The sequence below is a fragment of the Capra hircus genome, chromosome 7, assembly GCF_001704415.2.
Source record: "Capra hircus breed San Clemente chromosome 7, ASM170441v1, whole genome shotgun sequence".
NCBI classification, from domain to species: domain Eukaryota; kingdom Metazoa; phylum Chordata; class Mammalia; order Artiodactyla; family Bovidae; genus Capra; species Capra hircus.
Window position 1 is genome coordinate 89,266,267 of NC_030814.1, and position 135,785 is coordinate 89,402,051.

General features: G+C 53.6%; 6 protein-coding genes and 1 non-coding gene across 9 annotated transcripts; 4 read left to right on the top strand and 3 right to left on the bottom strand.

Moving 5' to 3' along the window:
* TRNAG-CCC lies at positions 696 to 767 on the top strand. The gene has a single exon. It is a non-coding gene; the product is annotated as a tRNA-Gly (tRNA).
* OAZ1 (ornithine decarboxylase antizyme 1) lies at positions 12,606 to 16,110 on the top strand (the record flags this gene model as incomplete). The annotated part of the gene is given in 5 exon segments (NM_001285559.1): positions 12,606 to 12,825; positions 14,196 to 14,341; positions 14,766 to 14,938; positions 15,280 to 15,365; positions 15,519 to 16,110. Coding segments are annotated over 5 exon segments (684 nt in total). The 3' UTR covers positions 15,653 to 16,110.
* Positions 17,486 to 23,506, bottom strand: C7H19orf35 (chromosome 7 C19orf35 homolog). The gene is made up of 3 exons (XM_018050769.1): positions 23,425 to 23,506; positions 22,011 to 22,549; positions 17,486 to 19,107 (listed from the first exon to the last, which is right to left on the bottom strand). Exons 1-3 carry the CDS (start codon positions 23,504 to 23,506, stop codon positions 18,328 to 18,330), a joined length of 1,401 nt encoding a protein of 466 aa, XP_017906258.1. The 3' UTR covers positions 17,486 to 18,327.
* Positions 29,315 to 45,531, bottom strand: LINGO3 (leucine rich repeat and Ig domain containing 3). The gene is made up of 2 exons (XM_018050770.1): positions 45,444 to 45,531; positions 29,315 to 33,432 (listed from the first exon to the last, which is right to left on the bottom strand). The coding sequence occupies exon 2, from the start codon at positions 33,384 to 33,386 to the stop codon at positions 31,608 to 31,610; it is 1,779 nt and encodes a 592-aa protein (XP_017906259.1). The 5' UTR covers positions 33,387 to 33,432; positions 45,444 to 45,531; the 3' UTR covers positions 29,315 to 31,607.
* Positions 56,052 to 60,650, bottom strand: LSM7 (LSM7 homolog, U6 small nuclear RNA and mRNA degradation associated). The gene is made up of 4 exons (XM_018050771.1): positions 60,604 to 60,650; positions 60,384 to 60,474; positions 57,784 to 57,855; positions 56,052 to 56,304 (listed from the first exon to the last, which is right to left on the bottom strand). Exons 1-4 carry the CDS (start codon positions 60,607 to 60,609, stop codon positions 56,162 to 56,164), a joined length of 312 nt encoding a protein of 103 aa, XP_017906260.1. The 5' UTR covers positions 60,610 to 60,650; the 3' UTR covers positions 56,052 to 56,161.
* On the top strand, positions 60,746 to 75,511 carry SPPL2B (signal peptide peptidase like 2B). 3 transcript variants are annotated; one of them, XM_018050773.1, is made up of 15 exons: positions 60,746 to 60,847; positions 65,108 to 65,227; positions 66,016 to 66,198; positions 66,599 to 66,688; positions 67,119 to 67,258; positions 67,750 to 67,892; positions 68,076 to 68,172; positions 68,582 to 68,698; positions 69,901 to 69,982; positions 70,810 to 70,884; positions 71,020 to 71,082; positions 71,163 to 71,262; positions 71,659 to 71,736; positions 72,919 to 73,079; positions 73,846 to 74,535. In XM_018050773.1, exons 1-15 carry the CDS (start codon positions 60,767 to 60,769, stop codon positions 74,086 to 74,088), a joined length of 1,773 nt encoding a protein of 590 aa, XP_017906262.1. In that variant the 5' UTR covers positions 60,746 to 60,766; the 3' UTR covers positions 74,089 to 74,535. The 3 variants fall into 3 exon arrangements, with proteins under 3 accessions (XP_017906262.1, XP_017906263.1, XP_017906261.1); XM_018050774.1 differs by having other exon boundaries at positions 72,919 to 73,146; positions 73,846 to 73,956; XM_018050772.1 differs by lacking the exon at positions 72,919 to 73,079 and having other exon boundaries at positions 73,846 to 75,511.
* On the top strand, positions 102,726 to 134,166 carry TMPRSS9 (transmembrane protease, serine 9). Its single transcript, XM_018050775.1, has 17 exons — positions 102,726 to 102,867; positions 107,378 to 107,504; positions 109,705 to 109,847; positions 110,690 to 110,731; positions 115,801 to 115,914; positions 117,647 to 117,818; positions 122,082 to 122,356; positions 123,916 to 124,052; positions 124,784 to 125,102; positions 126,047 to 126,218; positions 126,685 to 126,956; positions 127,512 to 127,648; positions 129,795 to 130,188; positions 132,188 to 132,359; positions 133,016 to 133,281; positions 133,373 to 133,509; positions 133,953 to 134,166. The coding sequence occupies exons 1-17, from the start codon at positions 102,726 to 102,728 to the stop codon at positions 134,112 to 134,114; spliced, it is 3,183 nt and encodes a 1,060-aa protein (XP_017906264.1). The 3' UTR covers positions 134,115 to 134,166.

Sequence of the window (135,785 nt, forward strand, 5' to 3'; positions counted from 1 at the left end):
AGAGATGGTCAATACTGACTATAAACACAATGATAAAGTAAGAAAACTTCAGTGTTAGAAGATGATAAACTTTGTGGAGAAAAATTCAGCAGGAAAGGGAGCACGTATCATGGGGACTTCATTAAAAAAAAAAAACAGCTTTATTGAGGTATAACTGACATATGCACATTTAAATGCACAGCTTTAAATTCCAGAATCTGATAAGTTTTGATGTAAATATACCCTGTGAAGGGCTTCCTTGGTGGCTCAGCAATAAAGAATCCAACTGCCAATGCAGGAGACGTGGGTTCAATCCCTGGATTGGGAAGATCCCCTGGAAAAGGAAATGGCAGCCCACTCCAGTTTTCTTGCCTGGGAAGTTCCATGGATAGAGGAGCCCGGCCAGCTAGAGTCCATGGGAGGGCGGTAATAAAGAGTCAGACGTAACTTAGCATCTAAACAACGAAAACATACTCTGTAAAAGTACGAGCACAATCAAACAGTGACTCTTCCTATTACTCTCAAAAGGTCCTTCGTGCCCTTCTGTGACCTCTCCTTCCCTCTCTCCCTGCTTCTGGGCCCCAGACAACCCCTGATCTACCTTCTGTTATTACAGGTCAGCATGCATGTTCTATGGCAGAGTTTTTCCATCTTGGTGCTTTTGACATTGGGGTTGAAAAGGTGAAATCAACTTAAGAAACTGGATTTTGGGGACTTCCCTGGTGGTCCAGTGGCTAAGACTCTGTGCTCCCAACGCAGGGGCCCAGGTTCGATTCCTGGTCAGGGAACTAGATCCTGTGTGCCGCAACTGAGAGTTCATATGCCACCACGATGATCAAAGATCCTGCCTGCTGCAACTAAGACCTGGTGCAGCCAAATCAATGAATTTTTAAAATAGTGAAAAAAAAAAAAAGTCACAGACTTATTGCAGAAGCGCTAAGGAAACTTGGAATGCTCTTCCTGAGCTACATATTTTGAAATTTGTGAAAGGACATGATGTCTGTAATGGTAGGTCTGTGGTTCTCAGCTGTGGGTGGGGATTCTGCGCCAAGGGGCCACCAGGCCACAACTGTGAGTGTCACCACTGGGGTGGGGGCTCCTGGCATTGAGTGGTTGGGGCCAGCAATGCTGCTGAGCCCCTCACAGTGCTCAGGACGAACCCCTATAGAGAAGGACTCAGTCCCCATGTCAGCAGTGCTAGGGGAAGAGACCTTGTTTAATTTAAACTGTCAAAACACATGAAACAATATAAACAGCCTTGTTGGTTTGTCCACATAATGTACTTTTAGCACACATGGGTCATCATAGGCGTTACCCATGGAAACAGCTCTTGGGACTTCCCTGACCCAGTGGCTAAGACTCCATGTTCCCAAAGCAGGGGGCCTGGGTTCAATCCCTGGTCAGGGAACTAGTTCCCATATGCCACAACTAAGAGTTCATATGCTGCAACTAAAGATCCTGAGGGCCGCAACTAAGACCAATCAAATAAATAAACAAAAATGGCTAAGACCAGCTGTGGTATGGGGGCTTCCCTGGCGGCTCAGCAGTAAAGAGGCCGCTTACAGTGCAGGAGTTGTTCAGTCGCTCAGCTGCATCTGACTCTCTGTGACCCCATGGACTGCAGCACGCCAGGCTTCCCTTTCCTTCAACATCTCCCAGAGTTTACTCTAACTCATGTCCATTGAGTCAGTGATATTATCCAACCATCTCATCCTCTGCCCCCTTCTCCTCTCAGTCTTTCCCAGAATCAGAGTCTTTTCCAATGAGTCGGCTCTTTGCATCAGGAGGGCAAAGTACTGAAACTTCAGCTTCAACATCAGTTCTTTCGATGAATATTCAGGGTTGATTTCCTTCAGGATTGACTGGATTGATCTTCCTGCTGTCCAAGGGACTCTCAAGAGTCTTCTCCAGCATCACAGTTTGAAAGCACCAGTCCTTCTGCGCTCAGCCTTCTTTATGGTCCAGAGGGAATGGCAACCCACTCCAGTATTCTTGCCTAGAGAATTCCATGGACAGAGGAGACTGGTGGGCTACAGTCTATGGGGTTGCAAAAAGTCGGACACAATACGACTGAGCACATTTGCTTTTTTAAAGAGAACAAATTATTATGGACTGAAACCCACCAGTATGCAGACACCTGTTAGAGCAGCTGTGAAAAATTCAGTCCCCGAATATCCACACCCCTCACCCCATCTGATGATGTAAAGAAACCAGCTGCCCTGTGCTGGAGGGCAGGGGGGGCTCAGCCTTCAAAGGCACATTCTAAAACCTGCAGCCAGCTGTTTGCAGCTGGAAATTGTGAGCCACTTCAGGATCCCTGAGAAGCAGTGGGAAGTGGATTTTGTCAGTGACTCACCACCAGTGAAAGTCCTGAACACGTAAGCCCCCCTCCTACCCCCAGGAGGTACTAGGAGACCTTCAGGGTGGAGGCTGGCACCTCCTACTCCTCCCACCTCCTTCAAAAGCAACTCCTATTTCTATGCCTCGTGAAGCAGGCGAAACCGGACGTTTAGAAACATAGATAAGTTCAAAGAGCACAGTGTTTAAAACACCCACCTGCTCTTATTCAAAAACAGACACGGTTTAATATTCAAGGGTTCTTTCCTCGGATGTTTTTGCAACCTCACATTTCAATATTATTTACAGATTTATTTTCACAAGACTGGCATCATTAGTGAAGGTCTGAACATCTTATTTTGGAACCTACATTTTATTTTTTTCTTTTAAGAGTATATTATGGCTTGGCAGTTCCTCAAAAAGCTAAACATAGAGTCACCATATGACAGTGATTCCACTCCTACGTGTACACCCAAAGGAATAGAAAGCGAGGACTAGAATAGATATTTGTGAACGCACGTCCAGAGCAGTGTGATTCACAAAAGCCAGAAGATACAAATGACACAAACGTCCTTCGATAGATTAATGAGGAGATAAACACAGGTGTCCCTCCACACACTGGAGCATCACTCAGCCACGAAAACGGGAGAAACCCTGATGCTCGCTATCACATGGACCAACCCTAAGAACACGATGCTCAGTGGGAGAAGCAGACACAGAAGGACACACAGGGTGTGGTTCTACCCATGGGAAACGTCCAGAACAGGCCAATCCACAGACACAGAGAGTGGGTTCATTTTTAACATCCTACTTTTAAATAATTTTAGGCTTGTAGAAGAAGGCAAAGACAGTCTCCGGAGTGGCTGTGTACCTTTCACCACCAGTTCCTAAATATTGCTTTGAAACTTTTCATTGTGGGAAAATACATATCCTGTGAAATTTACCATCCTGTCCATTCTGGGATCACGTCCAGGCTGGGGCCGTAGGCTGCTGCCTGATTCCTTCCAGGGTCACAGTGAAATCCAATAGGGTGGGGTGCTTGGATCACTCCAGGGAGGAGCACCCCTTGAGGGCCCAAGAAGGCCATTAGGCAAGAGGAAGAAATACACCTGGATTGTGGGAGTGGGATGCCATTAAATATTTCTATTGTAAAATACACATACCATAATCTGCTGTCTTGACCATTTCTAAGTCCACAGCTCAGTGGCATTAAGTACATTCACACTGTCCTGCAACCATCCCCACCATCATCTCCAGAACTTTCTCACCTTCCCAAACTGAAACTCTGTCCCCATGAAACTCTGACTCCTCATCCCTGGGGCTTCTCTGATGGCTCAGATAGGGAAAGAATCTGCCTTCAATGCAGGAGACCTGGGTTCAATCCCTAGGTCAAGAAGATCCCCTGGAGAAGGGAATGGCTACCCACTCTAGTATCCTTGCCTGGAGAATCCCATGGACAGAGGAACCTGGCAGGCTACAGTCCACAGGGTTGCAAAGAGTTGGACACAACTGAGCAACTAAGACTTTCACTACTACTACTTTCCCCATCTCCTCCCCCCAGCCCCTGGCCCCACCATATACTTCCTGTCTCTGGATCTGATTCCTCTAGGACCTCTTGTGAATGGGATCAGACAGTGTGTATTCTTCTGTATCTGGCTTCTCTTACTGAGCATCACGTCCTCAAAGTTCATCCATGTAGTCAGAATCTCCTTCCTTTTTAAGGCTGAGTAATACTCCACTTATGTGTGGATGGACCTCATTGTGTTCATCCATCATCCATCCATGGACACTTGGGGTGTCTCCATCTTTCGGGTGGCATGCATCAAGCTGCTGTGAACACGGGGGTGCAAATATCTCTGCCAGTCCCTGTGCTCAGCTCTTTCCCGGATGCACCCAGGTCATATTCTGTGTTCAGCCATCCAGACTTTCCCACAGCAGCTGCACCATTTTCCGTCCTTCGCAGCAGCCATGCTTAAGCTTCCAGTTTCTCTGCATCCTCGCTGCCTCTTGCCATTTTACATCTTTTTAATAACAGTCAGCTTAGTGGGTGTGACGTGGCGTCTTGCTGTGGTGAGCCCTTCCTGCTTTTTTGAAGACAAAAATGTTTTTAATTATGTACTTATTTATATTGAATTTTTTTGTTTTTCTTGGCTGCACCTCTCAGCATGAGGGACCTTAGTTCCCCAGGCCAGGGATGGAACCCACACCACCTACAGTGGAAGCCAACAGTCTTAACTGCTGGACCACCAGGAAGTCCTGAGCCCCTCCTGCCTTAAGCCGTTTTGTTTCTGCAGCAGACCCCAGTCTTCCTGACTAACAGAAACACAGCAGAAAGAAAATCTCCCCCAGGAGGAGACTTCCCAACCCCACCTGCAAGCATTCACATGCAGATCAAGGCAACAAGTGTTGCAAGACCTTTTTTTTATGATAATACTTCCTATCAGTGAGGCTGTGGCAAAGCAGGCCTTCACCTCTGCCGCTAGTGGGAGAGTAAATTCTTACAGCATTTCTAGAAGGTCTTAGGTAATAGCTGTTTGTTGCCCTAGAAATGCCACTTCTAGGAACTGATCCTAAGAAAATTATCTAGAATGCCACAAATATGTATACACTGAGGACCAAGACATCCTTTGTGTAATCACCACAAAACTGGAAACTCTGAGCTTCCCTGGTGGTACCGGAGACAGGAATCTGCCTGACAATGCAGGGGACCCAGGTTCTATCCCTGGTCCGGGACGATTCCACACGCCTTAGAGCAACTAAGCCCCTGTGCCACAGCCACTGAGCCTGCCCTCCAGAGCCTGGCCACAACTGCTGAAACCCGTGTGCTCTGGAGCCCGTGCTCTGCAGCATGAGAAGCGCTGCAACGAGAAGACTGAGCATTGTAACTCGAGAGTAGCCCCCGCTCACCACAACCAGAGGAAGCCCACGCACAGCAGCAGACTCGGTGCAGCCAAAGGTAAACACATAAGCAACTGGAAATTCCAAAACAGACAAATAACAAGGAACTATCGTATAGCACCGGACTTCTCCAATGGCTCACGTGGTAAAGAATCTGCCTGCAGTACAGGAGACCCAGGTTCAATCCCTGGGTCAGGAAGAGCCCCTGGAGAAGGGTATGGCTACCCACTTCAGTCCCACGGACAGAGGAGCCAGAGGGCTATAGTGCATGGAGTCACAAAGAGTCAGTCATGACCGAGTGACTTCCACTTCAGCCTTCACTGTATATATATATATATATATATATATAAATGAGATAAAAAGTAGCCCAGAGTCTGAGATAAGCCTGCTCATCTCTGCCATCCCCCTCCAGCCCTCCAGTCCCTGGTAAGGGTGTTTTTATGGAGCTGGCATAATGCCAGGGTGCCTTGAGTTTTATCGCCAGTGACAGACGTGTGTGCGTGCGGATTTGTGGCCAAATCCGGCCTCTTCAGGCCGAGGCCTGGTTCTTGCCCAGGCCTGTGCGAGGCGTAGGGAAAAGTGGTTGTTTTTTGTTTACTTCCCTTTTCTGGCTGTTTGTTCAAGAGTCCAGAGGACTCTGAATGGTTCTGTGTGGAGCGTAAGCTCAGGAGAGTGGGCGGGGCTTGAACAGGCCACTGAACGAGGAGAAAGGCACTCAGCTTCTTTTCTGCTGACTTTTCAGCATTTGATGAAGAAGCTTTTCAAACGGAGGGAACTTGACAGGGAAGGCCCTTACTGCCGCTGCCCAGAGGCTGTACAAGTTGTATTTTGCTGTGTTTGCTTTGTCCAGTTACCCATCTTGTTGTTTAGTTGCTCGGTCGTGTCTGATTCTCTTCGATCATACAGTCTGGGGCCTGCCAGGTTCCTCCATCTATGGGATTTCCCAGACAAGAATACCAGAGTGGGCTGCCTTTTCCTTCTCTGGGGTGGGGGTGTGCGGGGGGAGAGGCGATCTTCCTGAGGGATCCAGTGCCAGTCTCCCACATTGCAGGTGGATTCTTTATCACAGAGCCACCAGGGAAGCCCCTTACCCATCTTACTTTTTAAATTTTTTGGCCACACCATGCAGCTTTTGGGATCTTAGTTCCCCGAGTGATTGTTGACCGGTGCCAGTGAGTGTGGAAACCTAACCACTGGACTCGCCATACTGATTCTAGTGGGACCCTGGGCATGGGGCCTCCAACATCCATGTCTTCTCCTTTCCGTTCCTAGCAGCTCTGCTCTCACCACCTTCAGGAAGCCCTCCCTGATGCCCCTCTTTTCCTCCCTGCAGTCCAAGGGCCTTCACCTCTCACAGACTCCCTACCCTCAGTGAGGCACCTCCCCTCTGATTTCTTGCTTTTTCTTTTTTTGTCCTTTTAAAAAATTGTTTTGATTTTATTTTATTGAATTAGAGGACCCTGGAGGTCTACAGTCCATAGCATCGCAAAGTCAGACATGACTGAAACGACTTAGCAGGCACACACACATAGTTGATTTACAATATTGTGTTAATTTCCTCTGTACAGCAAAATGACTCAGTTATACTTACATGTACATTCTTCTTCATATTCATCTTCTCCCACTGTGTATATGTATTTATTTTTGGTGGTGCTGGGCCTTTCTTGCTGTGCAGGGCCTTTCTCTAGTAGTGGTGAGCGGAGGCTACCCTCTAGTTACTCAGTGCGTGGCCTTCTCATTGTGGTGGCTTCTCTTGTTGCTGGGCACGGGCTCTAGAGCACAGACTCAGTAGCTGTGGTGCATGGGCTTAGCTTTCCTCCACATGTGGGATCTTCCTGGACCAGGGATTAAACCCATGTCCCCTGCATTGGAAGGCGGATTCTTTACCACTGAGCCACCAGGGAAGCCCTCTTTTTCATATTCTTTTCCATTACGGCTTATCACAGGACATTGAATATACTTTCCTGTGCTATATAGTAAGACCCTGTTGTTTATCCATTCTATGTATAAGATATAGGGACTTCCCTGGTAGTTCAGTGGTTAAGAATTCACTGGGCAACGTAGGAGATGTGGGTTTGATTGCTGATCAGAGAACTAAAATCCCACATGCCTTGGGGCAACTAAGCCTGCTCACCACAAGCAGAGAATCTGTGAGCCTTGAAGAAAGATCTTGCATGCCACAACTAAGACCAGATAAAGCCAAATAAATAATATATTAAGCTAATATGTAGGCTGCATCTGCCAATCCTGCACTGTCACTCCTTCCCTTCCCCACCTGGGTATCCCCAGATTACATGAAGAAAGAAGGAGAAAGTGACAGTGGAGGAAGACTGGATGAGTCGGGGGACTCCTGTGATTGTCATGCTGGTGCCTGTCACTCCTGGCATCCAGTGGGTGGGGCCTGGGAGGCTGCTCCACAGCCCACAGCGCCCAGGATGCCCCGAAAGTGGAGAGTGGGAATTCATTTCTCCCTCAAGAACTCCACCCTGGGACTTCCCTGGTGGTGCAGTGGCTAAGAATCTGCCTGCTGATGCAGGGGACGCAGATCTGGTCCCTGGTCCAGGAAGGTTCAGCACGCTGAGGAGCAACTAAAGCCATGTGCCACAACTCCTAAAGCCTGCGCTCCAGGGCCTGTGCTCTGCAACAAAAGAACTCACCGCAGGGAGAAGCCTGAGCAGCACAACTAGAGAGTAGCCCCCGCTCGCTGCAACTAGAGAAAAGCCTGCATGCAGCAAGAAAGACCTAGCTCAGACCAAACTTAAGTAATGATAATAATAGAACACCCAACCCTGACTGAGTTTCACGAGGGAGATGTGACAGCAAGCAACGTTTCTGGTGCTGGAAGAATCTGGGGGAGAGTTTGGTCCTATTCCATGTTTACCATCTTAGTGGCAGGTGCCTTGGTGCCCCTGATGGGCACCCACAGTGATAGAACAGAGGTATCATCTTGTACATTACTTCCACCTCCCCCACAGCAGGCTGAGGGAGCTGCCTCCAGAACCAGAGTACACTCTCCCCACCAGGATGACAGGACACTGCTCACATCTCTGCCTAGAGTTGGGAGCCCTCTGACACCCGGCTCCTCCATGGCCACTTTCCCAGACACATCCCACTGTAACCCTACAAGCATCCATTTTTCCCTCCACCCCTGCTTTTCTCCAAGCTGCTGCAGTTTTTCGTTTGTTTTTTGCCAGTGTGTGCTCAGTCGCTCTGTCATGTCTGACTCTCTGTGATTTCATGGACTCCAGGTTCCTCTGTCCATGGGATTCTCCAGGCCAGAATGCTAGAGTGGGCTGCCATTTTCTCCTCCAGGGAATCTTCCTGACCCAGGGATCGAAACTTTGTCTCCAATCTCCTGCATTGCAGGCGGATTCTTTTACCACTAGCACCACCTAGGAAGCCCAAACCAGGCTGTATTTTTGCCCCTTTCCATCCACGGTGATTCCAAATTAAAGCGTGCTTTGGCCTGCAAGGGCTTGGGGCCAGCCACTGAGGAAGGAAACTCCTGACCCCAAGTTTTGAATCCAGAGGCTCCTGATGGCTCCTTGTGGACAGCAGAGACCTGGATGACATCCCCTAGACCCTGGCCTGGCAGGTGAGAACTTCTTGGAGACACCTCCCTGACCAGGTTCTGTATGCTGGGGGCTCAGCTCGGAGCCTGGTTGCTGTCTGCCCTCAGTCATGGTGGGTAAACACAGCTCAACCCAACTGCCCACTGCCATGGGCAGTTCTGGATCCTGGCATTCTTAGCCCAGAATCGCTCATCTGTATAACACACTAGAGAGTTGCCATGTGGCAAAGATCCAGATTTGGAACCCCAGAGGCTCTTCTGCCGCTGCTGCTGCTGCTAAGTCGCTTCAGTAGTGTCTGACTCTGTGCGACCCCATGGACTGCAGCCCACCAGGCTCCTCCATCCATGGGATTTTCCAGGCAAGAGTACTGGAGTGGGGTGCCATTGCCTTCTCCGAGAGGCTCTTCTAGCCTCAAGAAATCAGAGCCTAGGACTTCCCTGGTGGTCTAGTGGTTAAGAATCTGCCTGTCAATGCAGGGGACACCAGTTCGATTTCTGGTCTGGGAAGATCCCACACAGTGCGGGGCAACTAAGCCCATGAGCTACAACAACTGAATCTGCACACCCCAGAGCTCGTCTTGGCCACAAGAGAAGCCACCATAAATGAGAAGCCTGAGCATGGCAACTAGAGAAAGCCCTTGGTAGCAACGAAGACCCAGTGCAGCCATAAATAAATAAATAACATGTTTTTTTTAAAAGAAAACTCTTTAAAAAAGTTTAAATAATGACATACTGGCCCCACAAATAGTGAGGACCCTTAAGTGGTACCCTAAGATGGGTGTTTTTCGTTTCTTGAATGTTGAGTTTTAAGCTAGCGTTTTCTCTCCTCTTTCACCTTCATCAAGAGGCTCTTTAGTTCTTCTTCGCTTTCTGCCATAAGGGTGGTGTCATCCTGCTTATCTGAAGTTATTGATATTTCTCCCAGCAATCTTGATTCCAGCTTGTGCTTCATCCAGCCCAGCATTTCACATGATGTACTCTGCATATAAGTTAAATAAGCAGGGTGACAATATACAGCCTTGACCTACTCTTTTCCCAATTTGGAACCAGTCCATTGTTCCATGTCCAGTTCTAACTGTTGCTTCTTGACCTGCATACAGGTTTCTCAGGAGGCAGATAAGGTGGTCTGGCATTCCCATGTGTTTAAAAATTTTCTGCAGTTTGTTGTGATCCACAGAAAGGCTTTGCTGTAGTCCATGAAGCAGAAGTGGATGTTTTTCTGGAACTCTCTTGCTTTTTCGATGTTGGCTTAAAACTCAACATTCAGAAAATAAAGATCATGACTGACATCCGGTCCCATCACTTCATGGCAAATAGATGGGGAAACAATGGAAACAGTGACAGACTTTATTTTGGGAGGCTCCCAAATCACTGCAGATGGTGAGTGTAGCTATGAAATCAAAAGACGCTCGCTCCTTGGGAGAAAAGCTATGACCAACCTAGACAGCATATTAAAAAGAAGAGACATTACTTTGCCAACAAAGGTCTACTCAAAGCTATGGCTTTTCCAGTGGTCACGTATGGATATGAGAGTTGGACTATAAAGCAAGCTGAGTACCAAAGAACTGACACTTTTGAATTGTGGTGTTGGAGAAGACTCTTGAGAGTCCCTTGGATTGCAAGGAGATCAAACTAGTCAATCCTCAAGGAAATCAACCTTGAATATTCATTGGAAGGACTGATGCTGAAGCTGAAGCTCCAATACTTTGGCCACCTGATACGAAGAACTGACTCGCCGGAAAAGACCCTGATGCTGGGAAAGATTGAAGGCAGAAGGAGAAGACAACAACAGGGGGGAGATGGTTAGATCAATGACTTGATCACTGACTTGATGGACATGAGTTTGAGCAAGCTCCGGGAGTTGGTTATGGACAGGGATGTCTGGTGTGCTGCAGTCCATGGGGTTGCAAAGAGTTGGGCATGACTGAGTGACTGAACTGAACTAAGATGGGTGAGTGACAGCAAACCCTGGAAATAAAAGAAACATTGCAAGCAATTATAAAGTTAAGTACAAATTCATCTGCTTTTTGTCTTCACAATGTGACAATTCTAAACAATATCATTGATTAAATATTCTTCCCCTGAGAAATCTCTTCGGTTGGCCTAACACTTGTTATTATTACAGTCTTTGTTGAGTTTTTCTTTTAAAAAAAAAAGATTTAAAAAGAATTTATTTATTTATTTTTGGCTGTGCTGCGATTCATGGGGTTGCAGAGAGTCAGACATGACTGAGCGACTGAACTGAACTGAACTGAGGTCTTCATTGCTGCAAGCAGGCTTTTAAAAGATTCGGCAAGCCCGAGACTACTCTCTAGTTGAGGTGCACAGACTTCTCATTGTGGTGGCTTTTTTGTTTCGGAGCACAGGCTCTAGGGTGCACAGGCTTCAGTAGTTTTGGAGAGTAGGCTCAGTAGTTGTAACACATGGGCTTAGTTGCCCTGTGGCATGTGGAATCTTTCCTGACTAGGGGTCAAACCCATGTCCCCTGCACTGGCAGGTGAATTCTTACCCAGTGGACCACCAGGGAAGTCCTAAGTAATTTTCGATGTGGACCACTTTTTAAAAGTCTTTATTGAGTTTATCCTTACATTGCTTCTGTTCTATGTGTTGGTTGTTTGGCCCTGAGGCATGTGGGCTCTTAACTACATGACCGGGGTTGGAACCTGTACCCTGTGCATTGGAAGGTGAAGCCTTAAGCACTGAACTGCCAGGGCAATTCCTCTGTTCAGTCTTAATAATTGTACATAGGGATGCTGAAAATTAGATGTTTGTATTACAAATGCTGTGTAAGTAAATAATAAAGTCTTCATTCAACAGAAAAGGGAATTTGAAAACACACAGGGACTCAGCCATATGCTTTGAAGAGTAAATTTCTATCAGTTTTGTATATTTCAAGATCCCTTTGTGGAAAGTTTTTGTCTCTAACCCCAATGGACACAGCACTGTAGATTGGAAATGAGATAAAACTGAGTCAAGGATTGTAAAGACAAAGAAGCAAGTAGCTACTTCATTTCGTGTAACTCTTTGGAGACTCTATTTGTGCCTAAAACATAAAAACATGAAACAAAGTGGGGCCTGAAAGAATAATATTTTTGCTTGGGGCAAAATTTAATTCAAACGTGAAATATCTCTGTCATTTTATCCACAAGCAAAAGCATTTTTGCTGAAGTCCAAATGGTACATGAAATATTTTACTAAATTTGAATATTACCTTTACCATTTAAATTTCCTTTTTAACTGTAAATTGTTTCACCATGTGAAAGATAGGATTCAGGTAATCATTATTAAGATCGATAAATATCAGGTTACTAAAAATTATTCTTTCCTATAAGAGGACGGGGAGCTAGGACGCCTCCTCCAAATATCCGTGGCCTTTGTCGCCCAGAGCCGGCTCCAGGAGAAGGGACCCTGACTAGGGCGACGTGGACCACGGTGGAGACGTGGCCCCCGTGAGATTCCGACCCCACCCCCACCTCCACCCTAAAAGCCGGCGCAGAGGTGGGCCGCGGTCGCTAGGCCCGGCTGCGGGGGGCGGGGCGAGGTGCGCGCGCCGCGCGTTCCCGACGCCACGGCTGCCCCGCCCCCTCCGCGCGTCCGCAGAGCTTGGCAACGGAACGGGGCGGGACCCGAAGCATTCTTCCAATCCAAGGCGCGGCCCCAACTCGTGTACCTCGCCGCTTGCCAATCAGACGCCGAGAGGGGCGGGCGCGCCTGGGTTTCCCCGTGGCTCCGCACCCTCGTGCGGCCGCGTTCCCGCGGCGTGGGGGCGTGGCCTGAGCGCGTTGTCTATAAAGGTGGGCGGCGACGGCGGCGCCATTTTGCGAACGGCGAGCAGCGGCGGCGGCGCGGAGAAGCGCAGCGGAGGTTTTGCTGGTTTCGGACCCCAGCGGCCGGATGGTGAAATCCTCCCTGCAGCGGATCCTCAACAGCCACTGCTTCGCCAGAGAGAAGGAAGGGGATAAACCCAGCGCCACCGTCCACGCCACCCGCACCATGCCGCTCCTTAGCCTGCACAGCCGCGGAGGCCGCAGCAGCGAGAGGTAAGCGCCCCGCCCCCGCCCGAAGCTTCCAGAAGCGGCGCCGCGCAGGCCCGCAGGGGGCAGGCCTCGGGGCGCCGCGGAAGTCCGGGGAGCGCGAGGTCCGCCCCTTTGTCGAGGCCACAATCGCACACGGGGCGGGGTGGGGGCGGGTCGGGCCCGAAGCGGGCGGAGGGGCCTCTGATTGGATTGAGGGGCTTCCAGGGTACCTGGTCGAGTTGAGGTGTGGGGCGGGGGGAAACACGGCGGTTTCCGTTTGGATTGGGGGAAGCTTCCAGGGTCCCTGGTTGGGTTTGGGAGACACCAGAGTTCACGGCCCGTTTTAGAGGCGCGGGGGTCGGGTTTGGGGGGCGGCTAAACTCGAGGGGCGAGGTCAGGCCCACGGGTCCGGGGAATGTAGACTTTGTGGGCGTACGAGCCCAGCGGAGTAGCCTTTCTCACGGGACGGCGGCCGCCCTGGCGATCTCTTTATAGCCCCGAGGACGCGCGGAGTCGGACAGCGCCACGTAGACGGCGCCCGGGGCCCTTATCAGGGTGAATGCCGGATCGCCCTTTCCCCGGAGGACTGCTGTGATAGGAGTGGTCGTAGTCAGGGACGGGGGTCCAGGGGGTCCGCGCTTGGCGCGGAGCGCGAGCTCTTTGATGAAGGGGACCCCGGATGGGAGCCGAGGAAAATGGAGGCGACTTTGGGGCTTGTTTACACTGCTCAGCAAATGGCTGCTGGCATTGCCGGCTGCGCGATTGTGAAAATCTCCCCCGGGGCCGAGGGCCCTTTGCCGAGATGACGCAACCGGAGGCCGCGGGGAGCGCGCGGGAGGGCGTCTCCGCGGGCCGGGCCTCGCAGCACCGGCGGGGGCGCTGATCGGGCCCCACGTCTCTGGGCGAGCGAAGGGACCGCCGCAGGGACAGCGTCTGCGGACGGACAGGTCAGATCCCTAAGGAAAGCTTGCTGGAGCTTCAGGTCGGCTACAGACCGCACAGTGGGAAAGGGGAAGCTGGAGCGCTGGGTTTAGAAATGGGAAGTAGAACTTGACGCAGAATTGGGTGGGGCGGCACTTCGTGCCAGTCATGAGATGGGTAAAGGGCAAAAGCGCCCCCCCCCCCGGGGACGGGTGGGTCTTTAAGCAGCATATCACCCGAGGCGTCTGGTTTGAATGGCCACTTGTTTCTGTGATTGTTTAGCTGCCCCGCCGCCCGATGTTGATTTTTGCGCTCAGTGTGAACATCGCCCTTGGAAAAGGGAGGCAGGGTCCCTGGTGGACTTGAGCTCTGAAAGGCCTTGACCTTCAGTTTGTCCATACTGGGACCCCAGGCCCTGTTGGCAAAGGCCGCGGGGTCTCCTCCCAGTGCTGCTCACCTGCTGTCTCCTCCAGTTCCAGGGTCTCCATCAACTGCTGTAGTAACCTGGGTCCAGGGCCTCGGTGGTGCTCCTGATGTCCCTCACCCACCCCTGAAGATCCCAGGTGGGCGAGGGAATAGTCAGAGGGATCACAATCTTTCAGCTAATTTATTTTACTCTGTAAGTATGCTCCTTCGTCTGGACTCCTGGGGACCTGAGCTGGGGGGGGATGTGGTCAGACCCACAGTGCCTGCCTCTCAGCAGACAGCAATCATCTGTGCACTTGTCATGTGCTGGGAGCGCTCCTCCTGGTTTTACCCAATGCTCTGAGCCCGAGATACAAGGAACAAAGGTGCGAGCCACTGCCCAGGCTTTGCCTGAACCTCTAGTCGTAGTTGGCAGCTCCTGATAGCACTTTAGCCTGGGGTTCTCTGTGGTCTTGGGCAGAGCTGCTCAGAGGCCTCCGTAGCCAACATCAGCACTGGGTGGTGGTGTGTGAGAGGTTATTTTGGTGCTTTTCTGGGTTGTCAGGGTAGCCAAAGGAAAGATCCCCAACCTGTGAAGGTTGGTGTTTATGGTTGAATGTGATTTTTTTCCCCTGCAGGATAATCGGCTGAATGTAACAGAGGAACTAACGTCTAATAACAAGACGAGGATTTTTAATGTCCAGTCCAGGCTCACAGAGGCCAAACATATTAACTGGAGAGCGGTGCTGAGCAACAGCTGCCTCTACATCGAGATCCCTGGCGGCGCTCTGCCCGAGGGGAGCAAGGACAGGTGAGGGCCGGCCTGTGTGCAAGGAGGAGGGAAGCCTGAGTCAGGAGACAGATGGGTTGTTCATGTTCTGGAATGGGGGTTCCCCTTTGAGGCAGTGGACCAGCAGTTACCACCCAAGGGATGAGGGGAGGGGGTGTTACTGTTGGCCTCAGGTAGATGGGGCCAGGGGCACCCCACAGTGTCTAGGAATGTCCCCTTGAGTGACCTGGCTCCAGTGTCAGCAGTGCTGGAGGTGACCCTGGATTAGACCTGGGAGAAATTGGGGTTCAGACAGAAGTGGAAGAATCAGGCTGGGGCCCCGGTGGGATATGGGCGGGCAGCTCCTGATGCTGGAACTTCAGCTTCGCAGTTCTTCTTGAGTTTGCTGAAGAGCAACTCCATGTTGACCACGTCTTCATTTGCTTCCACAAGAACCGCGATGATCGAGGTAGGTTGCCTTCCTCAGATTCTCCAGGGGTGGGGGGCAGGCAAGGAGGTGGAGCTCATGGAGTCCAGGACTCAGGCCTTCGTCTCCAGACCTGAGCCCTGATTGTGGACAGGAGTTCTGACTTAATTGTCTCTCTTCGTGTCTCTTCTGCAGCCGCCTTGCTCCGTACCTTCAGCTTTTTGGGCTTTGAGATTGTGAGACCGGGGCATCCCCTTGTCCCCAAGAGACCTGACGCTTGCTTCATGGCCTACACGTTTGAGAGAGAGTCCTCGGGTGAGGAGGAGTAGTGTGATGACCCTGGGGCCACTCGGGCCTCAGTTGCAGTCCCTTGCGTGTGTGCTTTGCGCCGTGCCTGGTGCGGGTGGTGTGATCAACTGCGCTGACCAGCGTCAGCCTGCTCACCTGCTGGTTTGTCCGCATGTTGTAATTGTGCAAATAAACGCTCACTCCAAATTAGCCGTGTATTTCTTGAAGTTTAATATTGTGTTTGTGATACTGAAGTATTTGCTTTAATTCTAAATAAAAGTTTATATTTTACTTTTTTATTGCTGGTTTAAGATGATTCAGATTATCCTTGTACTTTGAGGAGTTTCTTATTTGAAAGTCTTTTTGGAACAGTCTTAGGTCTCTTAACTTGGAAAGATAGGTATTAATCTACCGTTCTATTGCTCTCAGAAATCCAAATAAAAGTGATTATCCCTCTTAAGACCTGTGTTGGCTTGATGGTGTTGATGGGCTCTGGGGCCAAGGGAATAGGGGCTTGCCAGGGGCTGAGGGAGCTGCGCCAGCAAGAGTCGTGAGCCAAGTAAGGGCCTGGTGTCACCTTTGGCCACAGCCAGCTCAACCTGGAGCTCCACCTGGCTACCTCCATACCTCATCTTCCTGCTACCCGTGGGCAGGTGGTAGCCCTTCCCACCCTACCTGCCACTCCCGTTTCCCCAGATCCCTTCCCTGGGGTGACTGAGGCAGGCTGGAGTGGCCTGGTTCCAGGCTGAAGCTATTTACTGGGCCTTGAGAAGTGGAGCAGGGCCTGAGTGGGGCTTTCCTGGGGGGGAAGGGGAAGGAAGGGGTGGGTGTTTGGCCGTGGGCATCCTCAGCCCTCTTATGTTCTCTTGCTGGGGAGGGAGCTTTGCTGGTGGGTATTCTGGCCAGAGCAGAGGTGGAGTCTGAAGCAGTCAGAAGGCAGACTCTTCATTGGTTGGGGTGCTGTGCTTAGTTGCCCAGTTGTCATGGGGTACATCTCTGTGACCCCATGGGAGACTCTCTGCTAGGCTTTTCTGTCCATAGGGATTCTCCAGGCAAGAATACTGGAGTAGGTTGCCATGCCCTTCTCCAAGGGATTTTCCCCACCCAGGGACTGAACCGAGGTTCCCCACATTGTGAGCAGATTCTTAACCATCTGAGCCACCAGAGAAGAGTGGAGGTAAGTGGGTGGCTGAAGGCCGAAGACAGCAGTCCTGCAGTGCCACCTGCTGGCTGCATCTGGGGTTGTGCCCTGCAGATTGACAAATAGGTTGCAAAGCAGGTATCTTAAAGGAGTTCAGAGGGATTCAAGTATATCCGGGGGTTGGGTGGGATATTTGGTTACCTGATTGACGATGGAGTCGGCTTTCAAAGGTCTGGAGAGAGGGCTGGACATACTCCAGTCTGTGTGGGTAGGGCATGGGCAGAGAAAGGGCTTTGGGATTGGGGTGCTGGAGGATGTACAGGAGTCTGAAGCAGAGCATAGTGGGGAGGTATATCAGCAGAACAATGGGTAAGGTCTGGAGGCTAGATAGCACCTACATAGGTGATGTGGCAGGAGAGGGCCGGACAGCATGCAGAGCCTTTAGATGAACCCCTTGTGTTTTGAAGGTACTAGGGAGCCATGGGAGAGGTTTGAGCAGGAGAGGGACGGAGTCATACCTGGGGGTTAGAAAGTTCCCCCCAGCATCGCAATGGCTGGTGAAGGGGCATGACTGGAGATCCCAGACAAGGGCATTGAGACCCCTCAGGGCTCCTGTATCTACTTTTCAGAGGTATAAACAGACTTCCTCCTCATCCTCTCCCTCAGGTCCCTGATGAGTCTGTAAACAACTTTGTTTATTCTATCATTCTATGCTATTAAACACTTAGTGTGTGTTAAGTATGGGCAGGGCCTCAGAACTCAACCTGATGGGTGAGATGAACAGGTGACAAAGAGATAAATAAATGCAGGTGGTGACAAGTGCTTTGGTGGGAAGCAGGGCCAGGAGCTGGAGAGGGCCCAGGAGGGTCAACTTTATTTGCTTAAAAGAGGTGAGATTCAGCAAGTCTGGCAGAGGAAACAGCCAGTGCAAAGACTTGGTGGCTGGACAGAATTTAGTGTCACAGAGGGAAGCAAGGAGGCCACAGTGGGTGGAGGGAGTTGGGGGGTGGGCATGGGAACCAGGGGAGCATGTGGGCAGGTGAGCTCAGACCCTGCTGGGGTGGGCTGGCTGTCAGGTTCCAGAAACCTCTCTCCCCATGGAAGCCCCCAGCAGTTCTTGACAAGTTGTTGACAGTTCACACCACCAGCCTCAGCGCAAGGGCAGGCTCCAGGGCCTTTGGGAGGAGTGTCCACATTGCCATGGACACAGTGACTATGAGACCATAGTACCGCAAGGGCACCTGGTTTCTACTGGAAGGCGGTGGGAGGGGTTCCAATCACTGGGAGAGGCATGAACTGGCAGTGGTTGCACACCCGGATGGGCTGCTCTGAAAGCGTCTACGAGCACTGGCCATTAGGTTCCAGCCCTGGAAGGGGGCAACTGCATTCTTGGGGGTAGTAGGGGGGATTGGGCCTAATTTTCCAACTGCATTCTCTGCTGTCCTGTTGGTCCCTTCAGAAAAGGGGCATCCACCCTATGATGGATTCACCAGCCACCAGTTCCAGCCCTGGGAGGTTGAGGGGGGCCTGCCACTTGGAGGGGCCCTGGAACAGGTGCGTCACTCACGGGCAGGGTCAGTCCCACAGCAGACTGAGGGCGAGGTCCACTGAGGCTGCTGTGGCCTCCGTCAGGTATTCACAGCAGAGCCAGTCCTCCAGACCGGGCACCTCCCCACCCACAGCCCGCTCAGCCAGGTGCAGGACCAGCATGGTTCGGCGCACCCGCAGCCAGGACCCCAGTGGGGCTCCGTGGCTGCGCAGCTCTGGTCCGGGCCCCCAGAGCAGCGCCTGCAGCGCGCTGCGTGTCCGGGCCGCTGACGGCCACACACGGGTCAGCTGGGCCGCCAGGCGCTCCAGGCCTGCGGCCACGGGTGTGGCCAAGGGCACTCCCGGGCCAAGCAGCTCTCGGAACAGGCGGCCCAGCTGCCGTGCGTGGATGCCAGGGGTGCCGGGAGGCCGCGGGCGAACGTGTCCGAAGTCCGCCAGCAGCAGGCGTGGGGGCCCAGTGGCCATGCAGCCCCGAGGCGCCACCAGCAGTAGGTTCTCCAGCCGAAGCTGGGCCAGGGCCGCGCCCTGTGCCTCCAGGCGCTCTAGGGCGGCGCTCAGCTGCAGCAGCAGCAGGGCCACGGTCTTCGTGAACTCCTCCGGCGGCTGAGCACCTGCCTCCACAAGCCACTGGGCCACAGTGAGCTCTGGCACCTCAGCCACCAGCGCCACGCAGCCACTCCAGGGCGCCTCAGGCAGTGCACCCTCGGGCAACAGGCCACACAGCCCCTGGAGGTTGAAATGTGGGAGCAGAGAGACCTGTAGCTCCAGGCCCCAGGGGTGGGGCTCCTCAGCTCCTGGCTTGGGCACCTGTGGGACAGAGGGGGCCTTCAGAGCCTGACCACAGAGCCCCTCCACCCTGAAAACCAGCATAGCTTGCCTAGAGGCTCTACCTGTTCTGAAACCTTCCCACCCACCACAACTTGCCCCACTATCACTGATCACTGATCACTCCAGAAGCAAGGTTCTTGTTAATTCAGATATTATTCGCCAACATGATTTAAGGAAAACCACCTGGGAGGATGGTGCTATGGGTCCTCCCTGGTAGCTCAGATGGTAAAGGATCTGCCTGCAATGCGGGAGACCCAGGTTTGATACCTCGGTCGGGGAAGATTCCCTGGAGAATGGAATGGCTACCCACCCCAGTATTCTTGTCTGGAGAATCCCATGGACAGAGGAGCCTGGTGGGCTACAGTCCATGGGTTTTCAAAGAGTCAAACACGACTGAGTGACTAACACTAACAGTACACCAGGGAGGAGGTGTTTAAGGGTTAAAGTTTCCAGCCTGCCAAAGGGTGTCCATCATTTGTGCTTGCCACTTGGTAAGGAGGAAGATGACGGCAAAGGTGCTGGAGCACAGACCACAGTGTAATTCAAAATTTCCAGTAGCCAAGTTTTAAAAAGTGAAAAGAAACAGGTGAAAGTAACTTTCTTTCTTCTTCCTCTTCTTTTTAATATTCACTAGTTTAATTTTTTAGATTCTACATATAATTGAAAACATACAGGATTTGTCTTTTGTTTTACTAAGTACAATACCCTCTTGTGGTATTGGAGAAGACTCTTGAGAGTCCCCTGGACAGCAAGATCAAACCAGTCAATCCTAAAGGAAATCAATCCTGAATATTCATTGAAAGGACTGATGCTGATGCTGAAGCTCCAAAACCTTGGCCAACCTGATTCGAAGAACTGACTCATGAAAAAGACCCTGATGCTGGGAAAGATTAAAGGCAGGAGGAGAAGGAGACGACAGAGGATGAGATGGTTGGATGGCATCACTGACTTGGTGGATATGAGTGTGAGCAAGCTCCAGGAGTTGGTGACGAACAGGGAAGTCTGGCGTGATGCAGTTCACGGATGGGGTCACAAAGAGTCAGACACAACTGAGTGACTGAACTGAACTGAAAATACCCTCCAGGTTCATCTATGTTGCAAATGGCAAAATTATATTCTTTTTTATGGCAGATTAGTAGTTGTCCATTGTATATCTATTCCACATCTTCTGTTGATGGACAGTTAGGTTGCTTCCATGTCTTGGCTATCGTAAATAATGTTGCTGTGAACATTGGGGGCACATATATATCTTCTAATGAGTGTTTTTTTTTTTCCTCTAGATATATACTCAGGATTAGAGTTGTTGGATTATATGCAGTTCTATTTTTAGTTTTCTGAGGAACTTCTAAACTGTTTTCCACAGTGGACACATCATTTTACATTCCCACCAGCAGTGTACAGGATTCTCTTTTCTCCACATCCTTGCCAACATTTGTTATCTGTGGTCTTTTTGATGACGGTCATTCTGACAGGTGTGAGGTGATGCCCCCTTATGGTGTTGCTTTATATTTCTCTGATTAGTGATGCTGAGCATCTTTTCATTTGCTTGTTGACTGTCTGTATGTTTTCTTTGGAAAAATGTCTCTTCAGGTCTTCTGCCTAATTTTTCATTAGCTTTTTTTTTTTTTTAATTGAGTTGTATGAGCTTGAAAATAACTTTCATAATCTATTTCATTTAATCCAACATACCCAGAATATTCTCATTCAACAGGTCATCAATGAAAAAAATATCAGTGAGATGTTTTTACACGATTGTTATTGATACTAAATCTTTGAGACCTGGTGTATATTTGGCACTCAGAGCACATCTCAGTCAGTACCAGCCCCATTTCAAGTGCTCAGAAGTCGCCCATGGCCAGCAACTGCAGTACTGGTCAGCAAAGCTCCTTCTAGAAAGTAGGAGAACATCAACTCCGGAGATTACATTTGAATCACTCTGGGACAGGGGTTAAAAAGCACAGGTGCTGAGGTGGGGCACTGGGAGTGTGTATTTTAAAAATAAAGACTTCTCTGGTGGTCCAGTGGTGAGGACTCCAAGCTTCCAGTGCAGGTTCAGTTCCTGGTTGGGGAACTAAGATCCCCCATGCCATGTGGCACGGCCAAAAAAACCCGAGAACAACCAACACAACAACTCCCCAGGGGCCTGTGAGATGGAATCAGGATCAAGCTGTCAACAAAAGAACTCACAGCTAGCAACAACTTACTCCCTCCACACTCCCATCTGTAAAATGGGTTCATAATAGCACAATCTGTCAAATGGATGAGGTTCCTCCAAAATGGAACGTGTCTGACTCTTGGTGGTCACACTTATTTGACAGGAATCTTTTTTTTTCCCCCCCCTTGGTGATGCATAAAGCAGAAGCACCTTAAAATATGGTAATGCTTGCATGAGGATTAGCTGAATGAAAGTGTTTAAATCTCATTAGAACAGCAAGCACAGGACACGGAGGAACAGCGCTCAGTACATTTTGTTGAAGATGTTGATGATGGAAAGTGGTATCTATCAGCTGACAGTGGTCAGAATTTACTGAGGAGTGAGTTCAAAGGCAGACTACTGGGGACTTCCCAAGAGGTCCAGTGTTCAAGACTCCTAGCTTCTACTACAGGGGGTGCGGGTTCAATCCCTGGTTGGGGAACTAAGATCCCATATGCCCCGTGGCAGGAAATTAAAAAAAGCAGACTCCTGAGTCCCAGAGAGGCGTGGGGAGATTTTAACAAGACTCCCAGATGACTCGAATGTAGGTGGCCCCACACCTTAGAAACGTGATTCCTAGGACTGACGGTGTTAGTTGCAAAATGAGCAATTAGGCCCGAGAAGAAAGGGTTATGCCTTGGAGGGGAAACTGGGGAAACCTCCAAGGGGCGGGGCGGGCAGAGCTCACCTTGGCAGCCAGGAGGTGCCACGCCTCCTCATGCACGCGCACCAGGCGGTAGTAGAGGGCGTCCCCGCTCTCCACACAGGGCGAGCTGTCCAGGAGGCGGAAGCCGTGGTCTGGCCGGCAGGGGCCCGGGCGGCCCCCCAGAAGCCGGGTGTGCAGCCGGGCGTGCACGGCGCGGAGACCCTCCAGCTGCCGGGCCTCCAGAGCTGCGTGCACCGCCTCCGGGTGGTGCAAATCTTGGAGAGAGAGGCCCAGTTCCGTGTCCAGCGAGCTGAAGGGCGGCTCTGCTGGCGACTGGGCTGACCCCGCCCTGTCGTCGCCTGCCTGGCTCTCATCCACACTGCGGGACCCCACAAGGGGCTTCCGAGGCGGCCTTGCTCGAGTGAGGCTGGGGCTGGAGGCTTTGTGGGTGGGCAGCGAGTGGGTCCTGGTGAGGGTCTTCTTGGGCAGGGGTGGGGGCAGGGGCTGCGGGTCAGTCGCGGGGGGCTCAGATGTCCGTGGGCGGCAGGCCTTGGAGGGCAGCAGGTGGGTGCGGACCTCACCTGGACGGGGGGAAGCAGTGGGGGAAGGGCGTGAGGACAGGGGAGTGGATGCCCAGGACTCTACCCTAGGCCGTAATTCCTGCCTCTCTAAAACGGAAAAAATGGGGACTTCTCTGGTGGTGCAGTGGTTAAGACTCCGTGTTGCCCCTGCAGGGGGCGCTGGTTCCATCCCTGAGCAGGGGGATAAGATCCCACATGCCACGGAAGTGGGGTGGGGGTACCCCAAAAAACTTTTTTGACTGGAAAAAAATAGGGAGTTCCTAGGGGGTCCAGCAATTAGGACTCAGCGCTCTCACTGCTGGGGCCGGGGTTCAATCCCTGGTCAGGGAACTGAGATCCCACAAAACCGCACTGCACCGCCAAAAAAAGAAAATACCAACGCTCAACTACCTTGTACCCTATGAGTTAAGGATGCTATCTCCAATTTGCAAATAAGGAAACAATGCTTCAGAGGAGTGACAAGTCAGTGGCAGAGAAACATCCGGCCCCCACTTTCCTGTGTGGTTCTGGGCAGGTGACTGAGCCTCTCTGAGCTCGTTTCCTCATTTTTAGAAGCTGGCGATCCAGCTTTTTTTTAGAAAAAAAACAAAGAGTTTTATTAAAATACTTAAAATGCTGCTATAGGGGACTTCCCTGGTGGTCCAGTGGCTAAGACTCTGCTCCCAATGCAGGGGGCCCAAAACTAGCCAGGGAACTAGCTCCCACATGTCGCAACTACAACCCAGCACAACCAAATAAATAAGTATTTTAAAAAAGCTGCTATAATTGAGTTAAATGATTCCTTAGATGGTAATGAAAGACCCAACCTTCCTGTTCTGGCTGCCTTACTGGCCACCTGTCCCACCGCCCACCCAGGACCCCTCCCAGGCTCTCACCAAGGTTGCTGTAGGTGTGCTGTGCTGAACAGGTGGGGGTATTGGCCCCAGCCATCTTGGTGTGTGGCTCCAGGTTGCTCATGCTGCTGGGGGAAGATCAGAGTGGATGGCATGTGTGTGAGGGCCCTCCCTGCTGTGTGGCCCTTGGGAGGGTTGCTTGACCTCTCTGGGTGAATGTCGCCCATCAACGTTTCAGGGCTACAGGAAGGAACTTGTACTCTTGTGATAGAGACGAAATGTCCAGCTGGGAGGGCAAGGCATCTAGGGGGCAGGGGTAGCATCTGGGGGCCAGTGACAATACCCAAAGACCAGTACTTAGGCCTTGTCCGCAGAGCTCAGCCCCCTCAAGCGGTTACCAACAGCAGCCTGACCCCTAGCCCTGCCCCACCTAGATTCTAGGTCACCGCAGCCTTGAAAAGTGGCTTCTTCCTCCCAGCCCCAACCTCAGCCCCCCTCCAGGAGCGCCCTACCTTCAGGACTGGCTTGACCTCGGGGCAGGAGGCCCTTGAGGACCAACTCCCAATAGCTGCAGCTCCTGGCCTCCCGGACTGTCTGACCCGGTCCCTGCAGTGAACCGGAAACGCCAGGGCAACTGTTAGACCACAGGCCCAGACGGGAGGGGGCCTTTCTGCAGTACTTCCCCATGAAGGCTGATGGGCTCCAGGGCTGCAAGCTGATGGGAGGAGAAGGGAAGACGCGCCGAGGTCCCGAAGGTTACATGAGGTGGGCGGCCCAGAGGATCGAGCCCTGAGAGGTTGGGGGGAATCGAGGCTTTTAAGACTCCCCCACCTTTGGGGAAGCAAGGAATCTCAGAAGTGAAGGTTCAAGGAGAAATTCAGCCAGGTGACCTTTCCTCTGTGGTTTTCACTTCCTCCGAAGCCACTTCCCCTTCTTCAGGATCATCTGAGAAGCCCCCAGAACGCATGCCCCCACTCCCCACCCATCCCAGGACCCTTGGCACGTACTGCTCCATTTGAGCCCCAGTTCTGTGACTTGCTCTGTGACTTTGGGCCAGTCACCACTCCTTCCGTGTTCCAGCAAATACAGAAAAATGGCTCCTGTTTGCTGTCTCCAGCCACACTAGTTGGATTTGTTTTTTTAATTTAATCAACTCACTTCCCTTTCCCTCCACTACCTTAATGCATTGATTTAGAAAAAGAGATTTGATAATAGAATTACCATTCATGGAAAATCAAGAAATGGTGAAAATCCAGGGAAAGCCAGACAGTGTGAAATTTTAGCTTAAGTACATGCTGTCTAAACTGTCTGGGGGCCTGAGGCTTACCTTACCTGCAAGGAGGCGTGAGTGGCATCTCTCTGAAACCCAGCCTCTTCCCCTCTGTAGAGGAAGAACCAAGAAGTCACTGCAGTTGAGAAGATGCAAAGACATTTTTGTTTTGTAGTCTGAGCATCTTCCATGCTGAGTTTCTCCTGCCCCATCTCATCTCCCTTAGAGGGCTGGAGTCCACGCAGGGTCACGCAGCAGGTCCAGGATGGGCTGAGAGGTCTACAGGCCGTTACTGGGTGCCCCCTGGGTGTGGGGAAGGAGAGAAATCCATCTCATGGAGGCCCCCACATTTTGGGCCGCTCTGACTTGCTGACCCTCAGCATTTCCAGTGTGAGGGTACGTAACTTGATTCAACATTTTTTCTGTACTAGCACTCAGCTTCTGTAATTCACAGAATGGATATTCTCTGTCTTTAATCCATGGGGCAGCCTGTGATTTGGGTGGATTTCAGAATCATGCAGTGGGAGGACCGTGAGCTTGCGGAAGGGTCTGTGAATTATGCTGGACAAGGATTCCACAAATCCCAGACTGTTTCAGGCAGATCAGAAGGGACCAGGGGTACTGAGGAAATGGTCTCCTCACTGCCCAAACCCCTGCTGATTACCAATTCTTATTCTTCTCTTCATAAGACCCTGGGGCGGGGGGAGGGGTAGTTACCCAGCCAGGCTATGGCTCCAATCCAGGATTAATTAGGGTGAGGCATGCAAGACACTCACTTCAGGCTCAGAATTTAAGGTGATGCCAACAAAACAAAACACCCCAGTAATCAAGATAAATAACATTTTTGCTGTTGCTGTTCGTTACTAAGTCGGGTCTGACTCTTTGCAACCCCATGGACTGCAGCACGCCAGGCTTCCCTGTCCTTCACTATCTCCCTGATGTTGCTCAGATTCATGTCCATTGAGTTGGTGATGCTATCTAAACATCTTGTCCTGTCACTTCCTTCTCCTCCTGCCTTCAGTCTTTCCCAGCATCAGGGTCTTTTCCAATGAGTCTGCTCTTCCCATCAGGTGGCCAAAGTATTGGAGCTTCGGCTTCTGCAGCAGTCCTTCCAATGAATATTCAGGGTTGATTTCCTTTAGGATTGCCTGGTTTGACCTCTGTGTTGTCCAAGGGACTCTCAACAGTCTTTTCCAGCACCACAATTCAAAGGCATAAGTTCTTTGGTGCTCAGCCTTCTTTATGGTCCAGCTCTCACTTCCATACATGACTACTGGAAAAACCATAGCTTTGACTATAGGCACTCTTGTTGGCAGAGTGATGTCTTAAATAACATTGTAATATAATATTAAAAAAAACTTATTTGCAAACTGTGGCCCTTGGGCTGGTGGCTGTTTTTGTAAATAAAGTTTTGTTGGAATGAGGGCCCGCATTAGGGTATGGGGAGTGAGGCAGGGTCATGCCAAGGCAGAGTGGATCTTTATTTAAAAGGTTGGTATTCTATCCATTGTGGACTTGGGGCATGAATTGATTCCATTTGTTGATTATTGATCTTTTAAAAAACTTCTTTTTATTTTTAAATTTTACTTGGCTGAGTCAGGTCTTAGTTGCAGCACATGGATCTTTATCGCTTGATGGTGGGTCTTTTCTTGGGGCTCATGGACTCTCTAGTTGTGATGTTCACGTTCAATAGTCTCTGAGTTCAGGCTTAGCTACCCTGTGGCATGTGGGATTTTAGTTCCCTGACCAGGGATGGAACCTGCATCCCCTGCATTGCAAGGTAGATTCTTAACCACTGAACCACCAGGGAGAGCCCTAGACTACTGATCTTGATGACTGAGATCTGGGCACCCCCTTAAATTTTATGCTCAGGGTCAGTGCCTCACTCGCCTCACCCTGGGGTTGGGTAGGGGAAGGCCGGCAGAGGGGCCAGGGTAGAAGAAGCAGTGACATCCCCGGGGACTTCTCCACTCAGGACAGGCAGGGCTGAGGGGAACTAGTGTCTGGGACCACCTCAAGATGGCCCCCTGTTGGAGTGGGTGGGGGACTGTGTGGTGAAGGAGAGCAGTCGCCTGCTAACATCTGTTCAGCACCCGAACATGCCCAGCACCCCGTCGAGCCCCAACGGACAGTCCTCCCCTTCAGCCTAGAAATCGGGAATGCCTGCCTCAGCTCACCCTCAGATGTGACCTTCGTGTGTGTGACCCCCGCAGCAGCCCCGTCTGGCTACCCCAGCTTGGGGTCAGGCCCTCTGCAGATCCTAAAGCTGTTCTTTTATTTGAAGAGTATTTTTGGAGCACTGCGGGAGCTGAGGCCAAGCTCCCTGCATCCCTGGCATTACCCAGAGCAGGGTTCCCAATGCCAGATGCTCCTGAATTTTCCATGACTTGGCATTTCTGAGAAAAATGCCTCAGTTTTGGTGGCAGGCAGGGTTACAGTCCCCAAAGGCGTCCATCTCCAGGACCTGTGAAAATGTTATGTGGCATGACAGGGGGAAATGAAGGTTGCAGATTAGATGAGGATGAGAGTGACCCTGGATTCCTCGGGGGTCCTTATAAGAGGGAGGGGGAGGGTCAGAGGCAGAGAGAGACGGGAGATGCTGTGTTGTTGGCTGTGAGGATGGAGGAAGAGGCTGTGAGCCAGGGATGCAGTGCCTCTAGAAGCTGGAAAAGGCAGGAGCCTCTGCAAGGAACCAATTCCAATCCATTTTAGACTTCTGAGCCCCAGAGCTGTTGAATGACGAATCTCGGTTGTTGTAAGCCATTAAGTTTTGTTACAGCGGCTGTAGGAAGCTCATTCAGTGCCCTGCATGAAAGAGGACCACAGTCCTCCAGTTTATGGATGTGCACACTGCACAGAGAGGGGGCCTGACTTCCCAGAGGGCACACAGCACTCAGGCCACAGACACCCATCTGAGGGGCCCTGCCTTGGGTTTCTGGCCACCAACTGGATGGGACCCCTTTTGATGTCCTTGGACACCTGAGGAAGGAGTACCCCTCAGCTGCATCCTAAAGATAAGACAGGATTCAGGAAATCCTGGATCTTGTACCTGGTTTGAACCAGCGACTCAGGTGGCCCCTGTGGATAAGGAAACTGAGGCACAGGAGGAGGCAATCTTTCACCTGCCTTTACTACAGCACGATAGGGGAGATGAGGCCCCAAGGAGGGTCCTACGGCCCAGTCTGCCCGCTCCCACCTGACTTCTTGGAAATCGGGCTTGGTGGGGTTGCCCCAGAGTGCCCCCCACATCCCCTTTTCTATTTCTGTCTCCTGCAAGGTAGGAAGGCAGTTTCATCCCATGTTCAAATGAAGCAAGTGAGGTCCTGGGACTGTTCTGTTGGTCCAGTGGCTAAGACTCTGTGTTCCCAATGCAGGGAACCCAGGTTCAATCCCTGGTCAGGGAACTAGATCCCATATGCTGCAACTAAAGGTCTCGCTTGCTGCAATGAAGATGGAAGATCCCGCGTGCTGCCACCAAGACCTGGTGCAGCCCAATAAGTAAATATTTAAAAAAAGAAAGAAACTGAGGCCCAGAGAGTGACCCTGGGGTGTAAGAGGCTGCCTTTGGCCATAGTTTCTACTGGGTGCCCTCAGGCCACCTCCTTCCAGAAATATTAATGGCAGAGGCCTCCAGGGCCCAGCAGGGTTTGAGCCCTGACATCAAGCTCTGTGCTGTGCTGTCCCCATCCATCAGGAGGGGGTTGGAGAGACTCTCCAGCCCCAAGGCAGGAAGCTGCCAGCTCCAGAGTCACAGCGGGGAGGGCATAAGTCTGCACCTCCTTTCTCCTTTCCTCCCAGCCGCTTGGCTCTTCCCCTGGATCCAGCTCAGGGCAGGAGTTTCCCTGGACAACTTGGTCTCACTGGCCCCTCTCAGCACCCTACTTATCCCTGGCTGGGGACTCTGGGTAGGCTTGACCCTCCCTTTGCCCATCTGTAAAATGGGGTTATAATCTTCCCTCATAACTCAGTCAGTAAAGAATCTTCCTGCAAGGCAGGAGACCCAGGTTTGATTTCTAGGTCAGGAAGATTCCTTGGAGAAGGCAATGGCACCCCACTCCAGTACTCTTGCCTGGAAAATCCCATGGATGGGGGAGCCTGGTAGGCTGCAGTCCATGGGGTTGCTAAGAGTCAGAAATGACTGAGCAACTTTACTTTCACTTTTCACTTTCATGCTTTGGAGAAGGAAATGGCAACCCACTCCAGTATTCTTGCCTGGAGAATCCCAGGGACGGGGGAGCCTGGTGGGCTGCCGTCTGTGGAGTCGCACAGAATCGGACACAACTGAAGCGACTTAGCAGCAGCAGCCAGTATTCTTGCCTGGAGAATCCCATGGACAGAGGAGCCTGGCAGGCTAGAGTCTATGGGGTTGCAAGAGTCAGCCATGACTTAGCTACTAAACCAACCACCACCAAAATGGGGTCAGAGCAGTACCCAGCAGTACCAGTACCCAGTGGAGTGAACACAGGCAGTGCTGGGAACTGCATGAGCACTCCTGAAGTGTGACCTCCAACCTCATCACAGGGTTCATTCTCCACAAACACCCTGTTACTCAGGGTCAGCTTTGGTGCTGAAGCCAGGCAGCTCCCCAAGTGACCCCAGAAACCCCTACTTCCTCTCCTTGCTCTTCCCATAAAAAGAAAGCTCCAATGTTTGCTATTAAATTGGTTTCATCTTTATTGGATTCCAACCAAATACAGCAGGGTAGGGGTGGGAGGGGACAAGGGGTGTTGGTTCATGTTGGGATGGGGGCAGGCAGAGGGGGGCTGGGAGATCCCGATAACACTGACGTTCTATGAGTCCTAACACTGTCCTAACACTGTCAAGAACATACTCCCTCTCGTCATGATGATGCTAAAGGCACTTGGATGTCGTTTTTTGAGGGACCCTCAGGGTTGTCATGGCAACCAAGGTCAGGCGGATGCTAAGGGAAAAAAAAACTAGTCCATTCTGTTCGACTCTGTATGGGGCTGCTGGACACCCCATTCGGCTCTCACTCACGTCCTGCCATGAACGGGGTTGGGGTGGGGTCCCCACCTGGACTGGCTGTGGCCAGTAGCCTGCCACTCTGTCCTATTGGCCCACTAACACAATATGGGGGCAGGACCAGGGCCTCCTAATGTTTCTAGCCCAGGGAGAACGGCCAGTGTCCATTCCAAAGTTCTGTCTGAATCCTTTGCTCAAAATTGCCAGGGTAGACATGTGTGAGCAGAAAGACCTTGAGGAATCCAGAAAACAAGTCAATCATCAAACTTGTCCGTGGGCCTGGCCTCTATGTATGGAGCAATAGGTTTGACCATCAGACTGATTTTATAGACGTGGACATCAATGGTCTTCAGTTGCCAAGCAAGATTACACAGCTGGGTGAAAACAGAGCCTTCTTACAAGGTCCGTGAGAATACTGTCTAACCTCCTGGTCAGTAGCCAAGCTCCTCTCTGGCTGAGGTCTGGCCCCACAACACTTCCTGTGCCCCTTCCCCCCAACTGTTTGTCTGGCCGAGGTAGAAAGAGTCGGGGCAAGGACCAGGCTAGGGGAGGCAGGGTCATGTATGGCTCCTGTTTGGTATCTGAATGCTTATGCAAAACCTCAGCTCCTGCTGCACATCTCCAGTGACAGGGAACTCACTACCTGTAGAGCAACAGGCAATGACCTTGTGGCAGTGACCTTCTTTCACCTGAGTGACAGTCTTCCTGTGACTCTCCACTCTTTGGCCCTAGATCTGCCCCAGTGTTGCAGAGACAAATGTGCCTCTGTCACCTAATGTCCCAGGTTTGGACTTCCTTGTGGCTTGAACCTCTGTCCCATCCTTGCTCCCTGTCACTGCCCCTACGGTGCACGTGACAAGGACCCTCAGAACCATCCAGACACTTGTCTTCTTCCCAAGGTGAGCAGTGGTCAACAGGGTAGGGGTGGTGCAGACTCAAGACCAAAGGTCTCACCATCTGGCCTGCTGGAAAGGGACACCCTGGAAGCAATGCTCCTGGACCAGGGGCCAGGACAGCTGTCCCTCCGGGGTGGTGAGGGCACAGGAAGCAAGCAGCAGCTGAAGGATGGTGGGAGGAACTGGAGGAATGGCTTCTCCTAGCTGGCAGCCCGTCTTGCTGGCCTGGCAGGTCCTGGTGGGAGAGAGTCTGGGTACAGGTACTTGGGCCATCAGGTCAGGGGCCATCCTGTGTGCTGGACCCCTTCAGGGTGAGCCTGATCAGCAAGACCGTAGCTCAGCACCTGAGGTCTGCATCAAGTGGCCAGCTGAGAGGGAGCTGGGGGTCAGTGAACGTCTGGGTTTGTGTGAGCAGAAATGGGTCTCAGGTGTGAGCTGCCTGGCCGAGGTAGGGACTGGTCTCTACCAAGAGCCCAAAGCGACCGTGGTGATCTCGGGGCACCTGCTTAGTGTCAGCTGGGTATGAGGGCTATGTGTGTGTGTGTGTGTGTGTGTGTGTTCCCCTCTGGATCTGTGCATCATTGTTGTATGTCCTGGGTGTAAGTATGTGCTCTGGTGTTGTTGGAGGGGGGTATCCAGGTGTGAACAGAGTGGGCTTTCTCATGCTCTGACCCGGAGGCAGACTGCCTTCCCTGGGATCCCAGGTGTAGACCATCTCCACCAGGTGTGAGTTGTTTTGTGTTGAGGACCCTGGATCTCTGAGCTCCCATCCCACCCTCTCCCAGCTGAGCAACCACTCCAGGGGCAGGAAGACAGGGTGAAACCCTTAGAAAAAAACGCTTGAGAAACTCTGCAAAAGACGCATCCTGATGAAAAAACAGTCCTGTGGTTGGGTCCCTACAAAAAAAGGGGGAAGTTCTGCCAGGAGCCGGCTCGCGGCCGCCCCCTATGGGAGATGCATAGGTGGTCGTCAGACGGGCCAGCCGCCGGCCGGCGTGGGCTCGGACGGAGACGGAGGCGCGGCTTCCGGCGCAGGCGCCGCGGCGGGGCCCGCGGGCGGTGGGCCCCGGGGCCTCTCATATCATCTTCATGTTGAACTTGCGGGCGCCGCCCTGGCCCGCCGCGGCGGCGGGCCCGTCCACCTTGCGGAAGGAGTACTCCACCGAGAAGTTGTTCTTGTGCTGCCCGCGGCCGCGGCTCCACACAAAGAGCAGCAGGAAGCAGAAGAGGACGACGCCCAGGAAGGTGATGCAGCCCATGGCGGTGGACACCAGGATAGTGGTGAGGTCGAGCGGGAAGCGCGCGGCCACCTGCGTGTCGTTGCGGCTCTCGCCCGGGGTCCGGTTGACGGCCGGCTCGGGCTGCACGCTCAGGGTGGCGAAGTAGGTGTCGTTGCCGCCCGCGTTGCTGGCCACGCACGTGTAGGTGCCGCTGTCCCCCGGCCGTGCGTCCCGGATGTGCAGCGTGCCGCCCGGCAGCACGCGCGCCCGGCCGGCGCTGGCGGCGGTCACCGTGCGGTGGCGCGGGGTCACCCAGGCTACGGTGGGCGCCGGCTCGCCCTCGGCGCGGCACTGGAAGCGCACGTCGGCGCCCGCGGCCGCTGTGATGCGCTGCAGCCGCCGCTCGCGGATCTTGGGCTTGCGGCACACGAAGTACTCGAAGAGCGCCGAGTCTGGCAGGCTGCGCAGCGCGTCGCCGCGGACCTCGGCCGGGGTGGCACAGGCCGGCGGGCGGCCGTCGAAGTTGAGGGTCTTGCGGCGTTGCACGACCCACAGCAGGCGGCAGTCGCAGGCCAGCGGGTTCCCGTCCACGCGCAGCGTCTCCAGCGTGTTGATTGAGTGGAAGGTGCTCTCCTCCAGCGTGGACAGCAGGTTGTTGGAGAGGTTGAGCAGGCGAATCTGCCGCAGCCCCAGGAAGGCCTGCGGCTCCACCACGGCCAATAGGGCCCCAGCCAGGTGCAGCTCTCGCAGGCGCACCAGGTCGCGGAAGGACCCGCGTGGCACCGTGCTGATGGGGTTGTGCGACAGGTTGAGGCAGGTGAGGTGAGCCTGGTGGCGCAGGGCGGCGGCGGGCACGGCAGTGATGTTGGTGTGTGTGACGGACAGTGAGGTCAAGTTGAGCCCCCGCAGGCTGCCGGCGGCCACCTCCTCCAGCAGCGGCCAGTTGTCGATCTCCAAGTGCAGCAGGCCCGGGAGCCGCTGGAAGTTCTGGTCCTCTAGGGCGGCGATGGCCAGGTGGCGCAGCCGCAGGGCGCCCAAGCCCCGCAGGTGGCCCAGCGACTCCCCCGACAGCGCTGTCAGGTTGCAGCGCTCCAGGGTGAGCTCCTCCAGCGCCAGCAGCCCGGCGAAGGCTCGGCGCGAGATGAACACCAGGTCGTTGTCGCCCACCTCCAGCCGGCGGAGGCTGCGCAGATCCTGGAAGGTGTAGTCCAGGAGGATGACCAGCTTGTTCTCGCTCAGGTCCAGCAGTGTGAGGTTGTCCAGGCGTGTGAAGACGCCGGGCGGGATGAGCTTGAGCAGGTTACCGCGGAGGCGCAGCACTCGCAGGCGCGACAGGTTGGCGAAGGCACCCGGCTCCACGTGCGCGATCACGTTCTCGCTCAGGTCCAGCTCCTCCAGCAGCGGCAGGGCGGCCAGGTCGCCCGGGTTCAGGCAGCGGATGCGGTTGCGGCTGAGCTCCAGCAAGCGCGTCTCGGCCGGGATGCCGTCGGGCACCGCGGTCAACCGGCGCCGAGGACAGGCTACCGCGCGCGTCTGCGCCGTACACTCGCAGCGGGCCGGGCAGCCCCCTGCGGGGGGCAGGGCCGCGGGCAGGAGCAGGAGCTGCAGGCTTAGCACCCACAGCCAGCAGGTCATGGTGCGGAGCCTGGGCCTAGGGCCACACCACCATCCTCGTGGGCACCTGTGGGCAGGGTCAGCATTAGTACCCGCACTCCAGGCTTGTCCCATCCCATCCTAGCAGTGCGCTCAGGAAGCAATTGCCCACCGTGGGACCCGGAATCCCACTCCTGGGCATATACCCAAAGGCTGTGAGGGGAGCAGCCTGGATGGATGATTAGGGTGGACAGAGGGGTAACTTCAGATCAGGACAGGTGACATTTGTGCTGAGACCCTGTACAGGGTTCATTTGTGTTCTCCCTAAAAGAACCTTCCCAGATGGCACTGGTGGTAGACAGTCTGCGTGCCAGTGCAGGAGACATAAGAGATGTGGGTTCAATCCCTGGGTCAAGAAGATCCCCTGGACAGGAAATGGCTACTCACTCCAGTATTCATGCCTGGAGAATCCCATGGAGACAGGAGCCTGGCAGGCTACAGTCTATGAGGTTGCAAAGAGTTGGTCATGACTGAACACACACACACACACAGACACACACACACACAGTACACGTTGAAGTCCCCCGATTCATTGTAAGGGGCCTCCTTTGAAAATAGGTTCTTTGCAGATAGGATGAATTGAGACAAATTTATACTGGATTCAGTTGGCCCTGAATCAAATGACTGATGTCCTTGTAACAAAACGGCAGTTTGGATGCACACAGAGACGCACACAGAGGGAATAAGGCCATGTGAAGACAGAGGCAGAGGCTGGAGGGATGTGTCTATATAAGTTGGGGGTGGCTGGGGTCCCCAGAAGCTGGGAGAGGCATGAAGGACCCTCCCTTGGAGCCTTTGGAGGGAGATGGCCCTACAACACCTGAATTTCAGACTCGTGGCCTCCAGAAGCCAGAGCGCATAGACTTCTGTTGTTTTAAGTCACTCAGTTTGCAGTACTTTGTTTTGGCCACCGGAAGCTCATGCAAACCCATAGGAGGACAAGGAAAGGGCTGTGGGTGTTAGGGAAAGCTGGTTCCAGGCCGGAGGAATGGCTAGTGCAAAGGCCCTGAGGCAGCAGGAGCAAGTGGAGTGAATTGGGGTGGGGAACCAGGAGATGCACTGGAGGGGCCACAGAGGCCGATGATGTGACCGGGAAGGACCAGAGGAACAGATGCCAAACGCCTGGGCCTCTGCACCTGTGCCTTCCGAGTTGCTCCATCTCTCCAGGCAGCCAGCTGGCCCTCCATCCCCCATCTCCCCCATGCTCTGCTGGGCTGCAGCCCAGATCCCAGGGCCAAGGTGGGTGGGGGTGGGGAAGGAGCAGCCAGATGGCAGCTGGAGGGAGCTGCTCTGTTGGCTGGGCAGCTATTTTCAGCATCTGAGCAGCCGAAGCCCCCAGGCTTCCCCTGCATGCCCCCCCTCCTGGCACATCCCTACTGCCTCTTTCCTCACTGTTCCCACAGGCCTGACCCAGCAAGACCCAGGCTCTAGATCCTTACCCATGAGGTCAGCTCCTGCCTGCCTGGACCCTTTTGAGAATTTTAGGTGAAAACGAACAGACAACAGAGCCCGGAGTAACTGTTGGCTTAATGCTAGAGGCGAATCATACGTCACTAGGAGGAGAGTTTGTATTTTGCAGGTGTCATCAAATTAAGATGAGGTCATGCCAGAGTAGGGTGGGGCCTGATCCAATGACGGGTGTCCTTATGAAAGGGGGAAATTTGGATGCAGACATGCAGGAATGATGGCCATGTGATGACGGAGGCAGAGGTTGGAGAGATACATTTATAAGCCAAGAGACACCAGGGTTGCCAGTAAGCACCAGAAGCTGCAAGAAACAAACGAGGATCCACCCCTTGAGTCTCTGCAGGGAGCACAGCCCTGCTGACACCTTGACTTTGAATGTCTGGCCTCTAGAACAGAGAGTAACTTTCTGTTGTTTAAGCCACCCTGTTTGTGGTCTTTCATTATGGCAGCTACTGGATACTAATACAAGACCTTCATGAGTAGCCACATATCTATTAAAAAAACCTCACACACGAGAGCAGAGTGGCATCAACAAGGAGGTTTGCTGCAGCGTCGTTTGGAAAATCAAAAAACTGGAACTAACCTAGATACCCATCTACAGGGGATCCAGGAAATGAATCATGGTCCATGCCTGCCGCGGAACACAGGGAGGCTTTTATGTACCAATGAAGAAAGACAGTGGAGGTGCATGTATATGGGGGGAATAAAACCCCCAGAACTAATCTCAGTGTCCATCAATGGGTGCTTAGTCGTGTCCAGCTCTTTGTGACCCCATGGACTGTAGCCATCCAGGCTCCTCTGCCCATGGAATTTTCTAGGCAAGAATATTGCAGTGGGGTGCCATTTTGTACTCAAGGGGATCTTCCTGATCCAGGGATTGAATCCTCGTCTCACATCTCCTGCACTGGTAAGTGGATTCTTTCCCACTAGCACCAACTGGGAAGCCGGTTCATCAATAGGATATTGGTTAAATAAGCTAGGGTCTGTGCCTGCTGTGGAATTGAGGAGATTTGTGTGTACTTAGTAGAGAAAGAAAGCTGAGATTTAATTATATGGAGGAAAAATGGAACTAATCTAGGCGCCCATCAATAGGGGATCAAAGAAGCCATAATGCATGGTTATTGTGGAATGCTGGGAGATTTGAATGCACCCACAAGGAAAGATGGCTGAGTTGTAGTTCCAAAAGAGGCTGGAGGAATCGAGGTTACCAAACAATCACAGACAGCACAAGCCTATTCATCAGGAAGTAAAATCAAACACCAAGCTCAATTCCTGATTTGGGTGTGCACATAAACATGTGCAGATGCCCCAGAATGCCCGGGGATTCACACACTGTGTGAACAGCACTGTGAGTAGCAGGGATGGAGCTGCAGTCACGGAGAGCGCGGTCGCACCATGAGGAGACCAAGGCACCCCTGGTCTCCAGGAGGCCATGGGTCTTAGCTCTCTAACCCTGGCTGGGGAACCCAGTGGGGAGGCGGACAGAGGGAGTGGGAAGCATCTGGTTCTGCTTTCCCACTGCAACTGTCCTTAATCCCAACCCGCGTATCGCAGGGATCACAATCCTTCCCTGAGGCAAGCTGCCTTCCCAGGCTCTCTTTCTAGGTCATTCTCTTCCATGTTGTTGCCCTGGACAGCAAGCAGAGGGGCCATGTCCCACGAGAGGACAAGACAGTCAGAAACAATGGTCCCCTATTCATCCATCTCTTTCTACCTTAAACTGGCTCTGCAGTCACTCCTAGGTCGGGCTGCTCCTTGTGGTCAAGGGGTCACTGTCTGTCACCCAGGGATAGGGGACAACTCCTCAGTGGTCTGCTTCGGAGCAGCCAGGCTCCGCCAGCTCTGCCCCCAGAAGGAAATGACTGGTGTCGTTCAGTGCCCCAAACAGACTCCTCGTAGGAGTGGGGGCAGAGCGGCCTGCTCTTTTCTTTCTGCAGGAGAGAATTCACACCCCAGTCCCCTCCCTGCCCTCCCCTCCTCCCTCTCTCCCTCTCCGCTCCAGATGCACAGGCCTCCTCACTGCCCGTCCAACACACCTGGTGTGGTCCCGCCCCAGGGCCTTTGCACATGTTAGGCAATACCCAGACCATCATCCCTACAAGGCTCTCTCCCTGACTTTATTTGGATCTGGCCCTCAATGTCACTTCCTTGGTGACTTTTAGTACTCCAGTACCCTCCCAGTCTCTCTTATATGCCACTTAAACCCCTGTTCAAAGCTGGTCATTGTCTTCATCCACATGGCAAACACTGCAGCAGCCACTGCTCTGGGCTATCTGAATGGGTCCATTTAAGTCCCACAACATCCTCGTTGGGAGAGGGAAGCCCCACTGTCACCCTCATTTTACAGATGGGAACACTGAGGCACAAAGCAACTTAAGTCACCAGCTCAGGTACACATAGGGCTTCCCAGGTGGCAGCAGTGGTAAAGAATCCGCCAATGCAGGAGATACAAGAGAGGTGAGTTGGACTCCTGGGATGAAAAGATCTGGAGAAGGAAATGGCAACCCACTTCAGTATTCTTGCCTGGGAAACCCCATGGACAGAGGAACCAGGCAGGCTGTAGCCCATGGGGTTGCAGAGAGTTAGACACGTCTTAGCACAGGTTCACATAGCGCGTCAGAGGTGGCAGGGGATAGTCTCAGGGAGAGGCTGGTGGTGCTCAGTCCTGTAACTCTCTCTCTCTTTTTTAAACAGGCAAGAGAGAGTCTTGGCAGTTCATCCAGCTAGGATTCAAAACACAGCGCTGTTTTCACTGGCCCTGCAATGCTCGTCTCCTCTCATTCATCGATTCCGTCCACCTGTCAGTCAACAAACATCTACCATGCCAGGCATCTTCCAAGTGCTGGGGACCCAGAGTGCCTGAGACAAACAGGTCAGCTTTCTGGGAGCCGACAGATAATAAAAGAGGTAAATACATGCTCTTCCACCTCCGGCGGCCATGAATGAAGTGGAATAAATCAGGAAGATGACAGCGGGGTGTCGAGGGTATTGTAATCATCATCATCATCAATTTACTGAGAAAAGATGGCTGTGCGAAGAGTTAGGGAGGAAGAGAAGGGGCCTAGCAGATGGGGGGCAGCAGGACCGGCTGGTCAGTGCAGGAGGCTGGGAGCAGGCACTGTGGAGACAGGAAGGTGGACTGACAGGGAGGCCTGGCGTGCTGCAATTTATGGGGTCGCAAAGAGTCGGACACGACTGAGCAACTGAACTGAACTGAATTTAAAAAATATTAAAAAAAATTTTTTTAAGTTTTTATTCATTTGGGTGTGCCAGGTCTTACTTGCAGCATGTGGGATTTAGTTGCCTGCCCAGGGATCAAACCCAGGGTCCCTGCATTGGGAGCACAGAGTCCTAACCACTGGACCACCAGGGAAGTCTCCCCCTCAAATTTTTTAAGTTGGAAAGAATAAAAAACAATCGTTGTCGCAGAGGCAGCTAGGAACAATGTCAGGAAGGAAGTACTCAATTCGAGAGGTCAGGACAGCTAGGGCACAGCCAGTGTGATACAGTTTCTTGGAAAGGCCTGCGGAGACCTTGGTTCGGATGAGCTGTGTAACCTCCAATGAAAAACGTGCCCTCTGTGAACCTCGCCTGCCAAAGGCAGCGAAACCCCGGTGTCCTCAGAGCTCTCGCGCTGTAATTGCTCCCAGGATGAGAGGACAGCTGGTCCTTTGGTGCCCAGCAGGGGCCACTCCAGCTGTGACCTAGTTTGTGAACTCCAGCCTCTCCCAACGCAGGGTGGGCCTGTCATCTTCTCTGCAGGGGGTGGGCGGACTTGCAACTGGGCTGGCACTTCCAATGCCTCCGGGACTAGGGTTCTGGCCCCTCCATGGTGGGAAGGGATTCTGGGACCTTGACGGCCTCCAGTAGCTGCGTTCACTCACATTCCTGGATGTTGTGGCTGGGAAGTGGGAGAGCTCGAGGGAGGGCTGAGGGTGACAGAACTGAGCTGAGATGCCCAAATGCCCTGCAACCCTGCCGCTCTTGGATAATCAAGGGCCGGGTACCCTGAGCAAGTGAGTCACCCTCTCTGGGCCTGTTTCCTCGCCTGGAGGCCTGGGCCTTGCAATGGGGTTAAAGGCCAGGTTCCCAGGCCCTGATTAGGGTGCTCACGCTCAGTCGTGTCTGACTCTTTGCGACCCCACGTCTGCAGCCCGCCAGGCTCCTCTGTCCATGGGATTATCCCAGGCAAGAATACTGGAGTGGGTTCCCAGTCCCTTCTCCAGGGGATCTTCCTGACCCAGGGATCAAACCTGAATCTCCTGCATTGGCAGGTGGATTCTTTACCACTGAGCCACCAGGGAAGCCCCCCAGTTAGGCTGGGAGTCTAATTCTAGTCTCGCTCCCACTGCTAAGTTTTCAGGGCATCAGGCCCACTTCCTGAAAGGCGGTGAGAACACCAGCTGTGGATGGTGGTGGGAAGGGCAGGCTGGGCAGGGAGGACAGGATGTGCAAAGGCTGTGGAGTGGGGGCCATGCTAGATGGCAAAGTGAGGCTGTGTGGACAGGCTGCTGTTGAGCCCACACTTTCTCTGCCCCTTCCTTCCTCCATGAGGCCGTGGCCTTGGGGGAGGTGACCCCCACAGGGCTGTCAAGGTCCCCACTTGCCCTCCAGACCCTCCATTTCTCCCCAGGGACCCGCCTCCCACCTGGGGCCTCGCCTCCCGTCTGCTCAGAACTAGACACCATCTGTTCACTGATGACTCCCAGTCCTGTGTCTCTTCTGAGCTCCAGCCCCAGGGACTGGAGCCACATCCCTGACATCACCCGGAGGCCCTGCAGCGTCCCAACTTCAGCCTCCCCTGGCAGCTCCTTGCTCACACCCCCGGCCCATCCGTCACCAGGTGCAGTCAGCTTCACCTCCAAATATATCCCAGATCCACCTTGTTCTGCAGCTCTGCCACCGCCAGGCCCCCGCCTGCCAGCATGGGCTCCAGCTCACTCCCCAGCATTCAGCAGACACCCTGCCTTCTCAGGCTTCAGTGTTCCTGCCTGCAGAATGGACTGGAGTTGTGTGAGGGTCTCTTGACCCTGCTGACCTTGGGGCCAGGTCATTCTATGTGTGTGTGTGGGGGTGCTGTCCTGGGTGCTGTAGGGTGTGGAACAGCCTCCCTGGCCCCCACTCCCTTGACACCAGGAGCCCCGTAGTCGTGACAACCACCGATGTCTCTAGACATCACCCAGGTAAGATCCATGTTGTAGAAGGTGCTGGACACAGAGTAGGCATCCAGCTGATGCCCCAAGAAGAAACAGGCTGATTATCTGTTTGTGTTATTAGTGAGGAAGCAGAGGCCTGGGGAGGGGAAGTGACTCACCCAAGAGGAGAGAAGTACATGTGAGATTAGAACCCAAGGCTTCATACCCTCTTCTCCCATGGCTCTCTCTGTGTCAGGGCGAGGGGACCCCCACCTCCGTGGAACCCTGACTTCTGCCAGCTCTGCAGACCCAGGAGCTGCCCTGTGTCAGTCGGCCAGAACCAAGATGCCCCAGGGCTGCCTAAGAGCCTGGCTCCCTCCTCCCATGTTATGCAGGCTTCGGGGTCAGTGAGCACATGACCTGTGGCCAGGGGTGGAGGAGGCCCTGGGTCCAGCCTGGCCGTTCCTGGGTCCCCTGCCCCAGTGTGGCTGCCAATGTCAGAAAAACTCCTCACCACAAGATCGAACACTGCTCATGCTGAGCATGGTTAGACCAGATCCCCTGAATACTCAGGCCCCTATGCAGAGCCAGGGCCCGCTACCCTCATTTTCCAGACTTGGGATCCAGAGCCTGGGGGTTGGTGGCTGATAACCTACCCATCTCGTTCCCCAGCAAGGGGCAGGTCCCATGGGGGCAGGGCTCTACCAGCCACAGTCCAAACCTCTGTCTGTCCCTCTAAACCCCAGCAGGCCAAGCATGGGTGCTGGGGGCGCAGCAGCACCCCAGCTTTTCTCGGCATTTTTTTTTTGCCTGTTTCAAGTGTTCAGTGGTTTTTTGGTGTGTTCACAAGTGTGTGTAGTCATCACCACTACCTAATTCCAGAACATCCCATCCCCCAAAAGAAGCCCTGTCCCCATCAGCAGTCATGCCCTCCCAGCCCCTGCCAACAGGAACCCACTCTCTGTGTCTGTGGAGCTGGCTATTGTGGACGTTTCCCATCAGTGGAGTCACACCCTGTGTGTGCTTCTGTGTCTGCTTTTCTCACTGAGCATCGTGGGGGGCAGGCAAGCAGCAAGAGATGCAAACACATCCGTGAAGTTTATCATTTGGGAGTAGCAGGGGTCTGCTATGGTCTGATGCTTTGTCCAGCATGGCTGGAAAGGTGTGTCTGAGTTGAGTCTTGAATGGAGGTGGGTGGGCAGGAATGAGCCTGGAGGAAGGCTGGGAGATGGTGTTTTGGGTGGAGGGGCCCGCCAGGGGAAGGTCCTGAGGTGGGGGGGAAGGGCTGGTGATGGGAGGACAGAAGCGGGGGTGACTGGAGGCTGAGGGCACATCTGAGTTTGGGGCTGGGAGCTGGGGTTGGCAAGGGTGGAACCATGCAGGGTGCTGAACCCACAGTGAGGTGTAGGGACTTGATTCTGAGAGCGATGGGGAGGTTTGAGAAGGAACATGATAGAGCTGAGTTGGCATCTGAAGATCCATCTGGGTTTGTGTGTTCTGGGCCTGTCACCCTACATCACATGAACCCGGACAGTCAGCCTCCTGGACAGCGCTGTCCTGAGGTGGGGACCACGTCAGTCCCTTCTCTACCCCCCACCACCAGCAGGCACAGAGCTGGGTGCTCCGTGGACCAGTGAGGGAAGCAGAGAGATTCCAGCAACAGGACGAGATCTCCAGGGTCCCCATGGGAGCCTGCCCCTGACTACCTTGGAAGAAACTTGTAAAGCACTGAACCAGCTTCCTGTTCTGCAAAAGGGACTCAGGTGACCAACACTGCCCTCCGGGCGCTGACTGAGTAGCAGGTGAGAACTCAGAGAGAGAAGGTACTTTATAACCTGGGGCCTTCGGAAAAGACTCCACTGGGTGCCGGCTGGGGTCAGGTGCCCTGAGTCCTAGGCCTTGTTCTGCTCTCAGCCATTCATTCCACATGCATTTAATGGGCACCTTCTGTGTACCACGCACTGTTCTAGTTCTTAAGGGAAACAGCTTTGAAAAATACAGGTGGAATCCCTGCCGGTCATCCACAGGTGATAAAGAGAAGAAAGAGTACCGGAGGCCATGTGTGGACGGTGCAACAGAGAATAATGGGGAGGTGGGGCCTGTGGTCGGCCAAAGAACAGCCCCTCCAAAGATGCCCACAGCCTGACTCCTGGAACCTGCAAATGTTACTTTATGTGGCAAAGAGAGATGAAATTAAGGATGCTGATCGGTTCACCCTGAGGTGGGGACAATCCTGGATTTCCTGGGGGCCAAGTGACATCACAGTGTCCTTATAAGAGGAAGGCGGGAGGGTCAGAGGCACAGAGAGATGGGAGATGCTGGGCTGCTGACTGTGAGCACGGAGGGAGGGGCCATGAGCCAGGGATGAGGCGCCTCTAGAAGCTAGAAAAGACAGGAGCCGGTGCTTCCCAGGAGCCTCCGGAAGGACCAGCCCTGCCCACGCCTGGGTTTAGCCGTGTGAGGCCCGAGCTGGACTCCTGATCTGCAGGATTGTGAGAGAATCAATGTGTGTGGTTTCAGCACTAGGTTTGTGGCAATCTGTGGCAGCACCCCTGGGAGCCCTGCGCAGGGTCTTTGCAGATTTGAAGACGAGGTGGGCGGAGGCCTCTGTGGAGCTGTGCGCCCACTCTAGGGGCTGGAAGGGGGAGGGGGCCCTGCTCCCCGCAGTATCTGCCATCAGTATCAGCGGCAGTGCAGGAAGCTATCTGGGGGAGGAACCCAAAATCTGTCTGTCCAGGGCAACAGACAGAGAGAGAACCTCCTCTCCAGAGCCCCTAGCAGGCCTTAACTCAAATTTACCATGAAGTTCTTAACCCAGGCGGTGGGGTGGTGGCTGGGGTTGCCAGGGCCCCTTCCCAGGATCAGAGGCAGCCCAACTCCTCCCTGCCTAACCCCATGGAGAGAGCTTTGCCCCCACAGACACATGGGACAAGTCGTCCTGTTCCCTCCCAGGCTGGGGGATGCTGAACACTGCTTTGGGTGAGACTGAGCCAAGCCCCCTGAAGGAAGCAGCTAAACCCATAGGAGGACAGGGAGGGGGGTGAATAGATGCAGCTGGCAGCTGGTCCCTCTGTCCCCTCCCCCTACTCCACCACAGCTGGGGCCAGAGGGACTCAGGGCAGTGTTGTTTGGTGGGCCCTCAAAGTGTTCCCTGTTCAGGCTTCCAGATGGACTTGGGAGGTGGGGCCCAGCCCCAAGCAGCATGCAGCCCTCTGAGGCCCGTTTTTGGGGACATACTGCCGACCCCTTCAGGACTGGTGTATCCTTCGTCCTAGATCTGGCCCTTCCGGGACTTTCATCCACGACAATTCATTAAGCCCTAATTAGTCTCTGTCAGCCATTAGTCCCTTTTAACCCTTCAGGGGACTGGGGGGCCTCCCGACCCACTTTCCTTGGCTGCCTTTGGCAGGTGAGGCCTCTAGAACCACATTTTGAATGTGTACCTTCTACCACAGCCACTCAGCCACTAGCCCAGCCCAGCCCAGCCCAGCCCAGCCCAGCCCAGCCCCGCAGGCGCGAACAGTGAAGCCCACTTGGAGAAAACGAGACTGAGGGTCAGAGTGGTCCCCAGTTCACCTAGCAGCACTCAGCTTGAGAGTCAACATTTGAACCCTGGTCCAATGCCAGCTCCCTTTCGCTGAGTCCCAGAACCCTATTGGAAGGTCCTCTTCAGAGGCCCAAGATTGACATGTGGTGGTGGGCAGCTCGCCCTGGGCCCGCCAGGAACGAGCTTTGCTTGGAGAGTTCTCTGAGAGGCTCTCTACCTGGTGAGTAGGTGATGACTCAGGGGCACCCGAGAATGACAGCCTTGTGGGAAGAGAAATCAAGCTGATGCCTGAGATCTGCTTTATGTTCCCACTCAGCAAGGTACCTTCGGATCCTGGGCGGCCTGTGGGGGTGGCTGGGAGCAGCCACCCCCCTTCTACAGATGAACACACTGAGGCCGAGCTGCTATGTTAACAGTGGGGATGATCATGGCTGCCCTGCCATCACACAATATCTAGCTCATGGCAGCCCCATGCTGGGGGCGCAATGCACCTGCATTTCTTACACCCTGCATTGATGTCCATCTCAAAACTGGAGCTCACAGAAGGGCTGTCTTTTGTCAGAAGTCACCAGCGAGGATGGGGAACAGAGAGGCAGGCTGAGGAAGTCTGGCTTTAGCCCTTTCGAGCCCTCATCCCATGGTGGGCAGCCCCTTCCCACCACTCCATGCCATCCAGGTAGAAGGAGGAGAAGTTGCAACACCTGTGGGGGAAGCCTATGGGGTCTTCCAGCCAGATCCTGTCTCAGATGGCTGCCACTCTGGCACAGAGGAGGAATGGAGCAAGGCAGGACGCTCACAGCCCAACGGCTCCAGACCTCTCCCACCTGCCTGCACCTGGCTTCCACCAACCTCACCCACAGAAACCCCATGTCCTCTGCCTCTGGGTACTCACACACCACAGCCTTCCCAGCGTCCACACCTCCTCGAGGGAGCCCTCCTGTGTTGCTCCAGGTTTTAGAGCCCTACTCTCCCAGAAAGTCTCACCCCCCATCAAACCCCAGATGGTCCCTCTGTCTGCTGCCATGCTGCCACAAACACCCCCTCCCCACGCCCCCGCCAGAAGCAAGAGGTTCTCAACCATCTCTGTACAAACGTGGATTCACCGGGGACTGCTTGTTAACAAGGCAGGCTCCTGGGCACAAACCCCAGAAGTCTTGATTCCTCAGAACTGGGGGGCTGGGGTGCCTGTACTGTTAGTGCTGGGGCACATGGTCTGGAAAATAAGGACCGGGTCTTTTCCTGCACTGGGATCAGGGCACAAGGTGCTGCCCTCCCCAACTTGTTGAATGGGGTTCAGTGGCCTCCCGGGCCAGGCCCTGGGAGGCACCTATGCCAAGCTTCAGGGCACAGAGAGAAGCCCCCACCCCACCCTTGCTGCTGACTGGACACAGGCCCGTGGGACAGGGGGCCTGGCCCTGCGCTCCCCAGTCCTCCCACCTGGCTGGACTGTCCCCAGCCCAGCGATGCAGCAGGTCCTAGTGTTAACGCCTCCTGCACCTTCCTGGCGCAGCCCCCCAGGCTGAACCAGACCTCACCGGAAGGGAGGGCGGAAAGGCTCCGGACCCAACCGTCCTCGATTCCCAGACCCAGCCAGTGCCCTATCCTAACCCCCTTTGGAGGGGAGCGCATTCCTCCAGGCGTCCCCACTGCCTCCAGAGAGACGACCACCGGGCTCCTTGCTCCTCGGCGCCCTGAGAAGGGACAGTGGGACCTCAGCATGGCGAGTGGCCCCCCAAAGTTTCCAGGGGGAGCGCTGGGGGCCTGGCGAGGAGCAACGCACCCGGGAGGGACGCTCAGGGAGAGTGGTCCCCCAGGCGAGGATGGGGGGCGCGCGTGGGGGCTACGGCGCGCAGGTGGTGCGGGGTCACCGGGCCCAGCGCGGACACTCACCTGGGCGGCTCCGCCTCGGACACGGCGCGGGCTGCGGCGCGGGGGCCGCCCGGAGCCGACAGGAGCCGCCGCCACCGCCGCCTCCCGGGTCCGCCGTGCGCGCCCCCACCGGCGCGTGCCCGCCGCCGCCCTCCTCGGCGCGCGGGACTGCGCTCCGCCGTGCGCGCGGCCCGCCGGCCGGGGTGCGCGGCGTCCCAACCGCAGGTGTGCGGGGCTGCAGGAAGCCAGGACACGTGCGCGCAGGTGCCGGGACGCGCGCCAGGGCGGCGGGCGGGGGCAGGGCGTCCAGGCTCTGGGAGCGTGTGCTGCCCCGTGCACACCCGCCCGCGGACCTGGGCCTTTGTGGACCTGCAGAGGCTGCGGTGCGGGAAACGCAGGGCTCCCCATCTGCGCTTGTCTGGCCTCTGCCCCTCCTGCTGCCCCCACTCCGGGTCTCCAGCACCTGATACCTGGACCCCTGCCCCAGCCTCTTCCGCTCCTGCCAGCCCTTCAGGTCCATTCCCCGTGCAGGTCGCAGAGGCTGCTTAACCACTGGCCTCTGGAATTGACTATGGCTCCCCATTGAACCTGGATTCATGTCTAAACGCGGTGTATGTTTCTGGATTTTCGGAACCCGTGCCTTCCTCCCGCCGCCTCACTCGTGCCTCACTCCTTCCCCGGAAGGTCCCCTTGCTCCTCTTTGAACACACCAAGAGGGCCCTGCCGGGCTCAGGGCCTTTCCCCTTACTGTTCCCTCTGCCTTTCCCTGCATCCTTCTTGGCCAGTGTGTAATTACTTGTGTTTATGCAGCAGCCTGCTCAGTGGATATTAGTGGAAAGAATGACTCTTACTTTTACGTACTGTGATATATGTAGTTTCCTGATCCCCCGGTACTGGGCCTGCCCGGGGTCGGCCCCGTTTAGGGATCTTATGCTGTGGAGTCTGGGGTGGGAGGTAGATGGTACTACAGTGTGGGGGGGCGTAGGGGCAGAGGAGGGGGCACCCAACCCCCCCAACCATCATGCTAAGACATGATTAGTAGCAAGATTACTGAATGCTCCCTACATGCTGGGCTCTTTTTTTTAATGTTTATTTTGTGTTTATTTGGCTGCACTGGGTCTTAGTTGTAGCATGTGGGATCTAGTTCCCTGACCAGGAATCGAACCAGGGCCTCCTGCATCAGTAGTGTGGAGTCTTAGCCACTGGACCACCAGGGAAGTCCCTGGGCTCTGTTCTTAACATGAGCCCTCTGGTACTTGCTGTAGCCCCACCGTTACAGGTGGAGGCTAATTATCCCCGTTTCACAAATCAGCAAGTTGAGGCTCAAAGATGCCATCTTTCCCAAGCAAGGGGCTCCAGGTGGGCCTGGCTGCTCCAGGAGGCGAGGTGTGTAACCTTGCAAGATCCCACCCCCAGCCCTTCCCACCCGCTGTGCCGTCCTAGCTGCTCCCATGGTGGCTTGGCGTCAACTCAGCCACCTGTGACTCAAGCAGGCTCCCTTCCCAGACTGTCGCATTGGCCCGAGGCCCAGAAACTGCATCCCGGGAGGCTGCAGGCCAGGTGCCCAAGGGACAAGAGGACGGATCCCTTCCTGGCTTGCAGAGGTCCAAGAGGAGGACATGGGGTCCCCTCCCTGGTGGTTCTCCACCCCCACGGGCAGCCCAGCCCCCACACAGAGGAATCACTGCTGTAGAGGCTGTGTAATCTCGGAGTAGTCACTTTCCCTCTCTGAGCTTCTGTCTCCTGTGAAATGAGGTTCTGGTAACTGCCACCCAGGGGCTCTTAGAGGAAAGTGTTCATTGAGTACCTACTGTGTACCAGGTCAAGCACCAGAAGGAGAAGATGCGGCAGGGGGCTTGCCATGGTCCTGGGGGAGCAGACCAGTGAGACAGCCACGAAAGGGTGTGGTGGGAAACTCAGCAGAGAGCCGGTACCCAATCTAGGGTGGGAGTCAGTGATGCTTTTCCAAGGAAGGGGCTCTTGAGATGAGTCCTGCAGGCGGCAGGGGTAACTGATGTGGTGGCCAGGATTGGAACCCACTTCCAAGATGTGGAACTGTGGGAGACTCCCCTCCAGCCTCAGTTTCCACATCTGTAAAATGGGAACTCAAACTGTAGACCCATCTTCTAGGATAGCAAGGACTCCACTCTGACACAGGGGAAAACCAGAGCTCTCAATGGCCCTGCCCAGCTCTCATTCATTGCTTCAGAAGCCTGGTTGAAGGGCAGGATGAGGCCTTGGATGCTGCCCGCCTCAGGACCTTTGCATGGCTCTTCCCTCCAAGGCAGCACCTTTCTCCCAGCCACCAGCCCAGCTCAACCCTTCCTGACTCACGTCTCCACCCCTTGCCTCCTCTGTCCCCTCCCTGCCTCCTCGGCACTCTCCTCACTTAAGACACCATGTAATTTACTGATTTATCCTGTTAATCATGGGCTTTTCCTTCTTTCCTGCTGTGGAACGGCTCCAGTAGACACAGAGTAGGTGTCCAGTAAGTGCTGGCTGAATAAACAAATGGCCCAGTGATGCTGAGGGCTGTAGGTTTTGCCCCTGGAAGTGCGGGTTCTAGGGGGGTCTGAGTGGGGAAGTGTCTGTTGCTGCCTGGAACCACTGTCTTATCATCTCCCCATTCTTGGTCAGTGTCAGCCTGCTCCGTATACCAAAAGGAAGCCTGGGAGCATGTAGTAGGCCCTCAGTGACCAGCGAGAATGCCCACATTGGCACTGCTGTCCTATCACATTTAGCAGGGACATGGAGGTGGGCTCAGCCACCGAATGGCCTCTCTGGGCCCAGCATCCCCAGTGGGATGCTGCCGTGAGGGCAGAGGTGGGTGTGGGAACGGGGTGTAGCTAGGGATTCCAGCCTCCCAGGTGGTGGGGTGGCAGTACCTGGTTGCCAAGGTTACGAACACCTGCGATGGGGATGTTGCCATGGAGACAGACCCCTGGGAGGAGAGGGCAGCTCCAGATGGGAGAGCTGTAGGTTGGGCAGGGGCCCTGGATGTGGCTGCCAGCCCCAGGGGCTTCCCTAGCACCCCATGTACTGCCCCCCCCCAGCTGTGAGTGCAGCAGGGCCCTGACTCTCCCCATCCTGTGTCCTCGTACCTGGGAAAGCCTGCAGGAGCCCTTAGGCAGCAGTAATGATTTCTAAAATTAAAGACCTTCTCTTCTCTCCTTTCTCTGGCGAGATGTGTAGGACTGGCAGTTGAGGCCAGGGAAAGCAGAGGTCACACGGCCTGGGAAGCTCAGCTGTGGCCTCGGACAAGTGGCTTTCCCACTGTAATGGGAGTGGAATCCTGGGTTTCTGGGAGACAAGAGTGCAGCGGGATTGAGGCCTTGGACTCCAGACCCCAGGGGCTACCCCAGGCAGGTCCCTACTGGGACCTCTAGGAGGTTGATATGGGCCTGTGTTGTTTACAGGTCTGCCCGACCCACAATAAACGCTGGTGTTATTTACTTAGTCAACATTCCCTCGGGCTGTGCCTGGGGCTGCTCCTGCTTAACAAAGGGGCCCAAAGCTAGCATGACAAGCTCTCAGGGTTGCAGAGGGTGGGAACGGCCCAACAGCAGAGAACCCAGTGAAGGCATAGGCTGGAGGGCTTCTCAGACATGGCACTGGGGCTTCTGCAGCTTTTCTGTGTGGCCACATAGTGGCCTCAAACTGACACTAACTCCTGAGTAAGGTGGGCCCTCGATGGCAGCCCCCAAGTCCCAAGTAAGCATAGGTCCCTGATATGGTTATGATAAACAGTCCACTCAGGGCCTCCGTGCATGTGCCCCATGGAGCTTACCAAAACCCAGCTCTTTTTTGGTTGAATTGACCTATCTGACTGCAGCCAAGGGAACCCGCAGCAGGCACCATCATGATCTAGCTGCAGGGTCCTGGGGCTTGAATCACCCACTGGGGCCTGGGGCCTGAATCGCTTGCAAGGATTTTCAGCAAGTAAATCTTGCAGTAGTAAGCAGTTTCAGATTTTGCAAATAAGCTCGTCTTAGTTCCTCCTTTCTTCTTCTTTAAAAAAAAAAATATTTATTTGGCTGTGCTGGGTCTTAGTTGTGGCTCATGTTCCTTGAGCAGGGATGGAACCCAGCCTCCCTGCATTGGGAGCATGGAGTCTTAACCCCTGGACCACCAGGGAATTTCCTTAGTCCTTCCTTTCTGATATTTATCATTAATTTCATTTTCCTGTCCTTTCATACTGTTCAGGCTAGTAGAATGTCCAAGACGACAATGGACATCCTTTCCTTGCTCCTGGTCTTAGGCGGAAAGCTATCAGGTTTTCACCATTTATGGTGATGTCAGCTGTCAGTTTTTTACAGATGACCTTTATCAGGTTGAGGAAATTCCCTCTTTCTATTTGCCAAGATTTCAACCTGAATTGAGTGTTGAATTTTGTCAGATGCTTCTTCTGCAGGTGTGGAAAAAAATGGTCATAGCGTTTTTCTTTCTTGGGTCAATGAGGTGAATCCCATTCACAGATTTTCCGGTGTTAAACCAAACTTGTCATTCCTGGCATTGGCCATACTCTGTGGTCATGATGTACAATCCTTGGGATCCAATCTACTGATGTTTTGTGAAAGATTCTTGCATCTGTATTTTTTAATTATTTATTTTTAATGGAAGGATAAATGCTATACGATATTGCATTGATTTCTGCCATACATCGACATGAATCAGTCATAGGTACACATATGTCCCCTCCCTCTTGAACCTCACTCCCACCTCCCATCCCTTCCCACCCCTCTAGGTTGTTACAGAGCCCTGGTTTGGGTTCCCTGAGTCATACAGCAAATTCCCATTGGCTGTCTGTTTTACAGCAGTTCAGTCGCTCAGTCGTATCCGACTCTTTGTGACCCCATGAATCGCAGCACGCCAGGCCTCCCTGTTCATCACCGTCTCCCGGAGTTCACTCAGACTCATGTCCATCGAGTCCGTGATGCCATCCAGCCATCTCATCCTCTGTCGTCCCCTTCTCCTCCTGCCCTCAATCCCTCCCAGCATCAGAGTCTTTTCCAATGAATCAACTCTTCGCATGAGGTGGCCAAAGTACTGGAATTTCAGCTTTAGCATCATTCCTTCCAAAGAAATCCCAGGGTTGATCTCCTTCAGAATGGACTGGTTCGATCTCCTTGCAGTCCAAGGGACTCTCAAGAGTCTTCCCCAAAACCACAGTTCAAAAGCATCAATTCTTCAGCGCTTAGCCATCTTCACAGTCCAACTTTCACATCCATACATGACCACAGGAAAAACCGTAGCCTTGACTAGACAGACCTTAGTTGGCAAAGTAGTCTCTGCATTTGAATATACTATCTAGGTTGGTCATAACTTTTCTTCCAAGAAGTAAGCGTCTTTTAATTTCATGGCTGAAATCACCATCTGCAATGATTTTGGAGCCCCCCAAAATAAAGTCTGACAGTTTCCCCATCTATTTCCCATGAAGTGATGGGACCGGATGCCTTGATCTTTTTTTCTGAACATTGAGCTTTAAGCCAACTTTTTCGCTCTCCTCTTTCACTTTCATCAAGAGGCTTTTTAGTTCCTCTTCACTTTCTGCCATAAGGGTGGTGTCATCTGCATATCTGAGGTTATTGAGATTTCTCCCGGCAAATCTTGATTCCAGCTTGTGTTTCTTCCAGTCCAGTGTTTCTCATGATGTACTCTGCATGTAAGTTAAATAAGCAGGGTGACAAAATACAGCCTTGACGTACTCCTTTTCCTACTTGGAACCAGTCTGTTGTTCCATGTCCAGTTCTAACTGTTGCTTCCTGACCTGCATACAGATTTCTCAAGGGGCAGGTCAGGTCAGGTGGTCTGGTATTCCCATCTCTCTCAGAATTTTCCACAGTTTATTGTGATCCACACAGTCAGGTGGTGTACATGTTTCTGTGCTACTCTCTCCGTCCCCTCCTCTCCTTCCTCCCACCCTCCTGTGTCCATAAGTCTGTTCTCTATGCCTGCATCTCCATTTTGTGCTAAGACATTTCAGCCACGTCTGACTCTTTGGGACCCCATGGGTTGTAGCCCATTAGGCTCCTCTGTCCACGGAGTTCTCCAGGCAAGAATACTGGAGTGGGCTGCCATGACCTCCTCCAGGAGATCTTCCTGACCCAGGGATTGAACGTGCGTCTCCTGCATTGGCAGGCGGGTTTCTTACCACTAGCACCATCTGGAAAGCCCCTGGGTCTCCATGGCTGCCCTGCAAATAGCTCATCAGTGTCATCTTTCTAGATTTCGTATGTATTGCATCTGTATTCGCGACGGGTATTGGTTTGTGGCTTTCTTTTTCTGCAGTGTTTTTTGACAGATTTTGCTTATGCTGCCCTCCTGTAGCAGTTAGGGAGTGTTCCTTCCTCCCCAGGTTTCTGAAGCTGGGTTAGCGTAATTTGTTCCTGAAAAGCTTTGGGATCAATTCTGAAGCAGAGTTGTCAGTACTTGTCAAGGGTGAGCCCAGGGTTTTTTGGACCTGGACTATTCAAGGAGTTGTGGGGATGAATCTTGGGGTGGGGATAGCTGTGGAGGCAGCCGGAGGAAGGGGGAGTGTCAGCTTGGGGCACGTTAATTTGGGGTTCCTCTAAGACATGCAGTAGGTGTGGATGTGTACTTTGGGGGCGATGGGGGCCAGGAAAGTTCAGAAGTTCCCGGCGACAAGGTGGAGTCCAAAGGCATATCTGCCCTGATTCCAGGCTCCTGGTCAGCCTCCCCCACACCCTTATTTCCCTGCCCCTCCACCCCACCCCCCCAACACACACACAGACTCCTACACACCAGGAATGTTGTTTTCTGTCTGGGCTCTTCATTCCTAGGTAAGCCCTGACCCCTGCTGGTCAGCATGGCTGGGGACAGGGTGGGTGGGTGCTGGTTGAGGGTGGGGAGACAGGGAGCTGACCTGGGCCCTGAACATAAGCAGGAAGCATGAGAAGACATGTGCTCACCAGCAGAGGACATTTATTGAGCATCAGAGCCCACCCCCACGAAGCTCCCAGTCTGATGAGGGGGTGGCAGGGGGACCTATTTGTGCAGATAGTGGAGGCTCCAGGTCGGACTGGAGCTGCAGGGGGACGTGGGAAGCAGGAGGGCCACACCCCCGGGTCAGGGGCATCGTCAGTCTCACCTGGGCCAGCCTGAACTCAAACCAACAGCCCCAGGGATTGAAGATCCCTTCTCCACCCCACCCCCCATTTGCAAAGTTGACCAAAACTTATTTTTATATCCATGTCCACGCGGAACTGGAGTCCTCTCCTGCATCACTGGCTGGAAACCTGAGGGTGGCCAGCCATGCCCGGATCGCCCTGGGGGACTGCAGGGCTCTGCGGTGTCCCTGGTGCTCCGGGTTGGAGTGAGGGCTCCAGGGGCTGTGGGTGGCAGACCTGCATTGTGAGAGCAGGGGAGTCTGTTTCTTCCCAATTCCTGGGACTCGGTGGGCAGGCAGCGCCTTCCCCTCCCAACATGTGCCCCCCTTATGCATCCAGTGCTTTCCCCTCCCAACATGTGGCCCCTTTATGCGTCCAGTGCTTTCCCCTCCCAATGTGTGCCCCCCCACACACACATCCAGCTTTGGGTCTTACTTTCCGCACCCACATGATGGGCTTCAGAACACAGGAGGGATGTGGGGGGCAGACGATGCTGGAGGCAGCCCACCCCCTGGACTAGAATCCCGGCTCTGTGACCCAGGACACATTGGTCGACCTCTCTGGACCTTAGCTTCCTTGTCTGTGAATGGGGATAATGAGGGGTTTGGGATTGGTGGGGAGCTGAGTGAACCAGGTACACATCAGCCCATCCTGTCACTAAAGCCATTCAGGGGACAAGGCAGTGAGGGAGGGGCAGCGCTGACCGTCAGCAGGGTCAAGATCCTGTCCACCTTCGAGAGATTCTGGAATCTGCCATGGGGCGGGGTCCTGAGAATCTCGGGTTGGTCCGGGCTCCAGCTGGGGTCTGCAGGGGTCTCTGGTGATGCCCCCCAGAGTGGGGCCTCGGCAGACAGCACCTGGGGCCTCTGGGCCAGCACCTGGAATCCGTGGGCTGCGGTGACCGTGGGCACATGGGGCAGGGCAGGTCCCCCGTCTGATGGCTGCAGCCCCCGGCTGTTGCTCCGAAGGCGCTGACCGTGAGCTGGGAGCTGGAAGGGCGGGATCTGGGCCGGGGTCAGCGGGCTGCCTCTTGAGAGCATGGTGGGCTGGCAGGCGGGCTGGCTGGCCACTGGGGATTTATACCAGGGTGGCGGGGGAGGGGAGGGCAATATCAGTGTCGCCAGCCAGGCTGCTGTGTCCTCATTTCTCCCTGTCCCTGCTCTAGTCTCTGCCTCTGTATCTGCCTTTCCTTGTCTCCTTCAGTCTCTCTCTGCACCTCCCTATCTGCTTCTGGCCATCTCTTTCTCAAATTCCTTGTAAAATATTAAAATTTCAATATAACACTCAGTGTAAAATATTAAATATTAAATTTCTCCTTGTGAAATATTAAAACATTAAGGACAGTCTAACATTCATCTCTGATCATCATCTTCAATCCTGGGTCAGCAGGATCTCTCTAGCTCCTTCTTTCTATATATATTTAAAAGCATAGAAACATAAGATTTTCTTTAAAAGGATCATCTTGACTAAATGGTGTTACACCACCTGCATGCTGCGCTTGTATGTCAGCAAGTCCCAGTGACCTGTCCACTGCGTAACAAACATCCCCCAACATAGGGGCATAAAACGTATTAATCCTCGTGATTCTGTAGGTTGGCAATGAAATTATTCTGCTGGTATCACCTGGGTTAACTCAGGGAATTTGTGGTTATATTTAACCCACCTCTGCACAGACAGCTGTGCCTCTCTGTAATACGTCACTTTGTGTGTGGCTGGAGGAACCTGAGTCTCTACAGCAGATTCCCCAGTGATGGGCAGCTAGGTTATTAAAAACAAGGTTAAAGTGACTCTCCAGGGTGCATGTGGTTCAGTGAACAGGCTCATTTCATCTGCCTTTCTGCAGCGTTATGCCTGAGCCCCCAGGAGGTCGGGGTCTCCCTCTCTTGGCCCCCACAGCATTGTTCCCATCCTTAGACTTGAGGGCAAACACCTGTACTCTTAACCAATTGGGCAGGGTCCCAGTGCCCGGCTGCAGAGTGGATATTCGATGGCTTTTCCTGAGCTTAAGAGGGAAGGAACGAGACCTCAGAGAGGTTGGGACACTTGCTGTCAGTCACACAGCAAGTGGGGGAAGGAGAACTGGAGCCTTGGACTTTGTGGCCACAGAGAACTTGTCTGTTCAGCTGGGAGGGGAGGGGTGGGTGGAGAGTGGTCTGAAGCCTGGGGGACTGCTGTGTGGGGGCAGAGGGTCCAGAGACAAGCTTTGCTGGGGCTGGAAAAATCAGGCGTTCTTGAGTTTCTGTCCTGGCCCTCGGCTACCTCGGGGGCTCTAAAGAGGTCTGATTATCCTCCAGGCCTCGCTGTTCCCCTTTCCCACTCCCACCCCACCCTGGGTCCCAGGCCCCTGGGCTCTCTGACCCTGAGTTCTGGGTCTCTGCCTCTGTATCTTGGTCTCAGACAGCGCAGGCTGCGCAGGTGTGGAACAGAGGTCCCGGTGCCTGGGTCCTCGGTCCCTCCGCTGCGTGAGGCCCCTGCCTGAGTCCCAGGCACCAGCTGTCGATTGCTCCCCAAGACCAGAGCACAGGGGTTGGATGTTTGCAGGCTGGGTGTGCGCAGGTTCTAGGTCACAGCCTTCCCCGGGGCTGTGACCCCAGCTTGCCCAGGGCCCCCGCCCGCTGGCCAGGGCCGCCAGATGGCAGGGAAGTGGGGCAGAGGGAGGAGGAGCATATGGGATTGGCTAGCGGCCCCACAGCTAATTCCCGGCAGCAGGGGCTAATGCTGCTGGGCCATGGCAGAGCTCAGATCTCTCAGATAAGCCAGCTGCTCTCCCTTTATTTGGTGGCGACAACGGACGACAGGTAGCGAGCGAGTCATCCAGCCTGGTCTCCTGTAGCCGCTTCCAGTGTGTCCCCAGGTGTTGGGGACCCCAGTTTAAACTTTCTGCCAGCACAACTCATGCTTACTCTCGGCCTCCCCTGTGCACCCTCATCAGTGCTCCAGAATGACAAATGAGAGACGAGCCTGCTGTCAGCAGGGATGGCCCCATGAGGGCAGGGTCCTAACAAGGACACTGGGTTTATGGAACGAGGCCAGGAGAAAGCCCTGCTCCTGAGGACAGGGACTGGGGACGTTCATGATGATGGCCTGGGGTCGCCGGCTGAGGGGCAGGGGTGCTTGTCCTCTGAGATGAGCGGGGAAGAGGTTTAGATCACCTCTGGGGTCGTGGGCCAGGTGGATAGCAAGGCTCCATCTAGTCTGTTCTTTGTGGGGTCATGGCTGTGCTGGGACATGACAGAGTGGACCTGGCTCTGCAGGACCCCTCGGGCCAGAGCATAGAGGCACTGAAAGGACAGGACCTGCCGCTGAGAAGGCTGGCTGGGGTGTGCACAGAGGCGGTGATCCCTGGGGGGTCTCTGCAGAGGCATGACCCATTCCCCTGCCTGCACTATGCATGCTTAGTCACCACCAAGTCCCCGGCCAGCGCTCAAACTCTGCCAGATGAACCAAATCCCCAGGTCCAGGTTTTGCCAGAACATCAAAGCTGAAAGGAAGATTCCAGGGCTCCTGGACACTTGAGGTTTGCAATTTTATTAAGAAAACAAAAATGTAAGTTATACAAAAAAGAGTTCCATTCGGACGGGTGGCCAAGTCAGGGGAGCAGTGGCCTGGCTGCTAGGCATCCTGCTGCTGGATGAAGGGGTTGGGGATGGCCTCCATGCCATCCTGCGGGCAGATGAGCACCACCGAAGTGCCCCTGCACACCACCAGGCCCAGCTGCCGCGTGTCCTCTGTGAGCTTGTACTGATCGTCGGGGTCTGTGGGAGAAGAGGGGAGGCAGTGAGGCAGTGTGGGAAGGTGCCCAGAGATGTGCCTGGGTGGGAAGAAGTGGGGTGTGGGGGCTGGGGGGAGGGAAGGCAGGCCAAGCTCCCACCCCCCACCTCCGCTTCCCCCAGCCCATTGGCAGCTTCTTTGGAGATGGACGGAGAGGCTCAGGAAAAGCTCTGAAACAGCCCTGTGCAGCCTGCCCTCCTTCCACAATGAGAACACAGCCCTGGGGAGATGGACCGAGTGCTCAGAGGGGTGGTGGGAGAAGAAAAACCCATCTGCAGGATCTGGGAGTTCCTAGAGGGTCACCATTCACCCCCACAACAGCGGGCTGTTCCCAGTGGAGGGAGTGACAGCGCATGGAGGCGAGCTTACTCTCAGAGATTACTGCGTGACGGGAGAGGCTGAGTTGGGGTGCCACTCCCCACTCCCCGGCCCTGCAGGACGACAGTTGTCCGAGCCTGCCCATTCCCTCCTGGAGCTGCCGGGATGGGTCTGGCTGGCTCTGGGCCTGGGGCTGTTCTTGGGTGAGGAGAGGGCAAAAAGTCGCTGGACCCCATGTAAGTGCATGGCACACACCAGCTCATGTGGTTCTCCCATCAGCCCCACGGGGGTGAGGCTGTCCTTTTTCAGAATGTCATCTGCCTGAGGAGGCTGGGCCAGGACCCCAGCAGCAGGACTCTGGGTAAACCCCGAGGGAAGAGAGAAAACAAGGGCAGGCAAAAGGCCCTACAGGGTTGCTCCTCCCACAAAGAGGGCCTCTGCCTGGTGGCTTCTGACACTTGTGTGTGGCCGCATTTACTCTGCACCAGAGTAATGTGTACTTCAACACTGACAGTCCCTGGAGGAGTGAGACCCCCTTTTCTCCTGAACCTGGGGGCTCCGTCGTGCAGCACTCAGGCTGAGCTGGTGGGTCTGGGGACTTGTGGAGACGGGGACGGGAAAGGAAGGGGAGGGGACCCTTTGTCAGCAGCAGGGAGTAGACAGATAGAGACAGCAGGAGAGAGGGGGCAGGATGAGGCCCCTGGAAGCCAGCTTTATTGTGGCAGGTGCAGCACCTTTCTAGCCCCCCAGGCAGACTTCAACTCCAGCAAGAGCTCAGGGTCGGTGACCCTTTGTCAGCAGCAGGGAACTGACAGATAGAAACAGCAGGAGAGAGGGGGCAGGATGAGGCCCCTGGAAGCCAGCTTTACTGTGGCAGGTGCAGCACCTTTCTAGCCCCACCAGGCAGACTTCAACTCCAGCGAGAGCTCAGGGTCGGTGACGAGTGAATCCGGAGAACACTCTACCCTTGAAGTCCTGAGGTGACAGGTACTGAGCCCCACCAGGACAGTGGCAGAGCAAACACACCTGTCAGCAGTCTGACCCACCAGGCGCCACATTCACGGTGGCTCAGCATGTGGGTGGCAGCCTAGGAACAGTAAGGAAGGCCTGGCAAGGATGCTTCCGAACCCTGCAGCTGCACTCACCTCGCATGTACTCGATGGTGCCATCCAGCACGAGGTTGAGCAGCGGGTCGAACCCTTTCAGGATTCCACTGGCTTGTCGGAATCACCAAGCAGAGAAGAGATGGACAAGCATAAGATCAATGGTCATTCTGGGTAAAGTGCGAGCTGCATGAGGGTGTCAGCACATGAAATTGGGGTGCCCTCACTGGTGAGGGGCCACCCCCCAGCCAGACGCAGGCGTGGCAGCAGCCTCTTCAGGGACAGGACAGATGCAGGACCAAAGGGGGAGCAAGGGAAGGGCTCCCAGGAGACGAGCAGTGACAGCTGACCCCACACCATTGCCACTGCAACAGTTGGCAAATCCGCCTGCGCCTGTTTTGTAAACAGTTTAACTGGAGCCCGGCCGCGCTCATTTGGTAAATGTTGCTGTGGCAGCTCAGCTGCTGCAATGGTGGAGTTGAGGAGCTGCGACAGAGACCGTCTGGCCAGCACAGCTGAAAATGTTCCCTGTCTGGTCTTCTGCAGAACAAGTCTGTCAGGCCCGCCTGAGTGCGAGGCCCTGGCTCTGCTTCCTCTGCTGTTGACAGCCCTCCTCAACCCTGTGACGGCGCTCACCAAGTGGGGTGATGGAGAGTGACAAATCCCAGAATCCATCTGGGCACTTGACCCCGGGTTGGGTAGTGAGCCCACACCCGTGGGTCCTCCCTTCTTACTGGGGGAGGTGCCGCAGCAGGTGGGTGGGATTTTCAGACGAATCCAGCATTCCCCCACCCCTCCCTCTGATGTGGGATGGGACCCTCGATCACACGTCAGTCTGTGGTCAGGCTGTAACAGAGGGCTTTGTGGATGTGATCAAGGTCCATGAGTCAGTCCACTCTTAGTGAATCTAAAGGGAGGCTATGCTGGGTGGGCCTGACCTACAGGTGAGCCATTAAAAGGATGGGCCCTTTCTGAAAAGAGAAGTTGAAAAAATTAGATTTTTCTGCTAGCCTTGAAGGAGTCAACTGCCATGCTGTGGAGTGTCTGTGGCAGAGGCAGTGGGCAGCCTCTAGGAGCCCAGAGGGTCCCTGGCCAACACTTGCCAGAAAACGAGGACCCCGGGCCTGAGATACAGGCTCCCAGAGATGCTCCCTTACTGCAACCTCGTCAGAGACCTGAGCCTGAGGCACCCGGAGTCTGGAACCACAGGTGCTGTGAGATAAAAATGGGTTGTTGAAGCACAGAAAATGAACAGAAGGGACTTCCCTGGTGGTCCAAGTGGTTAAGAATTCATTCTGCAGTGCAGCAAATGTGGGTTCCATCCTTGGTCTTACATTCCATGGAGCAACTAAGCCCATATGGCATAATTAGAGAGACCTGGCCTGGCATCTGAGACCTTATGCAGCTAAATTAATTTTAAAAAAAACAAACACAAGCGCCTTGAGAAGCAGGAGCCCCATCTCCTTGTGCATCCCAGAACCGGCATGGTGCCAGTGTTTGTTCAGATTCAGAGCCTCACTGGGCTGGGTACCTAGACGGGCAGGCACTGTGTTTTTAGCCACTCTGATGCTACCCAGGCGTCCACATCTCAGAGGAGTCGTCTGAATCACCATCTTACCAACAAAGAAACTGAAGATCAGAGATAGCTGAATAAGTGAAGCACTGGGTGCTGACTGAGTGTCAGGAACTTGGCTAACGACATTACCCTTTAATTTCACCACCACTGCTGAGGTAAGTGGAGTTAACAGCCTCTAACAGATGAGACAGACTCAGAGATTATAGCGACTTGTCCAAAGTCCCACAGCCAGTGAGCTGGGCCCCTGCCCTGGACCGCACTCTCCACATAACCTTGCATCATCTTTCCTGCCAGTCTCCTCACGAGATCGCAGAGGGAGATGCAGTTAAAGCCTCATAGTAACTGAAGAAAACCTGCCAAGCCCTGACAGCTGTTACCAGGAGCTTATACCAAAGGACCCTGACTTGGGATGCAGAGTCAAGCAGAGCTTCCCAAAGCAGCTGAGAGCTGCCTGCCTCACTCAAAAGCAAAAGGCTCATTCTTTACCCTGGAACAGTGGTGAACAAGGAGATGAAGTTTGCTTTCACAGGTGCCTCAGGTGGCTTCGTGTAAATTGAGTATAGGGCCTGGGTTCTCAACTGGGGCAATTCTGCCCCTGCCAGGGAACACCAGGCCAGGTCTGGGATGCCTGTGGTCATCAGGACTAGAAGGCTCCTGGAATCGAGTGGATGGGACCAGAAATGCTGCTGCTCCACACCCTACAGCGCCCAGGACGGCCACCTACAGAGAACAATACCGCCTTAATATCAGCAGTGCTGAAACTGAGAAACCCTGGTGCTGAGGGGGCCCATGGGGGGCTGGGGCAGCCGCCTGGGTGAGACAAGACCCAAAGGAAGCAGAGACCTGACTCCTAGCCCCTGTGGCTGCGGGCGAGGTTTGGACCCCTTTGCGTGCCTCAGTTTCCCCACTGCAAAAGGGGTGTAACCGTTCCTATACGCCGGCGCCGGCAGCAGGCCGGACGAGTTGTCCGAGCCAAGCGCCTAAAGCGCGGCCCAGGCATCCGTTACCGGTACCGCCTCCCGTTACTCCTCGTGGACCGTGGAGGGGGAGGGCAGCGGGGCCTCACCTTCTCTGCCTCCCTGGAACTTCACTCGGATGGTCTTGTCGATGTACTTGGATAGATCCAAGATGCTCTCTTTCTTTTTCTTCTCTTTGTCCTGCAGGGGATGCAGAACGCTGTGAAGCGGGGAGCACGGCTGGACTGTCCCCAGTCAACCCCACCAGCCCCGCGAACCCCGCCAGCCCGGCGAAACCCGCCAACCCCACCGGCAGCGCCGCACGCTCACCGCCATCTTGTCGCGCCGCGTCGCTATGCGCAGGCGCCGCCCCTGCGCCCTTTGTACATACCCCTGCGCGCATGCGCGAAAGACGCAGGGCGCCTGCGCGGCGCTCTGCGCCGGGGCGTTGCTGGGAAACATCTGCCGACGCCTGTGGCGGGGACTGGGCGACATGGCGGCGGCGGCGGCGGCGGCAGCGGCGGCGGCGGCGCTGGCGCGGCTCGCAGCGGCCTTCCTTCTCCTCGCGGCCCAGGTGAGGGCGGCGCCGACCCCGTTGGCCTCGCCGGCCGCGGTGCCCCGGCTTCTCACCCCTCCCCGGCTCCGCGCAGAACTCCGCCCTGACCGGCCTGGGGCCAGCTTAGGGGATCCGCGCCCCCGGTGCCGGCAACCCGTGGGCCTGGGGCTCGGCTGTGACCTTGCGGGTCTGTCCCCCGGCCGGTCTCCCTTCCCTGTCTGGACGCCGTTCCCAGCCGTGGTGTCACTGGGTTCCGCCAGGACCTAAAGTTTTAGGTCCCACTACCCCGCTTCCGCCCCGGCCCCTGCTGGTCTGTCTCGGGGTCTCCAACCGCCTCTGGGACTCCCCTTTCTGACTCCGTGGCCTTAGCCGGGGGCTACCCCTCTCTGACCCTGGCATCCCCTTGAAAGCGATACTACCCCCATTCCCCGTGGTTGTAGTCAACTGCCCAGCGTGGCACCCAGTGACTGGCGGCGTCCAGAAGCGTCCAGGAGCCCAGCCCTGGAATGGGGTCGAATCGCCGCCCCATCTTTTTCTGCCGTGACCTTGGCAGGGGAGTTCCCGCTTTGAGTTGGTCGTCTGCAAAAGAAGGATAAGTGTACAGTGCGCAGTCAGCGAGATGATGTAGGGGATCCCGGACGTGGGGCATGCTACTTGTTTGTCACTTAACCTCAAGGGTCGCCACTGGGGGACAGACCTGGAGATGGCTGATGTACGTTACCTTGAGTGCATTTTTTATTTTCCAAACCCTCCCTCTCCCAAATTCCACAACTCCGGAAATGGTGCCCCCCCCCCAACAACAGCCCTACAAACTGGGCCATTAACGTTGCCCTTTCTGTGCCAGCCCCCCAACCTCTGCTTCAGGCTGCTGGCTTCTCTCCAAGGCCGCTTTTGTCCCCCAAACTCCCAGTTCATTTTCAGCCCTGCAGAAGGGATCTCTTTCAAAGTGTGTCAGATCTTGTGTCCAAATGAGAGCTTTCTGGTGCCACTGACACATTCAGGAGGACTCTGTGATCCGGCTGACAGGAAACTATCCTTTGCTTCCAGCTCTAGCATATTAAAGGCACTCTGCTCACTGGGCTCTGTTTCCCTGAAACCTAACTCCCCCCAACGTTGTGTTTCTAGTTTCAGCTTAGGGGTGCCACATTCCAGCAGCTTTCTGACCCACCTCCTCTCCAGGTGCTCTGCCAGCTCCCTGTATTTCCCCCAGCCCTTTTTGCTCGTCTTCCTCAGCAGTCTGACCCATTGGAAGCAGGGATTTTGAGCTCTCTAAATATTTGGAAAAAGGAAAAAAAATGGCAAAGCGATAGGTGGGCGAAGGGTCACAAGCACACCAGAGAAGGAACGGCGTGGTTCGCCTGGGAATGATTTTCAGAAGCAAGAAGCCAGGGTACCAGAGGGGCGTTCTGAAGGATGAGTAGGAGTTTGCTGGGTCAAGAAGGTGTTCCAGGGAGAAAGTTGCAGGTGACGAGGGCAGGGCTGGAGGTGTGAAATCTGGTGATTTTTATTTTTTTAATAGCAGATATTTATTTAATTTTTATTGGAGTATGGTTGATTTGCCATATTGTGTTAGTTTCAGGTGTGCAGCACAGTGAATCGGTTATATATATATACACACACCCCTTTTTAGATTATTTCCTATGTAGGCCATTACACAGTACTGAGTAGAGTTCCCTGTGCTATACAGTAGGTCCTTGTCGTTGTTTAGTCATTAAGTTGTGTCCAACTCTCATGATCCCGTGGAGTGCAGCCTACCAGGTTCCCTGTCCATGGGATTTCCCCGGCAAGAATACTGGAGTGGGTTGCCATTTCCTTCCCCAGGGGATCTTCCCGACCCAGGGTTGGAACTTGAGGCTTCTGTATTGGCAGGGGGTTTCCTTACCACTGAGCCGCCTGGGAAGCCCATGCAGTAGGTCCTTGGTAGTTATCTATTTTATACATAATAGTGTGTGCATGTCAGTCTCATTCTCCCCCTCACCTCCTGAGAGCCAAGGATTTATCTGGAGGTGGTGAGGGCCCACTATAGTGGCCCGTAGGACGCTCCAGTGGTTATACCCGAGGGAGGCGGAGGCCTGTCAGGCGCCCTGGCGGGCGGGGCTGTGGAGGGAGCAGCAGTGGAGCGGCTCAGCATGGGGTAAAGGGCAGGCGGGGCATGCGGCCTCCTTGGGCTGGGCTCCAGGGGAGCGGACGGCGCTGGTCGGAGCAGGGTGCTGGGGTGTTTGGACTTTATTCCCAGCTGGTTGAGGGTTTTGAACTTTACCCTGAGTGTGGGCAACCAAGGAGAGTGTGGGAGTGAGTGAGGAGGGCAGCTCCTGGGCCAGCTCTTCCTAGGACAGACCCCTGGGCATGGTTCTTCATGGCGCCCAAGGGTCTGGCCAGCTCTCCATGGGGCCAGAGGATGCCTGCTCACCACCGTGAGCTCACTCCCGATCATTCTGTCACTCTGGACGAGGGATTGGACACCCTTACACCATTGGTACAAGTTGTGTATATAATGGCCAGCATGGGGCCTGTTACTCAGCTGATCTGAACGCGTGGGTGCCTTCTCTGCCCCTCACCTGACCATGTACCCCTCCACCATCCCCCAACCTGTCCCCACCCTTCCCCTCCTCACCCCGCCTTGCATGTGCCCCTTCACCCCTCCACTGCTCCCCTCCTGTCCTGCTCCCCTCCCCCACATTCCTCCACCTAAACATCTTTTTCTAAGCTTCCCAGGTCCTGATTACCCCACTCTCTCCTAGAACTCACCAGGTGTTACATAGACGAATCCCCATCTGGACCCTTAGCTTCTCACTAAGCACCCTGGCATGGATGCTGTCAGTGTCATCTTGAAGTTCCTGAACCTGCTTTGTGGTTGTAATGCATTGGGAGGTGGCCTGTCCTTAGTGGCTTTTCTCATTCTCCAAACTGGAAGGGGCAGTGCTGGAATGGGGGGAAGGAGGGGCACTGAGAGCTCTGGGCCCTTTGGAATACCTGCTCCCAGTCCTGTACCTCCCCTGGGAGGAGACCGTATCCACAGCAAGACTGTGCTCTCTGGGCTTTGCCACAAGCCCAGGCTGATATCCTAAGGGAAAGCCAGCTGTGCACATAGTGGTGGGGCGAGGGGGTAGGCTGGGACGTGTGCTCTCGTGCTTCTAAGTGACCTTTTTAAATTAAAAAGAAATGCTTCTAGCCATTCCCGTGTTATACCAGCAACTCTGGGCTCATAGACCAGGGGTCTGCAGATGTCTTCTTAGAGCTTTTGGGCCACATGGCCTCTGCTACAACTCCCTGGCTCTGCAGAAAGCAGCATAGGCTCTGCATTCAGGAACCAGGCAGCCATGTTCCAGTAAAACGTTATTGACAAATACAGAAGGTGGGCCGGATTCAGCCTGAGGGTTGAGGGACCACGGATTCCCTGCAGTGGCTCAAGGTGGGGGCGTGGCAGGGGCTCTGAGTGGGACATGGTGGTGGGGAGAACCAGGAAGCCGGGGCTCCTATTCCTGCCTCAGGTAGAGGGAACAGGGTTGGCTGGGCAGGGGCAGGTGCAGGACGACACCAACCTTCCCTCCCTCAAGCGCTGGTGGCAGCGCCTGCATACCCGGCATCTCTGGTGCCCCAGACCTGTAAACACAGCTTTGCCGAACACTGGACCCAGCAGCTCCAGGTGACACACCAAGACGCAGGGCCAGCTGGGGACCCCAGCCGCTCTCTGCACCACCGCCAACTGACCTTGGCTTCTGTTCACAGAGGACCCAGCCTTCTGAGAGCCAGTCTGTGTCCCAGGCATGCTGTCAGGGCCACGGCCCCTGGGGACCCCTTGCTGAGTCAGAGCCCCCCACCCCCCAACTACAACACATTCTGGGGTGGGTGTGGGTCTGTCACCAGCACAAAGGGGCTCCTGCCTGTTGTCTCTGGGGAAGATTCTAGGGGGATACTGAGGGGTACAGTCTGTGTCTCGCCTCTGGGTGGTACAGAGAGATGGACCCTGGAACTGATGTGTGCAGAGCTGGGGTCCCGTTGGGCCCCTCTGGCTCCAAGAAGCCAAGGGGCTGGGGTGGGCCCAGGCCCTCTGTGTGTGTGGCGTGGCTCTACGTCTCCCTTTCAGCCATTGGAGCCACATGGAGGGGCCCTGGCACTGCCACGGTTGGCACCCAGATCTTGCGGAGGCTTGGCCCTGCCCTCCCTTGTGTCCGCCTGAGCTGAGGGCCCCAGCTGTGCTGGCAGAGGGCGGGACCATCCAGAGCTGGGCGGGGCGGTGGGCCAGCCTCTGCCTGCTCTGACTCCACCCCCGCCCAGGTGGCCTGTGAGTACGGCATGGTGCACGTGGTGTCTGAGACCGGTGGCCCCAGAGGCAGAGACTACTGCGTCCTCTACAACCCACAGTGGGCCCACCTGCCGCACGACCTCAGCAAGGCGGTAAGTCTAGCAGGCAGCCTTCCGCTGGGGCCCTCCCCATGGGCTCACCACCCAAGGCACCTCTCCCTCCACTCCTGCCCCGGGTCCCTGGGGGAACTCTGGACGATGGATCCTGGGGAGGGCCCCTGAGGATGGAGGAAGGGCTCTGCTGGGAGTCGGAGGAGGGATGTGGCCCCAGAGGAGCTCCCAGCCTCTCTGAGCCCCGGTTTCCTTGGTTGTAAGTAAAAGATTGGGGCACTGCTGCGGGATGTCCCCTGTCCAGGGCATCAGCCACCTCCCATCACTCCCACCATGCTGGGCTGGGGTGGCTGGCCAGAAATCCTTAGACGAGTGACACAGAGGTCTGCCCATCTCTGTCGTTGGGGCGGCCCAGACATGCTGCTCCCTGGTCCGGCCTGACTCCTCCCAGAGAACACGGATGCCCAGTGCCTGGTTTAGCAGGTGGATCGATTGTCATCACTGAGGCCAGAGCTCCTGCCTACCCTGTGTGGTGTCTGTGACGGGCTCCAGATGCCCCCGTCTGCCTGGTGATTGGGGTCTGTGTGTTGTGCGTCTGTGTGCACACGTGCATGCATGTGTACGTGTGTGGTGTGGGTGTGGGTTGTGTGTGTGCATGTGCGCATGGGTGTGTTTTGTGCAGAGCGTGGTGTGGGGCTGGCTCCCAGACCTTGCAGTGAGGCAGTGTGGGGGTGGCAGTCACTGGTGGCCTGGGTGCCCCACGGGGTCCCTGCCACCTGGCTGCCCTGGCCACCATCCCCTCTGCCTCTCTGAAGGCCTCCCTCCCTCAGTCTCTCCTGCAGGTGCGGGACTGGACGAGCTCCGTGCTCTGCTCTCCTGCCGACCTCCCCCCCAAAGGCTTCAGCAACCAAATCCCACTGGTGGCACGGGGGAACTGCACCTTCTATGAGAAAGTGCGGCTGGCCCAGGGCAGCGGGGCCCGAGGGCTGCTCATCGTCAGCAAGGAGGCGCTGGTGCGGCCCCCAGGCCTCCTGGGCAGCTTGGGACCCTGGGGGTGGGTTAGGGTTTGAGGCAGGGGTCTGGGTAGAGGAGACAGGGAGCTTGGTTTTCCGACTGTGATCTGGAGGGGGTCGTATCCCAGAGCTGTGCTCGGGGTATGACCAGGCCTGGGGAGGATCTCTGAGGGGGTGGGTGGCGTGGGGCACGGGCCAGCCTCTTCCTCCCTGAGACTGACTGGTGCCCCCAGCCTAGCCCTGGGAAGAAGGGGCTGAACCCACAGGCTTGCCCTCCTGGCCCTGAGGACCCAGACACATATGCAGGACCCTCCCGCCGGCTCCGAGGGCTGGCCGGCTGTCGGTGGCTTGCAGTGTCCCACCCAGGGGCAGTCATCCTCTCCTGCCCCTGGCCCCACAGGTCCCCCCGGGAGGCAACAAGACTCAGTATGAGGAGATCGGCATTCCCGTGGCCCTGCTCAGCTACCGAGACATGCTGGACATTTTCCAGGTAGGGCTGCCCACTTGCCCCCCACCATCTGCAGCTGGGCCAGGGCCTGGGGAGATGGGCCTGCAGTGCTGTGAACCTCAGGAGAGGAGACCCCAATCCTGCCCATGTGCCAGAGACCCTAAGTGCCAGCCCCCCTTATGCCCTCCTGGCCTGGGCTGACCAAAGCTTGGTAGGCTTTGATGTGGGGAGTCGGGTCCAGAGCAGGTGAACATCAGCACATGAGTGAGGTGGGAACAGTTGGGGTTCCACTCTAGGCTCCCCGTCTCCCCACTGAGGGACCTCTCCTCAGCCTCCTGGCTGCTTCATGTCCTGCTGGTTAGCTTGTCCCAGCAGGGCCCACTTCTCTCGGGTCAGACGTGTTGGGCAAGGGCATGGGGTGGGGCGAGGTGGGGTCTCCCCAGCCTTAGCTCTGTTGTGCTCTCTGAGGCAGACTTTCGGCCAGGCAGTGCGGGCGGCGCTGCACGCCCCCAAGGAGCCCATGCTGGACTACAACATGGTCATCATCTTCCTCATGGCTGTGGGAACCGTCGCGCTCGGGGGCTATTGGGCCGGGAGCCGGGATGTCAGGAAGTAAGTGCCCTGTGTGTGTGGGTGGGTGCCAGCCAGGCAGCCTGGACACTGGGCAGGGGACTGCAAGAGGGGCCTCTATAGAAAGGCAGCATGACACCCAGGAGAGCTGCTGAGAGGCCCCCGGGGTTCTGGCCTGGCCAGGCAGGGGCGTCCCCAGGAAAGCGTGCCTCAGCAGCCAGGGCAGCCTGTGGGACAGTTGGGGCGGGGCCAGGGCGGCCCCATGGGACCCACAGCCTTCCTCCCAGAGCACCACCACAGCCTGGCCCAGGGGCCGGAGCCCCACCTCCGGTAGTCCTCCCGGTGAGGACCACAGCTCCCGGCGCCCTCCCGTGAGGTCCTGGGGGCCGGGTCCTCCGTCAGGGGGACCCTCATACACACGGTGGGCCTGGACGGGGGCCGGGTACGCTGTCCCTCGGCCTGCCCCTCCCCGTGCCTGCAGCCCCAGGCGCCGTGCCGGCCGCAGGGTGCCCCTTGACCGGCCCGTCCTTCAGGAGATACATGAAGCACAAGCGGGATGACGGGCCCGAGAAGCAGGAGGACGAGGCTGTGGACGTGACGCCCGTCATGATCTGCGTCTTCGTGGTCATGTGCTGCTCCATGCTGGTGCTGCTCTACTTCTTCTACGACCAGCTCGGTGGGTCCCCTGCCTCAGCCCCCAGGGCCGTGTGTTGGGGGTGGAGGCTGCGGTCCCTGCCTTCAAGGAGTGCCTCAGGCGGGGGCCGCCCCTCCCTTCCCTTGGTGCGCCCCCTGCCAGGGGAGTGAGGTGCAGAGACCCCCCTCAGCCTCTCACTGCCCCCCGCCCTGCGACTCCCTCCAGTCTACGTCATCATCGGCATCTTCTGCCTGGCCTCCTCCACCGGCCTCTACAGCTGCTTGTCACCGCTCGTGCAGAGGCTGCCGTTCTGCAAGTGCAGGTGAGCCCCCCGGGGCGGCCCGCACTGGCTCTACTCGAGGGGGTCCCGCTCTGCCACTTCTCGGCCTCTCCCCTCCCCATCGTGCGTCTGAGGCGCCACAGCTTCTGTGAAGTTGAGGGCCCTCTCCAGAGCCCTCAGTCAGTCTGGTGCGGTGCAGGCATATGGCAGGTGCCCCCTCAGTGCTGGCTGGGGGCTCCTGGGGAAGTGGGGATGGCTCTGAGCCGGCCTTCCTCCCCCCACATCCCATTCGGGGTCAGGCCCCCTGGGATCCGGGTAGGGGTCGGGGGCACCGGGTAGGGCACCAGGGGGATGACATGGGAGGCTTTGGGACAGGAGTTGAGCCGATCCCGCAGTGCTGGGCAGACAGCGCTGTGAGGATCAGAGCCCTGATGCCCTTGCCTGCCTGCAGGGTCCCTGACAACAGCCTGCCCTATTTCCACAAGCGCCCTCAGGTCCGCACACTGCTCCTGGCGCTGCTGTGTGCGGCTGTCAGCGTGGTGTGGGGCATCTTCCGGAATGAGGACCAGTGAGTGCACTGCCGCCGCCCCAGGGGGGAGGGGGGGCAGCAGGGTGCTGTCCTCGGGTGCTCTGACCTCCCTCGCCTCCCTGAGCCGTCTGACCCGGGCCCTTGGATCCGGGCCAGCTCCCAGTTATGAAAAGCCCTGCTGTCAGTGCTCTGGACGCAGTGACTGCATGCTGTCCAGGTGCCGACCAGGCTCAACAGATGGCTGCCCAGCTCTAGCTGCCTCCTGGCCTGTCTAGTGCCCTGGGGTCTGCAATTGCAATCTGGGCGGAAGATGCCACTGGCATTGCTGCCCAGGCGTGGAGCCATGGGCTCAGCGGCAGCCTGGATGTGGCCTGGCGCCACCAGACCCACTGCTCTGCCTCGGCAAACACCCGTGTCCCCTGGGCAGCCTCCCACCAGAGGCAGCCACTGCCGGTCCCCATGTCCCCGCCCCCGCTGTCACCGACACCATCTGGCACTTTCTCTGAGCTTCTCTGGGGCCGTTAAACACTCTTGGCTGTGCTGCCTTTTGGAGCCACAACAGATTTAACTGGCAGAAGGAAAACGTGAAAATATTTGGAGTTCTCTGTACACAAAAAGAATATGAGCTCTCAAGATTAAGTCCCAGCCAGAAGCCCCACTCCCCCGCTTGAAATTAGAACAGGCCCTGGTTTCTACCATGTCTGGGCGCCCACGCGGCCTCAGTGAGCCTTCACTGTCCCCACCAGTGCCCTGGCCCAGAGACTGTCACCCTGTGCTCAAACGAAGCTCTGAGGAGTAGGGGCAGGGAGGGTGGAACAGGTGGTGGGGGCCGATTTCTCCAGTACTGGAGCTTCATCAGAGCATCAACTTGCAAATTTGGAAGTGGCCCTGTCTCCTGGGGCTCCAGACTGTGTCCTCAGAACCCCAAGCCTCTATTTCCCAAGAGAGTGTGTGTGGCACCTGGCTGGGAAGGTGGGGTGTGTGTGCGAGTTTTGTTTTTCTAAATCATTTAAAAGATATTTTTGAAAAGTTTGAATCCGTAGTTGTAGAGCTCCCCTCCCCTCACCCCCTGCCCCGTCCTGTGCCCCAGGTGTGCAGGCCACTGTTGCAGAGGGATGGGGCCATGGCACTTTGTGGGAGGCTGGGCACCAGTGGCTTGGACCTGGTGGCCGGGGAGGGTGGGGTCGCCTGGTGGAGGCTCTCGAGACCCTGCCTGAGGATGAGGCTGCGCTGCATTCCAGGTGGGCTTGGATCCTCCAGGACGCGCTGGGCATCGCCTTCTGCCTCTATACCTTGAAGACCATCCGCCTCCCCACGTTCAAGGTGAGGATCCCCCAGGTTTCGGGGAGCTCTGGATGAGGGGTGGAGCCTCCTCGTGTCTGCCTACTGTCCTGTCACGTGGCCTTGCCCAGGGCCTTCTGCCCTGAGCCTGGCGCCTTGTAGGTGGTATGGTTTTTGCTTTTCTGTCCCTCTGGCCACCTTGGGCTTGAGGATTAGCACAGGGTTGCCTCCCAGCGTGGCTGCTGCACTGGTGACTGCTGGGCCAAGGGGATCCTCCCTGGTGATGGTGCAGTGCTGGTGAGGTGAACAGAGGAGGAGAACCAGGTGAAACCCACAGGCAGAAGGATGGGGCTCTGCCTGGAGCACCAGGCTGGCACTGGGACCCCGGCTGAGGCTCAACCCCACAGCGGCAACCTAGAGGCAGGGAAACGCGGAGATGGGTGTCACCTGCCCAAACATGGGGCTGGCCAGGCACAACCGTGTGTCTCTCGAGTTTTCCATCAGAAACTCAGAAGCGAAGGGGATTCCCTGTTGGTCCAGAGCTAGGACTTGGTTGTCTCACTGTTTACAGCCGGGGTTCCATCCCGGGCTGGGGAACTAGAAATTCCACTAGCTGAGCAATGCTGCCAAAAAGAAGAGAAGCCCAGATCTTGGCTCTCCCTGAGCCTCGGCTGCCCATCCTCTGACGTTCTTGTCAAGGTGGCAGGATGTTCCTTCCCACAGGGAAAGTCTGAGCCTTGGCCGGGGTTGCTGATGCATCCTGGAGGGTCTGTGCGTCAGCACCCTGTGCGGGGTGGGGGTGGGGCAGAGCTGGCAGGGGTCCCCGAGTGGAGGGCAGCCCTCTGGACGCCTGGTCCATCCTTCCACAGGCCTGTACACTGCTGCTGATGGTGCTGTTCATCTACGACGTCTTCTTCGTGTTCATCACGCCCTTCCTGACCAAGGTGGGCCCTGCCCCAGCCCGTGCCCCGCCCTTGCCTGCCCACACCCCACGGCCCTGCCCCAGCCTGCCCACGCCCTGCCCCCTGGTCGGGCTGCTGCATTCAGCCCCTCCTGACATGGCACCCCCCTTCTCTTAGAGCGGGAACAGCATTATGGTGGAGGTGGCAACCGGGCCTTCGGACTCAGCCACCCATGAGAAGGTAGGAGTATCCTGCGGCGAGGTGCTGAGTGTGCAGGGAGCAGGGCTGGCGGGTGCTGGAGACACTGCCCCTCTCTGCAGCTGCCCATGGTGCTGAAGGTACCCAGACTGAACGCCTCACCGCTGGCTCTGTGTGACCGCCCCTTCTCCCTCCTGGGCTTCGGGGACATCCTGGTCCCAGGTACTGGGGCTGGGCTTGGGTGGCCTGGGGGTGCCGGACCAGAGGGGCTGGTGGGTCAGTGAGCAGAGGTGGAGCTTGCCCGGATGGGCCAGGACGGCAGGGAGGTGACTCCATGGAGGCATGGTCCCAGTTGCACAGACCTGCCCTCCTCTCCAGCTGCTCTATCCCCAAGGTTCCCCCACTGCAGGTGGCTCCTCAGCAGGTGGGCGCCTAGCTGGGGTTTGCACTGGCCTGAGGTCTCAGTCAGCTGCCAGGAGTCCAGGGCGGCACCAGGCCAGCGCTCTCCTGAGCTGGGGAGGAGTGCTTGGTGCCCCGTCCCTCCGTGGGAACACTGTTGCCCAGCTGGGGCGCGGCCAGACCTCTGCCCACAGCTTCCGCCCACGCCGGTCTCTACAGGGCTGCTCGTGGCCTACTGCCACCGCTTCGACATCCAGGTGCAGTCCTCCAGGGTCTACTTCGTGGCCTGCACCATCGGTAAGCCCATTGTCCTGTTTTCCCCCCCGAGTCACAGCCTCCTCATTTTACACTGTGGCTGCTGTTTCTCTTCTTTTTCATCTTTCTCTTTTTCCTTTTGACTTCAGTTTGTTTCGTTTCCAAATTTATTGACACCGACAGGATGCTTCCTCATTTTCTGTCGAGCCTGGTGGTTTCTAAGATGGTCCAGACCACTTCTCTTGTCCCACTGGGTCAGCTCTTCAGGATGAGCTGGGGTGCAGAGAGCACAGGCCCTGCCGCAGCCACCAGGGAGCCTTCCAGGACGGCGTAGTTTTGAGCCACTGCTGTCCGCCCTCCCCTGGGTTCCTGAGGTTGAGACCTGTCCTCCATGCCGGCCCCCAGGGTCAAAGTCCCCGGGATCAACCTGTCCACATGCACCCACAAGGTCCTTCCCTTTGAACCACAGTGTGTCAGATTGTCCTGTACTTCCTGTCACTGAGATCCCTAGTTTGTTCAGATGGATTACTTCAGGATACGTGGAGAGTCCACAGTCGATAATCTGGACTCTCCCAGGACAATCCTATTGCTCAGTAACATGGAGGTGTGAGGGGCAGGGCAAGCGGCCCCGAGTGGAGGCCTGTGCTGGAGATGGGGCTCTTGGCCTGGAAGAGATGGTCCAGTGAGCCATCTTTCTTGTAACTCTTGACCTGGAAGTAATTGCACTTGTGCAGTTGCAAGGTCAGTACAGCGCCGCATCCTCTGCTGGGTTCAGGCCGACCCTTGCTAACCCCTCATCGCATTTGCCTGTTGTATGTCCATCTTTGCGCGATCCCTGCACGGCTGCATTCACACAGCCCTAAATAACACCGGCTATTCTGGATGACGGCGCCAAGTGTAGACGCCATCTGACCCTTCAGGGCTTTCATGTGATCACTCAGGAAAGATTTCCTAGTTCTGTACTGATGTTACTTTGGTTCAGATTATTCTTGATTAGAGGTTTATAAAACCGAGATATTGGGACACCTCTGCAGCTCCTTCTCAGCCACCGCAAGGATTCTAGGCCCTTCCATGGCCGCCCCCCTAGTCTGGGGGCTGACCCCTGCGTGGGCTCTTGCCTGCCCCAGCAGGGCGGTGGGGCATGTCCTGGAAGGTGGGGAAGATGGACTCCTGGTGCGTCACAGTCACCATGCGGTGACATGCTGCCTGTCTCTGTCCCTTTAGCCTATGGCATCGGGCTCCTGGTGACGTTCATGGCGCTGGCCCTCATGCAGCGTGGCCAGCCCGCCCTCCTCTACCTCGTGCCCTGCACGCTCATCACCAGCTGTGCCCTGGCGCTCTGGCGCAGGGAGCTGGGCGTGTTCTGGACGGGCAGCGGCTTTGCGGTGAATACCAGTTTGCTATGACTGTCTGCGAGCAGTAATAGCCTAATAAGCCCTAACTAGAGTTAAAGTTGAGTAAGCCCTCCTAGCGTTACACCTAAACCCCGCAGCGCCCGCTCCGGGTGCTGTGTTTCCTCCCCTCCTGCCACCGCCGGAGGTGGGGAGGCATGCGGGGAGGGGTACCTGTGCGGGTGTCGTGGGGAAGCCGGTTTCCACTTGGGCTTCTCGCTGCTTTGGGGTGGGCGAGGCGCAGGCTGGACCCTGTTCTTGTCTGAATCCATAGAGGAGTGGGACCGAGGTCGCGCTCTGTGCAGGACTGGTCAACCGTTGTAGTCCTGGAACTCTGGGATGGATGGCTGCCCCCTTGGGAAATCCCCTCCATCCCCAGGGCCTGTCTCCCGGGCCTCCCAGCTCCCCCTTCAGTCCACCTACAATTGGACCCTCCCCCAGGCTCTCGGGAAGGCCTCTGGGGCTCAGTGCCCACTATCCTCAGAGTTCTCTCCCTAGGGCCTTGCCTGGCCCAGAGTGGGTGGGTGGGTTCTGGAAAGTTCTCGAGGTCGAACAAGCCAGAGCTGTCAGGTCGCGGCCTCCCAGGGTCCCTGTGGTGGTGGTGGTGGCGGTGGTGGTGGTGGCGGCGGTGGTGGCGGCGGTGGTGGTGCAGGTGCAGTTCCTAGCGCAGCCCCTCTCCAGGTCCGAGCCCACCCTCGGGGGCTCCCCTGCCCTCCCCTCCACCCCGCGGCCCCGCCAACCCGCGGCCTCTCCTTCACAGAAGGACCTACCTCAGTCGCCCTGGGCACCCGCCCCCACCGACGGCCCGCAGCAGCCCCATGCGGACCCCGACGCCGCCCCTGCCCCCGTCCCAGGCCGGCAAACTCCTGGCGAAGACGCGGTCCCAACCCCTCCGCCGGTGGAGCAGACTCCAGAACAGTCTGCGCCCGAGGAGAAGCTCGGGGCAGATGCGCCCCCCCAGGAACCCGAACGCCTCGCTGCCCCACCCGGCCCCTCGGCCTAGGGGAGGGCGCAGACTCGGCGCCGCGTCCCGGACTGGACCCGCGCGGCCCCCAACTTGGTGCTCTGGTCTGGCCGATGCGCACGTCCTCCTCCAGCCCTCCGGCCGCACCCTGGCCCCCAGCCCTACTCCGAGCTCGTGTAGCCGCGAAGCCCCCGGCCGGTAGAGGCCACCCCCGCGCGCGGTCCGCTTCCTGCGCGGTGGTGTCCTGGGGAGGGCAGAGCGGCACCTCCGCCGGTGGCCTCGGACACGCCCAGTTTGGTGCTTACCCTGCTGCTGCTTCCCCGGGGGCGGGGGCGGGGCGGGAGAGGGAGAGGGAGGGGCTCTTGTCCGCAGGGCCTCTGGGGCTTGGACTGGAGCTGTCACCGGTTCGGTGGGGTTGGGGCCCCGCGGTGAGCGCCCAGCGCCTGTGCTCCAACTCCTCCAATTTTAATAAATGGCCACGACTTTTTGAGATCTTGGTAGTGTTGCCTGTTGGGGTGCGAGCCCCTCGGAGTGCTCCTCCGGAGCACGGGGGTGGCTGGCGCCAGGCCGGTGGCTCCATTTTGCCTTTCCGCTTGGAGGAACTCTGTCCCCACCTTCGCCGCGGTCACCTGCACGCTCAGCACCCCATCAGTGCACGCACCTGGGCCTCCAGCTACCGCGGGCGGGCGAAGAGCTTCCGGAATGTGGGAGGGGGGGCTCTGGAACTGGCTTACGTCTTCTACCTCACAGACAGGGTTCTCTGAACCTCAGGACGGAGATGCGGCCGCCCCCACGTCGGGCTGGCAGGGAGCCACCGCCCGGACAGGCCCCGGGGGCTGTGACCGCCAGGGCCCCGGCCTACTCCTCCACGTCCACGACGAGAGGCGAGGCCCAGACCCTTGGACCCCACGCCGGCTCCGCGTCCCTCCCGTCCCGCCGCTCTGCTGCAGACCGGCGGGGGCCAAACCATGATCCATTCCAAACGATACCAGCGCCAGACTCATGTCTCAGCCACGCCTCCGAGGAAGAAACCATGTTTGTTTATGAAAACAAAACATAAAACCCAGAAGACGTCTTCCACCTGTTTCTGTGTTTCCTAAAAAGAACAGGTGACCCCGCGGTTGGGTGGGGTGGCGCAGCTGGACCTGACCCGCCCCACCCCACGGGAGCCCCTGGCCTTGGAGGCGGGACGGGGAGGCAGCCACGGGACGGAGGGGAGGGGAGGGGAGGGAGGGTCCGAGGGGACCCCGTCCTTCCCCAGAGGACCACGCCTTCCTGTAAGCCATTTTGTATGTCGTCAATGTTCGAACGCGGGTGGAATTTCTCTTTTTCTGTTTTTGTTTCTGAAGTTTGACAAATGTCAAGGAATTCAAAGAGGGATATTAGTTCCTGAAGTTTCCGTTTGCAGTTTCTGCCTTGCTTCTGTTTGAATCTTGTAATTAAACACAGCTTTTGATATTTACGCCAGGGCCTTTGACTTTTCTGTGGTTCAGTGGGTTGGGAGTAAATGGGCGGGGTGGGGCGGGGCGGGGGTGGGGGTAGGGAAGCTGTGAGGGGAAGCCTGTGGTGTGCCGGGCCCAGGAGGCTTTGGTCCTGCAGTAATTCCTGTGTGGAGGGACAGGTCCTGAGCAAACCCGCAGCCTATGTGGGTAGTGCCACCCAAGCCAGGTTTCAGCTTTGCCGCTGGATAGCCACTTGTTCTGATGAGCGGGGGCCCTCATGTGGGGAGGGGCGAGTAGTAGGGTCTGTTGCCTGCGTTTGACGCTGTCAGCTTGCCGTGCTGATCTAAGAAGCAGGGACGGAATCACCCATGGCAGGAACCTCAGACTGTCAGTAAAGAACCAGGAGATCATTGTTGGAGCCTTTTAGAGCCACATGGTCTCTGTCACGACCGGCAAAGTCATCAACCCAGCGATGTAACCAGAAACATCAGACAACAGTTAAGCAGACAGGTGTGATTGTGGCCAAAAAGTTGGTGGACACCAAAGCGTGTGTTCATGTCATTTTTACAGGTCATGACATACTCATTCACAATCAAAGGAGAGGGTGGGATGAATTGAGAGAGCAGCATTGAAACATATATATTACCATATGTAAAACAGCTAGTGGGAATTTGCTGTATGATGCTGGGAGCTCAGCCTGGTGCTCTGTGACCACCTAAATGGGTGGGATAGGGTAGGAGGTGGGAGAGGACATCTATATACCTATGGCTGATTCACATTTGATGTATGGCAGAAACTAACACAACATTGTAAATCATCCTCCAATTACAAATAAAAGGTTGTTGTTCAGTCATTAAGTTATATCTGACTCTGCGACTGCATGGACTGCAGCACGCCAGGCTTCCCTGTCCTTCACCATCTCCCAGACTTTGCTCAAACTCACGTCCATTGAGTTGGTGATGCCATCCAATCATCTCATCCTCTGTCCTCCTCTTCTCCTGCCCTCAATCTTTCCCAGCATCAGGGTCTTTTCCAATGAGTGGACTCTTCACATCAGGGGTCCCAAATATTGGAGCTTCAGCTTCAGACCTTCGAATGAATATTCAGGGTTGATTTCCATTAGGATTGACTGATTTGTTCTCTTTGCAGTCCAAGGGACTCTCAAGAGTCTTCTCCAGCACCGCAATTTCAAAGCATCAATAAAATAAAATATAAGTAAATAATAATGCAAATCCTTTGCTTAGCAAGAAGCTGGGCAAAGACAGGCAGCAGCCCCAGCCATTAGACCCCTGCCTGTCCATGGGAACACTGGGCTTCCCTTGTGGCTCAGCTGGTAAAGAATCCATCTGCAATAATGCAGGAGACCTGGGTTCAATCCCTGGGTTGGGAAGATCCCCTGGAGAAGGGAAAGGCTACCCTCTCCAGTATTCTGGCCTGGAGAATTCCATGGGGTCGCAAGAGTCAGACACAACTGAGCGACTTTCACTTCACTCACTGCCCGTGGGAGCACCACAGTATGTCAGCTGATGCCAGACACTCCTTCAGGCTGCAGGCCCAGCTCCTCCAGGCTCCCACTAGGCTGTACCTCTCACCACATTGACAGCAGCATCTAGTGTTTGAGCTGCGAAGCAGACCTGAGCATAGCAATTCTCTCCCACTAAGCAGACCAGATCTTATGCATTTCTCATCCATCCACCTGCTCATTCATTTACTGGTTCACTGCACGTCCGCTTTGTGCCAAGCCCTCTGCTCGGACCTGGGACATGTCTGTCTATGAAGGCAGTGGATCTGAGAGTCAGCAAGGGAGTGGCCCCCAGCTCTATCTTGCGGGGGCAGGTGGCAGGGAAAGCTTCCTGAGGAGGTGACCATCCAGCCTGAGAGACACCGGACAGTCTGTGTGGGGCTCTGATGGGGAGGTGACAGGAGGCTGGACTGTGGCCTGGAGAGGGGTGGGAGTTTCCAACCAGGTGGGCAAGGTATATCATCTGCAGGTGAGGGGACTAAAGTTATAGAAAGCACTGAGGCTGGAGGGAGTGGAGCCAGGGTCAGGGGCTCCTCCTATGGAGGAGCTCCAAGGGGAATGCAAGCGGCAAACAGCTCCCTGGCCAGCCAGTTGTAGCCTAAGGGATTAGGGAATATGGTTGGTAACTGTGCCCATGAACCAGCACGCTAAAGCAAGCTGTCAGGAACGCGGGGACCTTGGACCAAGTATGTAGGAGCTCTCCATACTATGTTCAGAATCTCAAAACTCTGGAAACCATTTTACAATGTTAAAGTTCATTAAATAAACTACCCTGGATATTCACATACACACCCCTCCCCTCAGCTTTCTGCTCCCCTCTGCTGCCCTCTGTCCCAGGTCACCTGCCCACATGGGCTCACCTGCCCAGGCCACACCCTCTACCTGGACCGCACTGGCCTCCCCAGGGCCCAGAAAATCCGAGGGGCCAGAACCGGGCGCCCCACGTGGCTCCCGGGACTCCCGGGGCACGGGCTGCCCACTCCCTCCCTCCGCCGGCCCAGCTCCTTCCTGGGGTCCAACTGGGCTCCTGACCAGGTGCGCAGGACCGCCCACACCCAGCTGTCCTTTCGGAGCCTCGGGGAGCTGGGAGCGGCGCGGGTGGGTCTCAGGTGAACAGGGGAAGGGGTGCCGCGTGAGGGGCGGTGCTGGGGGGAGGGGTACCTCGGGGGGCGGTGATGGAGGAGGAGGGCGGGCAGCCCACGAGTTGCCCGGGTCGGGGGAAGGCGGTGCTCTCACCTGGTGCTGCCCTCAGCCCCGCCCCATCCCCGAGGCCCGGTTGACTGTGGAGGGAGCCGGGTCGCGCTCTGCAGCCTCGGGCAGAGAGCGGTGAGTCTGGGGTCTCCCGATATGAGGTGGCCGCCATCTGCACACGCCTGGGTTCAGGCTGTGTAGACGGAGCAGGTGCGGTGCGGATGTGGTCCGGGTTGTTGGACGCGTCGGGCTGTGCAGACGCCCTCGGGGAGTGTGAATGAGGCCTTGCTCCGTAGACCCGGCCGGGGGCCCTGTGTTTTTCCCCATCCTGAGGGCTCCCTGTCCCCAGTGGCCGCTCTTCGGCCTTCCCACCATTAGCTCGACTGAACCCGCACGGGGCGGGGGGTGGATGGGGCGGCGGAAAGCGGGGCTGGGGAGCTGAAAGCGGGTTTCCAGGGCTTTGGGGAGGGCTCCTCTGCTCTCCTCCCTGTGGCTTCTTTCACCAGTCCCTTGCTAGGGCGTGAGAAACCGACCAGGATTTGGGGTAGGGTGCTCACAAAGTTTCGAATGAGGTCGTAGTCAGCTACTTGCGGCACCTGTGGTACGTGAGCCGATTGTGTGGTCTCAAGCGTGGGGTTGCCTGTGGCTGTGTAGGGTGGTGGTATTGCCTGTACATTGTGTGTCTGTGTGACCGCGGGTGTGCGTGGCCGTGTGTGTGATTGCACTGTGAGATCCTGTATGGTTTTGGGGGTGATTGTGTGTGTGGACCCCCTTCCCAGTTTGCTTGTCTGGGAAGTGGGGACAGAGTCCCTGGGACCCCCCAGGACGCCACACGTAGCCCTCCTGTCCCACCAAATAGCCAGTCAGGTGTTCTGATTCATTGTGATCTGATCAGGTAGAGTCTGCCTGCAATACGGGAGACCTAGGTTCGATACCTGGGTTGGGAAGATCCCCTGGAGAAGGAAATGGCAACCTGCTCCAGTATTCTTGCCTGGAAAACCCATGGACGGAGGAACCTGGCGGGCTACAGTTCATGGGGTCGCAAAGTCAGACATGACTGAACGACTTCACTCTCCCGTCTCTTAACTGTTGCTACTGATGCGCCTGCAGTGAAGGACTGCAGGGGCGGACCCCACAAGCCACCAGAGAGGAGATGTTTATGTGTTCAAGGCAGGATTCTCAAAGTTCAGAGTGTAAAGTGTGGAACTGGAAGAGCCTCAGAGGGAGGCGAGCTGGGTTGCCTTTGATTAAGTCTGGGCACCCCATTCAGCACAGGATTCGTGGAGAAAGGTCTGCTCCTGGTACCACAGATGTGAGGGGAGCCCACGGCCACACACAGGGGAGTGTGTCCTTCCTGAAGGAGGATGTGAAGGTCTGGGCATCTGCTTCCATCTGTGGAGTCCAGGAAAGAGAGAGAAACCAGCAGCAGGGAGGTGGGAAGTGCCTGTGGGTCTGTGGCTGGCTCCAGAGGAGCTGAGGCCTGGATCCAGTCACTTCCCCATCGCTCTTTCTGCCCTGGGGCACGGTTTAGAGCTCTGTGCTCTACCTGACTGCAGGGTCCTGGGGAGCCATGCCCATTTCGTGATGGAGACCCATAGACAGGGTGGGGGACATTGCTGAATTCCAAGAACTCTGTGTGTAGGCAGGGTGGGGGGGATGGAGACAGAGACACCTAGAGAGACACAGAGATGCGGAGAGGCAGAGATAGAGACAGATACAAAGAGGTAGAGAAAGAGGGAGAGAATGACAGAAACAGATAGGAGCTGTCTCTTCAAACCACAGTGTCCTCATCTGTAAAGTGGGGATAATCCTTCTGGCCCCCTCCCCATGGGGGTGCTGGGAGGCTGAATTAATTGACTTGAGGCTGTGAGCCCCACACAGATCTTAGGCATGACCTTTCTGCTCCTGGCTGCTTCTCTTTGGTCATAAGCACATCCCACGGATGTAACAGTGGGACCAGGGAAACAGCTGTTCCCCATTATCTGAATATGCGTGGCTCTCGAGTAAAGCAGAGGATACCATGTTCCGGGTGGCTGGCTCATGTCTACATCAGGCTTTGCTGTTTTCCTCACTTTACCTCTATTAACTAAGAAAGGTGATTTCAGAACCTTGTTCGTTTGGAAAGATGGCACAGAGTGTCCTGGTACACCCTTCACCCAGTGCCTCCTAATGTTCAAACCTTGCATTGCCATAGCGTAGTGATCAACACTGAGAAAAACTGACATTAGGGGCCATCCTTGAGCTTCCCAGGTGGCGCCAGTGGTAAAATACCTGTCTGCCAAACCAAGAGGTGCGAAAGACATGGGTTCGAGCCCGTGGAGGATAGCATGGCAGTCCATTCCAGTATTCTGGCCTGGAGAATCCCATGGACAGAGGAGCCTGGCCAGCTATATAGTCCGTAGGGTTGCAGAGTCAGACACGACTGAAGAGACTTATTATGCATGCCTTGGTGGACCATGGGGTGAGACTCTGCACTCCCTCTGCAGGGTGCTTGGGTTTGATCCCTGGTTGGGGAGCTAAGATCCTACATGCTGTGCAGTGTGGCCAAAAGGGGGGAGGGGGCAGAAAGAAATTGACGTTAAAATGAACATAAACACTCGCAATCAATTTTGCCTAGATTTCCCTGTTTTTTGCACTAATGACCTTTTTCTGTTCTGGTATTTAATCTGAGATTTCCCACTGCACTGAGAACCTGTATTTGTTTTAACTGTACAAGTCACAAGTGATTGGAAGTTTCTTTTTTTCATGTACATGTCTGTATCTGTTTCCCTGGGTATCGCCCATGTTTATCAGCTTCTTGCCTCAACTGCCTCCCTCCACCCACAGGCTCTCTGACTCCTTTCCTCTGTGCACATTAAAAAGCTACAAAAACATGAGATATCATCACTGCAAATAGTTCTCTCACAAACACCTCTTCCTAGGAAAACCTAACAAAAAGTCCACAGACAAAAAGGAAAAAAAAAAAAAGACCAAGCTTATTAAATTTCCTAAAGGCTTGCTGAGTGATTGATATCATGAGGTTGGGGCAGTGGGGGAGGGGCAGTGTCCTGGCTGGACATGCGCCTGATGAGTGGAGCCGGGTGGGGAGAAACAGGAGAGGTGGAAATGCAGATGAGAGAAGCCTGTTGTATAGATCAGCGCTGGCTGCCGCGGAGGCAAAGAGGGAAGACCAATGGGATGGAAGACTGTCTTGGATGAGTGAAAAAAGTTATACAGAGAGGTGGGCAAAGAGTTGAGAGTAAAGAGGGAAAGAAATGTAGGAGCCAGGAGCAAAGCTGGGGTAAGGTTTGGGTTTTTGCTGAAGTTTTTTTTTTTTTCTTTTTTAATTTTAATTTTTTGGCTGCACCACAGGACATGTGGGATTTTAGTTCCCTGACCAGGGATTGAACCTACACCTCCTGTATTAGAAGGGCAGAGTCCTAACCACTGGACCACCAGGGAAATCCCAAGGCTTTGCTAAGTGGATAGTTGACTCTGCTTGGAAAAAAGTGACCCCAAGCCCCTTATTTCCTCTTAGAGAGGCTGAATTATGGTTTGAACTGACGAGATATAATTGGCTGTTAAAGACAAGCAAGGAGGGACTTCCCTGGTGATCCAGCAGTTAAGACTCTGTGCTCCCAATGCAGGGTGCCCGGGATCCATCCCTGGTCAAGGAACTAGGTCTCACAGGCCAAACTAAACATCCCGCATACTTTAACTAAGACCTGGTGCAGCCAAATTTAAAAACACTCACAAGATGAAGATTCACGCAGAATGGTGTGGAACACCAAGAATACAATGTGTGCTTCCTGAGAAGGAAAACTGAAAGCCAGGCAGAAAAGTCCTGGGGCCTGGAGTCTTGTATATCAGTTCTCAGTTGCTGTGTAACAAATTCTCCCCGAAGTTCACACACGAAGGCAAATGTTTATTATTCCAATTTCTCTGGGCAAGAATCAGGGAGTGCTTTGTCTGGGGATTCTGGCTGAGAGTCCCTCATAAGGTTGCTATCTCTGAAGGCCTGATGGGGACAGGGGTTGGCGCTTCCAGGAGGCCCCTCACATGAGTCCTCCCCAGCAGGACCTCCCATGGTGCTGCTTGAGCCTCCTTACTACATGGTGGCCAACTCCCCCAGGACAGGCAGGGGAGAGCCTCAGTGCCTTTTACGACCTACTCAGAGGTCTCAGGCCATTGCTTTTGGCATTTTTATTCACTAGGCATGAGTCAAGTCTAGTCCACACTCTAAGGGAAGAGAATTTTGTTCAGTCACTAAGTCATGTCCGACTCTTTGCAACCCCATGGACTGCAGCACGCCAGGCTCCCCTGTCCTTCACTGTCTCCCAGAGTTTGCTCATATTCATGTCCATTGAGTCGATAATGGCATCCAACCATCTCATCCTGTGTTGCCCCATTTCCTCCTGCCTTCTGTCTTTTCCAGCATCAAGGTCTTTCATAATGAATCAGCTCTTCACATCAGGTGGCCAAAGTATTGGAGCTTCAGCATCAGTCCTTCCAATGAATCTTCAGGGAAGAGATTTAGGCTCCACCAAAGAGAAGAGTGGCAAGAAATCTGTGGACCTCCTTTAGAACCACCCCCCATGACCTTGGGGACGTGTCCCAGCTCCTATGCCTCTGTGTCCTCTTCAGAGTACACTGGTCTTGTAGCGCGGTTGTGATCATAGGTTAGGTAACATGTATAAATATCATTTAGTGCAATGCCTGCCACATAGACTTCCCAGATGGGCTTCCCAGGTACAGCCAGTGGTAAAGAACACACCTGCCAATGCAGGAGACACGGGGATCAATCCCTGGGTTGGGAAGATCCCCTGGAGTAGGAAATGGCAACCCATTCCAGTATTCTCGCCTGGGAAAGAGGAGCATAGCGGGCTGCAGTCCATGGGGCTGCAAAGTTGGACACAGCTGAGCGATTGAACACATACATCTATCTGCCATACACGCTTGTTGACTTACTGAAGGCATTTCCCCGATGCACTTCCATCCCCTTGAGAAATGATGTATCACCTGGAGCGATCAAACTAGAACTCCCTGGCGCTCGCGGTCAAGGTGGAGAGTAGGATAACTTGCTTTCTTCCTACATGTTGGGCTGTGCTTGTTCTTGTCCTGGCTCCCTTTCCAGTGCTCAGCCACTTCTTCCAAAGGGACTCCAGGTTCCACACCTGGGCAGATACCACCTTACCTTCTACTGTCACTGGTGCAGTTTGGCACCCTTTGGGAGAAAACCCACACAGCAGGGGATGCAGAGGGGAAGGGGAGGTAATGGCCTTGAGGGTGTAGACAAGCTCATCGGATAGAAGGCACAGACTGTGCAGAGTCCCCGGGGCAAGGCCGTGAACAGCCAAGGGGCTGATGTGGCTGGAACCGGAGGAGGGAGCTCAGGACACACGGCAAAGAGTGGGTGGGGCCGGGTCATGAGGGGTTTATGCCCCGAGTGAGAGCCAGTGGACGTCTAGGACGAGGCCCGGGTCCGGTTTCAGCAGCCAGCCCTAGGACAAGATCTGGGAGGTCTCTGCTTAGCCCAGGGTAGAGGTGGTGCAGGTGGTGAAGAGTCTGCCTGCCAAAGCAGGAGACATAAGAGGCCTGGGTTCAATCCCTGGGTTAGGAAGAGTCCCTGGAGGAGGAAATGGCAACTCTCTGCAGTATTTTTGCCTAGAGAACCCCATGAACCAAGAAGTCTGGTAGGCTACAGTCCATGGGATCGCAAAGAGTTGAACACAAATGGAGTGGCGTAGCACACCCAGAGGTGGTGCAGGTGGCCTAATCCTAAGTGCACTTCTACAATGTGACTTTTAATGGGTCTTTTAAAAAATGCGGACCATTAACAAAGTATTAGTTTCTGGCTGTGCTGGGTCTTTGTTGCTGCGAGGGTTTTCTCTAGTTGTGGTGAGTAGGTGCTACGCTCTAATTGTGGTGTGTGGGCTCCTCATTGCGGTGGCTTCTCGTTGCAGAGCACAGGCTGTAGGGCACACATGCTTCCATAGCTGCGGCTCCTGGGCTCTCGAGCGCAGGACTGATCGTTGTGGCACCTGGTCTTAGCAGCTCCAAGGCATGTCGGATCTTCTTGGATCAGGGATCGAACCCGAGTCTCCTGCATTGGCAGGCGGATTCTTTACCACTGAGCCACCAAGGAAGCCCTAACGTGGACCATTTTTAAAGTCTTTGTGGAATTTGTTACAGTGTTGCTTCTGTTTTATGTTTTGCTTTTTGGCTGCCAGGCATGTGGATCTTAGCTCCCCAGCCAGGGATCAGCCCCGAGGCCCCTGCACTGGAAGGGGGAGTCCCAAACACTGCATCGCCAGGGGAATCCCCCATGCTCATTTTTGGAGGAGGCACTGACAGCATTATCAGGCATTATCAGGTTGGAGGTCACGAGAAAGGCCTCAGGAGGACCTCAGGCGTTGGTGGTCTGAGTGCTGTTGAGCACGGAGTTTCTGTCTGAGGCGGGGAAACCTAGGAGGAACAGATATCTTTGGGGCCAAGGAGGGCTATCAGTTGGGCGTGTGTCAGGCCCAAGACATTTGTCAGTCACTGGCCTGTGGTAACAAATAGCCATCAGTTGGGCAGCTTGAGACAGCTCACGTCTATCATCTCCTGGTCTCTGGGGGTCAGGAGTCTGGGCATGGCTTAGCTGGGTCCCCTGCTCAGGGTCACACAAGGCTGCGGTCAGAAGGCTGGCTGGGCTGTGTTCTCATCTGAAGGCTGGATAGGGAAGGATCCACTTCCTAACTGGTGCAGGTGACCAAGGGTCTGGCTGGTGGGCACCCTCAGCTCCTAGAGGCACCCAGAGCTCCTCCCCACACAGGCTCTTCCAATAAGCTCACCCTTTCAGCAGGCCAGCCAGGAAGGTCTTCAGTGTGCCAAGATGGGCATCTTATATAGTTTAGTCCTGACAGTGATATCACGTCTGCCATATCCTACTGCCTTTATTTTTTTTTCTTTTGACCATGTGGCTCGTGGGATCTGGGTCCCTGACCAGAGATTGAAACCAGAGAGAGTGAAGCTCTAACCGTTGGACCACCAGCGAAGTCCCCACTTTGTTGTTGTTCAGTTGCTAAGTCCTGTCTGACCTTCTGTGACCCCATCAACTGCAGCACGCCAGGCTTCCCTGTCTTTCACTATCTCCTGGAGTTTGTTCAAGTTCATATCCATTGAATCGATGGTGCTATTTAGCCATCTCATCCTCTGCCACCCCCTTCTCCTCTAGCATTCAATCTTTCCCAGCATCAGAGTCTTTTCCAATGAATCAGCTGTCTGCATCAGGTGGCCGAAGTATTGGAGCTTCAGCATCAGTCCTAGCAGTGAATATTCAGGGTTGATTTCCTTTAGGATTGACTAGTTTAATCTCCTTGCAGTTCAAGGGACTCTCACGAGTCCCCATATCCTACTGCTAAGAAACTTAACACAAGTCCTGACCACCCTCAAAGGGAGGTGATCACACAGGTGTGGGGGTCACCTCAGGTCACCTGGAAGGAGGTTCCAGAAGCTAACTCAAGTGAGGCATTCAGGAGATAAATCTGGCCTGGAGCTTGGAGATGTCAGGGTGTTATTAAAACCACAGACTGGATGGGATCACGGGGCAAGGTGCATATCTGCAGGTAGTCCGTGAAAATATTTATTTAATATTCTTTAAATGGTCTACCTTTTTCTTTTGATTTTTTAAAATAACAGCTGTATGGAGGTATAATTCACATTTCATAAAGTTCACCAACGTAAACCAGTTCAGTGGTTTTGGATATCTTCACAAATATATGCAACCATCCCCACAATCAATTTTGGAACATTTTCTTTAAAAAATTTTTAAATTTATTTCTGTTTTCAGCTTTGACTTCATCGCTGTGTGGGCTTTTCTCTAGTTGTGGCGAGCAGGGGCTACACTTTAGCTGTGGCAAGAGGACTTGTCATTGCGATGGCCTCTAGAGCGCAGTCTCTAAGAGGGCATGGGCTCATTGTGGTGCACGGGCTTAGTTGCTCCGAGGCATGTGGAATCTTCCCAGCCCAGGGATGGAGCTTATGTCTCCTGCGTTGGCAGGCAGATTCTCACCCATTGGACCACCAAGGAAGTCCCTAGAACATTTTCTTTTTTAATCTGTGAATCTACTTTTTAAACCTAAAAGCTTTTTGGAAATGAAAACTTAGTTGCTGACATGCACCAACAGAAAACGAATAAGAGAGTGGAACTAAAAAACAAAATGAGGAAAAAGTCAGACAGTGCTATTGAATTGTGACTGTCCTTGGGGGCCCAGACTGAGGGACGGTAAGCAGGACCCTCACCTGGGGCCCAAAGTTTAAGGGAATGCCAAGAAGCTCAAGATCAAGAGAAATGATATCACAGTGCAATAATAGACACACCCCGTGAATGCAAGAGAAAGGCTAAGAAGCAAAATACCAACATTTGAAGCAAAGATGACACACGGAGGGCTGGGATGGGGAGGAAGAGAGAAAGGTGAGTGAGTGAGTGTAGTGTGGGAGGTGGGAGCCTGCCTTTATGTAAAATGTTGCTGTTTGATTGGTCATGGATTTCTTGGTGTTAATTTTGAGTTTTGATTTCAGAAAATACTATTGATCTTTAAGGGCTTCCCAGGTGGTGCTAGTGGTAAAGAACCCACTTGCCATTCCAGGGGATGAAGAGATGTGGGTTTGATCTGTGGGTGCGGAAGAGCCCCTGGAGGAGGGCATGGCAACCTGCTCCAATATTCTTGCCTGGAGAATCCCCATGGACAGAAGAGCCTAGTGGGTATATTCCCTGTTTGAAGTCAGTCACAAAGAGATGGACATGACTGAGCATACGCATAGTTGATTTACAATGTTGTGTTAGCTTCAGGTGTACAGCAGTGACTCAGTTATCAATACACATATATCCACTATTGTTTAGGTTCTGTTCCCATACAGGTCATTACAGAGTATTAAATGGAGTTCTCTGTGCTGCTGCTGCGGCTGCTAAGTCGCTTCAGTCATGTTCGACTCTGTATGACCGCATAGGCAGCAGCCCACCAGGGTCCGCCGTCCCTGGGATTGTCCAGGCAAGAGCACTGGAGTGGGTTGCCATTGCCTTCTCGGCTGTACTGTACAGTAGGTCCTTATTAGTTCATCTGTTTTCTGTGTAGTCATGTGTGTATGTCAGTCCCTATCATCTCGCTGGTGGAGGAGGTGATTGGTGTCCCCTGAGGCTGTTGTCTCATCACCCCACCCCCGCTCAGCCTGTGAGGTTCACTCTCGTTGGAAACAGGCTCTGGCAGGCATTTGAGAGGCAGTGAGAACACACTGGCTTTACACTGAGCCACTTGGCGGCACATCGGGAGGCTGGAAATAGACACTGTTCCTGCCTCATTCACGAGGACAGCTCAGCTCTTGGGGTACGCTGGCTGAGCCCTTCCATGTGTGTGCGCGTGTTCAGTTGTGTCTGACTCTTTGTGATCCCATGGACTGTAGTCCACCAGGCTCCTTTATCCATGGGATTCTCCAAGCAAAAATACTGGAGTGGGTTGCCGTGCCCTCCTCCAGGGGATCTTCCCAACCCAGAGATCAAACCCACATCTCCTGCATTACCAAGAGCACCACCTGGAAAGCTCAAGCCCCTCCTTGGGAACCCCTAGATGGCTCCAGACCCTCCTTGGCACATGAAGACAGAGGGGGAGTAGGGTGACCAAATGTCCTGGTTTCCAGGTTCAATCTGGAAGAACCCCAGGTGACCTGGGGTGATTTGTCACCCCATATTGGTCACCCCATCACTGCCTTGGTGGGGCGAGAGCTGGGCTGTGGGATGACAGCGGTGTATGTTCCGGGGAGGGGGCTGATGCAGCTGCGAGCTCAGCTGGAGACCTGGGTGCTGAGCTTCACAGTTTGGATCTGCAGTATCTGTGTTCTGAGAGTAGATTCTACCCCTTTTTCCTTTTTTTAAAAAAATTTCTTTTTTTAACTTTTTTGTTTTATATTGGAGTCTAGATGATTGACAATATTTGGCTCAGTGGTAAAGAATCCACCTGCCAATGCAAGAGACTCAGGAGACTCGGGTTCAGTCTCTGGGTTGGGAAGATCTCCTGGAGGAGGAAATGGCAACCCACTCCAGTATTCTTGCCTGGGAAATCCCATGGACAGACAAGCCTGGTGGGCTATAGTCCAGGGGGTTGCAAAAAGTCAGACACAACTGAACGACTATCACTAGTTGATTGAAATATTGTGTTAGTTTCAGGTGTACGGCAAAGTGGTTCAGTTATACACATACATATACCTATTCTTTCCTAGACTCTTTTTCCATTTAGGTTATTACATAATACTGAGTACAGTTCCTTGCACTATGCAGGAGGTCTTTGTTGGCTATCCATTCTATTTTTTAAAGTGTGTCAATTTTTAAAATTGTACTAGAATTTATTTTTGGCTGTGCTGGGTCTTCTCCAGTTGCAGCGAGCAGGGGCTACTCTGTAGTTGTGGTGCTGGGCTTCTCTTTGCAGTGGCTTCTCTTGTTGCAGAGTGCAGGCTGTAGGGTTGAAGGCTTCCGCAGCTGTGGCTCAGGGGCTTAGTTGCGGCTCGGCACGTGGGATATTCCTGGCCCAGGGATTGAACCCGTGTCCCCTGCATTGGCAGGCAGATGTTCATCCACTGTACCACCAGGGGAGTCCACATGTATCTATTCTTTCACAAATTCTCTACCCATTTAGGTTGTTATATAGTATTGAGCAGAGTTCCCTGTCCTCTACCATAGGTCCTTGTTGGTTATCCATTCTGTTTAATAAATAATAAAAATATTATTTATTTATTTGGCTGCACAGGGTCTCAGTTGTGGCAGGTGGGATCTAGTTCCTTGACCAGAGATCACACTGGGGCCCCCTGCATTGGGAGCATGGGGTCCCAGCCACTGGACCACCTGGGAAATCCCCTGTGTAGTCCAAATATAGCAGTATGTACATGGCAGTCCTGAACTCCCTGACTGTCCCTCCTCCCCAGCCCTTTCCTTCTCAGTCCCTGTGTCTGGGCTCATGTTTCAGGTCTCAGAGCCAGTGCGGATCCTTTTGGAAGTTGTCATGAATCATTCCTGTAACTGGGGATGGCCTCTCCCACCTACTCATTTCTCTTGCTTCGCTGCCTCGGAGTCGTTCTTCAGATCTGCCTGGGGTGTTTTCACGTATCTCTCAAGCCCAGGTGGTAACTTATCCTCCAAAGTTGCTTTTAGAAAACTAAATTGGGCTTCATCCTGTCAAGGGTGCTCTCTCAGCCCGAGGTCACCGAGTGGAGCCAGCAGTCTCCTGTTCCCTCTTATCTTCCCTCCTTCTACTCTGCTTTTGTATTCCACCCCTGATCTTTGCAAAAAATAAAAATGAAGCCAATTCTAGAAGATATCTGGCTGTCTGAGATTAGGGGCTCGAAGGATCTTCTTGGATCTTCCACCCCCTTTGCCTCTGTCCCCAGTGAAACACCTGCTTGTCCCAGCCAGGCTGTCTCCATTACATCTGAGTGAAAGGGAGGAGAGACATCCAAACAGCTTTGTTTTTTGGTCTACCCAGCCCCAAATAATTTGTCTAAGCTGACTTTTAAAAAAAATCCTAAATGGACTAAAGTCCACCTTTTTTTTTTTGGCTGAACAGCGCAATAGGTGGAATCTTAGTTCCCCAACCGGGATAGAACCCACGCCTCCCTTGCAGTAGAAGCCCAGAGTCCTAACCACTGGACCACCAGGGACGTTCCCTGGACTTCACATCTTGCTCAGAACTTTATTTCATTTAGAAATACGGGTATTTAGGAAAAGCTGGGTTTCAAATGGACTTTACATGATGACTGAAGACAAAATTCACTGGCGATCAATCCCACCTTCAATTTTTATACCTCAACATTCTATGGAGTGTGTACATGTATATTGGAGAAGGAAATGGCAGCCCACTCCAGTATTCTTGCCTGGAGAATCCCATGGATGGAGGAGCCTGGTGGGCTACTGTCCACGGGGTCGCAAAGAGTCGGACACAACTGAGCGACTTCACTTGTTATACAGAGAGGACTTCCTCGTGGTCCAGTGGCTAAGACTCTGTGCTGCAGGTTCAGGGGGCTGGGGTTTGATCCCTGGTCAGGGAACTAGATCCCGCATACTGCAGCTAAGACCTGGAGCAGCCAAATAAATAATTTAAAAAAATTACATAGAAGATAAAGCAACCCAGAGATGTTGCAACTCAGAGGGCTTTGGTCCACTTTTTGCAGAGCTAATCAGTAGCTACCCATTTCTCCTTTGGTAAAACTGTCAGCTTTTCACTGAGCAATAAACACATTTTCAGGACTTTCCTGTTGGTCCAGTGGTTAAGACTCCACACTCCCAATTCAGGGGGTCCAGGTATAATCCCTGGTCAGGGTACTAGATCCCAGATGTTGCAACTAAGACCTGGTACAACCAAACAAATAAAAATTAAAAATATTTTTTAAAAGTAAAGAAACAAACACATTTTCTGTGCCAACCATTTGCAAAGACTTGGCAGGGAGATGAGGTAAGGGACAGGTGTGGAGGGCCCAGGTCTGTCCTTGAGTTGATGAGAGCCTGGAAATTTCTCTGAACTGGGAATACCCATCTGGTACATCTTCACGTCAGGTGGCCAAAGTATTGGTGCTTCAGTATCAGTCCTTCCAATGACTATTCAGGGTTGATTTCCTTTAGGATTGACTGGTTTGATCTCCTTACTGTCCAGTGGACTCTCAGGGGTCTCCTCCAGCACCGCAGTTCAAAAGCATCAATTTTTCTGTGCTCAGCCTTCTTTATGGTCCAGCTGTCACCTCTGTACCTGACTACTGGAAAAATCATAGCTTTGACTAGATGGACCTTTGTCAGCCAAGTGCTGTCTTTGTTTTTTAATATGCTTTCTAGGCTGGTCAAAGCTTTTCTTCCAAGGAGCAAAGCATCTTTTAATTCCATGGCTGCAGTCACCATCTGCAGTGATTTTGGAGCCCAAGAAAATAAGGTCTGTCACTCTTCCCATTTTTTTCCCCATTTATTTGCCAGGAAGTGATGGGACCAGATGCCATGATCTTAGATTTTTGAATGTTGAGTTTTAAGCCAGCTTTTTCATGGTCCTCTTTCACCTTCATCAAGAGGCTCTTTAGTTCCTCTTCATTTTCTGCCATTAGGGTGGTGTCGTCTGCATATCTGAGGTTGTTGATATTTCTCCCGGCAATCTTGATTCCAGCTTGTGATTCAGCCAGCCTGGCTTTTCACATGATGTACTCTACAAATCAGATAAATAAGCAGGGTGACAATATATAAGCTTGAGGTACTCCTTTCCCAATTTTGGACCAGTCTGTTGTTCCATAACCGATTCTACCTGTTGCTTCTTGACCTGCATACAGGTTTCTCAAGAGGCAGGTAAGGTGGTCTGGTATTCCCATCTCTTTAAGAATTTTCCACAGTTTATTGTGATCCACACAGTCAAAGGCTTCGGCATAGTCAATGAAGCAGAAGTAGATTTTTTTCTGGAACTCTCTTGCTTTTTCCATGATCCAGCAGATGTTGGCAATTTGATCTCTGGATCTTCTGCCTTTTCTAAATCCAGCTTGAACATCTGAAGTTCGCGGTTCACATACTGTTGAAGCTTAGCTTGAAGGATTTAGAGCATTACTTTACTAGCATGTGAGATGAGTGCAATTGTGCGGTAGTTTGAGCATTCTTTGGCATTGCCCTTCTTTGGGATTGGGATGAAAACTGACCTTTTCCAGTCCTGTGGCCACTGCTGAGTTTTCTAAATTTGCTGGCTTATCGAGTGCAGCATTTTAATAGCATCATCTTTTAGGATTTGAAATAGCTCAGCTGGAATTCCATCAGCTCTACTAGTTTTGTTGGTAGTAATGCTTTGTAAGGCCCATTTGACTTCATACTCCAGGAATCTGGCTCTGGGTGAGTGACCACACCATTGTGGTCAAGTCATTAAGACCTTTGTTTTGAACAGTTCTTCTGTGTATTCTTGCCATCTCTTCTTAATATCTTCTGCTTCTGTTAGGTCCATACCATTTCTGTCCTTTGTTGTGTCCATCTTTGCATGAAATGTTCCCTTGGTATCTCAATTTTCTTGATGAGATCTCTAGTCTTTCCCATTCTACTGTTTTTCTCTATTTCTTTGCATTGTTCACTCAAGAAGATGGGTTTCTTATCTCTCCTTGCTAGTCTCTGGAACTCTGTTCAGATGAGTATAACTTTCCTTTTCTCCTTTGCCTTTTGCTTCTCTTTTCTCAGCTATTTGTAAAGCCTCCTCAGACAACCATTTTGCCTTTTTGGATTTCTTTTTCTTGGGGATAGTTTTGGTCACTGCCTCTTGTACAGTGTTAACGAACCTCTGTCCATGAGAGAGGTGGTAGCCTAGAACTCAGGAGGAGGGGTAAGAGGTTTGTCGGGGGAGGACCCCCCACCTCGGGGACACGTTGAGCTGCAGGGGGAGATGCCCAGGTCCAGGTCAGTCCTGACCGAAGCTCCAGAGCAACTTGAGCTGGAAATTTCTGTTAATACTTGAAGGTTGTCAGTGGATAAGTGATCCTTGCTGCTGTGGGCTCTCCTGGGGAGGAAGAAGAGCTTTTGCACAGACTGGAGTGGGTGCCACTTACAAATCATTTGACAGGCTCTATTTTGTGACTGCTTATGCTGTTCATCAGACTTCCCTGGGGGCTCAGACAGTAAAGCCTACAATGCCGGAGACCCAGATTCGAACCCTGGGTCGGGAAGATCTCCTGCAGAAGGAAAAGGCAACCCACTCCGGTATGCTTGCCTAGAGAATCCCATGGACAGAGGAGCCTGCTGGGCTAGTCCATGGGGTTGCAAAGAGTTGGACACGACTGAGTGACTTCACTATCTATCTATCTATGCTGTCCATCAAGGTTTTACCCAAAAGGAGGCCAGTGAATGAGAACATGAAGACCTGACGTGAGGCTCCTTTGTCTCCAGGGACCCTTTTCAGACTTGGATGGTGCACTTAGCAAGGAGGTTCTCTCCTGACCATGGGCTGTGTATGGCTCTGCCCAGGCCTCATGGAAACATGATTCCCATGTATGCAGAGGTGACACCATCTAGAATTTAGATAAATCTGATGTCATGTTGATCAAGTGGTCTCTTTTTTTACAGTGATGGGAGAGGTGGTGAAGGGCTGTAGGGTCCCTGTAGAAGCTATGGCTCCCTACTTTGGTTTGTCCAAGATTCATGTAAGAGAGACAACCCCAGCTTGAACCGTTTGAGCCAAGTTTGGCTCCTGTGCCTGGCCAGTCCAGAGAAGACCTGGCCCCAGGCAGGGCTGAGTCACTTTGTCTCGTCCCCTGAGGTCCTTTCTTGGCTGTGCTCCCTACATCCATCCAGCCTCTTCCTTCAGAATTGACCGCATCCTCCTGCCGTTCTTTTGGAGGTCAAGATGGCAGTCGATGGCCTCAAACCTAGCCATGGCAGCTAAGGAGCCCCACTGGGAAGAAGGCTGCGCCCTCCCTCCTGTTGTTAGTTGTGTGAATGTGTTAGTTGCTCAATCAGGTCCAACCTTTTGCGATCCCATGGACTATATAGCCCACCAGGCTTCTGTGTCCATGGAATTCTCCAGGAAAGGATACTGGGGTGGGTAGCCATTCCCTTCTCCAGGGGATCTTCCCCACCCAGGAGTGGAACCCAGATCTCCTGCATTGCAGACAGATTCTTTACTGTCTGAGCCACCAGAGAAGCCCCTATGAAGTTGATCATGTCCTATCGTTTTTGGCCTACGAAAGTGGCAATTTCATACAATTGAAATTCAGGGAAGAAAGTTGGTTGGCCTGCAACCCTTTGGACCAATCACTGATGTGGGTGAAAGGGTGGTTACTGTGATTGGCGGATCTGTGTCCAGTGTGGACCAGTTATCAACAGGGATGGAGGGGTGGTTACTGTGATTGGCAGGCCCTGTGGACCAATCACTGGTGGGGGTAGATGGGTGGTTACTGTGATTGGCTGGCTTGCATCCAGTGCCCCAATCATCAATAGGTACTGTGATTGACAGGCCCAGGTCCAGGATGGACCAATCACTGATGGAGGTGGAGAATTGGTTATTGTGATTGGCAGGCCTGGGTCCAGTGTGGACCAGTCACTACTGTGATTAGTGTAGTGGGTGGGCCATATGACTGGAGTGGACTTTCCCCCGGAAAAAGAATTCTAGGAAGACAAAAACACATGGTCAGCCGCTTGCTATCAAAAATTAGAACTGAAGGCACAAAGCCAATCAACGACCAGCCAGTAACTGAGGCCTGGAGAGGTTCACTGCCCTGCTGGGGCCATGGAACTAGTTGGGCTGAAGCCAGAATGTGGTCATTGGTCTTCTGGCGACTAGCAGTCCTTGCACCTGGCCGGAGAGAGCAGTGGGGAAAGGGCAGTTCCCATTTTCACGGTGTTCTTCCTACGAAGATGCTCACTGCCCCCGCTCAACACACAACTCTCTCTTGGCTGAGCACTGTGTGGCATGGCATGCAAAGAGCCTATATTTGCTTCCTGTTGCTGCTGTAACTTAGGGAGCCTCACGGGGGCTAAATCCCTCTGAGCAGGGCCGGTCCCTCCGGAGGCTCCAGGGAGCACCGGCTCCTGCCTTTTCCAGCTTCTAGAGGCTCCGTATCCCTGGACCGCGGCCCCTCCCTCCATCCTCACAGCCAGCAGAGCAGCATCTCCCATCTCTCTGCCTTTGACCCCCCCTCCCCTTACAGGGGCCCGGTCTCAGGGGCCTTAATCCCACCTGCAGAGTCTCTTCTGCCCTGTGACATGTCCCCATGGTCCCAGGACTAGGACGGGGGCGTCTTTGTGGACATTATCTTCTCTGCCACAGTGTCCAGGCAAAATGCTCTTTCTGTGGAAGTGTCTGGAGACACTGTCGGGTATTTTGGACCAAACAGTCTTTGTGTTTTCTGAGCTTCGCTTGGTTCCAAGGTAGATTTCAGAGTCTGATTTTTATCTGCCCTACGCCAGACTTGCCAACATCTGGATGCGGTTTCTGCGCCCTTCTAGGAGGCCGCTTCAGGGTCGTGCCGGGGCATGAATGCGCTGGTGCGCATCCAGGTCAGAATTTGTCGGACTCCTAGCTGGGGTGGGGCTGCCAGCGGCCTGGCCTGTCCTGGGTTTCCTCGTTTGCTCACAGATAATCCCTCTTGGCCTTCACATTCTGGCTGTTTCTGTCTGTGAACAGTTTTCCCTTCTCACTTCTCTACTCCTGGCATATGTCAGTTCCTCTCTCAATTCCTTTCTATTTTTATTGGGGTAGATTATGTATGTGTGCTTAGTGGCCCGATTGTGTTCGATTCTTTGCGACCCCATGGACTGTAGCGTGCCAGGCTGCTCTGTCCATGAAATTCTCCAGGCAAGAATACTGGAGTGGGTTGCCATGCCCTCCTCCAGGGGATCTTCCCAACCCAGGGATCGAATCCAGGTCTCCCACATTGCAGATGGATTCTTTACCATGTGAGCCACCAGGGTAGATTATACATAATGTAGAATTCACCACCATAACTGGTTTTAGGGGCACAGCTTCGTGGCACTAAACACATTCACATGGTTGTGCAACCATCCCCACCATCACCTCTAGAGCTTTCTCTTCTTCCCAAGCTAAACCTGCACTCTCATTAAACACTGACTCCCAGTCCCCTCCACCAGTCCCCAACCCCATCATCTACTTCCTGTCTCTGTGGGTCTGGCTCCTCCAGGACCTCCTGTGAGTGGAATCAATATTTGTCCTTCTGTGTCTGCTTCTGTCACTGAGCATCATGTTCTCAAGGCTCATCCAGATGGTAGCAGGTGTCTGAATCTCCTTCCTTTTTAAGACTGAGTAACATTCCACTGTGTGGATGGACCACATTGTGTTTATCCATCATCCACCAATGGACACTTGGGTTGCTTCTACCTTTGGCCAGTGTGAATATGCTGCTGTGAACATAGGTGTGCAAATGTCTGTTTGAGACCCTGCTTTTTGTTCTTTTGGGTATATGTATACCCAGGAGTCAGCTTACTGCAGCGGACGGTTGTTCTGTGTTTAATGTTTTGAGAACCCTCCAGACTGCTTCCCTGTTGGCTACACCGGTTTGCGTTCCCAGTGACAGTGCATGACGGGGCTAATTGCCCCACATCCTCGCCAGCGCTTGCTGTCTTTTAGTTTTTGACGATAAGCATCCTAATGGGCATATACCCTCTCTTTTTAACACTTTTCCTTTGTGAGGCAGGTGGGGAGAACTGCACGGTCAGAGGTCACAGTCTCTGTGCAGGACTGTCCTCGATTCTGAGGTCATTTGCAAGTTGAGGGATGTACTGGGTGAATGTGTCCCCACCATTGCCGTCCTAACCCCCAGCACCTCAGGAGGTGCCCTCTTTTGGATATGGGGTCTTTGTAGATACAGTCAGGTTAAAACGAGGTCATCAGGGTGGGCTTTAATTCAGTACAACTGCTGTCCTTATACCAAGGGGATGTTTGGACACTGGGAGAAGGCAGTGTAGAGATGGAGGCAGCAACAGAGTGATGCTGCCGCAAGCCAAGTGACATCAGAGGCCACCAGCTGCCCCCGGAAGCCCGGAGAGAGCCTGGAACAAGTCCTCCCTTGTGGCTGCAGAGGGAGCAACCCTGCTGACACGCTGACCTCTGATTCTTGACCTCCAGAACTGGGAGTCAACAAGTGTCTCTTATATAAGACCCCGTGCTTGTGGTGCTTTGTTATGGCCACCCCAGGAAGCTAATAAGCAAGGGTGGTTCCCCAAACCACCATGAGGTTTGACAATTCACTAGAAAGACTCAGTAAGTGCTGTCATAGTCACAGTTATGGTGTAAGATTAGCTGTAACAGTTAGAGGGATAAAGATTATGGATTAAGGGATTTCCCTGATGGTTAAAGACCTTGATGCTGGGGAAGACTGAAGGCAGGAGAAGAAAGGGGCAACAAAGGATTAGATGGTTGGATGGCATCAATGGCTCAAAGTTTGAGCAAACTCTGGGAGATGATGAAGGACAGTGAAGTCTGACATTCTGAAGTCCATGGGGTCTCAGAGGGTCAAATGACTGAGCAACAACTGGTGGTCCAGTGGCTGAAACTCCAGCTTCTAATACAGGGGTCCCGGGTCCATCCCTGCTTGGGGAGCTAGATCCCACAAGCCACAGGTAAGATCTGATGCAGCTAAATAAGTTAATAAAAATATTAACAAAAATAAGATGATAGATTAAGATCAACTAAAAGGAGAGAGACATAGGACTGAGTCTAGCTGTCTGAGTCCCTCTGGGCTGCCATTCCAAAATACCAATACTAGGCAGCTGATACACAGCAGACATTTATGTCTGAGTACTGGGGGCTGGAAATCCAGCATCAAGGCATTGGCAGGTCCAGTGTCTGCTGAGGCCCTGCTTCTTGGCTCATCGATGGCCGTCTCTTTGCTGTGTCTTCTCATGGCAGAAGGTCCAGGGAGGTCTCTGGGGTACAATGCCATATTAGTTTCTGCTGTACAGCAAAGTGAATCAGCTGTATGTATATACATACTGGTGGTGCTGGTGGTAAACAACCCATCTGCCAATGCAGGGGTCATTAGAGATGAAGCTTTGATCCCTGGGTCAGGAAGACCCCTGGAGGAGGAAATGGCAACCCACTTCAGTATTCTTGCTGGAGAATCTCATGGACAGAGGAATCTGGTGGGCTGCAGTCCATAGGGTTGCAAAGAGTCAGACACGACTGAGCAACTAACACTTTCACTTTTTACTTTCATATTCACTATCATTTAGTTCTAAATATTTTTTTAAACCTTCAGTTCAGTTGCTCAGTCATGTCCGACTCTTTGTGATCCCATGGACTGCCAAGCATGCCAGGCTTCCCTGTCCATCACCAAATCTGAGACTTTTGGACACACACACACACACACACACACACACACACACACACACTCTGAGATGTGGGGCTTATGTGGCTAAAACAGAAATCCCAGGGAAACTGAGACTTTTGGTCATTGTAGGTGTTGGCAAGATATCTAGAGGGAGAGTCAAGAGGGAGCTGAAAGTGCTTTCTGAATTTGTGTGAAGCTCAACAGCTCTCTGTTGCTGACAGCAGCCCCTGGCTGATAGCCAGCAGAAAGAGGGGGCCTCAGCCCTACAAGCACAAGGAACCAGATTCTGGCCACAGCAGGGAGCTCGGGAGTGGATCCTCCCTGGTTGAACCTCTGGATGAGAATGCTACCCAGCTCACACTTTTTTTTCTGCACCGCACAGCTTGTTGGATCTTAGCTCCTCTAGCAGGAATTGAACCCGCGCGAGGCAATGGCACCCCACTCCAGTACTCTTGCCTGGAAAATCCTGTGGACGGAGGAGCCTGGTGGGCTGCAGTCCATAGGGTCGCTAAGAGTCGGACATGACTGAGCAACTTCACTTTCACTTTTTACTTTCATGCATTGGAGAAGGACTTGGCAACCCACTCCAGTATTCTTGCCTGGAGAATCCCAGGGACAGAGGAGCCTGGTAGGAGGCTGTCTGTGGGGTCGCACAGAGTCAGACACGACTGAAGCGACTTAGCAGCAGCAGCAGCAGCAGCATAGCAGTGAAAGGTCCTAATCACTGGACCTTCAGGGAACTCCCTCAGCTAATGCTTTGTTTGCAGCTAAGTGAGACCCAGCAGAGGACCCCTAAAACGTGCCAGCTTCCTGACCTGCAGAAACCATGAGATAACGAACATGCATTGTTTTAAGCAGCTATGTGTGTGATAACTCGTTACGTGGCAGCAGCTGACTAGCACACCTCCTCTAAGAGGGCCCTGGCTTGCTCCCTCCTGCCACAGGGCTTTTACATATTTTGTTCTTACTCTATGGACATCTATTCCTTCCACCAGGCACTGGCTGGATTCCTGTTTATCCTTCAGAACTCATGTAACTCAACCCTCCATCAGGAAGCCTCCCCTGACCCCTGTCTAGATCAAAGCTTCCTTTTGACAGAGACCCAAAGCCCCATGGACGCAGCCATTATTGTAGCCACAATTTTAATTTACTTGGGTCTCTGTCATTAAGATTTATGCTCTGTGAGCTGAGAATCACATCTGTCTCATTAAGGGCTGGGTACCCAGCACAGAGCAGCCGGGCCTGGCCAGTCGTAAATATCAGATTGATGGAGACAGTGAATGGAGCTTCTATGTTCAATGCTAAATAGCAGCGGGGCCCCTTTGTGCCCTAATGATGGTGATGACAAGACAATTTGGAGAACACAGGAATCCTTAGAAAACCCAAGGGGTAGGGGGTGACAGGGCCAGCTGGGGTTGAATGAACGTAGTGTGTGTGTTTGTGGGAGGGGCTGTCAATGAGCTCATACACTACATTTGTGTTTCCAGCCCCAATCACAAAAGTGAATCTTGGTGTCTTTGTCCTTAAAACATTTCATCAAGTGATTCTTAGAGCTTCTCTGGCTCCTCAGACAGCAATTCAGCTCAAGTGTAAGAATAAAGGGGTGAGCATTGTGCGACCTTGCTCTCCACCCCTGCACTACTCCCCTTTCTTACCGACTCTGGATGGGTGGTGAGGTGCAGAGTGGCTGTTCCCAGTCAGACGTGTTACCTTGATCGGATAGGACATTCTGGCTGGGCCCCGGGGTGGGGTTCCAGATTTAACAATAAACATACAGCACACCCAGATAAATTTGAATTTCAGGCAAACAACAAATACATTTTGGGGAGACTTCCCTGGCAATCCAGTGGCTAAGACTCTGTGCTCCCAATTCACGGGGCCTGGGTTCGATCCCTGGTCAGGGAACTAGATCCTGCATGCTGCAACTGAGATCCAACATAGCCAAATAAATGACTTGAATACAAAATTTTAAAACGCTTTTTCTTAACACAAGTATGTTCCAAATTTTGCACAAGACATGTTAGGGACTGTGTGTGTCAGGTTCTCTAGAGAAAGAGAACCAGCAGAATGAAGAGGAAGACAGAGAGGCCGGAATTAGCTCAGTCATGGCAGCTGGCAAATGCAGAATCTGCAGGGCCGGCTGGAGACCCTGGGAAAAGTTGATGTTGCAGCTCAAGTACAAAGGCCACGTGGAGGCAGTATTCTCCCTTCTTTGGGGGGAAACCTTGATCTTTTCTCTTAAGGCCTTCAACTGATTGGATATAGCGCACCCACACTACAGAAGCTCATCTGCCTTACTCAACGTCAACTAGTTAAATGTTAATTATGTCTTCACAGCAATGTCAAGAACCACGTTTGGTCAAAACCCGGCATCATGGCCTAGCCCTATGGACACATAAAGTTAACTGTCACAGGATGTTTTTGTCATGTTTTTTTGTTTGCTTGTTTGTTTTGGCTGAGCTGTGTGGCATGTGGGATCTTAGTTCGCTGACCAACAATCAAACCTGTGCCCCTGTACTGGAAGCTTTGAGTCTTAACCACTGGACCACCAGGGAAGTCTATAGGCGCTAGTGGTCAAGAACCTGCCTGCCAATGCAGGAGACATAAGAGATGTGGGTTCGATCCCTGCGTCGGGAAGATCCACTGGAAGAGGGCATGGCAATCCACTCCAGTATTCTTGCCTAGAGAATCCGATGGACAGAGGAACCTGGTGGGCTACAGTGCATGGGGTTGCAAAGAGTTGGATACAACTGAAACGACTTTACACACACACACTGTATTTAATCTGATGCGCAGACCTACTGTCCATCCATACGGGCCTACAGAGCAGCTCCATTCCCCCCAGAGAAGCACCTGGCCAAGTGAGCACCTTCATGGAGCCCTGTCAAGGGAAGCAGAATGGGATTGTCTCCCCACTTCCTTCTGAGTGGTGTTCAAACGGGGAAGAGTGTGTCAGAGGCCAGATATGAGTCATTCTCTGCCCACGCAATGGAGGCAGCATCCATGCGGAACAGGGGTGGGGGTAGGTAATGAGATCCACCGCTGCAAAGCCATAAAGGTGACTCATCCCTCCTAGACAAAGGCTTCTCTGCAGGCTGGGGGTTTAGAGCAGAGGTTTGCTCAGGTCTCATGAACGGAAGGGACTTTTCCAGCCAGGTCGGGGGCAGGGGTATGCTGTGAATGGGGAGGGCTGAACACATTCAAGGCTCTTGTAGTTGCAAGGAGCAGAAGCCAACTGCCTTAAGTGAATTTGTTGGCGCTTCACACAGAGACACTTAAGAGGCAGAAGTGCCGGAGTTCAGCCTATCACTACCTCTCAGCTCTGCTCTCTGTGAACTGAGAGTCTGAGATCCTGGATCCTGAGAGACAGGAATTAGCCAGATGGCAGCAGCCATTGTCTTCTGCCCGTTTAACAGAGGAGGAAGCTGGAGGCCAGAGCTGTTAGATCTCACAGCTTATTCTTACCCTTTGTTGTCTTAGTCGGTCAGTCATATCTGACTCTTTGCAACCCCATGGACTGTGGCCCAGCAGGCTCCTCTGGCCATGGGATTTCCCAGGCAAGAACACTGGAGTGGGTTGTCATGCCCTCCTCCAGGGGTTCTTTCCAACCCAGGGATCGAACCCTTGTCTCTTGCATTGGCAGGTGGAATTTTTACCACTGAGACGCCATCCTCCCTAATAAGAAATTTAAAAATATATATATCATTAATTTTTATGATGGAGAATCAGCCTAATGCTAAAATTTTGCATACTCATAAAAATGCCATTGTTGTAAAGCAACTATACTCCAATAAAAATTAATACAATTAAAAAACAAAATGGGACTTCCCTGGTGGTCCAGTGGTTGGGACTTTGCCTTCCAAATGCAGGGGGTGTAGGTTCCATCCCTGGTTGGGAAGCTGGGATCCCACATGATTTGAGGCCAAAAAAACCAAAGCATAAAACAGAAGCAATGTTGTAACAAATTCAGTACAGACTTAAAAAACATTTTTTTTAATGGACTTCCCTGGTGGCACAGTGGATAAGACTCCACCTGCCAATGCAGGGTGCACAGGTTTGATCCCTGATCTGGGAAGATCTCCTGTGCCGCAGAGCAGCTAAGCCCGCGTGCCAACTACCGTGCCTGTGATCTAGAGCCGGGGAGCCGCGACTTCTGAAGCCTGCATGCTGTAGAACCTGGGCTCCACAACAGGAGAAGCCACTGCAACGAGAAGCCCGAGCACCGCAGTGAAGGGGAGCCCTGCTCTCTGCAACTGGAGAAAGCCCAGCAATGAAGACCCAGCACAACCAAAAACAGAGTTTAAAAAAACCTAAAAGAATGAAGCCATTGGGAATTCTCTGACAGTTCAGTAGTTAGGATTCTGTCCGCACTTTCGCTGCCATGGCTGTGGGTTCAATCCCTGGTTGGGGAACTAAGGTCCCACAAGCTGTGTGGTGCAGCCAAAAAAAAAAAACCTAAAGCCATTAGTTGACTTTCAGATAGCATTTAATGGATGAAGGAGCATTGTAGTCACTGTTATGCCACACCACAACATCACCTGATGCTTAGTGGTTTAAATCAACTCACATCTGCTAACAAGAATCCAGGCTCGCCTCAGGTGCTGTTGATGGCAGCTACGTTTGCACAAGGAAGACCCTTGCTTAGGGGAAGAGAAGTGCCCCCTAGCTCTGAGCTCGCTTTTCTGCCTCTCTTCTGCTCGCCTCCAGGTCTCCGTCCGTGTCCGGGAGCCATGGAGCCCACTGCCAGTGACTTACGGCTGGTGCCTGGAGCCGCCAAGGACGTCCTGGCTGCAGATGCCATGTGCTGCCGGATGGCCCTCTCCACTGTCATGGCCACCAGCATCATCCTCGTCACCCTGGGAGTTCTTGTGGGTGAGTGGCCATGGGCTTGCTTGGGTCCGCACACCAGGAGACTGGCGGAAAGATGCCTGGGAGTCGCTCAGGGGTGTCCCAGAGCAAAGGGTCGAGCGTACAGGCCACGGAGGCCAACAAGAGCAAGGCAGGGGGGCCCGGCGCTGGATGTTGCTGCACTTAGCACCAGGCTGGGCACTGGGAGCCTGGGCATCGTGGTAATACCTGCAAATTTCAGGTCTCCCACATATGGGGTTCTTAATGAAGATTCATGGCCAGGGTGAAATGGAGACCAATAGGGAAATGAACTTATTTTGAGAAATTTGGAAAGTCCCCAAAAATATAAGAAGTGAGTGAGCAGTTGTTAACTTTCCCACCTCCCACAGTCAACAGTGGCTCCCACTTTATTATTATTACTTTTTGCCAGGCCACACGGCATGCTGGATCTGAGTTCCCCAACCAGGAACTGAATCCATGCTCCTGCTGTGGAAGCACCGAGTCTTAACCATTGGACCCCGAAGGGAAGTCCCTCTCACTTCATACAAAATAAGGCTTCCCAGGTGGCGCTAGTGGTAAAGAACTCACCTGCCAATCCAGGAGGCATAAAAGACATGGATTCAATCCCTGGGACCAAAAGATCCCCTGAAGGAGATGGCAACCCACTCCAATATTCTTGCCTGGACAATTCCATGGACAGAGGAACCTGATGGGCTACAGTCCATGGGGTCGAAAAGAGTCAGACACAACTGAGCGCACGCCCACACACACAAAATGATGACCTGTTGTGAATGCTGTGGGCTGCAGTTACAGAAATACACAGAGGTCTTTTTATGTCAGTGGAAGGCTCCAGCAGATGCCTGCCAACTGCACAGAGTTCCAGGGCTGCCCCGCACCTCTGCATGGTAGCCCTGAGCCCCAGTGCCATTTAGACTTTATTTAAATGACAGGTGAAATCCAGTTCCTACATCCCTGCCAGCCACATTTCACGGGTGGCTCGTGGTTTCTGCAGGGGATGCTCAGATCTAGGACCTTCCGCCATCACGGGAAGTTCTGCTCTGACCCGAGCTCCTTCTGAGATGAGTTTCTTAGTTCTGTGTGGGGGCGTGAAAGTCACCCTTCGTTCAAAAATGATGATGGTAACTGGCAGTTTTGGGGGGAAATGGTGTCATGTGGCAAAATAATAAGTTGGCAACCCAATGTGGGATGTATATATTTTAATATTACAACGTGTATATTTTTAATATATATTTAAAATGTATAGATGTATGTTTGTGAATATCTGGAATAGCTGGAAGTCTGGCATGGCTGATAGATGCCCTCTGATGGCTGTGAGGTGAAGTGCAGGAAAACTGGTTTTTGTGTGTGCGTGGGCGCATGCGCCCTGCCTACCCCCCAACCCTGTCCCCCAGCAAGAGTCAGTTTCACAACTCCATTCTAGAAGCACAGATACATTCTGGGACAACAGTTAGATCAAATCTCTAGCAGAACCTCTGAAGCCAAGGAAGGCTTTCAGTTCTGTTCAGTTCAGTTGCTCAGTCGTGTCCGACTCTTTGCGACCCCATGAATTGCAGCACGCCAGGCCTCCCTGTCCATCACCAACTCCCGGAGTTCACTCAGATTCACGTCCATCAAGTCAGAGATGCCATCCAGCCATCTCATCTCTGTCGTCCCCTTCTCCTCTTGCTCCCAATCCCTCCCAGCATCAGAGTCTTTTCCAATGAGTCAACTCTTCGCATGAGGTGGCCAAAGTACTGGAGTTTCAGCTTTAGCATCATTCCTTCCAAAGAAATCCCAGGGCTGATCCCCTTCAGAATGGATTGGTTGGATCTCCTTGCAGTCCAAAGGACTCTCAAGAGTCTTCTCCAACACCACAGTTCAAAAGCATCAATTCTTCAGTGCTCAGCCTTCTTCACAGTCCAACTTTCACATCCATACATGACCGCAGGAAAAACCATGGCCTTGACTAAACGGACCTTAGTCAGCAAAGTAATATCTCTGCTTTTGAATATGCTATCTAGGTTGGTCATAACTTTTCTTCCAAAGAGTAAGCGTCTTTTAATTTCATGGCTGAAATCACCATCTGCAATGATTTTGGAGTCCCCCAAAATTTAAAAACAATTTTAAAATTACAGTTCAAATTTGTCCCCTTCCCAGACAGCTCAGAATTTTACTCAGTGGTGTACAGTTTTACACAGGCCCTTGGCTGGACTGTTTCTCCAAGTGCTTGGGAGCCGTGGGTATTTCAGAGGAAAAGTGTGGGGCTTATTGGGGGCCCAGAGCATAAGCACTTGCGTCCACATAGCGGGGTTCTTGTTACCTTTCTTTTTAGTTCCTTGCAGGAGAAAACAACCATTTTTAGAATTGTTTTAGTCTGTTTGTTCTATCTATTCAATAAATAAATATCTAAATATCTATCTGATGAATATTCATTCCAGTAAGTAGAGCTGGGACCTGACTTCCATAGTGTAGATGACAGCTACTTCTATTTTTAAATTAAAAAAATTCTTTTTTTCTTTGGCCATGCCAGATGGTTTGTGGGGTGTCTTAGTTCCCCGAGCAGGAATTGAACCCAGAGGCACGGTAGTGCAAGTGCTGAGTCCTAACCACTGGGCAAAACCACATGGCATGTGGGATCTTATTTTCCTGAACAGGGATTGAACCCAAGCCCCCTGAATTGGCAGCTCAGAGTTTTGAAAGATTGCTGCTACAAGCCATGAATGATGCTGGGATTCTTGGCCTCCGGAGGAGAAGAATTCCATCTGGGGCCAGTGATGAGGCTTGATTGCTCAGAGCTTTTTGTATAATAATGTTTTATTAAAGTATAAAAGAGAGAGAAAGCTTCTGACATAGACATCAGAAGGGGGTAGAAAGAATGTCCCCTTGCTAGTTTATAGTAAGGCATTATATACCTATTAGCAGGCTGCTAATTAGAGAAAGGAAATGCCTCAAAACTGAAGAGTTGCACCAGGCCCCTCAATCACAACATGCATTTTGAGATAGCATTGTCACAAGGTGAGTTGTCCTCCGCCGTAAAACAATTGACATGAATCTTTAAGAAAGGCAGATTTCCAAGTAAATACATAGTTTCGTTAACATAGCTTAAGAGAATATTTCTCTTAAGAGATAAAGTAAGAGTAAAACATATTGGTTTGTTGAGCCATTATCCTTCTGAGACTTAGGCCAAACCGACTTGAAGAAAGGCAGATTCTAAGATAAATACGCAGTTCATTAACATAGCTTAAGAAAAACATTTCCATAAGAAAAACTGCATTGGGTGGCTCAAGGTTTGAGAAGAGTTCAGGTGGAACCAGGTGTCCTCATGGCAACACAGAATTTTAAAAGAAAGCTCCTTTTAATTTTGCAAAGAGAAGGAAGAACAACCTCTGACACCCGTAGTGTGTTCTGATACTTACAGTCTATTTCCTCTGCCTGGGGACCTCTAGCCTTCCTGCCTATTACCCTCTCAGTTTTAACTATTGGACCACCAGGGAAGTCCCCCTGTTTTTAAAATTTAGCAATTATGATCATTTTTGACTGGGAGCCCCTTTGCCAGTCTTGCGTATTTTTTGACAGAAAGAGTTGTCTTCGTGTGCTCTGTAGGGTTATATTCTTTACTTTAAGACACTTAATGTTCTTTGCTGTATGTGGTTCCCACAGTGTTTCCAACAGTTGGAAGTCGTGTTATTCAGGGGGTGGCATCATGGGTGGGGATCTGAGGGTCCTGGTATCCCTGACTGTGGCCATGCCCCTGTCATACTAGGTGCCCTCTTCCAGGGAAAGTGAAAGTGTTAGTCACTCAGTTGTGTCCGATTCTTTACAACCCTGTGGACTGTAGCCCACCAGGCTCCTCTGTCCGTGAGATTCTCTAGACAAGAATACTAGAGTGGGTAGCCATTCCCTTCTCCAGGGAATCCTCCTGACCCAGGGATCGAACCCTGGTCTCCTGCTTTGCAGGTGGATTATTTATCATCTGAGCTGCCAGGGAGGAGGTGGGAATTGCCCCAAAGTTGAGGTAAGGTCTTTTAAGGCCATTTCAGCCATTTTTGGCTGAAGTTGACCCGGGGCCCTGGACCAGGCATTTCTAGGGGGAGTCAGCCTTCCCCTTAAGGGAACCTGGGGACACCTGGGGCTTTTGTGCTGGACCTGGGGGCCTTCAGGTGAGTGATGGGTGAGAGTGGATGAGGGGGCATGTAGTGACTTCCCTGACGGTCCATTGGTTAAGGATTTGCAGGGGATACAGGTTTGATCCCTGGTAGGGGAGCTATGATTCCACATGCCTGGTGGTCAGAAACCAAAATCATAAAGCAGAAGCATTGTTGGAACAAATTCAATAAAGACTTAAAAAAAATTGTCCTCTTAAAAAAGAAAAAAAAAGAGCACTGTTAATAGTCACTCAACCCCCAGGGAGTCAGCCCACCCATTAGTTGGGATGATCAGCCCTGGGGTGGCGGGGGGCCTTGGAGGCCAGCTTCGCTGACTGAGCCCTGCCCCTGCAGTGGGCGCTCTCACGGGGCCCTGGTCTCGTCCGCAGCCTCCCTCTCCACACAGGGCGTCGACGTAGAGCACACGGCTGAGCTGCGTGGGATCCGGTTTGCCCCCAGCTTGCAGCAGGAGACCTCAGAGTACTACCGCACGCTCACGCCCGCTCTGGAAATGCTGGTGAGGGTCCTGGGAGCCAGGGGTGGGGGCGGCAAGTGGGTGGCCAGGGGCTCTGACTGAGGCAGTAGGGCAGAGGAAGGGAGAGGGGCCATGGGAGGAACAGGGCGCGGCTGGTTCTTTCTGGAAAGCAGGGGATGGCAGCATTGGGTGGGAACCTCCGTCTACAAGACCCATAGGTCTTATTGGAAGGTTGTAAACTGCATTTCAGTAGAGAAATCAGAACTTTCCTATGTGGCTGGTGGGAATCTGAAAAGGGCAGCCTCTGTGGAAAGCAGTGTGGCAGTTTGACCCTGATGCTGGGAAAGATTAAGGGCAGGAGGAGAGGGGGCGACAGAGGATGAGATGGTTGGATGGCATCACCAACTTAATGGACTTGAGTCTGAGGAAACTCCGGGAGTTGGTGATGGACAGGGAAACCTGGCGTGCTGTAGTCCATGGGGTTGCAAAGAATTGGACACGACTAAGTGACTGGATGATGAACAGCAATACCACCTGACCCAGCCATTCCATTCCTGGGTGTCTGCCCCAGAGAAACAAAAATGTGTGTCCACACAGAAACCTGCTCCCAAAGGAAACGTGATGCTCCCAGCACATGAGTCATGATAACCCCCAAGTGAGAGCAGCCGGACTGTCCATCAGCAGCTAATGGACAAACAGCTGGGAACCCTCTATGCCCGGGAGTGTCACCCAGCCCTGACACCCACTACCACCACCACGTGGGGAGAACTTGCCGCTCAGTGAGAGACGCAGACACAGAAGGACACTCAGGCTGTGACTCCGCTGGTGGGGACCGTCTAGAACAGGCTGATCCACAGACACAGAGAGTGGGTTCCTGTGGTCAGGGGCTGGGGGAGGGGATGGGGGGTAACTGGTAATGGGGATGGGCTTCTTTTGGAGCGATGAGAATGTTTTAAAATAGTGGTGAGTTGTACAAATCTGTGAATGTACTAAAAGCCCATCTAACTGTATACTTTTAAAAGATGAGTTTTTATGGTAGGTGACTTACACCTCCTTTTTTTGGCTGCACTGTGTGTCATTTGAACTTCCCTGCCCAGGAATTGAACCCACGCCCCCTGCAGTAGAAGCACAGAGACTTAACCACTAGACCACCAGAGAAATCCAACTTATACCTCACTTGGTCTTTTTTTTTGGCCATGCTATGTGGCATGTGGGATCTTAGTTCCTCTGAAAGTGAAAGTGTTAGTCACTCCGTCATGTCCAACTCTTTGCGACCCCCATGGACTATAGCCCACCAGGCTCCTCTGTCCATGGGATTCTCCAGGCAAGAATCCTAGAGTGGGTTTCCATTTCCTTCTTCAGGGGATCTTCCCCACCCAGGGATCAGCCCAGGGCTTCCACATTGCAGGCAGATTCCCCTTACCAGGCATGGAACTAATGCCCACTGCAGTGGAAGCTCAGAGTCTTAAACACTGGACCTCCAGCGAAGTCCAAATTCATCCATTCTTAAAGTGACATTTAGTACAGTCACGGAGTTGTGCAACTATTACCTCTAATTCCAGGAGCTTTCATCACCCCCAAAGGAAACCCTATCTCCCCATCAGCAGTCATTCCCATCCCCTCCCCAGCCCCTGACCACCAGGAACCCACTCTCTGCGTCTATGGATCAGCCTGTTCTGGACGTTTCCCGTCAGTGGAGTCACACCCTGTGCGTCCCTCTGTGTCTGCTTCTCTCACTGAGCACCGTGTTCTCAGGGTCCGTCCACGTGGTTGTGAGTGTCAGGGCTTCACCTCTGCTCTTGGCTGCATGATGCTCCCGTGTGTGGAGGGACCACATGTTTCTCCATCATGTGTTGGTGGAGCTGTGTTTTCATAGGCACGACCTGGCACTGCCCACCCCATCACTCACTCAGCAGTGTGAACTTACTGCACACATGGAGTTGAAGAGGAGGTGCTTTTCTCCTCTTCCCCCACTCTCCCACCCCAGGGTCTCCATGGGGTCTCACATTTGTGGCTGTTGTTTCTCTTGCAGTTTGTCAGCAGCTTTCAAGAGACAGAGTTGGAGTCCAGCTGCGTGGGCTGCACGGTGCTGAGTTACTGGTGAGTGAGGGCCTCCTGGGGGTAAAGGATCTTGGGGGACCCTTGGATTTGCAGAGAATTCCAGCTGAGAAGTGCCCTGCCTCTCAAGGCCAATGTCCTCCCCACCAGGGAGGGCAACGCCAGCGTCCTGGTGCGTTTCCGGCTGCACTTTCTGCTGCTGGCCCTGTGGACGCCGAGCCCAGGCCTGGAGGAGCAGCTATTGCAGCGGGGACTTCATGCAAGGCTGCAGGGCCCTGGCATCCCCCTGGCCTCCTATGGCACCATTGTGTCTGCCCAGCTCACAGGTGAGTGACCCCAGGGTTGTGGCATCCCCCAGCCCCCTGTGGCACCATCGTGTCTGCCCAGCTCACAGGGGAGTGACCCCAGAGACAAGGAGACTTTGGGAGGGACGTGCTGGGAGAGGGGAGCCAGGTGGAAGTTGCATTAAACTTGACACTTTCCATAATCGACCCTTTCAGTGACAAGGAAACATATATACATTGCTTTACCTTCGGTGGTAGACACCACAGGGTGGCAACTTGTAATTATTTTCATCTTTGTCACCCACTGGGTCTCTGTCAAGATGACTCAACCTGGCTATCATAGCACAAAAGCAGCAAAGACAATATATAAACAAATGGACACTTATCTGTGTATCAATAAAACTTTATAAAAACAAGTGGTGGGCCAGATTTGGCCCCTGGCCCCCTGGTATAGAACTAAGCGTAGATGTTATGCTCTAAAATTCTAAGATTACTATGTGTTGGGATTTGACAGCCAGATGTGATTTTAGAGTGTGCAGATTAAAAGGTTGTTGCCTTGACCTGGCATTGGAGGACATTTATAGTCCCCTTCTACCACTTGGTAGATAGGCTTGGTGTCTGAGTAACCTCACCAGTGCTGAGAGAGATTTCTGCACAGATGAAATTGTTTCAGGTCTACACCATCCACTCTGGCAGCCACCTGCCCCATGCGGCTGTTGTGCTCTTATTATGAGGAACAGAATATTTTATCTGATTTTATCTCAGTTGAGTTAGAATTTAAGGGGCTCCCAGGTAGACAGTGCAGTTCTTTGCTTTGCAATATGATGTTGTCAAAGAAATTCGCCACTCGCTAAATAATCTTTTATCTCTTTGTTTTGCTGCAGGAAGCCAGAAGGGGCCACTGTCAGAAAGAGACTTAAAGTCAGGTATGTTTTGATGAATGAATAAAGAAAATGTGGTGTTTACACCACACATGTACACATATACACAATGGAATACTACTCAGCCATAAAAAAGAATGAAATAATGCCATTTGCAGCAACCTGGATGGAGCTAGAGATTCTCATACTAGAAGTAAGTCAGGCAGAGAAAGACAGATACCATATGACATCACTTATATGTGGAATTTAAAAGATGTTACAACAAACTTATCTACAAAACAGACTCACAATATTGAAAACAGATTTGGGATTGCCAAGGTGGAGGAGGGTCAGGGAGGGAAGGATTATGGGTTGGGGATTAGCAGATACCAACTATTATATATAGGATGGATGAACAATGAAGTCCTACTGTATAGCACAGGGAACTATTAATATATTCAATGTCTTGAGACAAAACATAAGGGAAAAGAATATGAAAAAGTACGTCTACATGTATAACTGAATCGCTTTGCTACACAGCAGGACTAAACACATTATAAACCAACTACTGTTGTTGTTTAGTCGCTCAGTTGTGTCTGACTCTTTGCAACCCCATGGACCGCAACACGCCAGGCTTCCCTGTCCACTATCTCCGGGAGTTTGCTCAAATTCATGTCCAATGAGCCATCCAGCCATCTCATCCTCTGCCATCCCCTTCTCTTCCTGCCTTCAACCTTTCCCAACATTAAGATCTTTTACAGTCAGTCGACTCTCTGCGTCAGGTGGCCAAAGTATTGGAGCTTCAGCTTCAGCATCAGTCCTTCCAATGAGTATTCAGGGTTGATTTCCTTTAGGATTCACGGGTTGGATCTTCTAAATGTCCAAGTGATTCTCAAGAGTCCTCCAGCACCACAGTTCAAAGGCATCAGTTCTTCAGCGCTCAGCCTTTTTTATTTTCCAATTCTCACATCTATTCATGACTACTGGAAAACCCATAGCTTTGACTATATGGACCTTTGTAGGCAAAGTAATGTCTCTGCTTTTTAATATGCTGTCTAGGTTTGTCAACGCTTTTCTTCCGAGGAGCAAGCATCTTTTAATTTCATGGCTGCAGTCACCGTCTACAGTGATTTTGGAGCCGAAGAAAACAGAATCTGTCACTGCTTCTATTGTTTGCCCATCTATTTGCCATGAAGTGATGGAACTGGATGCCATGATCTTTGTTTTTTGAATGTTGAGTTATAAGCCAGCTTTTTCACTCTCCTCTTTCACCTTCATCAAGAAGCTGTTTAATTCTTCTTCACTTTCTGCCTTTAGGGTGGTGTCATCTGCATATCTGAGGTGATTGATATTTTTCCCAACAGTCTTGATTCCAGCTTGTGATTCATCTAGCCTGGCATTTTACAAGATGTACTCTACGTGTAAGTTAAATAAGCAGAGTGACAATATACAGTCTTGACACACTCCTTGCCCAATTTTGAACCAGTCTGTTGTTCCATGTCCAGTTCTAACTGTTGCTTCTTGACTTGCATACAGGTTTCTCAGGAGGCAGGTAAGATGTTCTGGTATTCCCATCTCTTTAAGAATTTCCCACAGTTTTTTTGTGATCTACACAGCCACAGGCTTTAGCATAGTCAATGAAGCAGAAGTAGATATTTTTCTGGAATTCTGTAGTTTTTTCTATGACCCAGTAGATGTTGGCAATTTGATCTCTGGGTCCTCTGCCTTTTCTAAATCCAGTTTGAACATCTGGAAATTCACAGTTCACATACTGTTGAAGCCTAGCTTGGAGGATTTTGAATATTACTTTGCTAGCATGTAAAATGCGGAGAAGGCAATGGCACCCCACTCCAGTACTCTTGCCTGGAAAATCCCATGGATGGAGGAGCCTGGTAGGCTGCAGTCCATGAAGTCGCTAAGAGTCGGACCCGACTGAGCAACTTCACTTTCACTTTTCACTTTCATGCATTGGAGAAGGAAATGGCAACCCACTCCAGTGTTCTTGCCTGGAGAATCCCAGGGATGGTGGAGCCTGATGGGCTGCCATCTGTGGGGTCGCACAGAGTCGACATGACTGAAGTGACTTAGCAGCAGCAGCATGTGAAATGAGTGCAGTTGTGCAGTAGTTTGAACATTCTTTTTTGGGATTGGAATGAAAACTGCCCTTTTCCAGTCCTTTGGCCACTGCTGAGTTTTCCAAATTTGCTGGCATATTGAGTGCAGCACTTTAACAGCATCATCTTTTAGGATTTGAAATAGCTCAGCTGGAATTCCATCACCTTCACTAGCTTTGATCGTAGTGATGCTTCCTTAGGCCCACTTGACTTCACACTCTGGGATGCTCTAGGTAAGTGACCACACAATTGTGGTTATCCAGGTCATTAAGATCTTTTGTGTATAGTTTTCCTGTGTTCTTGCCACCTCTTCTTAATATCTTCTGCTTCTGTTAGGTCCATACTGTTTCTGTCCTTTATTGTGCCCATCTTTGCATCAAATGTTCCCTTGGTATCTCTAATTTTCCTGAAGAGATCTCTAGTCTTTCCCATTCTATTATTTTCCTCTGTTTCTTTGCATTGTTCACTCATAAAAGCTTTCTTATCGCCCCTTACTATTCTCTGGAACTCTGCATTTAAATGGGTATTATCTTTCCCTTTGTCCTTTGCTTTTTGCTTCTCTTCTTTTCTCATCTATTTGTAAGTCCTCCTCAGACAGCCATTTTTGCCTTTTTGGATTTCTTTTTTTTGGAGATGGTTTTGATCACCACCTCCTGTACAATGTTACGAACCTCCATCCATAGTGCTTCAGGCACTCTATCAGATCTAATCCCTTGAATCTATTTGTCACTTCCACTGTATAATCATAAGGGGTTTGATTTAGGTCACACCTGAATGGCCCAGTGGTTTTCCCTACGTTCTTCAATTTAAGTCTGAATTTCGCAATAAGGAGTTCATGATCTCAGCCACAGTCGGCTCCTTGTCTCTCTCTCTCTCTCTTTTTTTTTTTTTTGCTGACTATATAGAGCTTCTCCATCTTTGGCTGCAAAGAATATAATCAATCTGATTTCAGTATTGACCATCTGGTGATGTCCATGTGTGGAATCATCTCTTGTGTTGTTGGAAGAGGTGTTCGCTATGATCAGTGCATTCTCTTGGCAAAACCCTGTTAGCCTTTGTCCTGCTTATAAATCAACTGTACTTCAATTTTTAAAAATCAAGTATGTTTTTTCAGCCCCTTGCCCTCTGCCCAGTTTTCTCTGCAAACACCAAGAGAGGTTTCCTGAAGCGTCTTTAAGGCACACAAAGGAAATCCCTCAAACACAGTAAACACTAGTTCTGTGCACCAGCCTTTTATGGGGGAGATGGAGTCATAGTCCTGTGTGAGCAAAGGATCTAAAAAATGAGGCACTTTTGATTGTTCAGAGCTAAGCATAATTAGAAGAAGGCACTATATTTTTTTAAGTGATGTAATGTTGGAATCAAGATTGCTGGGAGAAATATCAATAACCTCAGATATGCAGATGACACCACCCTTATGGCAGAAAGTGAAGAGGAACTAAAAGCCTCTTGATGAAAGTAAAAGTGGAGAGTGAAAAAGTTGGCTCAACATTCAGAAAAAGAAGATCATGGCATCCGGTCCCATCACTCCATGGGAAATAGATGGAGAAACAGTGGAAACAGTGTCAGACTTTATTTTGGGGGACTCCAAAATCACTGCAGATGGTGATTGCACCCATGAAATTAAAAGACGCTTACTCCTTGGAAGAAAAGTTATGATCAACCTAGACAGCATATTCAAAAGCAGAGACATTACTTTGCTGACTAAGGTCCATCTAGTCAAGGCTATGGTTTTTCCAGTAGTCATGTATGGATGTGAGAGTTGGACTGTGAAGAAGGCTGAGCGCTGAAGAATTGATGCTTTTGAACTGTGGTGTTGGAGAAGACTCTTGAGAGTCCCTTGGACTGCAAGGAGATCCAACCAGTCCATTCTGAAGGAGATCAACCCTGGGATTTCTTTGGAAGGAATGATGCTAAAGCTGAAACTCCAGTACTTTGGCCACCTCATGTGAAGAGTTGACTCATTGGAAAAGACTCTGATGCTGGGAGGGATTGGGGGCAGGAGGAGAAGGGGACGACAGAGGATGAGATGGCTGGATGGCATCACTGACTCAATGGACGTGAATTTGAGTGAACTCCGGGAGCTGGTGATGGACAGGGAGGCCTGGCGTGCTGCGATTCATGGGGTAGCAAAAAGTTGGACATGACTGAACTGATCTGAACTGAACTGAATGTTTTTGTTAAGAGAAAAGACAGAAAGCATACAGTTTTGGGAGGGGGAAAGAGTCTGCACCACCTAGAATTTCACTGCTTTAAATATTCTGACGCCCTCCTAGCCGGCTCACAGCATGAGTATCACACAATGTCTGCCTCTTCGTGACCCCATGGACTTAGCCCAACAGCCTCCTCTGTCCTTGGGATATCCCAGGCAAGGATACCTGAGTGGGTTGCCATTTCCTTCTCCAGGGGATCTTCCTGTCCCAGGGATCGAACCCACGTCTCTTGCATCTCTTGCATTGGCAGGTGGACTCTTTTACATTTATCCAGCTCTACCTCAATGGTTCCCAGCTAGGGGTGATCCTTCCCCCAGGGGACACTTGATGATGTCTGGGAACATTTGTAGTCATGACGGCTGGGGGCTCCTGGCATCCAGAGGTGGTGGGCTGGCGATGCTCTTCACCCCACAGTGCCCAGGATGGCCCCCTACCCTGCAGAGAATGATTGACCCTAAACGTGAACCTACACTTCAGTGACAAGTTTTATGTTATATGTACTCTACTCCAATTTAAAAATTAATTTCACCTATTTCTTTTTTTAAAAAATGAGTGGTAGAAATGTAAAAAGTACACACGTGGGACATGTATGCTTGGGCTGCACAGCCCTGGCCCGGGTGCTGACTGGCATTCTTGTGTGTTATGTGTCTGTACTGACTCTGAGAAGATTGTTTCAGAAAGACTTAGTGAAAAGAAAGCAGAGAAGTGATGTTCTTCCTGCTCTGCGGTATCTGCCTGGAGAGAGAAATCTCTGTGCAGACAGGAGAGGTGGAGTGAGGCCAGGCACCTGGTTCTTGTCTGCCCTCAGGCCGCTGTCCAGGGAATGCCTTTTCCTGCGGGAACAGCCAGTGCGTGACCAAGATGAACCCAGAGTGCGATGACACAGCGGACTGCTCCGACGGCTCCGACGAGGCCCACTGCGGTCAGTCTGCCTGTCTGAACTGGCCCACAGGTCACATGGCCTCTCCAGGGTCAGCTGCTGGCTCTGCGCTCTGGCCCACTGTGCCCATCCCATGCAGACATGCGGGTCTGGCATTCACTGGAGCTGGGCAGAGAAAGGGAGGGAGCACCTATGATATGACAAGAAACATGAGCAGGAAGCAGAGAAGGGAGAGCTCGAGGTGTGGGGGGGAGAAGGGAAGATATCAGGCTGATAAGAGGTCCTGGTCAAACCGGGAAGCCTCGAATACCAGGAACTGGAGGTCTCTCCTGTACATAGTGGGGAGTCACCAAAAGGATCTGAGTAAGGGAAAATTACAGTTGAAATGTCGCAAGAGTAGTCAACATTTTTCTAACAGTGCTAGCCCACGCGATAAGGCAGGAACAGTGGTATAAGTATTGGAAAGGAAGAGGGAAAACTATCAAAATTTGCATATGATTATCTAAATGAATCAATAAATTGACTAAAAGGAGATTGGAAAAATAAGACAGTTCAACAGTGAGGGGGAGATAAATCCTAGCACATAAAAAAGTGATTGCTTTTCTTTATACAAGTAATAACAGGTTAGAAGATATAATGGGAAAAAATCTCACTGTTGATCAAGATGTGCTCAGTCGCTCAGTTCTGTTTGATTTTTTGTGACCCCCCCCCCATGGACTGCAGCCTGCCAGGCTCCTCTGTCCATGGGATTTCCCAGGCAAGAGTACTGGAGTAGGTTGCTGTTTCCTCCTCCAGGGGATCTTCCTGACCCAGGGATTGAACCTGTGCCTCTCATATCTCCTGCATTGGCAGGAAGATTCTTTCCCACTGTGCCACCTGATCAATAGCAACACAAAATAAACATGGGTCATGTCTATAATAACAATTAAATAGAAAATGTTGCTGAAGGACATAAAAGGAGACTAAATAAACAGAGATATGGCATCCTATGAAACGATGGACGTATAAAGACTTTGAAACTTTCAAAATACATGGTGAGGAACACATTCATGGTGTCTGGTGCCTGGATGTCGAAGATAATATAGAGGTTGATTGAAATTGGCAGGTGTGGTCAGGAGTCCCCGCAACCCCTCAGACTCAGTGATTCACTGGAAGTACGCATAGGACTTGGTAAAGCTGCTGTATGCGTGGTTATACCTTCTTACAGTGAAAGGATACGGCTGAAAGTCAGCAAAGAAAAGTACAGAGTCCAGGAGAGACAAAGCTCAAGCAAGCTTCCATTTAGCCTCTTCCAGTGGAGTCAGGTGGACAGTGCTTAACCAATTTGCCCAGAAGCATATGTGACATCACACACAAAGTATTTCCAACCCCGGGGAGCTCACCCGAGTCTTGGTGTCCAGGGTTTTGTGTTAGGGGTTGGTCACATAGGTACGTAGCACTCATATAGCTGAGTTTAGTGTATGATTGTCTTGGATCTGCCAAAACAAAGGACCTCAGGCTGAGTGGATGAGACAGCAGAGATTTACTCTCTCCCCGCTCTGGAGGCTAGAAGGCTGAGACGAAGGAGTTGGCAGGGCCAGTTCCTTCTGAAGCTGTGAGGGATAATCTGTTCCATGTGGTGTCCCAGAATCTGCTGGTTTGCTGGTTCAGATCTTTGACATCTGAACATGGGGACCGTGGGGATGAGAGGCTGGAGATAGATATGCCAGAATGGCCCCTGGGCAACTGCAACACTGCCTTCTGGGGGTCCTGGTTGGTGATCTCTGTCTTGCAGACTGTGGCTTGCAGCCTGGCTGGAAGACAGCTGGCAGGATTGTGGGTGGTGTGGAAGCGTCCCCAGGGGAGTTCCCTTGGCAAGTCAGCCTCCGTGAAAACAACGAACACTTCTGTGGGGCCGCCATCATCAGCGCCAGGTGGCTGGTGTCTGCTGCCCACTGCTTCAACGAGTGAGTCCACGTCCCTGCAGGCTCAGAGCCCTCCCTGCCCCTGTATCCCATCTTCCTTCCACTCTGGGGACTCCACCACCCTGGGAGTGTCCTTGGAACTCGCTGTTTTCTTTCCTTCTCTTTTCTTTTTGTTAAATCTGAATGTATTTTAATTGTGGCAAAATATCCATAACACAAATTTACCATTTCAAGTGCATAGCTCAGTGGCATTAAGTACATTCACGTTGTCTATCGTGTAATCATCCCCACCATCCATTTCCGAAACTTTCTCATCTTCCCAAATTGAAACTCTGGCCCTTTAAACACTAACCCAGGGACTTCCCTGGTGGTCCAGTGGTTAAGACTCCACACTTCCAACACTGGGGACACTCAGGTTCAATCTCTGGTCGGGGAACTAGGATCCAGCAGGCCAAGTGGCCAAAAAATAAGAACAAACCACCACCAACAAAAAAATATCTATACTGACTCCCCAGCCCCTCCCCCAGCCCCTGGCCCCGCCATCTACCTCCTGTCAGTGGATCTGACTCCTCTAGGACCCCCCGTGAGTGGGATCAGACAGTTTTGTCCTTCTGTGTCTGGCTTCTCTCATCGAGCATCCCGTCCTCAAGGTTCATCCAGGTTGCAGCAGGTGTCAGTTCTTTCCTGTTTTGGTTAGATAATATTCCGGTGTGTTGTTGGACATGTCTGTTCATTTATCCATCGATGGACACGTGGGGTTCTCCTGCCTTTTGGCTGTTGTGAATAACGCTACTACAAACGTGGCTGTGAGAGTATCTGAGTCGCTACTTTCAGTTCCTTTGGGCATAAATCCAGAGGGAGGATTGCAGGCTCATATGCTGGTTCTATGTTTACTCCTTTGAGGAGCCGCCATCCTGTTCTCCACAGCGGCTGCACCGTTTTCCATCCCCGCCAGCCATGCACAAGGGCTCCAAGGTTTCCACATTCTCGAGAAGTTCCTTTAACATTTGTTGTAAAACCGGGTGACTATGTGGGTGGTCTGGAGCGCTTGGCTGGCCACCGGGCATTGCCTTGTGTGGCTGCTGCGGGCTGCTGTTCAGTGGGTCCTGATCACAAGCTATCTAGTTGTGGGGTCCTAGGGGGCCTGGGGCTAGTGCTGACTGCTGAGTGGCGGGTGGAGTCCGGATCCTGAAGACTGAAGTGGGGTTGTTGCCCCCCCACTGGCAGGTGAAGCCAGGTCCTGGGGTTGGTGCCAGCCTACTGACAGGCAGAGCTGGTTCCTGGAGTCTGGCTGCAGGACCTGGGGATCCCAGAGCTGGTGTCAGATCATTGTTGGGGGTGGGGCTGGTTCCATACACAGCCAGGCATGGGTTCCGGAATGTCCCGGAGGTTGCACTGGCTTGATCGTGGGCAGGGCTTGGGCCTGGTCCCAGGGCAGGGGCTGGCGTGCCTTGTGGGTCATGGTCTTGCATCTGGTGTCTGCCACCTAAGGGCTTTCCCAGTGGCTCAGGGGTAAAGAACCTGCCTGCAGTGCAGGAGCCACAGGAGACGCGGGTTTGATCCCCGGGTCAGGAAGATCCCCTGGAGGAGGGCATGGCAACCCACCCCAGTATTCTTGCCCGGGACACTGCATGGACAGAGGAGCCTGGTGGGCTACTGTCCATGGGGCTGGACACGACTGGAGCAACTTGGCACTCATGGTGTCAGCCCCCTAGTGGTGAGGCTGGTCTAGCAGGCTTTCTGTGGTCCTGGTCCTCTGGTGGGCGGGGCTGAGTCTAGGCGTGGCTGTGGGGTTGGGGGCGGGGAGGTCTCAAAGCGGCCTGTCTGCCGATGGGTGGGCTGTGTCCCCCGCTCCTCCCGGCTCAGGTAGCTGCCTGGCTTTGGGTGTCCCACCACCTGGCATCTGCGGGCCGTTGGGCAGGGCCAAGTCTTGGGGCAAAGAGCCAAGGTGGCTTCACTAACATCAGTGTTCACGTGGCTGGAGGTTCCCCAGTATGCCCCTCACTGGTGTCTGTCCCCAGGGTGATCCCACAGTGCCACCCCCACCTCCCCAGGAGACCCTTGGAGTCCAGCAGGCAGGTCTGGCCCAGGCGTCCATTGAATTACAGCTTCTGCCCTGGGGCCCAGTGCACCTGGGTTCTTTGTGAGCCCTTCAAGGATGAGGCCTCCTTCTCCCCTGTCCTGTGAGGGCTCCTGCAGTTAAGCTCCACCAGCCTCCAAAGGCAGAAGCTCTGGGGACTCCTCTTAAAAGCGCTGGGCCCCGGGATCGGGGGCCTGATGTGCTCAGCCCTCTCGCTCTTGCGGAAGCCTCTGCAAAGCAGTTAGTCTCCAGCTTGCGGCTGCGGGCCTGGGGGCACGGGGTTTGACTGTGTCGTGAAGCTGCCTCTCCTCGTCTCGCTGTGTTTCCTTCTCTGCGTCTTTAGTTGCAGGAGATCTTTGCTGGCAGGTTCCAGTCTTTTCCATCGATGGCTGTTCTGCAGAGAGTTGTCATTTGGGTGTGCTCCTGAGAGGAGATGAGCTCAGGGTCTCTGCTGCGTCATCCTGGCGGAGCTCCCCATTTCTCCACATCCTTGCCATTACTTGTTACTTTTGTTTGCTTGTTTTGTTTTTTATTAGTCTATGTTTTTTGGCCACTTGGCATGCAGGATCTTAGTTCCCCAACCAGGGACCAAACCCATGTCCCCTGCTTTGGAAGTACAGATTCCTAACCACTGAACCACTAGGGAAGTCCCTATTTGTTTAATAATGGCCATCCTAGTAGCTGTGAAGTGGTGTCTTATTGTGGTGTTTTTAATTAATTTGTTTTAAATTGGAAGATAATTGCTTTATGCTATTGTGTTGGTTTCTGCCATACACCAGCGTGAATCAGCCATGGACATACTTATGTCCCCTCCTTCTTGAACCTTCCTCTCACCTCTCACTGTGGTTGTGACGTGCGTTTCCCTAATGATCAGTGATGCTGAGCATCTTCTCATGTGCTTATTGGCCATTTGTGTATCTTCTTCGGAGCAATGTCTATTGAGGCTCTTTGCCCAGTTTTGAATTGGGTCGTTTCTGGTTATTGTTGAAGATGGTCAGAATCTTTAAAAACCAGAGTGGCCAATCAGAACGGAGCTGGCCTAAGGTAGGAGAAGGTTCTGGAAGGCTCTGGCTGTGCCGGGCATTGCTAGTTGGTTGTTTCCCTCTGAGGAGTCCCTGGGGAGAGGGCAGGGCAACAGGCAACATGGACTTCCTGGGAAACCACTGCCTGAGAATTGCCCTGGGTCAGGGGGTCACTAATTCCCAGGGTAACCTGGTTCTGATCCTGGGAAGACTATCTGGGGGACACAGGTCACATAAACAATGACATTCAGGTCAAGAAGAGTTGTTTTCTTTTTATTGTTTTAAATTTCATTCCTCTCAGCATTTTATTATGAAAATATTTCAATAGAAAAGATGGAAAAATAGTACAACAAATACCCATATGCCTGTAAGTAAGTCCACTACATACAAATGAGTTCCTTTCTGAGAGTTCATTCATTAGTCCGATTTGTAAGTCTAACAAAGTAAGCCTAGGTACCCAGCTAACACAGTCGGTTATATGCTACTGTACTGTAATAGGTTTATGATATTCTTTACACAAATTATACATAAAAAGCAAACATAAAGCATAAAGAAAACATTTTAATCTTACAGTACAGTCCCTTGAAAAGTACAACAGCTGGCATACAGGGGCGTGTTCACACCTTTGAAAGTTCCCAGCTTGAAGATTTGTACGTAGGGGATTTACTGTACCTGATTTCAAAAATTGTTACTATTTCACCATATTCTCTTTCTCTCTCGCTCTCTCCATCTGGCTATATCTATAATCTATACCCCCCACACCTCTTCATACATACAAATCCTTGCCAAACAGTTTGAAATTAAGTAGAAATAATGCATCACCTCTGAGGCACCCTAGCACATTTGAACAACTAAAGAACAGTCTCCAAGACACATGTACCATCACACCTGAGAAAACTGAAACGGCTACACAGTATCATCTAGTGCCCAGTCTACGTTCAGTGCCTCCCTCTCCGCACCCTAATCCCGGCCCTGTGGATCCTGTCTTTGTTTAAAATGTTGATAATTCATGGACCATGTTTTAATTTTTGTGCGTTCGTTCTGATTTTTGCCAATGTTTCATGGAAAACATTCCCATCAGTTTCCATGGCTGTTTAGGGGCACCTGCCTCCTGGGTAAGTGCCCCGCTCCCCCTTCCCACCCCCCACCACCCCCGGCTCCAGCCTTGGTGAGCCTCTGAGCCAGGATCTGTCTGCCCCGCAGATTCCAGGACTCCCCGGAGTGGGTGGCTTACGTGGGCACCACCTACCTCAGCGGCTCAGAGGGCAGCACAGTGCGGGCCCGCGTGGCCCGGATCATCACACACCCATCCTACAACTCGGACACAGCTGACTTCGACGTGGCGGTGCTGGAGCTGGGCAGACCCCTGCCCTTCAGCCGGCACGTGCAGCCCGTGTGCCTGCCGGCCGCCTCGCACGTCTTCCCACCAAGGAAGAAGTGCCTCATCTCAGGCTGGGGCTACCTCAAGGAGGACTTCTGTAAGCACCCACTGCCCGCAGCTAGGCCAGCAAGGCACGACCAAGCAAACATCCCACGGTCTGGCCTGGTTAGCCGCGAGTTCTGTATTTGCAAATTCACCCACTTGCAAAAATGCATCTGACCCCCCCGGTGGCCACTTGTAGGGGCTCTGGTCATCCACAATGTGGAATCTGTTCCCAGTGAGGTGGTGGAGCCTGGTGACACCTGCCTTCTCGGCTCTGCTCAGACTGGAAACTGGTGTCCTTCTTCTGGTCTATTCACCACCATGTTGTCATTTTTTTTCATTTTCGTGCTTTCTGTGGCAAGTTTGACCAAATCGAAACAGGCCCCAAGCATGGAGCTGACGTGCCAACTAGGGTCCTAAGTGCAGGAGGGCTGGGATGTGTCTCACAGGGAAGAAATCCATGTATTCAATGAGCTTTGTTCAGGTGAGGGTTATAGCGCTATGGACTGTGAGCTCCCTGTTAGTGAATCAACAACACAGGATAAGTGAGGTGTCTTTAAACAGAAACACACGCACTGTCATGAGGTTACGTGTGGATTGGCTGTGACCAGGGTCTCAGGGGAGCCAGGCCCTGGGAAGGTGATATCAGTGTAGGGGTAACTATGTCAGATCAACTGTGATTGATGGTGAGAGGTGCTAGGAAGGAAACAAGAAGGAGGAGTTGGGGTCGGGGACATCTTTAGGAAAGGGCCTGAGATGGTGGTGCCTAATATAAGACCAGGCATCCCTATTCCAGGGGTTGGGTAGCAGGCCATTCAGGGAGAAACCCCTGCCCACACGGAGCCCCCAGTCCAGGCTGGCACTGCCTGATAGAATTGTCGGTGGCAGACACCCAGCATGTCTGTGCCATCCACTAAGGGAGTCAGCAGCCCCGTGACCCGGGTTGGCATGACTGAGATACTGAATTCTCTGTTTCATTTCATCGTGATGAGCTTCAGTCTGCACTTAAATAGCCTTACAAGGCCAGTGGCTATTGTGTTGGACAGCACAATTTCAGGGGCAGTAGATAGTAAACAAGAAAACTGACAGGTGGTGACATATCAGGTGGAGTAAAATCAGGCAGGGATGCAGGGGCAGAGGGCTGCAATTTAAAACAGGAGATGAAGAAAGCAGATTCCACAGGGACAAGCCTTGTAGGCAGCCGGAATGGCATGTGCAAAGGGCCTGGGGTAGCCAGGATAGCTGCTCCAGGCTTGGGCATTCAGGTTCAGCTGGGGGTAGGGAAATGCCCTGGAGGGTTTGAGGGAAGGCTACCTAATCTGATTTAATGTTTAGTCAAGATGGGGCTACTGCCAGGCTAAGAAACGTTTCCAGCAGGGAAGTGGGGGCTCAGGGTGGGTAGGTTTGGGGAGGGGAGGGAGGAGCCTAGTCTTGAGATGTCCAGGCTGGGAGGGTAGTCAGTGGGCACTGGTGGGCCTGGCTCCTTTCTGAGCTGGGGCTGCAGCAGGTCCACCGCACGGGATAGGAGAAACTGAAGCTCAGGCTCCCAGCTCAGGGGTGTGGACTGCTGGGGTCCTGGGGTGCTCCCCCCTCATCTCTCCCCATCCCGAGCAGTGGTCAAGCCGGAAATGCTGCAGAAGGCCACTGTGGAGCTGCTGGACCAGGCCCTGTGCGCCAGCCTATACGGCCACTCACTCACCGACAGGATGGTGTGTGCTGGCTACCTGGACGGGAAGGTGGATTCCTGCCAGGTGAGCCCAGCACCTGGGGAAGGGGCCAGGGGCCCCAGGGGACGCTCCACCAGCCCCTGAGGTCCTCGTAACAGCCCCCGATCCTCCCACCCAAGGCTCCCCTCTCCCAGAAATGGGGGGGGTCTTCTGTCTCTGGTCCACCACCAAGACCCTCTGCTGGGTTGGCCACATGGCTGCGGGTTTCCTTTTTAGTTTGTATCTTTGCTGCCCTTTCTAAGGCCTGGTGGGTGGGAAGCGGCTACTAATGTGCTCTGCTTGGCACGTGAGAGCCAGAGACTGGAGAAAACGTCAGGAAATAGCAGGAGAGAGCTTGTGTTTAAGGACATAAGTGTGCACGGTGAGCTGGGTGTGAGGAGGAGGCAAAGGAAAGCAAGACAGGATGCTGTGGCTGCCCATGAGATGACTGGAGGTTCCTAAGCCACTGGTGACATTATCCAAGATCTATGGGGCTAAGGAGAGGAGGGGATATTGTTTATCTGGGCTGGGTTTTTAACTGCCAGTGGTGGAACTGAAAGAGGCCTTAGAGATCCAGAGTCCAAGTGTCCTGTTGTATTTTTCGAGGCGGAGACTGAGGTTCTGAGATGTGAGTTTTCAGCCACGAGTGCTCCGTGGGCTTGTGAGGAAACACATCCTGCAACCAGGGCTCCCCCTATGACCCGTAGCTCTGGATCTGGGGCCAGATATGGCCAGGGAGCCCCAAACCCTCCTGAGGGTGTGCCTCTGTCTCCCAGGGTGACTCAGGGGGCCCCCTGGTCTGCGAGGAGTCCTCTGGCAGGTTCTTCCTGGCCGGCATCGTGAGCTGGGGAATCGGCTGTGCGGAAGCCCAGCGTCCAGGGGTCTACGCCCGAGTGACCAGTCTGCGGGACTGGATCCTGGAGACCATTGCTGCTGCAAGCAAGCCTCCAGCCCCCACGGTGGCACTCACCTCCACCACCCTCAGCACTGCCTGGCCCACCAGCCCCAAGAGCCTGGTGACTGACACCCTCACCAAACCCACACTGGCCCCTAATGCTGTGCCTCTCGACTTGGCCACCGCTTCTAAGCCACAAGGTATTTTCTGGGGAGACAGCAGCAGTGTGTGTCTGCTCTGCACAGGGTCGGATGGATTTGGTACTGGCTTTCTAAAGCACTCTGGGGAAGAGATGGGTGATTGATTAGTGATGTCTGTCAAGTGCATGGGTAAAGGCATGTGGTCAGCCTTCACATTCCCCTGGTAGCTCAGCAGTAAAGAATCCGCCTGCAATGCAGGAGACCTGGGTTCAATCCCTGGTTTGGGAAGATCCCCTGGAGAAGGAAATGGCAACTCACTCCAGTACTCTTGCCTGGAGAATCCCATGGACAGAGGAGCCTAGTGGGCTACAGTCCGTGGGGTTGCAGAGTCAGATGCCACTGAGCATCTGCAAAACTCGGGCCATCCAGGAGGGTGTACTCAGAATATCCTGAAGGTTCAGCAGGGGGCCAGTGACCAATGTGGGGGGCGGGCAGGGTCAGAGAGAAGCTGAGTTGAGGCTATTACAGACATGGCACCCACAGGCAGTATATGCACTCTCCACCGGTCTTGACCATGTGGTTTCCGAGGACCCACGTCCAGGATCCACTGGCCCATCTGATGCTGACCCCTCTTTATGGTCCCACAGACCTGCGAGGCTGGGAACCAATCCAAACTCTGCCTCATTTAAATGCCGCCTGCACCTGCCCGGCCCCCAGCCCCGTATAACCAGCTCTGTCCATTGAGCCCCCTGGGTTGTGCTGTAGGGGCTGCAGGTGTGTGTCTGCTGCGCTGAGGCTGGTGGGGCAGGGGCCTTTACGACCTTGCCTTCTCCTTTCTCACCCACATCCCCCGCTGGACGAGCACTTAGGGCGCCTTAAGTCTTGGTTTCCTCATCTGTGTGATGCGCCACTTCCCAGCCAGAGACCCGGGGCCCCCCTGGAACCAGGGTGGTCCCGATGCCAGCAGGCTGAGGTGCCCGGACCCTCCTGTCTTGTCCCTGCAGAGTGTGGGGCCAGGCCGGCGCTGGAGAAGCCCACCCGGATCGTGGGGGGGCTTGGGGCCTCCTTGGGGGAGGTGCCCTGGCAGGTCAGCCTGAAGGAGGGCTCGCGGCACTTCTGTGGAGCCACTGTGGTGGGGGACCGCTGGCTGCTGTCTGCCGCCCACTGCTTCAACCAGTAAGGCCCCCTTGACTCCCCCGATATTACCGGGCAGGTCCCCCACCATCAAATCCCCATGTGCTCAGAGACCACTCAGGACCGAGGGCTGGCGGGGGGAGGGGCCTCCCCTCCCCACCAGGCTCACATCTAGATGCAGATGGGATGAGGTGGTTGGGGGGCAGCATGAAGAAGTAGGGGGCTCTGGGGAGTGGCTTCCGGGAGGAGCCTGGTCTGTAGGGGACACAGGGGCCAAGTAGTTGGGGGGACAGGCCCCTCCCCTTTGCTCAAAGGCGGCAGCATTGACCTCTGATGGTCACAAAGCTGTGCAGCCCTCTCACACCTCCTTGTCCCAAAAGGAAATGAGGCCCGGGGTCAAGGGGTTCCCTGCCTCACCCTCCCCGGGGCCTGGGTCCCCCAGCTCTGCCTGGTGCCCTGGGGGCTGCAGAGGTGGGGGCGGGGAGTCTGAGCGGCCCCTTCCTGGCAGCACGAAGGTGGAGCTGGTGCGGGCCCAGCTGGGCACCGCGTCCCTGTCGGGCGTTGGTGGGAGCCCCGTGAAGGTGGGGCTCAGGCGGGTGGTGCTGCACCCCCAGTACAACCCCAGCATCCTGGACTTCGACGTGGCCGTGCTGGAGCTGGCCAGGCCTTTGGTCTTCAACAAGTATGTGCAGCCCGTCTGCCTGCCGCTGGCCATCCAGAAGTTCCCTGTGGGCCGCAAGTGTGTGATCTCCGGGTGGGGCAACACCCAAGAGGGCAACGGTGAGCTCCCCATGACCCCTGGCCTGGGGCTCTGATCCCCCTGCTTACAGACCACTCACCTTTCCACTACCTCAAGGTTTCAAACTCCAGCCTAAGGCAGCTGCTTTTTATTTTATAAAGTTTTATTGGCACACAGCCACACCCACTCACTCATAGAAGGCCCCCTGGGGCAGCAAAAGCAGAGCTGAGTGGTCTGCATGAAGACTGGCCCATAAAGTGGAATGTATCTACTGTGTGGCTCTTTATGGAAAAATGTTGGGGGACCCTTGTTATACCATGCATAGGCCCCCACCAAGAGTTAATGCCTCCTTTGAAATCTGAGTAGCCCCCTTGCAGGGCACCCAAGGTGCTAGGGAGCCCACTTGTGGGCCATGGTGAGGTTCTTGGGCTCTGAGGTCTACCTCTGTCTTAGTCTGTGACTTTACACACATCCCTGCGAGGACACGAGCCTCTGTGCCTCCCTCTGGGTGGGGGTGCTTGTGGTCAGAGCGAAGCCCTCGCTTAACAGTGAGCCCTCTGTAAGTGGCCCTGGGTGGATGCTCCTTGTCTTGGCAGCCACCAAGCCTGACCTTCTGCAGCGGGCGTCTGTGGGCATCATAGACCACAAGGCGTGTAGCGCCCTCTACAACTTCTCGCTCACAGACAGGATGATCTGCGCCGGCTTCCTGGAGGGCAAGGTGGACTCCTGCCAGGTGAGTTCAGGAGGGACCTGGCTGAGAGGGACCGTGACAAGTCCTGATTTAAAAGGCTGCCTAGCACGTGTTAACTGAGAATACATGGGTATGTAAATGACCACCCTGTCACACCTGACATGGGGGTGACCCATTTTTAAGGGGAAACCAATTGGATCCAGAACATAAAAAGCTAGCTAGACCACGTAATCAGGGCCAGAGACACTTACAGGGAAAAGAAGTCCAGGGAACGCCCTGGCTTGGGGCTCAATCCCTGGTTAGGGGACTGAGATTCCAGAAACCATGCTATGTGGCAAAATAAATATAAAAAAATATAAAGAAAGAGAAAAAAAAATTCACAGACCAGTATTACTTAGAAGCATAGACAAAAAAAAAAAAAGCCTAACAAAAAGCAAATTCAATCCACTAGGGTATTATAAGGAAAAACATCACAACCAAGGTGAGTTGATTTCAAAAATCTCGGCTCCACACAGGAGACTCCGTTAATGTTATTCAATGCAATTGTACTTTGAAGAAAGAGAAATAGGATCATCTTCAAAATCAGAAGAAAAGCATCTGAAATATAACAGAATCCTACAGCAAACATGATGCTTTAAAATCATTTTACTGGAGTATAGTTGATTTACAGTGTGTTGGTTTCTGATATACAACAAAGCGACTCAGTTATATGTGCATATACTTTTCATATTCTTTTCCATCATAATTTAAAAATACTGAATATAGTTCCCCATGCTACACAGTAAATCCTTAATCTGTTTTCTGTTTAGTAGTGTGTATCTGTTAATCCCAAACCCCTAGTTTATCCCTCCCTGCCCCTTTCCCCTCTGGCAACCACAAGTATGTTCTCTGGGAGTCTGTTTTCGTAAGCTTACCTGTGTCATATTTTAGAGTCCACATATAAGTGATACGTGACATTCGTCTTTCTGACTCCTCTCACTTAGTATGATCATCTCTGCATCCATGCATGTTGCTGCAAGTGGCATGACTTCGTTCTTTTTTATGGCCGAGTAATAGTCGATTATATATATGTACTGCATCTTCTTTATCCAGACCTGCCCGGGGACATTTAGGTTGCTTGCCTCTCTTGGCTATTGTGGACCGTGCTGCTGTGAACTTTGGGTGCGTGTATCCTTTTCCAGTTAGATTTTTCGTCTTTCCTGTATGTATTGTCCAGGAGTGGGACTGCAACATCGTATGGCGACTCTCATTTTTAAAGGACCCTCCTACTGTTCACAGTGGCTGCATTAATTTACACTCTCAGCAGCAGTGTAAGAGGGTTTCCTTTTCTCCACATCCTTTCCAGCATGTTATTATCTGTAGATTTTTTAAAAAATATGATGGCCATCCTGACTAGTGTGAGGTGATACTTTTTTTTTTGTTTTTTTTACTTTTTCCATTGTAGTTTTGATTTCCATTTCTCCAGTAGTGATGTTGAACATCTTTTCATGTTCTTATTGGCCATTTGTCTTCTTTGGGCAAATGTCTATTTAGGTGTTCTGCCCATTTTTTGATGGGATTATTTTGTAGTACTGAGTTTGTGTATTTTGGAGATTAAGCCCTTGGCAGTTGCATCGCTTGCAAATATGCTCTCCCATTCTGTAGGTTGTTTTTCATTTTATGCTTCGCTGTACAAAAGCTTGTTAAGTGTGATTAGATCCCATTTGTTTAATTTTGCTTTTATTTATCTTGCCTTGGGAGATTGACCTGAGAAAACATTGGAAAGGTTTACATTTTGCCTATGTTAACTCTTTGAGGAGTTTTATGGTGTCATGTCTTACACTTAAGCCATTTTCAATTTATTTTCATGTAGGGAGTGAGGAGTGAAATTCTAACTTCATTGATTTACATGTGGTTGTCCAGCTTTCCCAGCACCACTTGCCTCTTTTTCCCACTTTATATTATTCCTTAGGAGGGCTGTTTTTTCTTCAGGGTTTTCTGATGTTTTGCTGCCAAGGCAAAAGTAAGAGCCATCTCAGCCCAGAGGGGTGACCTGCTCCAGGTCACACAAGGTCCCGCAGCCCTGTGTGGGTGTGAGGCTGGCTCCACTGAGGAGCCGCTCCCACTTGTGGGCATGTGGGAGGGCCTGGCAGCACCTCCACAGTGAGGATGCTGGGTGCTCAGCCAGCCCTTTGTCCTTCCTTTCCAGGGTGACTCTGGGGGACCCCTGGCCTGTGAGGAGACACCCGGTGTGTTTTATCTGGCTGGGATCGTGAGCTGGGGCATCGGCTGTGCACAGGTCAAGAAGCCGGGCGTGTATACCCGCATCACCAGGCTCAAGGGCTGGATCCTGGCCACCATGTCCTCCCACTCGCTCCCCACAGCCCCGCTGCCCACCACAAGGATGCCCACCAGCAGTCACACCAGGACGACAGCAGGCCTCACAGTCCCGGGAGTCACGGCCAGCACACCCACTCCCCAGGCCACCATCAGGGTGACCAGTCAACCTGCCAACAGGACCACCGCTGCTGCGACCTCCACTCCTAGGGGCCAGACACCACTGCCCCCAACTCCAAAGACCACGGTGGGCGCCCAGCTACCAGGTACCTGGGGAGATGGAGCGGCACGTGTGGGTGGCGGGTTATTGTGTCTGTCATGGGGCTGCATCATTGTGGTCCAGTTGGGGGCCTAAAATGCTTGTCATCTCCCCATGCTGGAAGCTGGAGTTGGAGATGGCAGTGTGGGCAGGTGGCTGCCTTCTCCCCCGTCCTCAGGTGGTCTCCCCTCTGTAGGTGTCTGTGTCCTAATCCCCTATTATAAGGACCCCATTGGTACCAGATTAGGACCCACCCTATTATTAATAACCTCATTTTAATTTAATCATCTCCAAAGAGTCTTATCCTGGGGGGTCAGGGCTTCCACTTCGGAATTTTGGAGGGGAGAGAAGTCAGCCCATCGTGGACCCTGATTCTGCAGGTGTGCATGTTAGCAGCCAGTCCCACAGGCTCCCGGTAGGGTCTAAGTGGGGACAACTTGGCAGTAAGTGGCTGAAGATGTCATGACAGAGAACGTGGCCCTGAGCTTGGGTCTGGGACATTATTAAATATTAATCAGAAACATATGAAACTGCTGTGTTTGTGGGTCAAAAATAAAAGCCCCATCAACCACAGGCAATTTTCTATGGCTGAACCAGATGCCAGCGGCAGTGTCCCAGGCTTCGCGGGAGAATGGGGCCTGTCCCCACCTCTGCCACCCCCCACATTCACAGAGCCCAGGCGGCCTGAGTCCCCAGACACAGACCTGCACCCACAAAGTCAGGTTTATGGACTCACTACAAGGCAGACCACATCCCAAAGAACCATGGGGAGACTCTCCAGAGGAGAGGCCAGCGCTGTCGGGTGTGGGGACAGAGCGGGTGCTGGGGATGCTGGAGTGAGCCCAGAGCCAAGCAGACCACGTGTGTGTGTATGTGGTGGGGGTATCTGCACCCCGTGCCTCCTGGCCCCCACTCAGGGACCACAAGCTTAAGACACAGGTGGGACGTCGAGACCAGAGCCCCTGCGAATCAGGTCAGAGTCTCTGTGACTGCTCTGGATCCAAGGGGACCTCTGCTGGCTGCGACTCCCAAAGGCTGCTCAGAGGAGGGTGTTGACACTGCAGAGCCGCAGGGTGCCCTCAGAAAAACTCTGTGGCCTGTTAACTCTGCGGCTGGGTCTGGTCTCCAGCCCAGTGATGCTTATGAAATTTTCCAATAGCTACAGTTCTTACCATGGGGCCGGGAGGTGGAGGGAGCCCTGAAATGGCACATTTTGTTCCACGTGGGGGTAGTGTTTCCAGGAGAGGGGTGCAGCTTTGGCCGAATTCTCCAGGCCTCCTGGTTCCAGGCAAGCTGCAGATGGGGTCAGGTGGGCCAAGGTGGTGGCCCCCCTCTGTCGCCACCTCCAGGTGTCGGCATTGAGCCCTTCTGCTCCCTGCAGCCTCTCTATCTGCTGAGGGGGCAGGGGAAACAGCTGGGTGGTGGGGACAGGATCAGATGTGTAACCTGGGCGTCCCTTCAGCTGGTGATGGGGGCCCGGCAGCACCCCTTGCAACCACCCATTTCTTCCTACTCTCTTGTTCTGAGGGTGCACCTTGTGCTGGGGTGGGGGGTCCACAGGATGGGGGACACCCTGGGAAGGACACCAGGTCACTGGGACTTGGGTAAACAGCCCATTGCTGGCATCCAGGAAGCCAAGCAGGGCTTCCTGGGAAGCCGGTGGGTGTGCGAGGGCTTGGAAGCAGCAGGGAACTGGACTCCTGGGGAATGAAGGCTGCCTGGGAGGAGTCAGGATGGGAGGGGATCCTGGCACGGAGCCCCAGCTGCGGAGGTGCGGCGCCAAGGCTAAGGGTACAGGAAACAAATGCATTTCAAACATCTGAGACCAGAAGAGGCGCTGGTAGGACCAGGCGCAGTGTCCCGTGGGTGGGGCGTTTTCCTGAGGTGGGTCTCCCACCGCACTCCTCCTCTCTAGCACAGCCAGGCAGGGCTCCATGGTGGGACGGGACAGTTGGCATGGAGGAGGCGCGGGCCCTCCGAGCAGCAATCACCTGCCTCTCCTGCAGACTGCGGCCTGGCGCCGGCTGCGGCGCTGACCCGGATCGTGGGCGGCAGCGCTGCGGGCCGCGGGGAGTGGCCGTGGCAGGTGAGCCTGTGGCTGCGGCGGCGGGAGCACCGCTGCGGGGCTGTGCTGGTGGCGGAGAGGTGGCTGCTGTCGGCGGCGCACTGCTTCGACGTGTGAGTCCCGAAGGTCCCGGCCCACATTGGTAGTTCACCAATCGCAGCCCCTGAAAATTCGGAGCCTGGCGCCTCCGCCTTCGCCCGGAACGCCCTTGCCCCACACCCACAACAACCCCAGGCCCCTACTTCGCGCAAACCTTCCTGCCTACCCACCACCCCAAACCTGGCTGCAAGGGGTGAGTCCAGCCTCCACCAAATGCGGAGGTGCGGGGGGCCTCCAGCCAGATCTCTGGGGGCAGTGAGACCCTTTCATCCCCAGCCCAACTGGCTTGGACCGGCACCACCCTAAAGGCCCTCCAAGGTGAGAGGAGGTTCCCCATCCTGGCAGGGTGCCCAGGAGGAGGGCCCGGCCAGGGTTCCTGCCTTCCATGGAAACACCCATCTCAGGATGCGCCTCACAGTGCCGAAGTTGGAGCGGTCGGGAGGCGGGACAGCGGGTCCTCCAGCCACCAGAGCCCCAACATTGGGTGGAAATGGACACAGCGTGTAGTGTCACCTCAGTGCCTGGCGGCCCCTCTCATCCTCCCCCCCGCCCCATTCTAGGGAAAAGGAATACTCAGCTGAGGTCAGGTGCCGGCCACGGTTGCAGGGGCGCCCCCAGCAGGGCAGGGGCGTGGGGACCCAGGCGGACGCCTAGCCTTCACATCCCACAGCTACGGGGACCCCAAGCAGTGGGCAGCCTTCCTGGGCACGCCGTTCCTGAGTGGCGCTGACGGGCAGCTGGAGCGTGTGGCGCGCATCCACAAGCACCCCTTCTATAACCTCTACACCCTCGACTACGACGTGGCACTGCTCGAGCTAGTGGGGCCAGTACGCCGCAGCCGCCTGGTGCGGCCCATCTGCCTGCCTGAGCCTGCCCCGCGGCCCCCCGACGGCGCGCGCTGCGTCATCACAGGCTGGGGCTCCGTGCGCGAGGGAGGTAGGATCCCGCCCAGACCCCCACTGGGGATCCCTGTGGTAGCGAGCGGGCACACAGCCTTACCGAGTCCCGTCCTGCCGCTCGCCCGCAGGCTCGATGGCCAGGCAGCTGCAGAAGGCGGCCGTGCGCCTCCTCAGCGAGCAGACCTGCCGCCGCTTCTACCCGGTACAGATCAGCAGCCGCATGCTGTGCGCCGGGTTCCCGCAGGGAGGCGTGGACAGCTGCTCGGTGAGCGACTGTGCAACTGAACCGGGGCTCCCTGGGGCCACACCCTCAGGACGCAAAGCCCCTCAGCTGCTCCCCCCCTCCAGTGCACTTCCTCAAACAGAGCACCTTTCGGCTCTCCTGGAGTTTCCACTGAACCCCGCCTTGGTGGACACCTCTAGAGAACCAGGTTCCACCCCCACCACATCCTCCCCTAGCCAGGTAGAGGGGTCAGGAGCAGGGCAGAGGCCGGGTCTTCTCTAGGCCCACCAGGCAGGTGTCCGCCAATGTGCCAGGCGGATGAAAGCTCACCTGAGCATTGAACCCATTTCTCAGATGGCAGTGAGGCTCTCCCAGGGAGAACACTACTACTTACCTGGGGTCACAGAGGTCAGGCCAGCCCACCCTTGGCTGCTGGAGGGGAAGTACTGCCCGCTCTGAGTACGTTTCCTGTCTCCCCTCCTCAGGGTGACGCGGGGGGACCCCTGGCCTGCAGGGAGCCCTCCGGCCGCTGGGTGCTAACTGGGGTCACCAGCTGGGGTTACGGCTGTGGGCGGCCCCAGTTCCCGGGCGTGTATACCCGGGTGGCTGCTGTCAGAGGCTGGATCGGGCAGAACATCCAGGAGTGACCACCACATGGCTGCCCAGACGTGGACCAGAGACGAGGAGGTGGCGGGGGTGGGGTGGGGAGGGGGTGGGCTGTGGGTAACGGGGGTGCAGTTGAATTGCATATTTTGTTCCAATAAAAACAGCCCCTCGTCTGTAGCCTGCTGGCTCGGCACCTCCGTGTCACAGCAATGACCAACTGCCCGCCCCTCACACAGGGCTAGAGGCGGGGGGGGGGGGGCTTCCAGGGAGAAGCCCACCCTCAGCCTCTAGGCAGCCTTGTCTGCAGGCTCCCCTTTACATGAACAGCATTCCCTGTCACCTGGGAGCCCAGGGTCACTCGGGAAAGAAGGGGAGGGGTGCTGACGCCAGTCCCCACAGAGACCCCAGCAGGGAAGACACACAGGGTCCCCCCACATACCCTCCCTCCGCGATCTGTCTCCAGAAGTCAGAGTATAGAAGGAGCCTGGCCACAGCCACAGGTCCAAACCCCGATTCTGTGCTCAGGCATGTGGCTGCCTGACCTGGGCACAGTGCCAGAGCTGCCCTGGGTCTTTGCTCTCACCCTCCAGCCCCCACCCTGAGGAAGGTCCCTGCTCCCAACTCTGATTCCCCCACCTTCAGCAGGAGTGAACACAATGTGTAAGTTAAAGGGTCCCGAGATAAGAAACAAAGCTACACACACACAAATGGTAACAAATGGCACCTCCACCAGACCGAGTCTCACCGGATGTCCACTTTACATCAGCATATTAGATGACACACCCACCAGCAGCCAGGACCAGATATTAGGGACAAAACAGGGCAACCAGGGTGGCCCCCTCAGAAAAGCCCTGCCTGTCCGGGGAGACTAGTACACATGCCTCCCCAGTGTCAGCCTCTCCCCCCCTCCCTTTAAAATTAAATCCCTTTGGCCACGTGGGCAAGCTTACAGTGAACTAAGCTCCTGATCCCCCATTTTCTGGTCACTGAATAAAACTGCTGTGTCCATCTCAGCTTCAGTCTCCTTATTCACATACTGGAACCTGAAGAGAACCTCCCCTGAAGCAGAGAGCCGTGGTTGGGAGACCAGGGTCCACACCACTTAGTTTGGTTACAAACTGGCACACAACGTGGGGTCCATTCCCTCCTGTAACTCAGGGCTTACTCAGTGACACAGAGGGGACAAGACCAGCTGAACCACCAGGCAGCTCTGAACCCCTCGGACCAGTGAGGGCTACTAAATTCATCCTGAGATCTAAGAGCAGCCGAGGATCCAGCGGAGCGCTCCCCAGGTGAAGAATGTCTCCACCCCCAGCACATCTACAGCAAGGCTGCTGCCCACTGCAGACTGGGGCCGTGTCCAGTGGGACTGGAAACTTCCAGTCGCTGACATCAGAGGGGACCTTACCACCTCAGCCCTCTCCCACAGCATCTCTGCTCCCAGCCCCACGAGGACTGGGTCAGATTTCAGCCAGAGACCTAGACCACACGCTCGGTGCTGGACGTGGTGGGTGCCCCATCACCAGCTAGCCAGCAAGGCCCCAGGGAGCTGGAGACAGACTAGAAGCAAGAGCTCCCGGGAGGCTGTGTGTGCATGTGTGCGACCAAGCTGCTGGCCAGGCAGAACGGCCCCTGGGGTGCACCCTCCATAGCTGGACATCACCGCCTCTAACAGAGAACTCATGATCTTTTGAACTGTCACCTGGCCCCAG

Bases quoted from the DNA above. Each gene is read 5' to 3' on its own strand.
- C7H19orf35 (XM_018050769.1), bottom strand. From the start codon at position 23,506: ATGAGCAACCTGGAGCCACACACCAAGATGGCTGGGGCCAATACCCCC. The intron at 22,550-23,424 runs GTGAGAGCCTGG...CCCCCCGTCCAG, and splicing joins GCACACCTACAGCAACCTTG to GTGAGGTCCGCACCCACCTG. The intron at 19,108-22,010 runs GTGAGCTCTGCC...TCTGTCCCACAG, and splicing joins GGCACCTCCTGGCTGCCAAG to GTGCCCAAGCCAGGAGCTGA.
- TMPRSS9 (XM_018050775.1), top strand. From the start codon at position 102,726: ATGGAGCCCACTGCCAGTGACTTACGGCTGGTGCCTGGAGCCGCCAAG. The intron at 102,868-107,377 runs GTGAGTGGCCAT...TCTCGTCCGCAG, and splicing joins CACCCTGGGAGTTCTTGTGG to CCTCCCTCTCCACACAGGGC. The intron at 124,053-124,783 runs GTGAGCCCAGCA...TCTGTCTCCCAG, and splicing joins GGAAGGTGGATTCCTGCCAG to GGTGACTCAGGGGGCCCCCT.
- LSM7 (XM_018050771.1), bottom strand. The intron at 57,856-60,383 runs GTGAGGCCCCGC...GATTCCGACAAG, and splicing joins GTTCCAGGGAGGCAGAGAAG to CCAGTGGAATCCTGAAAGGG. The intron at 56,305-57,783 runs GTGAGTGCAGCT...CTTCTCCCACAG, and splicing joins CACCATCGAGTACATGCGAG to ACCCCGACGATCAGTACAAG.
- SPPL2B (XM_018050772.1), top strand. From the start codon at position 60,767: ATGGCGGCGGCGGCGGCGGCGGCAGCGGCGGCGGCGGCGCTGGCGCGG. The intron at 60,848-65,107 runs GTGAGGGCGGCG...ACCCCCGCCCAG, and splicing joins TCCTTCTCCTCGCGGCCCAG to GTGGCCTGTGAGTACGGCAT. The intron at 71,737-73,845 runs GTAAGCCCATTG...TCTCCTTCACAG, and splicing joins CTTCGTGGCCTGCACCATCG to AAGGACCTACCTCAGTCGCC.
- LINGO3 (XM_018050770.1), bottom strand. From the start codon at position 33,386: ATGACCTGCTGGCTGTGGGTGCTAAGCCTGCAGCTCCTGCTCCTGCCC.